Below are 124,584 nucleotides of genomic sequence, written 5' to 3' on the forward strand. Positions count from 1 at the left end.
GGGAAAGCATGCTGAGTTTTAATTGCAGAGAGCAAAGTTATCAGTGTGTGTGTGTGTGTGTATTGCAGTTTTCACTTCCCTGTATTCTGGCAGCTGGCTGTCCATCCTGAACCCCTCCCTCCTGCTCTCCCTCTTCTTCTCGGTTGGTTGTTCGGGTCACTTCGGTGGTGTTGGCGGTAATCTTTTTATTCGGACATTGATAAGTCATCTTGCTTGAACCATCTGCACTTATTTAGAATTTTATCCTAGAGCTGCTATAAAGCCAAAACAATATTTTACTCTAATTTCCTATTATCACTGTAAAGCTGCTTTGAAACAATCCATATTGTTAAAAGCACTTTATGAATGAAGGTGATTTGACTTGACTAGTGCATTGTCGTCACCACAAATTCAACATTCTTTTCCGCTGAAATTTCCACTTCCATGTTGGAGCTGAATTCTTGGGAGAACACGACCAGTACAGTGGAGAACTTGTCTCTTGAGTCCTCAGGGCTTGGCAGATGAGCCATCGCTTCCTTCATGTCGTTCACTGTCCATGGCCACTAAACCATATTTGGGCCCTCCGGTCCCGAAACTTTGATCATTGGAGCCAGAAGTTCTTCATCTTCTTAGCATTGTTCTTGCTTCTAACCTTGAGACCTTGTTTGCACAGGGGCATGTCTGATGGAGGTTTCCCCCTGGTAGCTCTGGCCTCCCCCTGAAGACGAGAGAGAGCCTCCTCCAGAAGCTCCATCTTCTGTGACTTGTGGTAGTTGGTGTGGTCTTCTTGGTGGAGAGCAGTCGAGGTCAGGGTCCACTTTTAGGGCTTGCAGCTCAGCTGTGGGATAGTGATGATATGGGGGTGGTGATGCATGTGAACAGACAGAAACATCAGAGGTGTTAATAGGTGCACATGGGGCAGGGCCGATGCCTTTTTTTTCTTCAATTTTAGCGTTTCCCCCATCCCTAAACGGCAAATCTTTCTGCATTGGCATTCTTTATCTTTTCTCTCCCAGCCAACAATCAATGGTCCTCTTACAGGACACACACACATGTCTGAAACAACAACCCCTGTTTATCATCCTACTCTTCAACAGACTCCATAATGACCTTCAGTCTTGTAGCACTCAGCGTTCCATCCCTGGGGAAATCATGATGTTTAGCTTTTCTATGTCTCTCATACACTTGTTCCCATACAACTTTCTCATCTGACGGAAAATCGGTGTATCATATTTTTCAGAGCTGCTTGTTTTACTCTGAGATTTTCCCATGGTGATTTACTCTGTGGTATTCTTGTTGCGCTCCTAAGTAGTTTATTGGACATCTCCAATAGACCCGATTTTCCCCTAAAATCGGACAGGAGGAGCTCTAGGACTGACTTACGGGGTAACCTCGGGTTCACTGCCCCATCACTCCGCACCCCACACAAATTTGTTCGGAAGCGCTAGGAATGGAATCGATCCAGTCCGCACCCCACAGAACCTCACATTTAATTACACATCAAACTCACTACTCCACCACAGACTCAGGTCATTAGCATGGTTTAATCTATCAATTTCCCCAATTAATAATTTTTCTCAGAACAATTTATGTCTCTTACCCTGTTCTCTCAATGCCACTTGAGCTCTTTTACAATTCCAGTGGTGTCCCTCCCAGGCCCCGGCGGTCGGCCCCTCTCTCTCAAGTTTGCTAGGTAGGGCTGGAACTGCTAAGTCCAGGTGGCCAAACACCGTCCGCTCTCGGCTCCAAAAGGCACATCCAAGGAATCCCACTTCTTATACCAAATTGTTGTGGCAAATAAACAAACAATTCTGAATAAAAGACAAATGTTCAATCAATCATTATAATGGTTTATTTCTTGCAAGAAAGGCTCACAGTCACACACTCAGTCAGGAGAATGTAAGAGAGTGTGTGACGAGGGGAGGCTCTCTCCCTCTTTATATCTCGGCTACATAGATAACATAGGCCAGCCCAGGCTCCTAGCCAATTGAACCTTTCTCTGCCTTATTAGGAAAGTACATGATTTATTATAGGGAAAGATCACTAATATGAATCAAATAATGAAAAAAAAAATCCATTACACATGTCATCTTCCCGGAGTACACTTGAGCACACACACATTTTGTAACAACAAAACTTTTTTTGTACTTTTTTCATAAAAGAGTGTCAAATTAACAAGTCACACAAATGCGTTATACAAAATTAGAAAAAAAAGGACAATACAAAAATCATAATAACGTATGTGGAAATGGCTCAGATCGCGTAACATTGTGTTACGTTTGAATCTATAATGTCAGAGATCATAGTTCTTGTTCAGATCCAGAACTTTTGAGTAGGGAAGCCAATTAATTTTTTTCACAAATGTCTTTCACTCTGCTTTCGCACTGGTATGTGTTTTCTGGTGTACTTTAAAAGCGCTCAGTCGTGTAAAACTTTTTTCACATGCAGAACACGTGTAAGGCTTCCCCTTTGTATCAAGTTTCTCGTGCTTCTTGCTTTCTCCAGACTGAGAACACAGATGTAATTTCAAAGCTCGAACACTTCTGAAACTCTTCCTGCACTGGTCGCATGTGTGCGGCTTCTCTCCGGTGTGGATTTTCATGTGATCCTTAAGGGTTCTCTTCTTGTGTGCAGCATCTCTTCTGGTGCTGCTTCAGTACAGCCTCTGTAAAATAGTTTTTTCCACAAACATAGCACACATAATTCTTCACACTGCTGTGTCTTTTCTGGTGTAATTTTAAACCATTCACCCCTGAAAATCCCTTTCCACACAAAGAACACATGTGAGGCTTCTCCTTTGAATGAACGTTCATGTGCTTCTTCAGGGAACTTGCCAAAATAAATTTCTTACCGCACTGATTACAGTTGAATGGTTTTTCACCAGAATGAAAACGCAGATGTACTTTAAATGAACTTATGAATCTGAAACTCTTCCCACACTGATCGCATGTGTACGGCTTCTCTCCAGTGTGGACTTTCATGTGATCCTTAAGGCCTCCTTTTAGTGTGTAACTCTTCCCACACTGATCACATGTGTGCGGCTTCTCTCCGGTGTGGATTTTCATGTGATACATAAGCTTTGATTTAATTGTGAAACTCTTCCCGCATTGATCACATTTGTGTGGCCTCTCTACAGTGTGGATTTTCTTGTGTCTCTTTAGGAGAAATTCGAGGGCAAAACTTTTCCCGCACTGATCGCATGTGTGCGGCTTCTCTCCAGTGTGGATTGTCATGTGTTCCTTAAGGCCTCCTTTTAGTGTGTAACTCTTCCCACACTGATCACATGTGTGCGGCTTCTCTCCGGTGTGGATTTTCATGTGATACGTAAGCTTTGATTTCATTATGAAACTCTTCCCGCATTGATCACATTTGTGTGGCTTCTCTCCAGTGTGGATTTTCTTGTGTCTGTTAAGGAGATGTTTTAGGGCAAAACTTTTCCCGCATTGATCACATGTGTGCGGCTTCTCTCCACTATGAACTTCCATGTGGTGTTTAAGTCTTTGCTTATATATGAAACTCTTCTCACATTGATCACATTTATAAGGCTTCTGCCCAGTGTGGATTTTAATGTGTCTGTTAAGGAGATGTTTTAGAGTGAAACTCTTCCCACATTGATCACACGTGTGCGGTTTCTCTCCAGTGTGGCTTTTCATGTGAAACTTAAGGTCTCTTTTCCCTGTGAAATTCTTCCCACAGTGATCACATTTGTGTGGATTCTCTCCAGTGTGAAATTTCATGTGATCTTTAAGGTATTCTCTTCTTGAGAAACTCTTCCCACACTGATCACATGTGTGCGGCTTCTCTCCAGTGTGAATTTTCATGTGATCATTAAGGTATTCTTTTCTTGACAAACTCTTCCCGCACTGATCACATTTGTGTGGCTTCTCTCTAGTGTGGACTTTCATGTGTCTGTTAAGGAGATATTTTAGGGTGAAACTCTTCCCGCACTGATCACATGTGTGCGGCTTCTCTCCAGTGTGAATTTTCATGTGATCATTAAGGTATTCTTTTCTTGACAAACTCTTCCCGCACTGATCACATTTGTGTGGCTTCTCTCTAGTATGGACTTTCATGTGTCTGTTAAGGAGATATTTTATAGCGAAACTCTTCCCGCACTGATCACATGTGTGTGGCTTCTCTCCAGTGTGGACTTTCATGTGTCTGTTAAGGAGATATTTTATAGTGAAACTCTTCCCGCACTGATCACATGTGTGCGGCTTCTCTTCACTATGAACTTTCATATGACCTTTAAGACTTTGTTTGTATGGAAAGCTTTTTCCACTCTGAGAACAAGTGAAATTTTTGATGGCACTTCTCAGCACAAGTTTACTTCCAGTCTGTGAGCAACTCAAATATTTTTCTTCAGTTTTGACACGATGTTGTTCCTCCGCTTCATCAAGTTCTTCACTCTTCTTAATCTCTACCGTCAGGCCTAAAATGAAAGATAAAAAGTTAGAATTTTCAGTAAATCATCAAAAATTTTTTTTAAAACATTTGCTCTAATGTTAATTGACCCTTCGCTAACCGCCCTCAGTTACTGTTGCTACGCCTGACAAGCTTCCGCGCCTGGCACGTCTATTACAGTGTGTATGCACCGGTGTCAGACATTCCCAAGGAGAAAATGATTAATTTTTGGCAAACAGGTGAAATATCTGAGAGAGCAAGACAAAAGGGACTGCAGTATGCATTCGAGGAATATATCCACGACATAATATGCAACCGACTAGAGAATAATTTAATCAAAATTGAAGCTAAAGCCTATAGGTCCTAGCGCCTCGTACGCTGACCATTCAAATGGGAAACACACAAATTAAGGAACAGCTATGTTCATGCACAGCAGGGTAAGTGAAATGTGAAAATAATCTAATAATTATAAATCAAACATCTTATCCATAAATCTTGTGGAATAACACTAACACCGGGAGAGCCGCGATCGGATTGGGGTAAAGTTAATCATGGGTAGGCCATCGATTAACAAAATGCTGAAATATATTTAAAATGATGTCAGTGAGCCTCCGTCTTGCCTTTAATCGTCTTATTTTACGTTCAAATATATATGCATTATGAACAAAGAACCGTCATTATTTCCAGTGGCCAATTATTTCGATTGGCCAGTGGCGGTTTTCAGGCGTGGCTTAGCAAAGGGTCAATTAATTGTAACCAATTAGGCCTAGCTCAAAATAAATATAAATAATCAATCATAACTTGTTTTAATTAATATTTGGGAGAATTTATGACTCTGTCTCAAGTGTGGTTAGACATAGGCCTTGCCGTTTGTTCATGCTGGCCCGGGCCATCGGGCAGTCCTTATTGGCGAGCCCTGATAATGCATTATAATGCTATAGTGTAATATTCTGTATCATTATATTATTTAATGAGACGAACAATAATAGTAGCAACAATTTATTGTTGAATTACTATTTTTGATGAAATGTTGCTTCCTCTCCCTTCACACTTAAGCGCTTTTTTAATTAAAAAAAATTTTTTTTTATAAAAAATGTATTCGCCACTTTGGCCTAAATGTCTGCCATCCTTTTTTTATTTTATATTTTGTCAATTTGTAAGGCTTTGTTTTTAAAATAGGAACATTAGTTATGCTGTAATGCTCAGTCACTTGCAAAATAGTCAAACCAATATGCAAAAAAGAATCGTGATAAAATCGTTATTTTCTTTTAAAAACAATTATGATAATGTATACCTGTATGACAAATGGAAATGTTGACTGACTAACCATTAAATAAATGCTAAAGTTGTATAACTTAAATGTTTCACAGCATAATTAATGAAGAATCAAAAATAAACACCAACCTATCTGTTCTTCAGTATCTTCAAGCTTCACTCTGAGGGGTTCTTGATCAGGATCACTCCTGTTCTCACTGTAATCTTCAATAAACTCCATCTTTACAGGTTTCTCACTGTAATCTTCAATAAACTCCAGTTTTACAGGTTTCTGTTCTTCCTGCTGGTCTGAATGCATCTCTTCACTTGTAAATAGTGATCGTTTAAAAAAACGGATTCGTGAAGTATCAAATACTTTGCAGATATTTTGTTTTTAAACAGCTGTTGTTCAGAGCGCGTCTTCTCTTCTTCGTTTTTTTGTGCCGGTTTGTGAAACCAACTTATAGAGTGCCGTTCCGCCACCCACTGGTCTGGAGTGTGAAGAGCACATACAGCTTCATAAGGGGATAATGAAGAGAGAACAAGTGTGAGAGAGAAAATGAGTAAACAGATCAAATGCTTTTATTTTCTTCCTGTTATATATATAAGGAATAACTATATATTAAATATGTACATATTTAACAAATATAACAGGAACTAAATTAAAGCATTGTATTCTCTCATTCTCCCTTCATTATCCAAACATTTCTCAGGCCTACTCCTGATTGTCTTTTAATTCCATTAGAACTCATTTTTGGTATAGCTGAAGTCTTCCTCTTTCACATGCATTTTAGAAGGTTTATTGTTACTGGGTGTCCACATTTGTCACAGGTAGCCTATACTTCTTCTTTTTTTCTTTTTTCTTTTTTTTATGTTTCAAAAGATTTACAAGTCATTTATAAAAATGTAATAATTCCAAATTGCCATTCTAAGTATAAAAAAAGCACATGAAAACATTTCTATATTAGACAGTTTTTTAATTAATATAGCTTTCTAAATCTTTCCAAAACATTATTGAGTAAATACAGTGAAAAAAAGTTTTTACATTTTAATGAAACATTTGTATTTGAGAAAGGAATAGTATTTTTCTTTCATTGGCCTGATTTGTGTTAAATGCAAAACGGACCATACAACTTATTAAACTAACATAAATTATATATATTAAAATAAATGTGGGCTAAGTTAATTATGGAGTGTGTGCTCCGACCAGAAACATCAGCGCCTACAGATTGTTTCAAAGCAGCTTTTCAGTGATAAAAGGAAAAGTATGAATTTCGTTTGTTGTTCTGAAGTCATGTGTTGATGCAGAGTTGGTTAATAGCAAAACTGCAATAAAGTAAGCCTAGTTAACAATTACTTGTTTACATATGATATGTGATGTATTTGATATTATTTAAGCACCTAAAACCTTATCAGTTTGATATAATTTTACTATTTTTTCGTATGCTGAAAATGTTAAATGTTGTACTTGCTAGTTTTGGTTATTGTTGCCTTAATTACAAAAAGGTACTAAGGCAGTCAGTATCATAAACTGGGGATGTTATTAATATTGAAAAAGAAAAAGTAAACATTTTTAATTATTACAATGACAAAGATGCGATTCAAATAAAACATGGTTTATGCAAATGATGCCATAATGGTCAACTCACCAGACAGCAACATTGAAACTCTTGCATTTGGTCTCTCTGCTGACAATTGTTAGTTGATAAAGTCCAGAGTCTGTGTTTCTGGTGTTTGTGATGGTCAGAGATCCGGTTTGATCCAGTTTTAGTCTGTCTCTGAATTTCAGCACTATCATAGGTTGAGATGATTTGTGTGAGTCTGTTGAATTCAGTGATTCTTGTGCTCCCAAACACTCACTGTATCAACAAATATTTCTGTACTTCAGTAACATCAGACTGACAGAATCTCCCTCCATCACTGACACTGACTCCACTTCATGTGTCACATCTAGAGAACAAGTAAAAAAATGTTTTAAGTATAAGATCATTATGTTGATTAGTAATAACCAAAATACAAATTAAATCTGTAATATGCAGACATTTTCCTCTTGTGTGAATGTAGAATGATTTCCAGTTGAATAACAATGAAAGTTCAGGAGTTCAATTTCATGCGATGTTTCTTCGGTTTCATGCGGACAGAGAAGTGAAACATAACATCTGTGGATTAGGTTGATTTAACTATTCAGTGGACCATGCAGTCATTGTTAGACTAAATAAAACGCCTTAGATATCTCACTGCTTTTAGATGGGATAAATGCAGAGTACAAATTCCTATTCTTGGCCACATGTCAATCACTTTCACTTTAGCCCCTTCTACCATTGTCAATAAGGGGCGCTGCTATTGTCACACGGTTGTACATGGTCTCAGTTTCTCCAAGTGGTGCATACTCACTGCAGAGTCAAATGACGTCCAGCTCCTCCTCTCTGGAGATCCAGTGGGGTGGGGGGATATATTTGTGGGACGGGTTGTGTATATTCGAAGTTGTAGCCACTTGGGTGCAGCTCATGTATGATGACTGCAGTGGAGATTAAGAAGAACCTAATTATATCTATCCTAAATAATCTCCATTGATATTAGCAACATTAGGAAAATACACAGCTCTACAAAAACATAGAGAGAATGTTGCTGTCTCTTTTCTTGTTGCTTTTGGACGGTAAGTGGATTTCTGTCTTGGCTGTTGCAATGATTTTTTGGTTTCATTTTAGACATCAGCTGTGCAACAAATGCATTGCCGTTATGCACATTTCAATCCCACTTCAATCAGTCGTGTCAACATCTGCTGAAAATGTTTGTAATGTAGGCTATGTGTTCATCTTTATCCCGTGTTCACTGCAGCAGGACTCAGTAGAAAACGTTTAAGGTGAAAGGGTTTAACGTGGTTTAATGTACCAAGACTCATGTAGAATGTGTCTGTATTTAGATTGATTATGCAATGGAGAGGTGTTGTTGTTTATTTTCATTATTACTTGCAGGCTGGAAGAGTGTGTATACTTTTCAGATATATTTGACTTCCTGCGGACTGAATAAAGTGCATCATAGATATATTATGATATATATAATTAATACATAATTAGGTTATCTATTTGGATAAAATCTTATTTTCGTTTGCACTGTTTTTACAGCAAAACTCAGCAACCCCACATTTATAATGCCTGCATGGTGGTCCATTGTTCCACCAGATCCATTGTTTTGCACTTAAGCCTTAAAACGTGTCGCATCTGGTGTACCTCAAGCCTTGTTTATCCACCTTTGTCTTACGCCCCAGAATTATGGGTGTAACTTTCGTTAAACCTAAACAAACAGGGTAAAGCTACATCTATTAATGGAATAATACGCTTAAAAAAAAATGGATGAGATGACATTATTGTAGGCCTACCCTTCCACCATCGAAAATAAAAATAAAATGTAAACCTGTAAAACATAAACCAAGTGCTTTCAAAGAGACCGTGAATTACCTCAAAAGCTTGATTCTTTCCACAGCAATTGACTTTTTTATTCTTGCAATTGCAAGTTTATCTTTTTCCAGAAATGTGAGATATGGCAATTGTGCGAAATAAATTCAGTATTTTAAAACAAAAACTCACAATTCTGATTTTTTCCCCCCTCCTAATTGCAAGTTTATCTCACAATTTTAACTTGTTTTGTTGAAATTGTGAGTTTATATCTCACAAAAATGACTTTCGTTCTCGCAATTGCAAGTTTATCGTAATTCTAAATTCTTTTCTCAGAACTGCACAATATAACTAGCAATTGTGGGTTATAATCGCGCAATTATGAGAAATATAGCTACAATTTTAAGATATAAACTCGCAATTCTGCCTTTTTTTCTCAGAACTTCAAAATATAAACATTTGGCACAATTTCCCAAACCATTTATTCAGGTTTCAAAACAAAGACACATTTCTCAAAACACGTTTCACTGGTTTTCACACACATTCCAATTTTCTTAATGATTTCTGCAAAACCACAAAAAAGTACTTATTTTACAGTGGTTTAGCCATGTTCTCATTCAGAAAACACATCAGAATCTCGAGATAATATAAACAGAAGCACAGGTGATTGTCTTTTAAAAACGTCCCTTTAGAAACTGTTCCCTGAGAGTAGGGAACAAGTATTGCGTAGCTAATACGCAGTGGGGAAACTCCTTTTCCTCGATAATACTGAAGCCTAAAATGTAAAACGCATTTGCAGCAGCTGCACAACTAGCACAGCGAGTGTCTGGCTCACTCATTGGTGGTGCCTCTACCGCCAAATTGGGCGTGGTCTAGACCTATATTATCGCCCGAAATAGCCATTATAGCAGATTTAATCGACTAAAGCGTTGTGACACTGCCCCAGTAGAGCCTTGCACAATGCTCATTTAAGTTAAAAAATATATATATGTATATATATTGTATGCTGTATGTATGTTGAATTTTGAGCATTTGCCTATGCCTTTTGTTGGTGGGAGAATAAGGGGGACTTTTGTTGGACTCTTATTATGATGAGCCTGGGGGGCGGCTATTTTGAATGGGGCCGGTTCATATGTGCATGCTCTGGGCTGGGAGAGAGATGGTGGACTATACTCTGGGGATTTTTTCCAGCTGGAGGATAACCTGTTTTTTGTGGGGCCCTGAAACCAGTGGATTCATATTTTTTCTCTTTTTGGGGACATTGTTTTCATCAGGACTTTAAATTGCCTACCTACCCCAAAGCGGAAAAGGACTGAGACAGGACTGTTGAGTATTATCTGTGTTTGTTATATTTTGTTTTCACGGATTTAACCACTCCTGAACTTTCCCAATATGGACTATTTTGTTTGAGTTTTATACACAGACTCGACAGATTTACGTTTTGTTTGCGTGTCCCTTACAAGTGTCTAAGTTGCCTTTATATTTCAATACCATATTCCTGGGAACTTTGGTGTCTTTGCAATCATGCTGTTTTGTGGGCCATGCTTTTGATAAAAGGTAAAAGGAAACAATAGTCAACTCCCTTTGTTATAATGATTCAATCCTTTTATGAAGTTGAAGTTGTTATAGATGGTGGCCCGTACGGGGACGATTATTGTGAGAAATTGTATACAAATTGATATCGTACCTTTTATATTTGCAAAACTGTCTGTCTGTAAATCATGGATAACCCATCAGATAATGTTTGTGAGCAGGCTGTGACTGGTGAGGGGGAAGAGTGTCCAGAGGCCCCTCCTTATCAACCTCCCCCTGGGGTCTCATATAGAGAACCATTGCCAGTAATAGAATTAAGTTCCATGATGAGTGATATGTATATTGATGGCCAGGCTGAAGGAAGTGAAGAGGATGAACCCCCTCTGTTGAAATCGAGGGGAGGAATGTTTGAACAACTTCAAATTAAAATAACTGAACTCTCTTCAACCCTTCAGGCTTTGCAGACAGAGGTGCAAACACTCAAAAGTGATTTCATGGGCAGTAACGATAGCATTGTTAACCGGGAGGCCTGTTTCAGGGATGCTATTGATCAACGTTTCGATGCACTGGAAAGGGGAATGAATAGATCTTTGAACCACTTGGAGACAGAGATGGTGAATTGTCTTAAGCGACGTGATGAGCACTGGAAAAAAGAAATGTCACGAGTAAAGACGACCAGTACCACAGTATCGCCCCACCCTTTCACCCATAGTTTTTCAGATCCAGGACATCTTCCCTCTGTGATTCCTTCTCCGACGACACCTAAGCCTCCTATCAACCTAGAGTTTCCTACTTTCGGTCAAAATCGTGAAACCTGTGATGTTTTGGAGTTCATTGAAAAGTGTGAAAACTTCCTGTCACTCAGACCACTCACAGATGTGGAACTGCTTGCCACAATCAATGCAGTGCTAACAGGTCCTGCAAGGAGCTGGTGGGCAGCTGAAAAGTTAAAGATATGCAACTGGGATGAGTTCAAGCACTCCTTCATGTCTGCCTTCCTTTCTACCGATTACCTAACTGAGTTAGAGGACCAGCTCAAGGCTATGATTCAAGGCCCTAACCAGAGTATCCGGGATTTTGCCTACGATTATAGAGCTCTGTGCCTGAGATGGAGGGACGACTTGCCAGAAGAGGAGGTGGTACGACGAATTCTAAATAGTTGTAATCCTTCCCTGGCGAGCAGTCTCAGAGGTGCAGTGTATACTGTGGAGCAACTAGTTAAAGTGGGATCATTGGTGGAGAGAGACTTGAATTCAAAGAAGGACTACTGGACTCGAGTCAACCAGCTCAAGGGAACTAATGAAGGAAAAAGGGGTGCCTCATTCCGACGTGACCAACAATCCAAACCACAGACTACACCAGTCCAACATATCTCACTGATTCAAACAACCACGCCTGCTTTGCTGAAAGTGGCCATAGATGTGAGGAATTACCACGTCGAAGCCATTGTCGACACTGGTTCGACCTATTCCTTAATGCAGAAAGAGTTATGGGAGGCTATAAAAAAGCCAGAAGAGCGACTGCAGCAAAGTCTGAGCAGGACGTTCATGGTGGCAGATGGAAAGGCTCATGTATCAGAGGGTAGAACTCCTGTGGTTTATGAGTGGCATGGAGTGGTCTGGACCATTGACACCTATATAATGTCAAATGAACACCTGGCATTTCCTCTTGTCCTCGGACTGGACTTCCTGAGGCAAACGGGGGTACAGCTGAACATTGCTGCAATGAGCTATGAGTTGAAGGTCAAAGGGCAAGTTAGAGTCTATCCTTTTCTCCAGCAACCCCAGTGGGAGCAGCAGTGCATTATGAAGAGGGAACCGGTTATCTCCTTGTACATGGCAGTGCCCATGGAGAAGGGTGGAGAGCTGGAGACATCCACTGCGATAGCCACTTTCAGAAAAGATATTATAGCAAGACAACCGCCAGAAGTCCAGTCCTTCCTAAATAAATGGGCGACGGTCTGTGTTGGAGCTCTAGGGAGAACTAATCAAGCCGTTCATCAGATCGTAACAACAGATGAAATACCTGTTCGGTCGAAGGCCTATAGAGTGTCTCCGTTGAAGAAAGAGGTGATGGAAAGGGAGATCGATAAGATGATGCAAGAAGGTATCATCGAGCCATCTCAATCCCCTTGGGCATTTCCGGTAGTATTGGTTCCAAAAACAGACGGCAGTCTAAGGTTCTGCGTGGATTATCGCCGGCTTAATTCCAAGACTCCCCAAGATGCCTATCCGATGCCTCTCATTCATGAAATTCTGGAGTCGTTGCAAGGTGCCCATTATTTCAGTACCCTCGATTTAAAATCTGGATACTGGCAGGTCGAAATGGAAGAAAGCAGCAGGGAAAAGACAGCCTTTATAACCCCCTTCGGATTATTTCATTTCTTGACCATGCCCTTCGGGCTGAAAAATGCTGGGGCCACATTCCAGAGGTTGATGGAGAGAGTGTTGGGTGAGCTAAGAGGAAAGGTGTGCTTCGTCTACATAGATGACATAATTGTCTACTCCCCAAGCCAACAACAACACTTAAAAGATCTCAAAGCTGTCTTTCAGAAACTGAAGGAGGCTAATCTTACCCTAAACCTAAAGAAATGCCACTTCATGAGAGCAGAGCTAAAGTTTTTGGGACATGTTGTGTCTGAGGAGGGAGTAAAAGTCGACTCGGACAAGATTACCGCGATCAGTGGGTACCCAACCCCTCAAAATTTGTTGGAACTTCAGAGATACCTGGGGTTGGTTGGATGGTACCATAAGTTTATCCCACACTTTGCTGAACTGGCTGCCCCCTTGAACCACCTTAAAAGGAAAGGCATGAAATGGAGATGGACCAATGAAACCCAGTTAAGCTTTGAGAGTCTCAAACATGCTCTGCAACATGCCCCTGTACTAGCTCAACCTAATCTGTCGCAACCCTTCCAAGTTCAGACGGATGCTAGCTCAATTGGCCTGGGAGCGGTTCTAACCCAGAACATCAGTGGAGAAGAGAAGGTGATTGCGTACGCCTCGAGAGGATTGAGGGGAGCAGAGGTGAATTATTCAACCTCAGAGAAAGAGTGCCTTGCGGTGGTTTGGGCCGTCGAAAAGTGGCACCATTATCTGGAAGGAGTACCCTTCGTGGTTTATACGGACCATGCTGCCTTGACCTGGGCCTTTAATTCACCCAAAACTACCTCTCGGCTGACGAGATGGACCTTAAGGCTCCAGCGGTTTCACTTCCAGGTCCAGTACCGGAAGGGACGAATGAATGTAGTCCCTGATGCCTTGTCGAGAGCTCAACATTGTGATGTCCCCTTAGCGGTGTATGTTGATGAGAAATCCTCCCATTGGAATTTGGATATCCCATCTACCATGGCAGAAATATTAAAAGCCCAGAGTGAGGATGTTGAGGTGAATGAGTTAAAAGGGAGGCTTGGGATCACGGATGACGCCAACCGCATCAGATGGGAAGTCCAGCAAGGGGTGTTGTACAGAGTGTCGCCCTTTGCTGCTGGCACAAAGTACCAGCTAGCAGTGCCCAAGACTCTAACCATAACCTTCATCAATTATTTCCATAACAATCCACTGGGGGCACATCTGGGACGAATGAAGACACTTCTGAAAATCCTAGAAGTCGCCTGGTGGCCTGAAGTGCGCAAAGACGTATGGAAGTATGTGAAGGAATGCACAGTCTGCCAGAAATACAAGCCCAGCAACACCAAACCCTCCGGTTTCCTCCAGTCCACTGAGGTGGAGGAGCCTGGGTACATGTTAGGTGTGGACCTTATGGGGCCCCTTCCCAAAAGTAAAAAGGGTAATGTGTATCTTCTGGTAGTAGTCGATTATTTCACCAAATGGGTAGAGCTGTTTCCCATCAGAGATAGCAAGACGCACAGAATCTGCCAGTTTCTGTAAGAGGAGGTGTTTACAAGGTGGGGAGTTCCAAAATTCCTACTGTCAGACCGCGGGCCTCAGTTTCTAAGCCAGCTGATGGAGGATCTGTGTAAGAGATGGGGAATGACAAGGAAGCTCACCACCAGCTACCACCCTCAAACGAATCTCTCAGAGCGAGTTAACAGAACCATTAAGACCATGATTGCCTCCTTTGTAGGCGAAAGCCATCGTGACTGGGACAGGTGGCTGACTGAATTTCGTTTTGCTATTAACACCGCTCGCAATGAGTCCACGGGACACTCACCTGCTGAGCTAGCACTGGGCAGGCAGTTGAAAGGTCCCCTAGAACGACTTGTCGCTCATCCTCCAAATCCGGGACAATCAGGATATTCCCTCATAGAACGACAACAACAACTCCAGCAGGATGCACTAAAGGCCATGAGGAAAGCACACACCAAACAAGCCAGGTATTATAATGCCCGACGGAAGTTTGTACAATTCCAAGAGGGAGACCTGGTTTGGGTTCGTGCTCATCCAATGTCGAAAGCAGATGATTTCTTTACATCTAAACTTGCCCCTAAATGGGAGGGCCCTGTGAAGATAAAAAAGAAGTTGGGGCCGGTGAACTATCTTGTTGAATGGGGTTCTGGGGAAAAGGTGGACAATGTAAATGTCGTGAACCTTAAACGATATTTTGGGGGAGAACTCCAAAATAGCCTCCGGCAGGGAGGGGGGGACTCTGTGACACTGCCCCAGTAGAGCCTTGCACAATGCTCATTTAAGTTAAAAAATATATATATGTATATATATTGTATGCTGTATGTATGTTGAATTTTGAGCATTTGCCTATGCCTTTTGTTGGTGGGAGAATAAGGGGGACTTTTGTTGGACTCTTATTATGATGAGCCTGGGGGGCGGCTATTTTGAATGGGGCCGGTTCATATGTGCATGCTCTGGGCTGGGAGAGAGATGGTGGACTATACTCTGGGGATTTTTTCCAGCTGGAGGATAACCTGTTTTTTGTGGGGCCCTGAAACCAGTGGATTCATATTTTTTCTCTTTTTGGGGACATTGTTTTCATCAGGACTTTAAATTGCCTACCTACCCCAAAGCGGAAAAGGACTGAGACAGGACTGTTGAGTATTATCTGTGTTTGTTATATTTTGTTTTCACGGATTTAACCACTCCTGAACTTTCCCAATATGGACTATTTTGTTTGAGTTTTATACACAGACTCGACAGATTTACGTTTTGTTTGCGTGTCCCTTACAAGTGTCTAAGTTGCCTTTATATTTCAATACCATATTCCTGGGAACTTTGGTGTCTTTGCAATCATGCTGTTTTGTGGGCCATGCTTTTGATAAAAGGTAAAAGGAAACAATAGTCAACTCCCTTTGTTATAATGATTCAATCCTTTTATGAAGTTGAAGTTGTTATAGCGTCAACTTGCCAAGTTAGTATAGTGAGGCTGGCTACGCATGCTCGTTCCCTTCTCTCAGGGAACCGAGAACGTTCCCTTTCGAGAATGGTCACTTCGTATTGTGTAGCTAATACGCAGTAGGGACGCCATGCACTATAAGTAACTGGTTGCCTACTGCAGCTCAGGACTCCTGAGCTCACAGAAACAAGCCAGAACCCAAAACATATATATTTAAAAAGACCGGACACCGTCGGGTCTAATAATATACATATATAGCGTCAGTAAGCTCCTACCCAACAAATATACCAATAAGACCGGACACAGTCGGGTCTATTAAGTACAAGGGATATCTGAACCGGCCAAGGCGGGTTTTATGAGATAATGGATGATGTGCTTATGAACAGTGACATAACATGTAGATAAGACCGGACACCGTCGGGTCTTAATCATACTGAAAGGACCTTAGCCTGCAGGGAACGTACCTCCATGTTGTAAAACCTCATAAAAGTGGAAGGCGAGGACTAGGATATAGGGTACTGTATATTCCTGAATAGGAAACCCAGAGGACCAAGCCCATGACGAAGCCATGCCTCTAGTTGAATGGGCTCTAGTACATAGGGCAAACCTGACCCACTGAGTTGTATGCCATAGATATGGCATCCACTTCTTCGTGACTGGATACCCCTTGGATTGGCCACCGAAGCAGACAAAGAGCTGTTCTGATTGTCTAGATAGATTCTCAGCGCTCTGACGGGGCAGAGCAAATTAGCCTCCCCATCCCCAGCGGAAGGGGGAATGGCTAATAACGAGATCACCTGTGCTCTAAACTGTTTTGAAAGCACTTTGGGTACAAAGCCATGTCTGGGTTTGAGGGTAACTTTAGATTCACCTATCCCAAACTCCAAACAGGAGGGGCTCACAGAGAGCGCCTGCAGATCACCCACTCGCTTGATAGATGCCAGTGCCAGCTGGAGAACAGTCTTTAGCGAGAGAGGTTTAAGATCAACCGACTGGAGCGGTTCAAACTGTGGTCCCTTCAGGGCCCCAAAGACTGTGGAGAGGTCCCATGACGGCACAGACGGAGGTCTGGAGGGGTTCATCTTCCTGGCTCCTTTCAGAAACCGTACCACCAGGTAGTTTCTTCCTAGCAATTGGCCAGCCACTGGAGTATGATAAACTGCAATGGTCTCTGTAAACTGCAAACGGTCGCTGGTCTGCCGCAAACAGGACCGGTGACGGTGATTGAGCAGGGGAAAGCGAGGCACGCGGGGACGTGGCCGGCGTGGGCTCGCTAACATCCATGCTCTCGGGTTGCCGTTGGCCGCGGCTCTTCATTTTTCCAGGCCGAAGTAGGGTGGGAAAAGGAAGAGCGGAAGAAACAGCGTCGCCATCTCGAAAGAGAGCTAGTCGCGTCCGCAGCACCGAGACAGGCATGATCTCGCAGACCGAGCAGCCATTTTGGGCGATAATTTAGGTCTAGACCACACCCAATTTGGCGGTCTCTGACATGTGTCGGCGCACTGCTAGCTCATTGGCGCACACGTCAGAGGCGCCATGCCATTGGATGTGCAGTTGCTGCAGCACAGCCAATGAGTGAGCCAGACACTCGCTGTGCTAGCTGTGCAGCTGCAAATGCGTTTTACATTTTAGGCTTCAGTATTATCGAGGAAAAGGAGTTTCCCCTCTGCGTATTAGCTACGCAATACGAAGTGACCGTTCTCGAAAGGGAACTGCATACTATAGAATCATCGACAGAGTTTTATATAACTAACTCTCTTGTAAGATCAAGTACTTCATCTTCTTTCATCTCTAAGATCACTTTACAGTAGTGAAATAAAAAAAAAATTCCTAGAGCTCATTGTTGCATTCTACTCTATCTGCAATCATTAATTTCTGTTGTATATACTGTAATAGACACTGAGCTGCCAACTTATTATTGAATCCCAATTAGAGGTATTTTTGTTACAGTGGTATGAATTGATCTCACTAGTGTTCACTGGGCAGGAAAGTAAGCTGTGTATTTGCAGGTTTTGTGTCACCGAGCCAAAGTTTGATTTTGACAGAAGTTAATACATTTTTGACTGAAATATTTGATTTTGACTTGGAAGTTTGAGGTTTGTACAAGTCGGTGTGTAGTTACGAAATTATGTATATAGTGTATATACGAAATTGTGCATTTTAATTTTCACATTTTTTCATTTACATTCTGAACAGTAATGCCGTATCTGTCTCAGACACTGTTTTCGTTTGAAACTGAGGTTACTAGTGTGTTTTCAGATATATATCTGCTCATTTATGTTGTGCAGGTGTGGTTGGTGGAGAAACAGATGAGACAATGACAGTGATGGAGGGAGATTCTGTCACTCTACACACTAATCTTTCTGAAGTACTGAACGATGATACTATACTGTGGCTGTTTGGACCTAAAGACTCTGTCCTATCTCAAATAACGAGAAAGGACGACCTGACTTCATATTTTGTCACTGATAATGAGAGCTTCAGAGGCAGATTACAGGTGGACCAAAACACTGGATCTCTCACCATCAGAAACACCAGAATCAGACACTCAGGACAATATAAACTCTCCATCTCTAGAGAAAAGACAACGATAAAGATATTTAATGTTACTGTCTTTGGTAAGTATCTCGCAAGTGTCTTTTCTATGTAAAGACGCGCAAACTCTAAAAGCAGTATTAAAATATTCCAGCTCTGATCTGATTGTTTCCAGGTGTGGTTGGTGAAACGGATGGAGTGAAGTCAGTGTCAGTGAAGGAGGGAGAGTCTGTCACTCTAAAGACTGATGTTGAAAGTACAGAGAGATGATCTGATCGTGTGGAGGTTTGGAGATAAAGGCATTCTCCTGGCTAAAATAGACGTAGTAACTAAAGAGAACTCACTAAACGACGCTGATGAGAGATTCAGAGACCGACTGAAGCTGGATGATCAAACTGGATCTCTGACCATCAAGAACACCGGAACCAAACACGCTGGACTTTATGAGCTACAGATCAGAGGCCGTGAGAGCTCACAGCAATTCCTTCTTTCTGTCACTGGTGAGTCTAAAGCAAGTCTTTCAAAGTATTGACATACTTCAGCACTTAGATACTTGGACAGAGTAGGAAAAGTTGGTGTCTTGGTAATAAATAAATTGTATATTTGTATTATATGTAATGGAAAATAAATAAAAAACACAAAATTGGTGTAGAAACAATATTCACAAAATACGGCAAGTATCATATCGAATCATACATGAAATTTCGAAAAACTTAAAAAGTGCTCCATTAATCTTTGTTTTATTGACAACTTTTACAATAGTGTATCTGAAATAAATGTAAGCTCAAGTCTTAAAATTACTAATCTGGAATGAAAATAATTCATAAATAAACTAATAAAACTTACAAAAGCACATAACAAAATTACTTATAATTAATATAATACAAATTTAAATAGCAAATATAAGAATAAAAGCTAATTCAAAATATTAATGAATACTATTTATATTAGTAAATACTACAAATCCTAAAAATCGCATTGGTCCATTTCACTGTAGTGACCAAAGGACGTAATTTGTATTTTTTGACATCTATTTATTAATTGAACTTTTATGAACAGTGTTTATAGATCACATTCGCTGTCTGTCTTTAGCTGTTCCAGATCCGGGTCTGTCTCCAGGTGTTGTAGGGATTGTTGTTGTTGCTGCTCTGCTTGTGGCTGCCATTTTATCCTCTGTTGTGATTTACTATCGACGCAAGATCTCTGAGCTAGAAGTGGGTGAGTACTGTACGCTGATGCAGCAAAATGAAAAGAGTGTATGTTTTTTGCATATGTGTGTTTTTAGGTGGTTCCAAATTTGTTTGTAAATTTTATTGGTAAATCAAAGTATTTGCATGAAAATGTCCATATGCCAAATTTATGCACTTATATTTGTTTTATTGTACCTTTTCTTCGTACAGTTTGTATTTCATTTCATAGCATTACGTCTGCAATTGCAATTTTTGCATAAATGCATGCATATTTGATACGAACATTTTTAAGGCTTTTAAAACATCAACATTTTTGTAAATTAAATGAAAGAATAAATATAATATGATTCTACAAAAAAAAAAACATACTTGCCCACTCTTTTATTTAAAGTGAACACATAGTGAAAATGCATACCGGTAATCTCGTTTTATAGTGACGAAAGAGCCAGTGAAAGACGGAGATTCTGTCACTCTAAAGACTGGAACTGTCCTACAGAAGGATGATAAGATAAAGTGGTGGTATCAACATCACAACGATCTCATTGCTGAAATCAATGGAGAGAATTCAATGAAATATGGTGGTTTGGATGAAAGATTCAGAAGCAAACTGGTGCTGGATGATAAGACTGGATCTCTCACCATCAATAACACCATGCCTATTCATTCTGGACTCTATATACTAGAAATCAGCAGCAAAACCAGAAGAACCAGCAAGAGATTTATTCTTACTGTCAAAAGTGAGTAGATCAATGATCCTGCACTGTGTGCACACATATTAGATAATCTCAATATAAGACAAAGTCCAGTGAAATTTTAATTACTTTTAGATTTTTTTTTTATTAGGCTGACTAAACATTAGCTGACTATTTGCTTTGTCTAATTAAGTTATCTAACAAATCAAAATTAAAATAAATATACGAACATGCAAACTAGGTTAAAATGTTATCTAAATGTATAGTGATGTTGAAAATGCACACTTAAATATGTCAAATTTCTCTCTGTTGTATTTCTGTGTGCTGTTTGACATGAAGTGATGACGATGACAGTGAAGGAGGGAGATTCTGTCACTCTGAAGATTGAAACCATGAAACAGACAGATGATCTGATACTGTGGACATTTGGACCTGAAAACTGTCTAGTTGTTAAAGCTGATTCAACGACTTCTATTAGTGAGAGATTCAGAGACAGACTGGAGCTGGATCAAGAGACTGGATCTCTGACCATCACAAACATCCAAAACACAGACTCTGGACATTTTAAACTACAGATCATCAACGGCGAACATACCACATTCAGGAGATTCAATGTGATTGTCTCTGGTGAGTATTCTAACAACTATATTTATACAATGCACTGTTAAAAATAAAGGTCCTCTATTGGCACTGATGGTGCAGAACTTTTAACATGCATAGATTCTTTCCATTGGACAAAAGTTTCTTTATAGGGTAAAAAGGTTCCATGAAATATCACATTACATCCCAACAGTGACCAAGTTTGTCATTCAATAAGAAGACAAAACACCATAGAAGTATTATAATTCAATTGTCCTTAAGTCTTAAAATGCTTTTTGTGAGGAACAGAATCTTCCCTTCTAAATCTTCTCCTCCATCGACAACATCTTATGATGCGAACTAGAACTTTACACTTTTGTGTAAATAATAGACTAAGATTTCATATTTTGAAATTATATTTACTGGAGCTTACTGACACTTGATTTTTTATTTTACTTTATATAATTTTCAGAATTCATATGAGCTCTTATCTTCTTTTAGATTGTGTAGATGTAACATCATACAAACTCATTGTAAAAAAAAATGTTTTGTTGATTTAACATGGGTGTCTTCAAATTTTGAGTTCATTGAAACAAAAAATTTGAGTTAACACATCAAAAAGTTTAGTTTCAACAATAGAATCTTTGTTGTGTTATCTGAACAACATGCATGTTCTTTAGTCATTTTGACAAGAAAAACAGTTGTGATAACAGAACATGAAAATATTTATTTTTACAGTGTAAAGATGTACCTGCACAATTGTTTCTTTCTCTCGTCAGTTTCTGTAATTCTCTCTGTATTTTCATTCAGGTCCAGAACACCTGAATGATTCAACGACTGCAGAGATGCCGCTGTTGGACAAAGTGGATGAAATCAATGAGTGATAAGCCACGCCCACCAATGTCAATCACTGCGACATCATCAGCATTTGAGCTCAACAACATTTTTCAGATTTTACGAAAGGGAAAAATGTGCTTAAGCTTCCATTTCTCGAAACAAAGACACGTTTCTCAAAACGTTTAACGCATTTCACACGTTCCAATTTTATTCAATGCTTTCTGCAAACCATACAGTATGTTGAATTATGTGTGTGGGCGAACACGGTTTCTGGAGGACAAGAGCAATATTGTGTGTAATTGCCAAATATGAAGCCAGTTAGGAATGAAAAGTCTAGAAAGATAGAAATCTGATAGAATAAAAAAAAAAAAAAAATGTGTATTGCTAAGTGCCCTTGATGCAAACAAGAAATGTGTTGATGCAGGTAAACAAAGCAATTGACTCAAGTAATGTAACATCTAACGCAAGCAGGAAATACGTTAATGCAAGTAGAAGAGAGAGAGAAGTTGCACAAGCAACAGCAAGCGGAAGCCAGCTACAAAACCAAAACATCAGAAGATCAAACAAGGCACCTGACATTCTTAGAGAAGAACACATATACTGAACAGAAACAGGGTAAACCTTAAAATGTGTGTATTCTGGCCCATGGAACTTTCAGCTTAGCCGGCATAGAGTGGTGTATTTAGCGTTGTTGTGCCAGTCTGTTTATTGTTGTATAGAGTAAGAATACATTTGTGCATTCTAATTTTTTTTTAGTTATTTTACTACCCAAATCCTGAGTTGAGCCTTTTTCAGTGTGTGGGTTGTTTTTGTGTTACCCAGCTCCCGGGTCAGACATAACAACCCAATGTTTGGGTAGTTTTGTGTTACCCAGCTTCTGGGTCTGACGTAATAACCCAATGTTTGGGTAGGTTTTGTGTAACCCAGATCCGGGGTCAGACGTAACAACCCAATGTTTTTGTATTTTTTGTGTTACCCAGATCTTTAGTCAGGAACAACCCAGGGATTTAGTTATTTACCGAATGCTTTTTACGACCTCTTCAGGAGAGAGGAGTGCATTCCGTCAAATTGGTGCATGATTTATAATTTATACGGTAATACAGGTTTGTGTACATTTTATTTTATCTATATATTCATTATAGTTCTGTAGCCCATATCGTTTAATTTTATGCAAAGTACCGGGGCACGATGTGAGTCACCTAAACGGTCTTTTCGCTTGATGGAAACGACTGATGCCTTGTGTAACATTTTATGATTTTATTCAAAAATACAGAATATAAATACTTCGAAAGTTAAAATATGTTCTCAGAATTGCACACTGATTGTTTATGGACAGGTTATGGAGTCTGTCACAGCATATTTCAGCTACAAATCAAACATTCTAAATGTTTTAATGTTTACTTTGAAAAGCTTAAATGTATGCAATATGTATTAAAAACTATATAAAATATGCTGTGAAATATGATAGAAAATAAAGGAATTACCATTAAAAACCAGTGGTTGTTTTCAATTGGGTTGTTTTTAGAGTGTGGTATAAAGAGTTGACTGTCTGAGAAAGAATGAATTTTCTATGGATATCCCGACAGGCTATACAAAGTTGGTCAAGTTTGCCAACCAAGTTTACACACACTGTTACTGTTTTATGCATTTTGTAGTGTGCCGTGTTGACATTAAGATAAGAGAACGTAAAAGAAAGTCTAGGTTTATTAGGAAGTCATTTTTCATTGCATGTGTTTTCGCATAATAACCCCTGATAGAAACACCTCTGATATCCAACAATTATTAACTTTCTCTGTGTGGTGTTTGATCTGAATTATTAATGATAATCACAAAAAATAGCTGTTATTTCAATTAAACAGTATTATGCTTGTATATTGATACGTTTTATGTTGAAAATTGAGATCTACAGTATTTGTTGGAAGCCTATCTGCCTCTTTTTCCTGAAGCATTTCAGTCAAACAAAATTTAGAGTAAGGTGGTATGGTGATGTGGTACGAGGATTTCAATGCACATAATGTAACATGGGGAAGCTCAAGCATCAAAAATGCCACAGATCTGTGGCATAAGGAGGACTTTTTTTTGGTATGCTCACTCTAAAAAATGCTGGGTTGTTTTAACCCAATGTTGGGTCAAATATGGACAAACCCAAATGTTGGATCAAAAATGCAATTTAAAAATTTAACCCAATGGCCAAAATTGGGTTAAAACAACCCAGCATTTTTTAGAGTGCTTAAACGATGGGAGTGAAACAAGGTTTCGTATAAGTCATCTGAAGTTATAGATCTAACAATAGTTTCAGCAATAATAGCTGTAAAATATCAATGGGAGATACTAGATCAGTCAACCAATGGGAGCGATCATTATCCAATAATCTGCATGGTAGGATTAGAAGTGCAAAGGAGTGTGGTAGCAAAAAGTATTAGGATTAAGTATGTAACTCCTGTTCACGGAGAAGAGAACAAGACGCCTTGTCATGGTGTATAAACACAGACCACAAACAGTCTTTTTAGGGGGGAAATCTGCCGAAATTGTGTTAGGGTTGCTGGCGGGATGGATTTATAATAGCTTTCGAGTGTGCGCTCGCTCTATGCTTTCGGATTCGCAGCCGACGAATGCCCTTCTGTAAAGATGTAAACAACTGAGACCACAGCAAGTTTCACTTCCGCTCACAAACTAACCTGCAAGTGCATCACGTGAAATCAGTGATTTAAATATCCACACAACTGCTATTTGAAGTACCATTTAACAGTTGTAAAATATGATCAATGCTTTCTCATTTTATGACGTTATAAATGTACAGTAGAACAGATATAACAAAAAGCAAGCTCCATGCTATTGTACGCTTTATTAAATAAGGTCACCAAAAATGTGCAACCATTGCCTCTGTGAGACTCATTTCAAGGATACAACAGAACTTAGAGCTTATAAAATCATTCAATGCCATTTGTGTTGCAAATTATAATTTTGTTTAGAGCAATTATGTTTGGAGTCATATATTACATTGAATAGATCAATCAATGAATGGCCAATGAATGCAAAAAATAAATAGCTGTGAAAGGAATAGAAAAAAATGCATTGATGTGGTTTGCTTTACATCTCAACATATCCAGAACTTAACGTTCTGCACAATTCATACTGATGGTCTGATTCCACATGAGTCTGATGGTAATGTTTAGTCTCTTCTGTTCTGATCAGCTCTCTTCTCGTAGATCTGATGTCGTAAACCAGCACAGCAACAGTAGCCACGCACACCAGAGCAGAGAGACCCAATCAAATCACAGCTTCAGTGAAACCACAACAGTGGATGTGATCTGAAAAACGTAAAAAAAACACGTACATTAAATCTCTTTTAAACAGAATTACAGGTGCCAGTTTTGTAGGTTATTAGCAGGAGTTCCAGCATCTATTAGGATGACAATGTGTGCAAATGTGTTTGTCACGGCAAGCCCCCCCCCCCCCCCTCCCGCCCCAAAGCTCTTAGATACACGCAAACACTTCCCTGACGCTTGTCTGTAGTCTGTTCTCAATTCCTGTAAACTCAGAAAAAGAAAGCAAGCAAATGTGTCAAACCCCCAATAACCGTTAACCGTAAATCCCAGGGAATACATGAGCTGATCAAACGAAAACCTTGAAGGCAATGCAATTTCATCTAAAAGCATCTGCCAAATGCATAAAGGCATGTTTTAATTGGTTATGCAGTCGATTATAGGCCAATCACCAGCAGAAATGTGAATAATATGTACTACGCCAATGAGTTGAGTTTTGACTTCAATCAGGCCACTATGAACTTACAGTGGATTTCAGAGTGAAAAACTAATAACACACTGATTTACCTGAACACATCTAACAGAGTTCTGCTCTGTAAATAAACACTAATATCATCAGTGATGTACCTGAACTTGGCTGATGGAGTTCAGTAATGTTGTTATTCTCCGTTTGATTGATGGTTGAATTGTTCATCACAAAGCTGGACGTCACAAAATTTGAGCTTGGCGATCTTGGCGATGAAGTAGTCCATGGAGATTCTGGTAATGACAGATAACTGTGTCATTAGTCTCATCACACACACTTTTATTCAGTCAATATCATAAAATGTGGATGTAAGGAATATTGAAAATGTAAAATTTCAAATGAAGAATTTTACAATGCATTTCAAATGAAGGTTAGTGTAAATTACGCCATAAAGGTCAACTCACCATTGACAGTAACATTGAAACTATTGTATTTGGTCTCTTCGGCGACAATTGTTAGTTGATAAAGTCCAGAGTCTGTGGTTCTGGTGTTTGTGATGGTCAGAGATCCGGTTTGATCCAGATTTAGTCTGTCTTTGAATCTACTATCATAGGTTGAGCTGGTTTGTGTGAGTCTGTTGAATTCTGCTATTCTTGTGCTTCTGAACGTCCACTGTATCAACAAATATTTCTGTACTTCAGTAACATCAGTGTTTAGAGTGACAGAATCTCCCTCCATCACCGACACTGACTTCACTGCATCCGCCACATCTGGAAAACAAACAACAGAAATATATTGTCACATACTAAAGGTCTGTTTACACCAAGAATGATATCAACAAAGATTTAACGATAACTCCATTACAAATACATAACATGACACAATAAGGCTGTGTAATTGAGGAAAACTTTTTATCGATAACTTTAATAAAATATAGACACAAAATGATGCTCTGAGGCACACATAGCATATTAAATAAATTCCTGGACAACACAGCCCATAGTCAAGGGCCCCTGGGCTCTGGTCATACTCTAAAATGCATCCCTATACAATAAATATAATGTATACAAGGTATGTGCTGTTGAAGAGCATTTGCAAGACTGCAGAACTCATACATAACAGTCAAGATGTTTTGGTTGGTTGTGAAATAATTTGTTCCTCATTAATGGACACAATCAATTCTTCTTTTCGAGTGTCTGTCACGTGATATTTCTTCAGCACTCGTTTTTGAGTGCTAACAGAAGTGAAACATAAAACACTTACTCAGCTGATTCAATCTTATTCAGTTGTCAAGTTATTGTCACTGGTGGTTCATGGACTAATTTAGTTTTCATACTGAGAAAATTAAATGTTATAAACCAGCTTAAATGAGCTAAATGCCTGTTGAAAACATGCTAAAAATATAACATTGATATACAATTTATTTTGAAGTTGTCAATTTTAAGTGTTTTACAAGATAAATGTTGTTTTGGTAAGTTTCTAGTTATATTCCGTCAGCAAAATTACTCACCACACTCCAAAACTAATAAATACAATTAGCCTACTTTTGTAAACATGTCTGAGAAACTTCTGTAGCCTAATGACTTTAACAATACAAAAGACATTTTTTTTTTTACATTAACCATAGTTTAAATATCATATTATTTGTGTGATAAATGGTAGGTAGATAAATGGTAATCAATACGCCAAAAAAAAAGAAAAAAAAAAGGTTTTACTATAATAAAACATGGTTAATTTTCGAGAACAAGTCATACAAACACATTCATAACTTACCAACCAGACGACACAAGCTCAAACAGAACAACACAAAAGCGTTAACCATATTCCCTGTCCGTTTGTTAACCACGATGTAAATATCTGAAACTGAAACGATCCCGCTTTTTGTAGCTGCTTGTCGTCAGATCCCGGAGATCGGTCGCTAGGCGTTCCCAATTCCCATTGCTGGTTGCCTAGTAACGTTTATAGAAGTGGCTGTCAATGACATTGAATACGTTTTCTCTCCGCTAAAAATTGAAAGGGGAATATCGAATGAAAGTCCATTAACGCTTAATATCATGACCTAGAAATAGCATACTCTTTAAAGATTGTTGATTTAGAACACCCTTAAACAGAAATAGGGTAAAAAATGTAACCTTTAGATATCACCATGAATGAAAATGACTGAGTTGATTACTTATATCAAGACAAACAAAAAATGTATTACAAGTTTTTTTTTAATTGTTTGTTAACATGGACAAACGGTGCATAATCTAATTACAGATGTGCTAATTTGCATAAATACCACAACATATCTAAACATTAGGTACAGCAGGAGAAAATGTCTTGTTGAATCTTGTTGACATATTACAGTAAAAGACTAATGTTAAGGTCTGAATGGAACCCATTTAGGCTACCCATGAGCATAAATACATAGAGGCAGGAAGAAGTACTTTAAAACAGCCTTATTAATTAATTATTATTAATTATTAATTATTATTGCAGAGATGGGGTCGTGGGACTGTTTCTGGGGGATGAGTCTGAGGGAAGAACAGTTGACAGTTGAGTGGACCTTGATTTAATGACTGACCGAATCTCTGAATGTTTTAAAAACGCTGTACCTAATGTTTAGATCTGTTGTGGTATTTATGCAAATTAGCACATCTGTAATTCGATTATGCACCGTTTGTCCATGTCAACAAACAAAAAAAAAACTTGTAGCCTAATACATTTTTGGTTTGTCTTGATATAAGTAATCAACTTTATAAACAATCAAATTTTCATGGTGATATCTAAAGGTTAATTTTTTTACCCTGTTCATGTGAGAAAAAATAATGAATAGGCGTATGAATATAGGATATATTTGGGTCTTTTTCTGAACTTTCCCCTAATGGGATTCTTCGGGTCTTTTTTTTCCTTACTCAGGACATATTGAGGATACAAAATCTGTTGAATTTGATTCTGTTGCAATTTGTTCACCCTTTTTTCCTTAAACGCCTGGACTAAAACATGAGTCGCTCATTGAAGAGGAGTTTGGTATAATATAGGCCTACTTCTGTAAAAAAATATATATATATAAATGAACATATAGCCCATGTAATAAACCAATAGCGTCCCTATATAGAAAGTCCCTATTAAATGCAATATACACATTTTTTTAATTATTATTATAATATTCAAAAATCAGCTCAATTTCAGTTAAGACATAGGCTAGTCTGTGATTAAACTCTCAAATAAAACAACACAGATTAATGTAAGGTAGCCTATGTACAATATTGGAATAACATTCTCAGGTTGCTGCATGCACCTTATTATTTAAACCAGTGTGGTCTGGCACCAGAAGACAACACACTACCACAACTTCAATCAAAATATGTAGTTTTATTAACAGAGGGGACTACAAGGACAGGACAGGCTAAACAAGCTGGAAAGCTAGAACTTCACAGAGCACTACGTGAATTCACTCACTCCATCCATTGGTGACAACAAGCCCCAGAATCAATTACAGGTAGTGGCCCTTCAAACTCATTTAAAACCAAAACCTCATACACGTGCAAAAACCCTAAACCCTCCCGGTTTCAGTTCCACCCACCCTTACTGTATCACCCTCTGTTAAGGAGCACCCCTACCAATTGTGGGAATTCCACACCGTTTCGTGAATGGAAATGTGATGTGAGCGTTGTGTCGTCATTTCAGCACTCAAGTTGACATCACAAAAGGGGAAATCCCGGCAAAGTCTAGCCGGCTCTTGCAATTCCATAGCATCAGCTTTAACTCTTCTTTCATTATTTTTTTTTATTTTTTTTTTACGGTCTTACATAAAAGCCCATTTCCAGAAAAGTTGGAACAATTTGGGAAATGCAATAAAATCAAGAATATGTGATTTGTTAATTATCTTGATACTTTATTTAATTTTTTTAAAAGAAGAAAAAATGTCCAATGTTTTCACTGACCACCTTACATATATTTTATAAATATAAGCAAATATAGAATTTGATGGCTGCAACATACTCCAAAAAAATGTGGGACAGAGAAATGTTTATCACTGTGTCACATCACCTCCTTTTATTAGGCTTTTTAATAATTTGGGAATGAAGGATATCAAGCATTGCCATTTTTCAAGTGATTTTTTTTTTTATCTCTCCTGATACATCTGCTATGTGTGATGTCGTTGTCTGTTTCTTCTTTTCATGATTGGCCATACATTTTCAATAAGCGACAGATCTGGATCTGCAGACGTAGAGTGTCTACAAAGCCACACTTTTGTAGCACATGTAGGATGAGACGGATGTATGAACATGACAGATGTATTTTTGCATTTGTCGCTGATGAAAGTCTGGATGGTGTCTTTTGTCTTTGCCCACTACAAATTGTATGTCCGTTTCCCCCCAAAACAAGCTGAATCATAAAATGGCCTGATTATTTGTAAGCTACATGTACATATTTTCAAGAAATATTTCTTTAAATGATATTAAATGTTTTACCAGTGACTATTTAACAGACAGATTTTCCAGACATGTCATGCCTGATATTTGTCCAAATTTTTCTTGGGGCTTTTCTTTTTTTCTCATTGTTCTCATACTTGCTGAAGGTAATGACTGAAAAGAAGGCAGGCATTGTATATAATCGACCAATCATGGCCTGGGATCTACAGAAAACAGTCAAAGCAAAGCAATGTATGAGGGCTATAGAGAGCACATCAATAGGGAACCAAAGCCAAATCCCAAATATTGCAGGCAATTTAGAAATCCTGGCCAGGAAAATGTCTTAGGAAAATAATTGTGTACAGCATTAATACTTAGATGACACTGCTTTAGCGCCACCTTGTGACTGAACATGAAAACACATTTTTTCATTATATTCAAGCAATGGTCTTCATGTTCAGGAATATTTTTTGAGAGAGCCAATTTGGGATTTTTTCAACTGAAGGGCTGGGTAAATATAGGACAGAACACATGTTGGGTTAATTTTACCCAGCAAATTGGGTTGTTTATTTAACCCAGCATAATGGGTTGGTTTAACTCACCATACTGGGTTGATTCATTTTTACTATAGTGGGCTAGGTAGCCTACTAGCTTTTTTTTGTGTGTGGTTATTTTACATCATACATTCATTGTTTTTTATGGATTATTTTAAATCTTCTAAACATAATAATACCCCACACAACCAATGGTTTGGTTAAACGAATAATAAATATTATTTTAAACATTCCGCACTCTTGCCTGCTCATTTTACAACCTTCATTACAATATGGTGCAAGCTGAATGTTTTATGCATTTTTTTATTTATGTTTTTTATTTTCATATTTTTATATTCTTTATACCTTACCTGTCAGACGACATGAGCACAAACAGACGATAATCGTATTGAGCAAAACATTTTCCTCAGCAGACGCTTAGATCCCTACTTTCTTCAGAAAACTGTTGATTTTAGTTCAGGAAATTGTTGATATCAATGACAGCAGAGTCTGCTGGAGCTGAAGTCGTGGTTTGAAGAACGTTCTTTCAAGTTGTTCCAAACCTAGTTTTTCATGTGTGGAACACAAAAGAAGATATTTTGAACTAGAATGTTGGTAACCAAACAGTTTCTGGTCACCTTTGTATTCCATAAGATTATTATTATTATTATTTTTTATTTTTTTCATAGATTCACTCTCTCTCTTCCCACAAAATTTAAACAGCAGGCAATTTAATCTCCACTAAAATCCAAAATCCACGAAAAGACCTGGTTAGACTTTAACTTACCGGCCAGATGCCATGAGCACAAACAGACGATATGAGCAAAGTGTGTTAACTAATATACACACATTTAAGGGAGGAAAGTGCTTATTGACAAACTTTCCACATATCAGCTTTTTAAGGCCTGATATATTGTGAGCGAGCAGTTCAAGGGTTCAACTAAAAATTATGTCATTATTAAGGTGCTGCACTAACTTCTACAAAAAAAAAAAAAAAAATGGACGAATCATTGTTCTGATGAAATGGACCCTGACCGCACCAGCAATCACAGAACTGACCTAAAGTCAGTTAAAGCCATATATCAAATCAAAGGATCACAGAAGCACAATTATTTAAAGTTTGCTGAAATCATGTGACTAGTTCCTTCCAAACAGAGGATTTGCAAATCCTGCAGGGTTGCCCCCTCTGATCAAGAGATATCTAGCTCCATCTAGTGGTTGGAAGAAAGTGAAAGTGAAAGTGATGTGATGTGTAGCCAAGTATGATGACACATGCTCTGCATTTCACACATCCAAGTGCACACACACCCCATGAACACACACGTAATGGGCAGCCATTTCTAGTAGTTGTGGGTTTGGTGCTCAAGGGCACCAGTTGTGAGTAATAAGAGTGTAAGAGAGCGCTGTTCATTCACTCCCCCTGCCGGAAATAGGTTACAAGTCCGACTCTCTAACCATTACACCACAACTGCCCACATAAGATGTTTCATGAGAAAAAATGATCTGTCTCTGACTGGTAAAAGATTTAATATATAATATGAAGACAAGGCTATAATATAAAGTTATATTTTCTTAAAATATGTATTTGTAGCTTGCAAATCATTTTATTTATTCAAAACCGGCGGATTATGGATACGTCTGAAAGGACTTTTTGAAGAAGAACGTGCTTCCAGACACTGAGGTTACAACATCCAGCAGGGGTGAACAGGACATAAATACACAGGTTTCTTGTATACAAACAATACCGGATGCGCGCGCATCCAAGAGGCAAGACCGCTATATGTTATGCCGAGTTCTGTAAAAGAACATTGTAATTAACGTAGATTTCGCATTGTTTGTAAATTCTTGTTGACTCAATAATAAACTGCAATTTCAGAGTTGAATCTGTTTGCTTGTGTTTCATTTGCATATTAATATAACATTATGTAAAAAGTTAGTTAGTTGACTAGTATGAAATTGTCCAACTAAGTTTGCGAATCATAAAAACATGACATACCCTATGCATTTAGGTTAGTTTACAGCACAACAGCTCCGCGTCATCTCTGCTTCTGCTAGATATAGCCGTAAAGACTGTTGCTTTCTGCCTCTTAGATGCGCGCGCATCTACGTGATGACGTTGCACAGAAACCCGTGTATAGGGCCTACAGATTAGGAATCTACACGTTGTTTTTCCATGTTTAGTCACTAGTTGGCGCTCCATCATGGTCTTTAGGAGAGATGTACTTTCTCCACCATTAAACTGAGTTAAAATGACTGAATCTGAAGTTCAAAAATGATTAATTATGGCTGATAGATTACAAGACAACATGTAGATGGATCATGAACCCCTGATAAGTATACCTATACCTTTTGTCTAAATTAATCACACAGTAACATTCACAATAAACACGTACATGGCACAAAAGGCAAGTTAAGTCATATTTAAAATAGTAATACTGCAGAAAAATATCACATTAATTCAGAATTAATGTGTCTCCTCATATGATATATGTTAAATAGAGTAGCCTGATCTACTACAAAAATATTATCTCAGTCTGCTCGCAGTTGATCACCATTTGAACAAAAATATGTTTTAATACAGCATTCAGATTGTCATATTAAACTTATCTTTTGCTGAGAAGCTTTTGATTTGGTGATTCAGTGACTGAGCTGAAGTTGGTGGTTTAGTTGCTCTGTGGAGTTTCATTACGTTTGTAAGGAGCAGAAAACCACTTGACCAAAACCGAAGTAAATCAAACAATGATTTTAACAGCTGAAGGACAATACGAGACTTGATCAGGCCAAACATCTGAAGATCAGTAAGCCTGTGTCAGGAAACTCATGCGTTCAACAGCCCTGAATGCAAATAAGCATCTAAAATAATCATGATGAGAAATAAAGATCAACCTAAGAGCATGTCAGAATATAAACTGAAGATCTGACTAACGTTCACACATTTATTTGTGTGACAGCGCTGCTCAGGTCTTTTTCTCGTCTTCTCATTTCACACCTGGTGTTTTATTCTGAAACTTCTCAGAACGGTGTGTTTTTAATGGCAACACCCATGATGCATTTAAGGTTTGCCGCCTCTTAAAATACATTTATTTTAATCTATAGTTTTCTTGTTAATAATCTGGTAGTGTCTCTTGTATATTCTCGATAAAAGTGTCTGCTAAATGAGTAAATGTAATCCAGAAGCAATATGAAGTGATTTTGTTTTAATAAAATAATAATAATATAATTGTGAATTGTGTATATATCTGTTATTTTTGGGTGTGAAAGCAACCTGAATACACCACATGCTAAAGCTTTTTTTTTTATTATCACTTTTTATATTAGATTTCACTAGTCATGCAGCAAACTTTACAATGAAAAGCTGTTCATGGATATATTACTAACAGACTAAAGATGTATGATCACAGCTGAAGGATGGCGTTGTGTTTGCAAACATGATGTCCTTTTTTCCAGGTCAAGAATGAGGCCAAATAATGGAAAGATTATATGTTTATTTGAAATGTTAAAAAGGAGGCATAAAGTTACAAAAACAGCATGATCAAAAACTGCAAATACATTTTTGAATATCTTGTTCATAAACTTTTAAGATTTATAACACTAAAATATCACAGCGAGAGAGAGAGATTAGAGATGAAAATACCACTAGGTGGAGCTTCAGCAACTATATATTAACGGAGACATACTGTATATCAAAGGGTTAATTCACTCAAAAATTAAAATTCTGTCATAAATTACTCACCCTCATGACGTACCAAACCCATAAGACCTTTGTTCAACTTCGGAACACAAATGAAGATCTTTTTGATGAAATCTAAGAGCTTTCTGAACCATAGGCAGCAATGTCATTGCAACTTTCAAGGCCCAGAAAGGTAGTAAAACCATCGTTAAAATAGTCCATGTGACTCCATTGGTTGAACCTTAATGTTATGTAGCGACCCCAAAAATAACGACTCTATTCAACAATCTCTTCTCTTCCACGTCATTCTCAAACGAGCTGTTGACGTAGTGTAAACAGTGCAGCGCTTCCAGGTTCTACGTGAGAACGGCGGCTCACTATTACCGTTATTTTTGGGGTCACTACATAACATTAAGGTTCAACCAATGGAGTCACATGGACTATTTTAACGATGGCTTTACTACCTTTCTGGGAATGACATAACGGGGAGTATTTAATGACAGAAATAAATTTTTTTGGTGAACTGTCCCTTTAATTGATAGTCAACATTAAGCTAAATGCGGTATTAATCTGCTTGCTGAGACAGACATATAAGCACCTGCAATCGGTAGAAGTGAAATGCCGTCACGGTTATGTGCTTTGCATCCTTTAATGTCTGTCTGTTTACACTAAAACATCACCACACATGGAGAGATTTAAGAGTGTGAAACAAACAGCATGAAAATTTTAAAAGAGGACAAAATCCATTAACAACAACATCCGTACCTATACTATTAAAAAGTAGGCTACACAAATCGGTTTAGCCTAAGTAAACTAATCATTAATGGTGGTATAAAACAAATGTTTGAAGAATAAGATCACTGTGAATGATAAATGGGAACGGAAATACCAATAGATTATATTATATTCTAATAAATTCATTATTGATAATCAGTTGGTTTGAAAAGCACTGTTCTTTGTAAAGCTGCTTTAGGCTGAATTGTATTCTGAAATGTGCTATGCACCTTCATTTTAACGTAAGAGCGGGTACAATTACTTCCGCTTAGTTATTTTAGCTGTAGAAAAACAGTCCGTTATGCTGGTAAGTTATTTCTTAGCATATTATTTTAATTTGTTATTGTAATCATAAACACACTGGTTTGCAGCACAAATAGGTTTACCATTTACTGAACGTTTTTATTCGTTTTTTTTACCTATAGCATTGAATGAGCTTTAATGAGACAATAAAAAAGAAAGAATCTTTGAAATGATATTTACTCAATGGAGTACTTGTCATATATTGGCACCAGACATTCAATGGTATCTTCATCTGGTTGATCAGTGTTTGTTGCTGCGTTCTTCACAGTCTTCTTCCGTGGAAGATTTCTGGTTCTGAATTCATAAACCAGAACGACCACCGCAACCACGCCCACCAGAGATGAGAGAGCCAATCGGATCACAGCTTCAGTGAAACCACAACAGCGATTTTCTTAATAGAGAAGAAATGAGCAATGTTAGAAAACAGAAATATGATTATGTTTGGGAAACAGAGTGTCTCTGGAGTTCGGTATAAAGATATAAAAATGTTTGGATTATTTGATTCCAATTAATAATAAGCAGTCATTTCAAAGCCACATTTTTAGCATCTGTAAAACCGCATTTTTCCATATTAAAAATAAATACAAATTGCAACATATGCTCTCAATGGCAAATTCAGAAAAGTTAGTTCATGCGTTCTTGACTTCAAGGCTAGATTATTGTAATGCTCTTATGGTTGGTCAACACATGCCCCGCACGCTTAATAAACAAACTCCAGCAGTTCCAAAACACAGCAGCTAGAATACAAGAAGTATGACCACATTAGCCCGGTTCTGTCAACACTGGCATACATTATCACATTTCTGTAATGCCCATTTGTTAAAAGATTGTTAGGCTGCATAAATTAGGTCAACCAGAACCGTGCGTGAACACTTCCCATAACACCCAATGTACTTGTTACATGTTAAGAAGAGTGGCATCCACGCTCATATTAGTCTCTCTGTCTATCCCGAGATTACCGTAGTCAGCCGTACCAAGTCCATATCCAGATCAGATACCTGTGCCTAGACATGACCATAACAAGAGATTTTGTCTACCAGAGAATTCCTTGTGAGGGCCTCGTCGACATAATCAGACAAGTCCTCTGTACAGTGTACGGGTGGATTCTGGAATACACTGCTGCTTCAATGTATATCTAATGAGTGTATACAATCAAGGTATTAATCAATATTTTTCCTTCTACATATTAAACAATTTGAACGATTTCTTTAAGCTTATGAAATTTATGAAGTTATAGAATTACATGTCAGTTTAATAGAATGTGCTCTCTCCATGTTTTTGAGAAATAAACCCAACATGTGTTCAAACATATATCTAACTCAGGGTCAGCCTGATAATCAATGTGGATATCCACCTGCATATCAATCCATGTGTGGACAATTTCTATGTTTATCTATTTCTTTGCCAATCAGAATCCTTCAACCTGAAGTACCGACGTAGGTGTAAGGTATAATTGTTGTAGAAATGTGAATACGGAGAGCGGCCAACAAACTCCTTGTGAGACTTGAAGCTGACTATATCTCGAATAATCCAGCTGGAATACTCACCACAGACAATAAGGTTGAATATTTTGAGCGGCGTCTCTGATCTGGTGGTTTTGACTTGATAAAGTCCGGAGTCCGTGGTTCTGATGTTTGTGATGGTCAGAGATCCAGTCTGATCAAGACCCAGTCTGCCTCTGAATCTCCCATCAGCACTCCCGTTATAAAATGTCGACTCATTGTTCTGTCTATTGATTTGAGCAATGAGAATGTCTTTATGTCCAAAATTCCACCTTATCTGATCATCTTTCTGTATGTTAGTATCATTAGGCTGTAGAGTGACAGATTCTCCCTCCATCGCTGACACGGACTTCACTTCATCTGCAACGGCAAAAACACCTGCCGAACAAACAGAAGTGATTGCTTCAAACTAATTTGATATTATTGTTTTTTAAATAGTCCAACACAAACATTTGACACTGCTGAATGCATCCATAATTAAAATAAGTTAATATTTTCAAACAATAAGATAAAGGTACACTGTAAAAAAAAAAAATCATGATTTGTTATCACAACTTTTTATCCTTTGTTAAATCAACTTCGATAACTAATGTGTGAAGATAACATACTATTTTGAGTTTCTGTTTATTAAACCATTCTTCTTCATTGTATTAACTCAAATGTTTAACTACAACGAACTCAAAATTTTAAGGCAACAAGGTCTCACTTGCTTTTTTAAGTTAAACCAACATTTTTTTTTTACAGTGTAAAAACTTATTTTGTTTGAGTTGTGTATCAGATTGATTGATTTACAGTCATCATAATTTATAACATTAACAGCACATGCAAAATATATTCTCAGTAATTTAAATAGTAAACGGTGCACCATAAAACAAGTATAACTTACCAACTAAACACCACAAGCACAATTGGAGGAAAATCGGGTGAATCATTTTCTCCAGCAGTTTGAACGTCAGAACAGTTTCAAATAACGAAAGACTTCGATTCTACCGTCCGATGATCTGAAGACGAGAGAGGTGTCAGTGTGAATAAATACCTCTGCTTCTCCTTTCAGAGTCTCTACGCCTTCTCACGTGGACTTATATAGAAATTAAGTCTAAGATATTGTTCCTCCCATGAGATATTTTAAGATTGGTTTGACTTCCCCCTTTATGCCGGTGTAGGGTTTATAAATATGTGTATATGCATTAGTATATTAGTATGATGTGATGTTAACCTTTGACCTCAGACCTGACACATTGTGTTTACACTTTATTATAAGGTGTCGTTGTTACAGCGTTATATATTTAAGTACTGAGTAATATTACTTAACAACATAATTTACTGGGTTCAGGTAGGATTTGTATTTGGTTGAGGGTTATTTGCGTGTAACTATGCATATTTTACTGTTATTACTATGGTAAATACATGTAACATGTAAGAAGGACACTGTAAAATAAAGTGTTACATACCCACATTCTCTTGTGCAAGTTATACACACTTCACATCTCATCTCATACACACTTTTTGTAAATACTACATAATTTAGAAAATTACAACATTGAACTATCTTGCAAATATTTCGTCTTCAGTAAGGCAACACAGAACTAACATTGCAAAGACAATCTGGATAAGACTTTCTGTCTTATCAGTTTTATGCTAACTCTTTTTTTTTTGGCTTTCTTTATTTTTCATATTGCCTGCCGGCGGGCCCACAGCCATTACATATTTAAAACAGTAATATCCTATACTAAACCTAAACTAATCTTGACAAACTATATATAATTTAAAAGCTTACAATCTCTAGTTTACATATTTGGTGATTTTCAAAATAAATTACAGAGGAGCCGTAATTTATCATTTTGTATAAAGAATATTGTCATACTCTCCTAAGGCATGTTCAGACCTTTATTTTGAAATAGTGATGAACATGAAAAATCATGAAAGAATGGTAGAAACCTCAGTTTGTTTTCATGCCAAGAGTATTGAAAAACAGAGAAAATTAAGTATTTGGTCTACGCATACAGCAGATGTACAGAATCATCAGCTCTGGAAAGTTTAGCAAGTGGAACATCCTCAGCAAGACAAGATATTGTTTGTGAAACATTACAGAAATGATATGGCATAAAGCGGTGTAAGGGTGAGTTTTTTGTGAGTTCCAGCCCATGTCGGAGTAAAGGGGAACGAGGAAGATGATAAACTGGCGAAGGAGTCGGTGGAGATCAACATCAGAGTACAGATGAGTAAAGAGGACATTAAGGGGTTGATGGGAACTGAAGTGAAAAAGAGGCAGCAGAGGATATGGCACTATGATATATGAGGAAGGCATCAGTATAGTTGGCCTATAGGCTACAAAGAAATGTGGGGGTGGAAAGAAGAACTGTTGATAATATTAAAAAAGGATGTGATAATGACAAGATTACTTATTGGACATACAACACTAAATCAAAGTTTATAATATAAAATATGGAAACATGAAACTGGTAATTGTGATAAATGTGGATAGGCCTACCCAGAAACAGTAAATCATATAGCTGTAATGTATATACAATAGAGAACGATTAAAGTTAGTTCAGTCACTAAAGGAAAGGGACGTAAGCAATATTCTGAATTTATAATAATAACCTACTTTCATTTAGCGTGTGTGTGTGTCTGTGTGTGTTCAACTAAGTTGTGCTCCATACCCCATATCAGTGGGTTGCAGAAAATGCACCTTAGTTGGTTTGCCAACCGCCATTTAAACCATTTAAACCAACCAGAAGAAGAAGAAGAAGAAGAAGAAGAAGAAGAAGAAGAAGAAGAAGAAGGAGAGACAGCCAGCAGAGGGCGGTAAGTAACTTTGCGATCCGCGCCGTTACAAAGAAGAAGAAGAAGAAGAAGAAGAAGACGCCTGGGTTGAGTCTTCTGCGCTCTGTGAATATGATAACTTCATAGACAGTATATAAACGGATAACTTTCAGGTTTGCCAACCGCCATTAAAAGAAAACAGAAGAAGAAGATGATAACTTCCCGTTCTTCTTTCGTTGCAAATCATCAATTAATTCATTAGAAAGTAACAGTCGGTTTTAAAATCTATCGGTTTAGTGGGTTTTGTAGTCGTCGCTGTCAGTCTGGTGGGTTTGGTTTAAGACAACGAGGATTATTAATATTCATTGAAATCAGATTTCGCTGGAATCTACAACAGTATGAAGAGCACTTCAAACCCCGTTTTGTTTTTATTACTACTGTGCGGTAAGTGTATGATTTCTGTTTATTTAACACTTTCTGTTTCACTTTGAGCGTGTTTCTGTGGTTATTTAAGGGGTGGCAACAGTGCTTGAAGGGGGGTTGGGGGGGGGGGGGGGGTGCCGGTGTTGTGTCATGAATGCACAACATGGCTATTGGAAAAAAAGTCACTTGTAAGTCAGTCTACCAAATACAATGAAGCTTTGGATTTTTGTAGCACACTTGAATGCAATAAGCGTGTAATCGATAGTTTGCTTGGGTTCTTTTATTCAGTCAACGTCCTTCACAACAGCTCCGTGATACCCAGTATATACAACACTAACACAATCCTCATCGTCTCTTCAAAACCTCGCGTGAACTAACTTGTTTTCTCGTCTAGGTTTTCTCTGGGGTTTTCCTTCTGGCTTACTGCCACACACTGGACACCCATCACATAGATACAAATATACGTGCATGTACTGAATAATTAAATAGCCATTAGGATATTAATAAAATAACTGAAATTACAAAAAAAAAAAAAAAAAAAACGGATCTAGCTTTTAACTCACAATTATAACCTATACATATTCTAAATTTCCCCACATTCTCCCCTACAAAACAGAATGTAGTCCCGACATTCTCAGAATGCATTACTGGTTATCCACCATTAGATAATTTCTTTGGTAGGAGTCAGTGATACAACAGTTTTAGTACTCGTGCTATACTGTCACACAACATGTATCTCCTTTTCCATGCAGTGTGTTTGTAGCAGACATCATTGTGCACCATGATCTTCTACCACCATCACTGTTTATCAACAGGAATCTGTACTTTCACTGAAGGAATCTAACCTTGCACCATAGAAAAAATTTACTTTGTGTTTTCTTCTGGAATGTTATGGTTACTATTTTATCTTTAAAACTAAAAAAGAAATATGAACTTAGTCTTAATTTAACTTCTTAACATTTTAACTAGAACAACTCATTACTGTCATTTAATTCCGCAGTTTACCCATCTACGATACTAGGCTGACCTAGAGTATGGTAAGTAAAAAAATTTTTTTTTTCTGTTTCTCAAAGGATATACTCTTTTGCAGGCAGGTTGTGAAGGAGTCTCCCCGTCACTCTCTTCGGCATCATCAGTTTCTTCAGCCTCTCCTCTGGATGATGACACATCATCTTCTCCCCGTCCTGCTCCTTGCTCATGTTCTACCTCTGGTTATGCATCGTTCAGCATCACAGTGTCTTCTGAATGAGGTTCTGGAGGTTTTGACTGTGGACGATTTCTGACGCTCCGACTTTCCTTGTCGACTGGCTCTCCAACCAGGCATTCCAATTATACTCACCATCTGAACTGTCACAGAATGTTTGATTTTGCTGTGTCGCTGTTTTTTCAGTCTTGCCTCTTTTCTTGTTTTCTTTTTCAGGTCTTCCAGGTAAGTATTCTCTCTCTACCGGTAAGTAGTCACACGGTAACAATAGGTTCCTGTGTAGTATTCTTGTTTTCCCTTTCCCATGTAGGGCTGTGTTGAAAAAATCAATTCACCAATTCTGAATCGATTTTCATATTAATTTCTAAAGATCGATCCGTAACTCAGAGGATCGATTTAATAACAGGCCTACATTTTCCCCGTAAACACACTGAGACATGGCGACCGGCGGCGCTGCTAATGCGGTTTCACTGAATCCACTTGTTGACCAGAAAGGAGGAAAGAGCCGTTCACATAGTGCGTTTTTTGCGCGTGCAAATTCGTTTTCCAGGCGCGCCTCTGTTCATGGTTGCATAGCAACGGCAGACGCAACGGGAAAGCACGCGCTTGTGGAGGGGAGAAAGCGGTGCAAACTGCGTTCTCCATGATGATGAGGAAGTATCATAAAAAATTAATTGATTTCTAGCCCTTGCATTAGCTTTACTACTAGATATATTCATTGAGATGAGAAATAAAAAGCCGCCCTGTACAGCTATGATCAGCTGTTCGGCCGAGCTTTCCATGTTGTTACGGAAAGGCCGCTGGTTTTTGTCACATGACCTGTTGAGATGCATTGAAGTGCATCTCACTGAATTTGCACGCGCATAAAACGCGATATGTGAACGGCCCCTAAAGTGGTATCGTGTGCGGTTGTATCTAGTTTAAAAGGCCTTTTAAATATGAACGCAGTTTTGGATTAAATAAAAGAACAGTCAAGTCAAATAAAACACGTTTTATCTCCTGTTTAGTTGGTAACACTACATTAAGATACCATTCATTAACATTAATGCCTTATCTAACATCAACACATTGAGTGAACAATACATTTTTACAACATTAATGTATGTTTGTGAATGTTATTTAATACAAACACTTGATTGTTCATGAACAGTTAAAACTTTTGATTTAAAAAATATAAAATCGGATCAGATCGAATCGAATCGAATCGAATAATGATAATCGATTCAAGATCTTGAGTATCGGAATCGAATCGATTCTTGAAATTTGAATCGATACCCAGCGCTATTCCCATGTTCAGGTTGAACTTCATATACGGGACTATCCTGGTACTTTTCCTCTTGTTCTTCCCAAAATGATCGAAGCTTCCCAGGTCCACATTTTTCCTTGAAGTTCCGAACAAGTACTCTGTTCCCAGGGATCAGTTCAGCTTCGTGTACTTTCTTATCATACAAAGCTTTACCTCTTTCCTTCTCCTTGTGTGACACTCTTGAGGCTAACTTGTAAGCTTCTGTCATTCTTTTCCTCCAGTCCTCAGCATAGTCATGGTAAGAGGAGCTTTGGTCCTTTGCTGGTACACCGAACATGATATCAATGGGCAGTCTGGGAGTACGGCAGAACAGGAGATAATAGGGAGCAAACCCCGTTGCCTCACTTTTCGTACAGTTGTATTCATTCACAACTTTTGCAAGTGACGTCTTTCAGTCGGCTTTGGCGGTTTCCGGTAAGGTCCTCAGCATGGCTAGCAAAGTTCGATTAAACCGCTCAACTTGACCGTTCCCCTGCGGGTGATACAGTGTCCCTGCGGGTGATACAGCGTTGCACGCCACTGTACTCTTGCAGCTTTGAAAACAGCTTGTTATCAAACTCCCTGCCTTGGACGTGATGCAGTTTTTTCGGGAACCCAAACTTCAAAACAAAGTCCCCGAACACCTTCTCAGCTGCCGCCTTGGCACTCTTTTTTCTGCATGCATACGCCTGTGCGAAGTGCGTAAAGTGGTCCATCACAACTAAAATGTATTCATAACCTCCCTTACACTTCTCTAGATTTAAAAAATCAATAGAGACCAGCTCAAATGGGTAAGTGGTGGTGATGTTTATCAGAGGAGCTCGGGTCACTGTGTTTGGACGCTTGCTTCTCAAGCAACTACAAACACGTGTGACATAGTGTTCCACTTTCTTTTGCATGTGGGGCCAATGAAACCGATCTCTGATTAAATTCAGCACCCATTCTGCTCCCAGGTGGCCCATGTCTTGATGCAACTCCTTATAAACGAGCTTCTGAACAGGTTTTCATTTACTGTTCCATATGCAGCGGCATACGCGACAAGCCATCTGCATCCCCATTTGACTTTCCTGGACGGTATTTGATGGTGAATCGAAAGACAGCAAGTTCCGCTACCCATCTGTACGTTATGGCATTTAACTTGGCTGTTGACATCACATACGTGAGAGGGTTATTGTCCGTGTACACAATGAATGATGGTGCATGATAGACATAGTCCCTGAACCGCTCACATATAGCCCACTTCATGGCCAAAAACTCCAACTTTCCTGAGTGAAGATGGTAGTTTTTCACAGGAAGGGTTAGGGTTCTTGATCCTCCCTTGGAATTCGGCAGGTGCATTTGACAATCCGAAAGGGCCCCTCACCCATTCATATAATGAGAGGTCGGCTGGATTCCTCTACAAACCCCTGGTGATAGGCTTTGCCTTGATCAAAGACTGAAAACCCGGTGTTGCCTGCCAAGCTGTTGAGCATGTACTGTATGCGGGGAATTGGGTGTCTATCTGGAATGGATTTCTTGTTTAACTCCCGATAGTCACAACAGAGGCGGAGAGTTCCATCTTTCTTACGCACAAAGACTACCGGTGAAGAATATGGTGACTTGGATTTAGTAATCCACTCCTTATTCAACAGATCCTCCAGGTATTCCGGTTCTCAGATGTAGTGGCATTTACTACACAGAGCCGTAGTTAACTGACAAGCTGAGCCATATCGCATTAATTATCGCAGGCGATACGTCCGCGATAATTAATGTGATATGGCTCAGCTTGTCAGATAACCACTACATCTGAAAGTAGGTGATGGTGATTTACTACTAATCAAGGAACCGGCTTTACTGACGAGATGCGCCTAACAATGTCATGCGATATATCACCCAGCCCTACTCCTGGATCTTCTGCATCCACTCAGCCCGTACCGCAGCGTCAACGGGGAATGCATGAAAGCTGACTTCTTTGTTGTAACATGACGAAACGGTAGGCTACATAACGGCACACAACAATGAAGTTCTGAGGCTGTCACCCTCTTGAATCCTAAAAACACTCATTGTGAAAAATGATCTCTCAGGTAATGGAACTCGGTCGCTGTTGTCTCTTGCTCTCGCTTTCTCCCGCTCTCGCTGTCAGATCACCGGAAGTTTTCACCGGAAGTACTGGCCCGCATACTCAGGGTTCAAACGTCAACCGTCGCCATATTGTGCACGGGGCGAATTGATCAAGGGGGTAATCCATCCGCCGGGAACTGAAGCCTCCCCGAGCGGCCGCCATTGTAGCAGAATTTCACCTGCTGTTAGCATTCCATTGACTCCAATTCATTTTGGCGTCACTTTGACAGTGAATAACTTTTACATCTGAGGCGTCCAAAGACTCCATTTGTTCATTATTTATTTCTTAAGAAACACGACAATGAATAAAAGGTTCCATTACTTTGTATCTTACGTAATGGCCCCGTATAAGCCGTTTTTGTAAACAATAAGCTCGCAAGCAATCGGGGGGACGTGGAGGCATAAAGTCAAGGGAGAAGCCCATATAGAGTGGTAAAGAAGACTGACAGCTGTCAGACACGTTGCCTACGTCATCAAGCTCAGTTTGAGCCTGCGCAGTTCACCTGGCGATCAGGAAGTGAGTGCTTCAAATGGGCTTCACTTTTCTCTGTTGAAATCTATGGGGTCACTGTGTCCATCTTATATACTGTCTATGGAATTGAACAATGGCAAGGAAAACTGACTTTATCGCACCCCGAGAGCCCTCTAGTGGTCGGGAGCATTTCCGTTGTGTTGCGGCTTTTTTTTTAGTTGTGTTGTAGATTTTCCATTGTGTTGTGGCTCATTTCATTGTGTTGTGACTTATTTCTGTTGTGTTGTACATTTTCCGTTGTGTTGTGGCTTAATTTCGTTGTGTTGTGAACTTATGTTTGCTTTTTAAATTTCGTTGTGTTGTGCACTATCAAACATGCTTATATTAATATAAGATTCTTTAATGTCCCTTTTACAGTGTAACCCAATATTAAATATTGTGATTTGTTTTAAACTAAGTAGTTTCTCCAATCGGACTGATTACTTTTTTTTCTCAGATAGTCTACCCTTTAACTAATATTAAAGGTATTGCTGTTGTATTTGTGAAATAAAGAGTTGCACATATTCACTCAGCTAAATGTATTTAATTTATCATTTTAATTAGCTTTGTATAAAAGCATCTGATGAATGAATAAATGTAAATGTTGCACATCTGTAGATTTTAGATGGACCAACATGAGTTTTCAGCTGAATAATTCATTGTTTTTAAGACAAGACTAAATGATCTGTTAAACCTGTTCACTAATATCAGCAGCAGTGTTATATGAGTTTAGTCTGTTTCTGTTTGTTCTACAGGAGTGTTTGGTGTTGATGCTGATGAAGTGAAGACAGGGATGGAGGGAGAATCTGTCACTCTAAACACTGATCCTGCTAAAATACAGGGATTTAATCTGATAGAGTGGAGGTTTGAAGAGTCAAAAGCGTCAAGTCCAGTCATTGCTGGAACTGATGGAAAGGAGAGCTCATATCCCCATCAGGCTGAGATATTCAGAGACAGACTGCAGCTGGATCATCAGACTGGATCTCTGACCATCAAGAAGTTGAGAATCAATGATGCTGGAACTTATAAACTAGAGATCTTCCACAACTCTGGGACCATACCTATGACATTCAGTGTTATTGTCTCTGGTGAGAACACATTCATATTTTTTTAATAAGTTGTTTTCAATAGAGGCATTATCTACAGAACCAGTAAAATGATCTATACCTTTCACAGATCTAAAGCCAACAATAAATGCAAATGCCAAAATAAACCTTCAGAGCACAAAACTTCTTCCCCAGTCCTTTTTATTAGCTAAAACAGCTTGATGTAAAATTACTGACACCTGTAAACAAATCAGTGATAAATACTGACTACATGAACTTTAATCTCCATCACTGTTTTGATTTTAATGTTTACATGCAATGAATTAACCATCATTAACACAAAGATCTACTTACCAGATCTTCTCTCAGGTTATATAGTGCTGCTGATGTTTCTAGTGTTTGTTTGTTACTGACTGTCTCTCTTTATCATTACAGCTCCAGGTCTGTCTCCAGGTGCTAAAGCAGGAATAGTTGTTGTTCTGCTGCTGGTGATTGTAGTTGCAGCTGCTGTTTCTTTTCGCTATCGCCACATAATTTTCTCTCCAAAATGTTTATTTGGTAAGTATAACTCAAACAACAAGAGATTTTCCATAGTCAAGTTATATATTATTCTTTTTTTTTTTTACCACAAGTTCTGCTTGTGATTGCACAAGTTGGCCTAAAATCATAATCCTGCAGTCTTTTTTGGGCATTTTGAATTTTATCTGGACTGCCTAAAGCTTCACAGATGTATTTGAAAACTAAGAGAATGATATTGCGAGTGTTGTGTAAATGACACTGATATGTCTTGAGAGTCAATGAATCTATCACCTCTCATCTGGTCAGTAGTTTGAGTTGTTTATGCATACTTAAAGGAATTGTTCAAGAAAAAAAATCAGCCAAAAAGTAAATGTCATCCTACGGAGCTCTTTCTTTTTAATGCCACAATAGTTGATAGAAATAATTTCTGTCAAAAAGGAAAATAAGTAATTTTAATGGTAAATTGCATTGGTTGTCGCATGTTTTATACTGAATCACGACGCAAGTTTGAGTGTGAAGAATAATATTTAATCGTTGCAGCAAAGTGGAATATTTTCAGCAAATGACCACTTAAACTGCACATAAAGCTATCAAATGAGTTAAAAATGGTGATGATGAAATAACATGAAAAATCACACTATATCTTCCCAGTCCTCCAGTGTTATTGACATCTGCTCTATATTATCTCCTATTTTCTCTGTTTCTATGTGCTGACTGTCAAGATGATGAATTATCTAAACAGGAATCAGAACCGTGTAAGTATTAAACCTGATACAACAAGAAACAAATTATTATTGTCTGACAGTAGATTTCTAATGTAGTTTTCATATTCAGCATTTCTACATCTTTTTACCACATGTTCAGTTTGTGATTAGTTTAGTGCAATAATCAATGAAGCATGTGATTCTCCAGTATTGAGCTGCATGATACACTCTAAAAAATAAAACATTGGGTCAACAAAAAAAAATATGTCAACGTTTTCCACTAGAATTTTTAAGTTAAGACTGCTTGCATAATTACATTAATTCAAAGCGATGTTTTGAGTATGGTGAAGTACCTTTTAGTCCACAATAAAACGCATTTCTAAGTAACATGAACTTAATAATTTTCAACATGAACGCAAGTAATTAAGTTGATCCAACATAATGTTTTAAGTTAGGTGAAGTTTTTTGGCCACAATAAAACACATTTCTAAGTAACATGAACTTAATAATTTCAAAGCTCAAAAAATTTTATTCGGACCAGCCCTAATTTTAAATAACACAAATGAAATGACTGACTTTTATAAGGAATTATGTATATTTTTAAACAGCTTTCCAATCACTATTTATCTTTTTAGCACCATTTTTAAATTGTAATATATTTCTCTTTTAAACATACATGTAACATTCATCTTTTAATATATTTCCCTTTCAAAACATTTAAATGAACTATAATATTAATATATAATAATATTAACATAATTAAAGAAGTCGTTTGACATACGTTATAACGAGTCATGTCCTTTAAATGATATGTTTCATATAATAGAACAGAAGCTATATATTGTGAATTTAAACATTTCTCGAGTCGTTTACCAGCGGCAGACGTCAGGAGGACTAGCCGAGGTGAGGCTGCTCCAGCGGGTTACATGAGCTCGAGCACCCGGTGATCCCCTGGGTCTCACACAAACCGAAAACGTCCGATCAAATTTTGAAATAGGCGCTATCTTTATAAATAAACCACAGATTTGAGCTTTAAACAACTACATTCTCGACTGAACAACTCTTAAAACTACATTTCGTGACACAATAAACAGTAGTAGCCTATTTTTTAATTTCGCGGCCTTATTGCAAGATGGCTTTGACGCGCGTAAATTTCACTTCAAACTTTTGTTTTTACCCGCGTCAATTTCGCTCTTAACGTGCGAATTAACACAAAGTGGTCAAGCATATATCTAGACGCGGCAGGCGCAAATTTGACGCGCTATTCGCGTCCGGTTTGCTTTAGACGCGCGAATGCATTCAAAATGTTCAAGCTTTTGGTGTGAACGAAAAGTTTCTGAAATTTTATTCAAATTTCAGAATAAGGACTTCGAGATTTCGGTATTCGGTTACTATACAGTAGGCTATCACCAACAGAATCCTGAGCGAATGCAAATGTGTAATTAAACATAAAATTACTTGCCATTCACCAGATTGAGTTTCAACTGTGTTGTCCCACTCGTCATCTGGCCTTGAACATGCATGCTCGCGGAAACTGTGGGCCGTTTACACGTCTTCAAATTGCATTTTAAATTAACAGAACTTAAAATTAAATTATTTTTGATTAACTGAAAATGTTAAAATCTGACAAGTCATGATAGTACGTTTAATCAATAGGCATAATTTGTGTCATCCAAACTAAAAAAAATAACAATTACAAGTAAAAAGTCTAACATTATCTCAGAACTTGATTTTTTATTTCACAACAATATATATATTTAAGTAATGACTAAAGGTCCTCTGAATTAGTTTTTAGAGTGTATTAACATATGACTGACTTTGTTTAGAATGGAGAATTGACCAGAACTACATTAAGACTGTTTGATTGTGCCCGTGTGTTTCTAGAGGCAGAGCATGTTATCATTCATGTAATGTTTGTACTACTGCTTTTGAAGCTCACAGAACTAAATCTAAGTTTGAGAAACTTTTAACATGAAACTGCTGTTTAACATTGACTGTCTGACTTATATTTGTGTCATTGTGTGTGCATGGCTTCATTATTCTTTCAGATTTTAACACTGAAACTCTGAAGATGCCGCTGCACTTATGTATTTTTATGATTTGATGCTTCCGGTGAGTTGGTTTATCTCATCATATCTGGTCAGTAGTATTAATTATCAATATTTAAGCAAAAAGCTATTTTTTAACAAGCGATTTCTGAGAAATACTGTTGAAAATTCTGAAATCAACGCCCAAACAAACAGTTCAGTGAATTTGACCAGATGTCTGTTCTGTGTGTGTGCCAATGCCCAGCCATGATGCTTTAAGCTCGCTGGTCATGGCCTATAGTGGGCGCAACAGGATAAGAAATCTTGGAAGTCAAACCGTTAAAGGGATAGTTCACCCAAAAATGAAAATTAACCCATGATTTACTCACCCTCAAGTCATCCTAGGTGTATATGACATTCTTCATTCTTCTTTCAGACTAATACAATCAGAGGTATATTAAAAAATGTCCTGGCTCTTACAAGCTTTATACTGGCAGTGAATGGCCATTTCTGTTTTGAAGTCCATTATAGTCCATCTATCCATCATAAAAGTGTTTCACACGGCTCTCTGGGGGGTTAATATAGGTCTTCTGGAGCAAAGCGATGAGTTTGTGTAAGAAAAATATCCACATTTAAAACTTTATACAGTAAAATGACTAGCTTCCGGCCATACAAACATATGGGTTTCACTTAAGTTTAAAGCGCAACTTATGGGAGTAATGCGTCGTACTGCTGATATTTACGCTACGCCATGACACACTGCGCTACATCCGATTTCCAACTTAAGTTGCGCTTTAGGCGTTTGGCCGGAAGCTAGAATTTTACTTTGTAAAATGTTAAATATGAAAAAAAATTCTTACACAAACCCAAAACATCCCAGACCCAAAAGAACTGATACAATGTTTCCTCTAGGATTTTTTCCAGCTGTGGTGGCAGGCCTATTTCCACAGGGGAGTGGGCATCGCCCATGGGTGATTTCCAGTTAACCATACCCATGAATCACGAGCACTCACACACAGGCCACTTTCTGAAAAATGAAAACCAATCCTCTCCATCAAAACAAATTACACAAGATGTTTATTTGCAAAGATATAAAGTGCCACAGTAAGAGAATGCTATATTCATAATCTATGGCAAAAATACTATTCTAAATTAGTTTAGTGGATAATACAGCAGCAAAAGTTATTTTAGAAAAATCATGATTCCCCAAGCTTGTAATTTATTTATTTTTATTTATTTATTTATTTATTCGGGACAGTGCACATTAATGAACAATCTAACATTTCTGTGCAGACTGTAAATGAGCCAGGTTATAGCATAAATGCTAATTTTCACCTGTAGTCCCGAAGCAGGAAGACAACAACATACATGATAATCATCAATATTTAAACGTAGAATCACCTAATTAAATTAAAGAACACACAAAAAAAAAAAGTCCACAAAAATTGAACATAAAATAGCCCTATATTAAACATCAATATATCAACATATTAATCTTCATTCAGTTCTATGCAACATGCAATCAGATTTAACAGATTTTTTTTAACTAATTATCAAAATAAAGTATATATATAAGAGGAATATAATTGGAAGAAGAAGGGTTACGACCAGGCAAGAACTATGTCCCGCTTTAATATTGGAAACGTTTCCCAGCGTTGGAGAGATGTTAGAGAGCAGGAAGGCCTGGAAATGAACAGATGTTGCTTTGTTTCTGCTCGATATGTGAGTAACAATGTTTTTTTGCTGTTTCACAGAACCAAGATATGCTGTTGTTTTTGAATCACAGTTGATTTTTCCACACTTGCTCAAGCTGTAGTTGTTGCCTGTGTTGCAGTGTGTTGGGAGCATTGAAGGGAGGGTGTTTGATTGGGTGTCGATTTCAAATATCAATGGTATTTCTCAGAAATCGCTTACTGCACGTTTAAATGAATAGTTGACCCCAAAATAAAAATGATTTATTTATGATTTAAAATTGCTCTTATTTTTTTCTATGGAACACCAAAGGAAAGATTTTGATTAATCTTCTTTTGTGTCCCAAAGAAGAAATTAAAACAGGTTTGGAATGACATTAGGTCAAGTAATGATGACAATTTACATTTTTAGGTGATAGTTTTTTAATTAATGAAGGAATATTAACAGTATGGTGGAAATCTTCTTAAATATTGCTAATATTTGTTAATTAAAAATGTATACATTACCATATATACATGCATAAATTGGTTTCATGTATTGTTTATTGTTAATTTACATTAATGAGAGATAATTATTTATTATTAAAAGCACTTTTAGTGAACCAAACATTATCTTCAAACTCACTTAAAACCTTCTCATTTCTGTTTCTAGCCACTGATGTGGAAGATGAAGATGAAGAAGAAATGATCCCTATAAAGCGAAGTAAAACGTGTAAGTATTTCAATTGTTGTTGTTGTTTTTTTTAAAGCACCATTATAATGAGTGTACTCCCGAGATTCTTATTTATGTAAGATTTTATCAAATTTATGAAAATTATGAGATGGAGACATTTTAAACTAAAGCATAGGTGGAAAATATGTATTGTCTAGAAAACTATTTTACAAATATCTTCAAATAAGAAGTTATTTAAAGGATGAAATTAAAGTAAAAACTTTGGATGATATTCACCCTCTTCTGTGCTTTGATTAAAGTTAGTAAAAATAATAGAGTAGATCATTTGTTAGGATGAATAAATAATAATATATTCAAATAAATTAATTTGCATAATATTAAAATAACATGGGAAATTTTAATAGACAATAAAACAAAAGAAGGAGGAGTTGGAAACAAAGTTTAAAAGAAAATTTAAGAATCACGCATTCTTCATATTGCCCAGAATATGCTTGGAAAAATAATATGTGATATTAATGACACCAGAAATATCTTCTAAGTGTGATCATTTATCTTTAGGATGTTGGAGAACTTAAAGCCCATTATTCTCATATATTTTATACGTGTAAATAATAAAACAATTTTGGACAGAAGTAATTCAGGTAATGGAAGAAATTAAGAAATCAAATATAATAAATATATAATAAAGGGTATAGGACCAATGCTACTTAATAAAGATGAGTTATACTTATTTAGAATACTGAGAATTACAGCTTTTAAAGCAATAACAGCATTTTAGAGAAGGCAAGAATCCCCAGTTTAAAAAATATCTCAATTTCTTTGTTTTTATGTGCTGCTGTGACAGATGAAGAGAAGATTGTATCAGTAAAGGAGGGAGAATCTGTCACTCTGAAGACTGATGCTGAAATACAGAGCGATGATCAGATACTGTGGATGTTTGGACCTCAAGAGAATCTCATAGCTGAAATCAACAGAGAGACCAGAGAAATCTCTGAATATCATGGTGTTGATGGGAGATTCAGAAACAGACTGGAGCTGGACGAGACGACTGGATCCCTGACCATCACAAACACCACAGCTGAACACATCGGAGTCTATAAACTACAGACCATCAGCAGCAGGGGGACGTCGAATCAAAGATTCATTGTTACTGTCAAAAGTGAGTAGCCTAGCTCAAGGTTTTCAGTATAATAATGATCACGTGTCTTTTATTGCCATTTATTTCTCACATTAAGCTTGATAAATTACTGTAAAATTTTCAGATTGAGTTTTCCGCATGTTGAGTTGATTTGTGTATAGCACATCTGTTTTCTTCACATCTGTTTGGACGAGGAGAGGCACAGCTCTGGTAAGACACAATGGGCCTGTCCGAATAACCAAACTTGTAGTCTTTGCACAACGTATTTCCTATATTTGGCCCAAGTGTTCAAGTCAGTGTAAAGATTGCAAGTGTGCATAGAACTTTTGATTAGCCGATGGTAGGGCTGTGCGATATGACGATATATATCGCATGGACGATATAAAGTCTATTGTTTCATATTATGCTCTATCGTTTATATCGTGGTATCGCAAAAAACATTGTTTACGCAAAAAACTTTTTCATCATTTGGATGACTGCAATCTTTCACGCCAACCATAACATGGTGGGGTGACAGACCCGGGTGGCTCCGAGCAGGAGAACGACCAGCCAAGACAAACCGAGGAGCTCGTTCCTAAACGAGGGGCTACCTCTGTAGCATGGACATGGTTTTCTTAACTTTCTATATGTTTGGTTGACTATTTTATTTCGATAATGAACATGATGAGTACGGTGTACATTTTAGGACATCCTCAGACCTCAGCCATATGAAGACAAGGCATCATGCCTCAGACTAAAAGGCTTCAGTCATTGGACAAAACGGCATCGCGCCTCAGACTGAAAAGCTTCAGGTCTCAGGAAAAACAATGTCAGGTGTCAGGTCTCGTACAATTAGGGATCAGACGAAACAGCCTCAGACAAAAAGGCATCAGACATAAAGGCATCGGGAGAAACGGACTCAGACTAAAAGGCATCGGGCGAAACGGACTCAGACTAAAAGGCATCAGACTAAAAGGCATCGGGCGAAATGGACTCAGACTAAAAGGCATCGGGCGAAACAGACTCAGGTGAAGTTTGGAGGTTCGCATTGCCCCGCCCAATGTGACGTCACATGTACGCGGTTCATAGCTCGAAAGAATGCTTTAATTTCACGATAGTTTGTCAACATACAAGCTAGCTAGTTGAAATATGTCATCTAACTTTTTAAACGTGCAAATAAAACTCGCGAAATGCATGTTATCTTCTGTATACAACGTAATTAGTGTAACATTTGATTACAACTAAAAAATGCTGGGTTCTTTTAAATATGTTAAATATGTCAAATATGGACAAACCCAGCCATCGGGTTAACATTTGTAATAAAAAATTTTAACCCAACGGCTGGGTTTGTCCATAGCCTATATCAAATGATATACAATGCAGTCAAATGATATATCATTAGTATATATATATCATTAGCCTAACGTATAATTATCGCATATTCACAACAGATAGGCTATATTTCACTATCCTTTCAACATAACTCAGAACAAGATAATAACTAAAAGGATCTTTTTTAATTATGAAACATTTTATTTTAATATAATAACAGAGAAAATAGTCTAATAACTTGTATAGATAATATCTACGTAAATAGATAACGTAGTCAGGTATTATTATATAGCCTATCTCGACAGATAGGCTCAATATCCATTCAACATAAGAACAAGAAGATAATAACAAATAAAAGTATCTTATTTAATTATAAAACATTTTATTTTAATATAATAACAGAGAAAATAGTCTTGCTGGTTCCGTTTCCTAAAAGTGTCGGTATTTTCATTTTAAATGTTTTTCATATAAATTACACATGAGGCAAAAAAAACAAATGAACATATTTACCTATTTCGGCCATAGACGGTCATATTGACCGCACTGAATTTCGCGTTATTCTTTTGTTACATTTTCGCGCGGTTGACCTTTGTCTCTGTCACTGTCAACAGATAGATCAGTAGCGATCCTGAGTGTTTGCATATAATTTCTACAAACAAAAAGTATATTAGAAATTTGTTGATCAGAAATAGGCTAATAGGCTACCTGACTACGTTATAGATATTCTCTATTATACGAGTTATTAGACTATTTTCTCTGTTATTATATTAAAACAAAATGTTTTATATTTAAATAAGATACTTTTAGTTGTTATTATCTTGTTCTGAGTTATGTTAAATGGATATTGAAATATAGCCTATCTGTCGAAATAGGCTAATACCTGACTATACGTTATCTATTCACGTAGGCCTACGTATATACAAGTTATTATATATGGGGCGGGGCAATGCGAACCTCCAAACTCCACGTGAGTCTGTTTCGCCCGATGCCTTTTAGGCTGATGCCTTTTAGTCTGAGACCGTTTTGCCCGATGCCTTTTAGTCTGAGTCCGTTTCTCCCGATGCCTTTATGTCTGATGCCTTTTTGTCTGAGGCTGTTTCGTCTGATCCCTAATTGTACGAGACCTGACACCTGACATTGTTTTTCCTGAGACCTGAAGCTTTTCAGTCTGAGGCGCGATGCCATTTTGTCCAATGACTGAAGCCTTTTAGTCTGAGGCATGATGCCTTGTCTTCATATGGCTGAGGTCTGAGGATGTCCTAAAATGTACACCGTACTGTGATGTCAAGTTAGCAATGCTAGAACGTGTACATTTGTGCGTCGGCGCGATCACAGGATTTTTTGTCCTTCTGAGGAACCTGTTACTCCGTAATTTATGGTCATACGGATAGAAGCAAAAATTATTTTGTAAAATACAGAAAACAAGCACAATGGCATTTGTGCATTGTGCAGATGATCGTCCAGTCTGTACCAGAAGACAGTTTTTAGGACGTCATCTGCTCAGTCCACAAGGTGAGAAATTGAGGATTTCTCAACTTGTTGGCCGTCCTGGAAACAGGATATGAGCCGATCTGAAGGATTCAGCAGGGTGTGGAAGAACACCCATGGTCTCCTTAATACAGTCAGTCAAATAATGACCAACTTATTAGGTGTGGTCGGTTCTTCTGTCACGCTTGGGCTGCGTGAGGCACATTCAGGAAGACCGAGAAGTAGTGATGTGACATTTGAACCGAGGCGTTGGAGCTTGTGTCGAGAAAAAATGGGAGTTCCAGATGAAGCCGCGAATCAAGGCTTGTGTTGTTAGCGTGAAGATCACGTGATTAAATGTCAGAGAGTTAGAGAATTCCCATTGTCGTTATTGTGTCATATGTGTTAGGGCTGTATATTATTACATTGTCAGGTTTGAATAGTTATAGTATATTGTTATTATTCATTATAGTAGCTATATTATTGTCTTGTTATATTAATTAGATAAGATTATTTGGATAGCTTTGGATTTTTTGATCTGGACTGCTTTTTGATTTGTTTGCATTTTGTGACCTCTTCCTTTTTCCTGGTAATGGAGAATGAGGAAATCCTCCCCTGTCTGGGCTCAACGGAAGCATCCGTATCCTCATTTTAGGGTTGGGCGGTATTACGGTAATATCGTATACCGCGGGGTCTTAAAATAGCAACGGTATCAGTTTCAATACCGTCATTAAATTTCTTTTTTTGTATGCACTTATATAGGAGACAAGGATTTAATATCAAATATAATTTATTTAATGCCCAAGCTGAAGCTGGACATGTCGCGCACCGAGTGACAGCTTGAAGAAGAACACGAAATCTGCAGTTTGGCAAATTTCGGGTTCCGACTGAATGAGAAGGGAGAGGCGGTAGCAATTTGTAAATTGTGCAAAAAAAAAAGGTGACCGGGAGAGATAGAAACACCATAACCTAATGTCACATCTCCGAAACAACCACACAGCACTTGCTGCGAAGATGCATTTTGCCCCAAGTTCATTAAATAAGTTTAGTTTCATATTTGTTAAAATATTATAATGTTATTTTTTCCATCTATGTTGATTATGAAAACTAAGTGAACAGCATGAGTAAGATGGAATGCATCGGGAGTCATCAAATGCATCAAAACATGATTTTTGACCACTTCATTAAGTTTCGTTTTGTAAAAGGCCTTTCTTTAAAGTGAATTTCGTTTTGTAAAAATTGTATCATCTTAATTTTAGTACATTTTTCATCAACCAATTGCCTGGATTTAATAAATAAGAAGCAAATATAGCAGACAATATAATCATGATATGGAGGCGCCGGTGCACCGCGGTCACTTGCATTGCATCTCATCATAAATTAACCGAAACTCAGTTAATGCCTCACAGACATGACAAATATATCTAAATAAAGCTTGCAATTTCTTTAAACAAAACAATTAAAAAACGAAAAGAAATAGGCTACTCTCTGATTATGTAATCCATGATGTGCATTTCTCTCTATAGACGCGTATCTTTGCAGCAGACGCTGGCAGAAAATGATAGTTTATTTAAAAAAATCAATGGACGCCTGTCACCGGATTTACAAATGCACATCTTGCTTGTTGCACGCACACATTCCGAAATAACGAGATATTATGTTGAATAAATGTAATAATAATAAATCTTTAATAATATTTGATTGAATGTTGAATGTTGTGCTTGTTTAATTTAATACAATTAATACTTTAATTGTGACAATTAAAATAATTAAATATTTAATATTAAGTGGCCCATTTTTGCTAATTTATTAATAGTGTACTGTTCTCATCTGTCATGAAACAGCAAGCTAAACTCGTTCCTTCAAAAAGTTTCCCTCCAATGAACAGGCGATGTGTTGTACTTGGCAGATAATTTTAATGAAGAAAAGGTAAAACTGAAATAACAAACACATAACCAAATACAGGTAAGTAAACAAATAAATAAATTCAGCACAAACAAATAATATATTGCTCCTAAATGGGGTCTTAAGTTATTAAATTAAATATACTCACTGACGATGCCCCATTACCGAACAAAGATGGATGAATAGAGATGGCGTTAACTACAACATGTGCCTCTTCAACATGACCGCAACTGCAGCACAACAGGAAATGAATCCACCCACTAGAAATTCAAATTACAAAATAAAACACACACCTTCAAAATAAAGGCATTCTACATTAAACAGTCTCTTGTAACTTTCTTAATTACACCACAAATAGTATTTATATATAATTTATCTAGCACCCCCTCAGCACCTGAGTTAAAAAAATCTGGCACCGCCACTGGTTATAATGGCCCACGTATTAAAAATGGTCAGGTCTAAATCGGGCTCATAATTACAGTTAATGTGTCGGGCTGGGCATGATTTTTTTTGCCCGATCTAAACTCTAGTGTTTGGGTATTCAGTTTCTGAACGGTGTAGGCACAAGCCAACAGTTTGGTGACACCGTCTGAGCCTTACGTCATCATTTTTAATTAGTCACGGTAATACCGTATACTGCTGTAAAATAGGGAGGAGGTTTGACGGTATCAAAATTTGGATACCGCCCAACTCTACCTCATTTATACCAGCTGGCACTGACATTTTTATGTTCCCCTGCATCCTCTGTTCCCTGTGAAAGGATATTTTCCACGGCTGGAGAGGTTTTGTCCAAGAAGAGGAATTGTCTAAACCCCAACACACTTGAAAAAATTCTGTTTCTCAATAAAAATCAATTGTAATCCTTCCTTCTCACGAAAAATTTCCTAATTCAGAAAACAAATAGCTAGCTACACGTTCTCATATATTTTTCCATGGTCCCATTCTAGATTCTTATAGGACTGTATTTTTGCTAATGAATAACAATTTTTCGAGCTAGTTTGTTAAGGGACAGACTCAGAGCTTCAAACACTTTTGGGAGTTTTTATACGGAGTGGTAAAAGAACATGTATCTTTTATGAATACTCGTAGATGTTAATAAGTAGAAAATGCCACGACACTTGCAGAATGGTTACAGACAGTGAGGGAGATTTATGTGAATACATAATTTAAACTAAGAATGAGTCAGTTTATGTAAAACAAATTTTAAGGGACTGGGCAAGATGTGGGGGTAATGTTTTCGAGCATATATTTTTCTGTACTATAGTTGACTTCAAATAAACTAGCTGGTTACACTTGGCAAACTTGTTCTAATAGAAACATGTTCTTTGTATTTTTATCTTTCTATGTGTCACAAATTAAGTCACATTGATATCAAGGCTGGAGGGAGAACCGGTCACTTTATACCCTGATACTGAAATACAGAAAGACGATCTGATAATGTGGATGTTTGGAGATGAAGAAACACTCATTGCAAAAATAATGGGAAAGACCAGAGAAACACATGAAGGTGCTGATGGGAGATTCAGAGACAGACTGAAGCTGGACAAGAGGACTGGATCTCTGACCATCGAGAGCACGAGAACTGAACACTCTGGACTTTACAAGCTACAGAAGCGCAGCAGTAGAGGAACCACAAACAAGAGATTCAAAGTCGCCATAAATAGTGAGTAGTTGTTTATTTATCTTTGTGTAATTCATTGAAATGAACACAACTGAATTTTAATAGTTAAAGTGCACATTGAGTTACTGTAATTTCATTCCTTTTGTATTTTCCTCAATTTATTAAATGTTATGGTGTACAACATGATGAATTGATGTAGTACAGGAAATTACTGGCCCAGTTAATCATAAATAATGAGCCAAAACATGATCATCTTCCTGAAATGCTGGCCCTCCACACTGCCAAAACAGCTCTGACCTGCCGATGCATGAGGTCTGGACTCTACAAGAGCCCTGAAGGTGTCCTGCAGCACCAAGACATTAGCAGCAGATCCCTCAAGTCCTGTAGGTTGCGTGGTGGAGCTGGAGTGGATCTAATTGTTGGTTCAACACATCCCACAGATGATCAATTGGATTGAGATCTGGGGGCACATTACAGAAAGATCCTTGCTTTAGAATCCTATCTTATCGGTTTGGTAACCATGTCAATTTCAGATAGGACCTCATTGAGGACAAAAGCAATTACAAAATGACATTTCTTAAAGGTACTTCTCCCATCTAGCAGTGAAATTGTATTTTGCATTCAAACGAATAGTGCTCTCTAGCGCCTCGCTTTTTCAAATGCGTGTTGCAACTACGGTAGCCGTTATGTGCCAAGAAGCGATGACAACAAGTCTTCCAATAACCCTTCATCGAGTTTAACTATACATGTTATGCTGCCTATATAATGAATTACACAACCAAACAATGAAAAAAAGCTAGCTAGATCCGGTGTGGTGTTGTAGTTTTCTAATGTTACTAGTTGTTGCAACAGAATATGAAAAAACGAATAAGTTTTCTCGGCCAAAAAGAATGTTAATCTCGCGATAAAAAAATATACGCCTTTAAAATGGGTTTGCGTTAACGCCAATAATAACGCGTTTAACTGACAGCACTACTGATAACGTATTAGACAGGACTGTTAGACAGATCCATTAGTTCTCTGGGAAATACCCTGGCGGGTAGTTCCCAGAACTATCTATCTGATGCGAAAGCCCCTATAGGCACTCTGAATAGTCTGCAGCTACACAGCCCCATACGCAGCAGAGTGCGATGCACTGTGTGTTGTGATACATTCCTCCCATAACCATAATTAAAATGTTTGTGACTTATGTGGCAGTAGACCTTTTGTTGGCTTGAATCAGACAGACAGGATATCCCTCGTTGCCACATGCTTCCATGATCCCCTGACGCCCAACATCCTGTTGCCAGTTTATGGCCTTGGATGCTGTTGGAAAAATCTCACCACTGCTGGCCGGGAGAACACACACACAAGCCTTGCTGTTTCAGAAATACTCTGACCCAGTGTTGTGGTTTCAATCTTTTTGTGAAATAACTTCTCAGAGATCTTTGATGCCAGAAATATTTAGACTTTATTTAACAAAACAAAGCCGAGCAACCTCCTGCAGGAGATGACTCCCTAACATCGGTTAGCTTTTCACATACATCGCCTCCAAAAATGGTCATACATCCTATAGATTATTTTGGGCAGGGATTTTACACCATGTGACACACTTAAATAGAATTCTCTGCTGCATTAACATTCTGACCTTTCAAATAATGGTGTACAAATATGTAGCTAAATTACTTATTTTCTAAATAATAAAATCTTCAACACCAGTCACCTTGCTATAACAATAAGGCCCTTGTCAATGACACTCAGATCTTTATTGCTGCCCGTTTCTCATGCATCAACACGTTGATTATGAGAACTGATTGGATTGAGGACAAGCGTCAGTCTGCGTGAAGAACGAGAGCGCGCAAAGAGGTTTTTTTTTTTTTTTTTTCTCTCTCTTAATATTCAGTTCTCTTGTTGTTTAGTTTATTATTTTCCAGAAAGTAGGGCTATTTTCGATTCTGTGGTTACTTGTACATTTTTACCTTCAAACAAATCTGTATTTTAATTAGACGCGTGACTACTTTATATAACAGCCGCGTCTGAGAAGTGGGCTATTGCAGTTTAAATTTTATAGCACTTAAGTGTAGCTGTCCATAGAGGCAGTTTCGATTTTCTCCCATTTTCGGATTATTTGCTTTGGCTGTGTTAATTGCTTGGACTAGCAGCTGTCCTCACTCAGGGGTTTGAAAGCACTATATTTCTGTAGTGTGCGCGCTGTCGCGGAAGCGTCAGCGGAAGCGTTCAGCCCTCCTCGTGTGAAGACCGACTCGGGTAAAGACCATCGACTCTACCTGCGCGACTCCACCGAGCAAGGACACCGACAAGGCACTTAAGTATCCTATTCTCCCTCTTCGTTTCACACTGGTATAGTATTTCCCTACTAATTATGTGTTTTCAATACATTCCTGTTGTCTCTCGACGACGCTCTCCCATCACGCACAGAAGGCAGCGCAATACTGCTAATCTGCGTCCCATTCTCTCATCCTCTCACACACCTCTCTCTATTTCTATGGGTCTATGGAATTGTCAGTCAGCAGTCAACAAAGCTGACTTCATTCCAGCCTTTGCATCTCACTCTACTCTTAATATTTTAGGCTTAACTGAGAACTGGATTCGTCCAGAAGACTCAGCAACCCCGACTGCTCTCTCTAACAACTTCTCCTTCTCTCACACTCCTCGCCAGTCTGGGAGGGGTGGGGGCACAGGTCTTCTCATTTCTAACAATTGGAATTACTCAACTCTCTCCTCTCTCTGCAATAACTACTCGTTTGAATATCATGCTATTACACTTACAACTCCCATTAAGATCCATATTGTAGTCATATATCGCCCCCCAGGTCAACTGGGAAGCTTTGTAGAAGAGCTGGATGTGCTGCTGTCTTCTTTCCCTGAGGATGGCACCCCACTTGTAGTCTTTGGTGATTTCAACATTCATCTAGAGAAGCCGAATGCAACAGACTTCATCTCTCTCCTAGCCTCATTCGATCTCAAACGGCTCATCACCTCAGGTACTCACAAATCAGGCAACCAACTAGACCTGGTTTACACACGCAACTGCATCACAGACAACACTTTGGTGAAACCTCTCCATGTTTCTGATCATTTCCTCATTACATTCAATCTACAACTCACTACCCATGCTCCACCAACCCCTCTACCAGTTACTTTCAGACGAAACCTGCGCTCACTCTCTCCCACCCATCTCTCCTCTGCTGTGTCATCTTCTCTTCCCTCACACTCACACTTCTCATCTCTGGATGTTAATACCGCAACAGATACTTTATGCTCCACTTTAACTTCTTCTTTAGACAATATCTGCCCTATCTCCTCCAGGCCAGCACGCACTACTCCCTCTAACCCCTGGTTATCTGAGGTTCTTCGTGAACACCGGACTAAACTCAGGGCAACAGAGAGGAAATGGCGCAAATCAAAAGACACAACTGACCTTAGTATGTATTAATCTCTGCTCTCTTCCTTTTCTGCTGATGTTCATGCTGCAAAATCTTCTTATTTTCACAACAAGATCAACAGCACCGCTAACACACGAACCCTTTTCAAGACATTCAACTCTCTCCTCTGTCCACCTCCACCACCACCCACCTCCTCTTTAACTGCTGATGATTTTGCTAACTTCTTCACCAACAAAACAACAACTATCAGCAATCTGTTCTCAGCTCCACACACACAGGAACCCAGTCCAACCCCTCCCACTCCCAAACACATTCTCTCCTCACTCTCTCCACTAACCGAGGAAGAAGTATCTAAACTTCTCCTCTCCAGTCACCCCACCACCTGCCCTTTAGATCCCATCCCCTCACACCTTCTACAAGCCATCTCTCCCACACTTCTACCAGCACTCACACACATCATCAACTCATCCCTCCACACTGGCACTTTTCCTACAGCATTCAAGCAGGCTCGGGTAACTCCACTGCTTAAGAAACCCACATTAAACACATCACTCTTAGAGAATTACAGACCTGTCTCTCTCCTACCATTCATTGCGAAAACACTTGAACGAGTTGCCTTCAACCAAGTAACATCCTTCCTCTCTCTGACCAACCAACTAGACGTAAACCAATCTGGCTTTCAAGAAAGGGCATTCAACCGAGACTGCATTGCTGTCAGTCACAGAAGCCCTACGGATTGCAAAAACTGCCTCCAAATCATCAGTTCTCATTCTCCTGGATCTGTCTGCTGCCTTCGACACTGTGAATCATCAGATCCTCCTGTCCACCCTCTCATCACTGGGCATCACAGAAACTCCTCTCCACTGGTTTGAGTCCTATCTCACAGGTAGGTCCTTCAGGGTCGCATGGAGTGGCGAGGTATCCAAAGCACATCAACTGACTACAGGGGTTCCTCAGGGTTCAGTTCTTGGACCGCTCCTCTTCTCCATTTACACCACATCACTGGGACCCATCATACAGGCACATGGCTTCTCTTACCATTGCTATGCTGATGACACCCAGCTCTACCTCTCATTTCAACCTGATGATCCCACAGTAGCTGCACGTATCTCAAGCTGCCTGGCGGACATCTCGGCATGGATGAAGGAACATCACCTGCAGCTCAACCTGGCAAAGACTGAGCTTCTCGTCCTCCCTGCCAATCCATCTCTACAGCACGACTTCACTATCCAGCTAGATTCAACTTTAATCACCCCATCAAGGTCGGTCAGAAACCTTGGAGTAACATTTGATGAGCATCTGACCTTCACAGACCACATCACAAAGACAACTCGATCATGCAGGTTTGCACTGCACAACATCAGGAAGATCAGGCCCTTCCTGACTGAGCATGCAACACAACTTCTCGCCCAGGCCTTGGTTATCTCTAGGCTTGATTACTGCAATGCTCTTCTGGCTGGTCTTCCATCATGTGCAATTAAACCTCTACAAATGATCCAGAATGCTGTAGCCCGTCTTCAACGAGCCCAAAAGGGCCCACGTCACTCCTCTGTTCATCTCTCTGCACTGGCTACCACTCGCTGCTCGCATCAAGTTCAAGGCATTGACGCTCGCTTACAGATCGACCACAGGCTCAGCACCCTCGTACTTTCACTCGCTCCTACGAGTCTACATCCCTACCAGAAGCCTGAGATCGGTCAATGAGCGACGGCTCGTGGTACCATCACAGAGAGCCACAAAATCACTCTCCAGAACATTCTCAATCACGGTTCCTTGCTGGTGGAATGATCTCCCTACCCTCATCCGGAATGCAGAATCCCTGACCACATTCAAAAGACAACTGAAAACTCATCTCTTCCGTGAGCACTTGACATAAAAAAAAAAAAATAAAAAAAAAATTACCCTCTCCTTTACCCTCCCTTGTTTTGGCTTATGCTACTCTGAGCAATGCCAGAACTTTGTATTTTGAGCATTTCTTGCGTTATTTTTGCCTCTTCACGATGACTCGCTTGCTGTAGTCCTCAGTTGTAAGTCGGTTTGGATAAAGGCGTCTGCTAAATGACTAAATGTAAATGTAAATGATTGTTTGCTTACCATCTAATCTACCCAGACCTTAAAATGTGGCCTTGTTCAGAGATGATCAAAGATATTTGCTTCACCTGTGACTTGTCATTTATGTTTTGGCTCATGAGTAGTTTGTTCTACCAGTACACACACACACACACACACACACACACACATTTCTATCCTTGTGAGGAAATTCCATAGGCGTAATGGTTTTTATACTGTACAAACTGTATATTCTATCCCCTTACACTGCCCCTATCCCTAAACCTACCCATCACAGGAGACATTCTGCATTTTTACATTTTCAAAAATATATAATTTAGTATGTTTATTAACCCATTCCCCTCATGGGGACCGCTGGCTGGTCCCCACAATGGAGGTGATCTCAGGTTTTACTATCCTTGTGGGGACATTCGGTTCCCACAATGTATAATAAACCAAGCCACACACACACACACACACACACTTTAATGAAGCTTTACTGACTCACATGTCACATAATCTCCTAATTTCTTTGCTTCTATTTGCTTCCATGATATAAAGTGAAGCAAGTATCAGCCAAGGAGGGAGAGTCTGTCACTCTAATGACTAATACTGTAATACGGAGAAAAGATGAGTTGCTGTGGCTGTTTGGATATGAAAACACTGTCATAGCTGAAAACACTGTCATAGCTGAAATCAAGGGAGGGATTGGAAAGATCTCCACATTTGATGTTGCCGATTGGAGATTCAGAGACAGACTGCAGCTGGACGAGAAGACTGGATCTCTGATCATCAGAAACGCCACAACTGAACACGAAGGAGTTTATACTCTGAAGCCCATCATCAGTAAATTGACCATGATCGAGAGATGCAATGTTACTGTCAGAGGTGAGTATCTCAATCCTTTCTTTTTAATTTGCTTTGTTAATTTGAACCAAACTCTGCCAAGTGTGAACTAAGATTCAAGTTTCAAAATCTCCCACTGAACTGCGTTGTCAAATAAACAGTTCTGATGCTGCCTTACCTCCATGAGTATTTCATTCAGTTATTATTTAGAGCAGAATTCTGTAAATAAAGCTACATTGTACAGTCTTCCCATTTGGATTAATGGTAATTTAAGGCAATATGTAAGGTTAATTTTCAAGTTGATTTTAAATCCCTATCTGAATAATCTGTGTGAAGTATGTACACGTTCACATGTACACACACTTATATAATGGAAACTTTTTCTCTATATTTCTCTTGTTCTTTGCGCTGCTGTCACACATGTGACAGTGTTGACGACAATAGGGATGAGGGGAAAGGATGTGACTCTATACCCTGATACTGAAGTACAGAGAGATGATCTGATCATGTGGACGTTTGGAGATCAAGACGATCTCATCGCTCAACTGACCGGAGAGACCGGAGAGACGTCATATGCTGATGCAAACGAGAGATTCAAAGACAAACTGGAGCTGAACAAGAACACTGGATCTCTGACCATCAGTAACATCACAACTGGACCTTATAAACTACAGATCATCAGCAGCACGAGGATGTCATGCAGGACATTCAGAGTTTTCAATTCTTGTGAGTCTTTCGATTTCCTTTTAAGAAAGTTTTATAAGTACTATTATTATTGCAATATATTATTGCTAAATAAATTAGCTGAATGTATGTCCCCTCCTTGCACCAAATTAAATTAAAACACGAAAAGCTCTGCAAAAACAACTGACCGAACCAATCTACAACGAGTTTGATTATCAATTAATCAGGTCTGCATACAGTGAACAGAAATCATTCACAAAAGACGCCACTTTACAGTAGTAAAATAATAGTAACATTTCTATTGACAAAAGGTATCAGAGAAATACAGGAGGACACGGAGTGAGATGAAAATGCACGATACAAGTCAAGCTAAGAATTCTTTATATCAAGCATTTTAGACAAACTTATACCTTAACACGTCTTCGCCTTTCCCCCGTCAGTTGCTTTGACAGATGTGTGCATATGTTTAATGTTTCATACATATTCCCTCAGCACATAACTTACATTTTACGGTTGTATCATTATCTGTAAAGAATGTGAGAACGTCACGCGTATTTCCATAAAGTTTCAATGAACGAGCGGCAGTTTGCATATGCACATCAAGTTAATTTTCTGAATTTGGATTGTACAGAACATGTGTTTTCAAATTAGGGTCTAGGAACCAATTAGGCCAATATAATTTTGGAAACACCAGGATGTCTTTATAACATCTCATTTAATATTGTTCACATGTATAATACTATATTTATTAAATACAGTAAATTTAGGCTATATCAAGTGACATGAGACGTCAGTTGAACCCGACAGTTTAATATCAGTGTCTGTACGAGTAACTTTCTCTGTTTGCTCTCCAGGTGAGTCCAGTCCCAAGACAGTGTCAATGTTGGCGAGAGAATGTTTAGTTTTAATCACTGGTTTGAAGGTAGAAAGAGATGAGAGTGTGGAGTGGAGATTTGAAGATAAAATTCTCACATCTGGAATGAATGGAGACATCAGTAAGACTGAAGATGTGAGATTCAGAGGCAGACTGGAGCTTCACCATCAAACTGGATCTCTCACCATCAAAGACACCAGAACCAGCGACACTGGAGTTTATCATCTAAAAATCGGAAGCGGAGAGAACATTTGCTGGAAATTCAGTGTTACTGTCAGTGGTGAGTAAATCAACTCTTCCAATATGACTTTTTTATTAGTTAAAGGCACACCGTGGACTTTGTGACCTAAAGAGTTGAAGCATATGAGTTATTTTAAATGATTCCTCAGGTCAATATACAGCGCTTGACACTATCAATGCTCCGAGCGGGGCTGCCCTCTTGAAATACCACCTATGTAAGTTTGGAGAAGACACACCGTCTTTGGATGCACCGCACCGAATGCCTGGAGAACGAATTACTTTACGACCATCACGTGACCACAAGCTCTGATATACTCTCAAGGAGCTAACGCTTTTGCTACTATTTTTCCGCCTGCTCGACTCCTGGCCATGGCTGAGGCAAGGAAAAAGTTTAAAACTGGTTCTGAGGAGGCAAAAAAGAGAAAACGCGAGAGGGATCGTGGATGTCTTCTTGACTTTTGCGACAGTGCTGCGGCGCTTGTGGCCTCTAGGGACGCTCGACGTAAAAGTTACAGGTCTGCGGTTACAAGTTCTGCGGTGTGCCTTTAAAGTGACTTAAACCATTTCTTTGAAAAATAATCTCTCATGTTGTCCTAAACTTAACTTTATTTCTTCTGTGGAAGTATCGTCTTTTTGCTTTTTTCCAAATAATGAAAGTAGATTCTACCAAGTCTATCCAAGTCTATTAAAGTCGTGTTACTTGGTGTGAGATGTAAGATCACTATTCACTCAAGTTCTGAAGGCTGAGTTCACAAATCGTGTTAATTTGTTAGAAAACTTGGTCCTTTCTTGTCATTGGTTTTGATGTCTGACCAGATCTTCCTTTTTTAATGTCTTTGTATTTCAGATTCTAGAGGAAACCGATTGAATAATTCAGCAATTGTACTGATGAATGGAGAGGTTCCTGGAGTGAATATGCAGCAGGCCACGAGTCCAGTTTGATGAGAAGACACTAGCGAAGACACTTGGTGAAAACGTGTGTAACAGTATAATAGATTTGTGCACTATCTCTTAACCCTTTAAAATAATAATTCTAGGATGGTAGTCTCAGCATGAAGAATATGATAGACTAGGTTCCTTGCAGAGGTGTATAGTCCATGGGTCAGAAAGTAAAAGTCATGTCTTATGTTTATTCCAGCCATGAACTCATCCAGCTGATTCACTAAGTAGTTCTATCTCCTGGCTGGAAAACTGTGCTAGTTAGCAAATCCAGGTGATTGGAACAAAATACTGAGGAGAACTTTTACTTTCTGAACCTGGACTTTACACCTCTGGTTCCTTGTTCTCTAAGAAGGTACTGGCCACATCTGTTCTTTATTATGTGTACCTCTAGGTTAGGATGGGGAATGGTCTCCTATTGTAACACAGTATAGGGTCCTCTTGGCTGCAGATGTACTAGTGGTAAGCTAGCCAGAAACTGCTAAACTGTGTAAAATATATATTGTTCTTAAAGGTTTTAACTTTTGAACTGCTAATCCAATCTGTATGTTTTAAACGTGATTGCGTCATCAAGTTTGGGGCCCCATTTACACGAAGGGAAGACGTAGATATTTCCCTGCGGTTTGGTCTCTCATTTACACGAAAACCTGTTTTTCTGTTTTTATCACAGAAAACGATTATTTCTAAAAACTCCGGCCAAAATGGTGATTTCTGAAAACGCCGGTTATGTGTTAACTGAGAGAAACAGGGTTTTAGGTTCTCAAACGTCACATTATGCGCCAGAAAATGCTTAACGTCATGTGAGTGCTGTGAACAGGAAGTCGCTTGTGTTATTCGTTGTTGTCGATTCTGAGGATTCTGATTGGCTTTGCATGGCTTTATGGCCCATAGGTTTGGCATAGTTATGATGGTGCTCGATGGCGTATTTATGCGAGTTGATGTAAATGACAACTTTTTTGAAAACGATGTTGTGTGCACAATGTTATTATTGAAAACGGATAGGGGGGGGGGATATTAGTTTCTCTAAATACCCATTAGAGAACTTTTAACTATCATCTATTCACCCAATAAACATAGGTTTTCAAATCAAAAACAATTATACAGCTGCTTTACACATCGAATGTGGTACTGAAATTTACGTTTTCAAACGAGTCGGTACACAATGACCCAGTGGAATTGTGTCCATTGGAGATAACTGGCGCAGCCAAAAGCTCCATTTCTAAATATAAATAATATTTATATAGTTTGTGAAAATATTTTACACTGTTTGTATTTTTATTGCACAAGACAGTTTTCACAAGTGTACTATATTTATAAGTCACATTGTTTAGTGTTCTATTATTATATAACAAAGTTTCCATTTTCTTTACTTTCTGAGTGTTTTTGGATAAAATAAAAGCAAACCTTGCTTAGGGATTGTTAAATGTCGACAAAATTTCATCTGGACATCTAGAATATCCAAGTATAACTTTCTCTCTCTCTCTCTCTATATATATATATATATATATATATATATATATATATATATATATTATTTTTTTTTTTTTTTATGATGACAGAATGTAATTATTGTGTGAACTATACTTTTAACACCAGTATTGCGTTAATGTTCAGGTTAATATTTATGCTAATTTTTTTGTGATCAAATCTGAATGTCAATGTGAAAATGTGATTTGAAGTGCCTTTGTATTCATTCTTAAGTACTTGCCTGATAAATCTGCATTATTGCACTTGCAGTAAATCTGCACTTACTCAAGTCTTGTAGCAACTTAAAGAAATGTGTGTTGTGCCTTTGATAATTCACTGTTGTGAATTAGTATTATGCCCATTTGTAAGTTATTTAAATAAACGTTCATATAAAGATATTAATTTGTGAATGAATGACAATGAAGAATTTCACTCCCCTGAAGAAATCCATGGTGTCCTTTTAAATATCTGTGTTAAAAGAGCGCGTTAATGAAGATTATTGCTGTATACAACTAATCCGTCTTCCTTAAAGGTTCTCTAAGCGATCCTGGGTGACGTCACTTCTTGTTGATGTTCGAACTATTGTCAAACAAAACTCCCTCCTCGTCCGCGCACTAACCCCCCAAATCCTTCTTGTCGGTTATTGGCTGGAACACTGTTTGTTATGTTTCGTGGTGCGGGTTAGCCCAGTTTGTTTTTGTTGCTGTTTGTGGAGCCTGGGGTGTCTACAGAGACCGCGTTTTTTTAGTGTGTTCAGGAGACAGACAGCTAGCGGATAGTGAGGAGATATTTTCTGTACACTCTAAAAAATGCTGGGTTGTTTCAACCCAATTTTGGGTAAAATATGGACAAACCCAAATGTTGGGTTAAAAATGTAATGTAAAAATTTAACCCAACGGCTGGGTTTGTCCATATTTTACCCAAAATTGGGTCGAAACAACCCAGCATTTTTTAGAGTGTATGTGACTAAAAAATGTTTGGCCTAAAAAATGCGTGACATCAACACTGAACACAGCAATGAACAATTTGATGATGATGACGATGATGATGAACAGTCTCCGCTGATGACAGGTACAGGCAGACGAGCTGAGAAAAAAATACGCATAAAATACGCATAATTAAACTTGGTTTACTTCGAAAACGGCATGTCATTTCTATTGCTTTCCATGTTCAATGACTTAGCATATTTATAGTGGCACCTAGTTTCTTCTTTTTCTTCTGTACCACTTTTTGAAGTCAGTCTAACTAAACAAAATTATAAAACAAAATTATACATAGATAGACAATGGTACGCACGGTCAAAAAACTGTGTTGCTTCCAACGTCTCAAACTTCAAACTAAAACTTACATCCAATCCTTACGCTATGAGTGCTATCTGACTGGAAGCTCAAAATACTGAAATATTATAAAATCTAAACATTACTAAATCATGCATTACTAAACATTACTAAACCAATATATTTCTTATAAATTTTCTTTTACTGGTTTTAAACTAAATTATTATTTCAAATGAACTAGTCCTTATGTGGCTCTTACAATATTATTTAAATTGTAATGGCCTTTTGTGCATTTCTGTGTAACATTCTGCATTACCATTGTGTTTGGCCCTTTTACCGCGGTGGTAAAGAAAAATGGAAACAAATTTTTCCAAAACTATTTTTTTTTTTTTAAGTAGCCTATCCGTTTCAACACAATACTACTTCTCACTATCATAACAGTTGTATGACGATTTGTTCCTTTTTTTTGAAATATAGAATTTATCATATAAATTGTGAAATCAAACTTCAGAGAAATAAGGCTACCAACCAACATAACTGATGTTCCAGCATTGTAGTTTAATTACATGTGTAAGTGTATGGCTGCTGCAGACAAGAGAATAAGGAGATACATCATGGATCCTGAACGAGTTTCCACACGTATATTCAACAAATGATGTACAAAGTCAGTTTCCACTTTAAACAACCATCTGACTGAATATGTTCAGAGATAAAACATACGCATTGATTTTTTTTTATGAGTCTTGCAATGATTTAAACTTAAAAAAATAAGGCCTATCTGTTTCCATTAAAAGATATTTAAACATTCTAAAATATCTGTTGTGGGAAATTGCATATGTTTAATTAATTACTCATTAAATACAATTACTTGGCCAGTGAAAAAGATTGAGAATATCTCTGAAAACTTTCTCTGAAATGGTATAACATTTTTATTTATTTATTCTAAAACAAGAATACTGAATGATCTTTAACAATGTGACGGCACATAGTCTGTAATCTCATATTTTCTTAATGCCTTGTACCATTGAACATGGTATCACGTGGATGAAATTTGCATGCGAATGATATGTTATGCGTAGTAAAATAAAGTGAATAAAAATATGCGTAAAAAAAAGTGTTGTAACCTCCATATATGTTTATTTATGGGATGAGACGGGGTGGAGATGCACAATCTTCCACTGACTGGGTTTTATTAAATCAAATCAAATAAAAAAAATAAAAAAATCATAAAGCACCTTAAAAAACGCATATTGTACCAAAGTGCTGTACATTTTACATTTTACAATCTCTTTTTCTCCTGCCTCCTGCTCTTCAGCTGACTCTGTCTGATGTATTCATTAATGTACTGTAATATTAAGTGGAGCAAATATCACAATGAAACAGAATGCATTTTCATATTCAGTCACAAGGGGGAGCCCCTTGTACATCATTAAGAGAGTGTTACGGTCCTGCCCCTGTCACTGACAAGATGAGTGGTGCAATGTCTTTCAGGTGGTGGTACCTCAGGTTTTTCGCAAAGAAATCCTCAAACTAGCGCATGACTGTAATATGGCAGGGCACCTTGGTATAAATAAGACATACAATCGTATATTGCAGAATTTCTATTGGCCTGGTCTAAAAAAAGATGTAGTTTCTTATTGTAAGACATGCCATATTTGCCAGGTGACGGGTAAACCCAACCAAACGATACCGGTTGCTCCTTTGCATCCCATTCCAGCTTTTGAGGAGCCTTTTGGTAGAGTTTTAGTGGATTGTGTTGGTCCATTACCTAAAACCAAACGTGGCCACCAATATTTGTTAACGGTTATGTGTGCTTCTACTCGCTTCCCAGAGGCCATTCCTTTAAGGAAGATAACAGCTCCCGCGGTAGTACAGGCCTTACTGAAGTTTTTTTCAATGTTCGGGCTTCCTAAAACCGTTCAGTCTGATCAAGGGTCCAATTTTATGTCCAAGATTTTTAAGCAGGTGCTGGATCAGCTAGGTGTTTCACATTGCAATTCTAGTGCTTACCACCCAGAGTCCCAAGGAGCCCTTGAGAGGTTTCATCAAACCTTGAAAACCATGTTAAGAACCTATTGTCTTGAGTTCAAGAGGGATTGGGATGAAGGAGTGCATTTCATGCTTTTTGCAGCCAGGGAAGCTGTACAGGATTCTCTGGGGTTTAGTCCTGCTCAATTGGTCTTTGGACATAAGGTCCGTGGTCCTTTGAAATTGTTGAAGGAGAAATGGTTGGCGGAGGCATCCGATTCTTCTAATCTACTGGACTATGTTAGTCATTTTCGCTATCGGCTTAGTAAAGCATGGGAAATTGCTCGTACTAATCTTACTGGGTCACAGAAAAAGATGAAGAGCTGGTATGACAAGCGGGCTAAAGAGCGCCATTTTTCAGTAGGAGATCAAGTTCTAGCTTTGCTTCCTGTCCACGGTTCTTCATTACAGGCACGATTTTCAGGGCCTTACACCATTGAGCGCAAGGTTAGTGATCTAGATTATGTCATTTCTACGCCGGGCCGACGTAAACGTAGTCGTTTGTGTCATATTAATATGTTGAAGGAGTACTTTGTTAGGGCAAGGAGCTCTGTTGGTTTGACCAATAGTGTGGCGGTATTGTCAAGTGCTCCGGTCCTTTCAGAGGATCATGGTGAAGTGGTGGTTCCTGCACCACGATTGAATAATTCTGAAATTCTTCGTAATCTTGAGGCTCATCTTTCTCATTTGCCCCAGTTGGAGAGGTCTACTCTTGTAGAACTGATAAGCTCATATGTTCCTTTGTTTCCAGATGTGCCTAACCAAACTAAACTTGTGGTGCATGATATTGATGTTTCAGGTGCTGCACCCGTGAAACAACATCCATACCGGGTTGGTCCTGAAAAGCGTGCTCTCTTGAGTAAAGAGGTGACCTATATGGTTGAGAATGGAATTGCTGTACCAAGCCAGAGTGCCTGGAGTTCTCCATGTATTTTGGTACCCAAGTCTGATGGTTCTCAAAGGTTTTGTACAGATTTCCGTAAAGTTAATGCTCTAACTAAGGTAGATTCTTATCCTTTACCTAGATTGGATGATTGCATTGACCGGGTAGGCCCTGCCAAGTATGTAACCAAATTAGATCTTTTGAAGGGTTATTGGCAGGTTCCTCTTTCTGACCGAGCCAGAGAGATTTCTGCATTCGTGACCCCAGATGGGTTATGGGAATATCAGGTTATGGCTTTTGGCATGCAAAATGCTGCTTCTACTTTTCAGAGATTAGTCAATCAGGTTATATCAGGGTTAAGCAACTGTGATGCATATCTGGACGACATTGTAGTGTATAGTGCTGATTGGAGTACTCATATAGCCCAAATAAAAGCCCTATTAGATCGTTTATTGGATGCTAATCTGACTGTTAACTTGGCCAAGTGTGAATTTGCCAAGGCTACCATTACTTACTTGGGCAAAATTGTGGGGCAGGGACAGGTGCGAACAATTCGGGCTAAAGTTGAAGCTATAGACCTTTTCCCTGTTCCTCGATCACGCAAGGAGTTGAGGAGGTTCTTGGGAATGACTGGCTATTATCGCGCTTTTTGTCCAAATTTCGCAAGTGTAGTAAGTTCTCTCACTGACTTGTTAAGTCCAAAAAAAGATTTTGTGTGGACGAGCAGTTGTCAGCAGGCCTTTGATAATGCCAAGGCATTGTTAGTGAATGCTCCTGTTTTGTCAGCCCCAAATTTTGAGACTCCTTTTAAACTGGCGGTGGATGCCAGTGAGAAGGGTGCCGGTGCAGTTCTCTTGCAGGATGATGATCGAGGAGTTGAACATCCCGTGTGTTTCTTTTCTAAAAAGTTTAATATCCATCAAAGAAACTATTCTGTAATTGAAAAGGAAGCTTTGGCATTGATATTGGCTATCCAACATTTTGATGTTTATTTGGGCAGCGGCAACCCGATTAAGGTGATGACTGATCATAATCCCTTAGTCTTTTTACAGCGGAGTTGTACCACCAACCAGCGCTTGATGAGATGGAGTTTGTTTTTGCAGTCATATTCTCTGCAAATTCATCACATTAAGGGAAAGGAAAATTTGTTAGCTGACGCACTGTCTCGTGCGTAACCTCTTGCGATGTTCCTGCCTGTGACCACTGATCAAATTCAAATTATGGATTCTTTCAATAATGTGGCCCTTTGTGAGTGGTAAATTGCCATTTATCAGTAGGTATTTTTCTTTATTTTATGTAAATTGATATGTCGTTGTTTGTTCCCCCTCCTAATTTTGGGGTTATGTTTATTTATTTTTATTAAATAATCGAGATTATTTAATGTCTTGTGGGTGGAGGTGTTACGGTCCTGCCCCTGTTTTTAACATTAGTTTCTTTTGAGTTAATTCTAGGTCCAATTCCTCCTCTGTGGGCGGAGTTGCCTTATTGAAGATCAGCTGCACCTGTGGCAACTTATTTAAGGATTTCCTGGAGTTTGTCAAGTCTCTCTCATTTTTGTTTTGTGTCTTTGTGTGAAGGGTGGGTTATTGAGTTTGTGTTCCCTTTATGATTTCCACCACTCTACCAATCCCATTTCCAACCATTTATTGATTTGATGTTGTATGGATATTTGTTATCATTTCCTTATGTTTTGACCCTAGACATTATTTGTTTAACTTTAAATAAACGTATATTTTTCTTCACGTAAACCCATTTTGTGAATTGTCCTCTTTATGTTATGGCTTGGAGCCGGGTCGTAACAAGAGTCATGTGCTGCTGTACACAATCACTCTGAAAGCATAAAAAAAAACAAGTAACTGGTAAAAATCGAACAAAAATTACATAACACTTGCAATTTATATTTTACTTGCAAATAATTTTTTTTTAATCAGAATATAGATATGTATGATGTAACCTATAGTTACGACATCTACTAGCAGAAGAAAGTGTTTTGAAAGCTTAAAGGAATAGTTCACCAAAAAAATTTAATCACAAAATATTATATTTTGAAGAATGTCGGTAACCAGACAGTTGATGGACCCCATTGACTTCCATAGTAGGAAAAACAAAATACTATGGAAGTCATTGGGGTCCATCAAATGTTTGGTTACTGACATTCTTCAAAACAGCATTACCAGCTTCAGTTAATACTAACCAGATTGGCTTTATTTCTGTCAGACGTCTACAAAAGTTATTATTGAGAATTAAGAGAGGTTTAGATGTTTTATTGAAAATGTTTCACTTGAGGTCACCATTATGATGATCAGTATTTGCATTAATTTGGGCTCTTGAGCCTTGTAATTGTGTGTTTAAAAGTCACATTTATATGGTGAAGAAGTAAGATCCGGTGATGTCTGCTTTTTGATGATGTAATCATATCTGAATTTGTTCATTGTTTTTTGATCTGTTGGTGTCTGTGTGTCTCTAAATGATAACAGTGGATGAACGTAAAGGGTTAAGCAGTTTTTATATAAACACAGAATTCGGATTATTCACAGTTATAGGTTTGTAGTGTTTTTTACATTAGGCATGTGATTTCTGATTTCAGTCGATTTTTTTATTTTATTATTATTATATATTAATGTATTTCAAAAATACAGGAAATAATCTGTATAAACAAACAGCAAAACTACTGTAAAATTACATATTTTTATCTAGAATCTTTTTAATTTGCTCTCAGTTGATCACTTGCTAGTATATTTGCACAAATATTATGTGGCGATTCAGTGACTGAGAGAGCTGAAGTTGGAGGTTTAGTTGCTCTGTGGAGTTTCATTATGATTTTAAGGAGCAGAAAACCACTGGACCAAAACCGAACTAAATCAAACAATGATTTTAACAGCTGAGGGACAATAAGAGACATGATCAGGCCAAACATCTGAAGATCAGTTCGCCTGTGTGTCAGGAAACTCATGCGTTCAACAGCCCTGAATGCAAATAAGCATCTAAAATAATCATGATGAGAAATAAAGATCAACCTAAGAGCATGTCAGAATATAAACTGAAGATCTGACTAACGTTCACACATTTATTTGTGTGACAGCGCTGCTCAGGTCTTTTTCTCGTCTTCTCATTTCACACCTGGTGTTTTATTCTGAAACTTCTCAGAACGTTGTGTTTTTAATGGCAACACCCATGATGCATTTAAGGTTTGCCGCCTCTTAAAATACATTTATTTTAATCTGTAGTTTTCTTGTGAATAACCTGGTAGTGTCTCTTGTATGTTCTCGATAAAAGTGTCTGCTAAATGAGTAAATGTAATCCAGAAGCAATATGAAGTGATTTTGTTTTAATAAAATAATAATAATAATAATAGTGTAATTGTAATTGAATTGTGTATAGATCTGTTATTTTTAGGTGTGAGTTTTTGCTAAAGTTTTTTTTAATTATCACTTTTTATATTAGATTTCACTAGTCATGCAGCAAACTTTACAATGAAAAGCTGTTCATGGATATATTACTAACAGACTAAAGATGTATGATCACAGCTGAAGGATGGCGTTGTGTTTGCAAACATGATGTCCTTTTTTCCAGGTCAAGAATGAGGCCAAATAATTGAAAGATTATATGTTTATTTGAAATGGTAAAAAGCAGGCATAAACTTACAAAAACAGCATGATCAAAAACTGCAAATACATTTTTGAATATCTTGTTCATAAACTTTTAAGATTTATTACACTAAAATATCACAGCGAGAGAGAGAGATTAGAGATGAAAATACCACTAGGGGGAGCTACAGCAACTACTGTATATTGGCAGAGACATACTGTATATCAAAGGGTTAGTTCACTCAAAAATGACAATTCTGTCATAAATTACTCACCCTTATGACGTACCAAACCCGTAAGACCTTTGTTCAACTTCGGAACACAAATGAAGATCTTTTTGATGAAATCTAAGAGCTTTCTGAACCATAGGCAGCAACGTCATTGCAACTTTCAAGGCCCAGAAAGGTAGTAAAACCATCATTAAAATAGTCATGTGACTCCATTGGTTGAACCTTAATGTTATCGACCCCAAAAATAACGACTCTATTCAACAATCTCTTCTCTTCCACGTCATTCTCCAACGCTGTTGATGTAGTGTAAACAGAGCAGCGCTTCCAGGTTCTACGTGAGAATGGCGGCTCACTATTGGGCAGCCCCTGCGTCAGCATCACACACATGTGTCATGGTGCTCACGTGACTAGCGTCGGCCAATAGTGAGCCGGCGTTCTCACGTAGAACCTGGAAGCGCTGCACTGTTTACACTACGTCAACAGCGTTGGAGAATGATGTGGAAGAGAAGAGATTGTTGAATAAAGTCGCTAACATTAAGGTTCAACCAATGGAGTCACATGGACTATTTTAACGATGGCTTTACTACCTTTCTGGGAACGACATAAGGGTGAGTATTTAATGACAGAATTTTTTTTTTTTTTTGGTGAACTGTCCCTTTAATTGATAGTCAACATTAAGCTAAATGACAGACATAAGCACCTGCAATCGGTAGAAGTGAAATGAATGCAGTCACGGTTATGTGCTTTGCACCATTTAATGTCTGTCTGTTTACACTAAAACATCACCACACATGGAGAGATTTAAGAGTGTGAAACAAACAGCATGAAAATTTTAAAAGAGGACAAAATCCATTAACAATAACTTAGCCTATAACATCTGTACCTATACTATTAAAAAGTACACAAATCGGTTTAGCCTAAGTAAAGTAATCATTAATGGTGGTATAAAACAAATGTTTGAAGAATACGATCACTGTGAATGATAAATGGAAACGGAAATACCAATAGATTATATTATATTCTAATAAATTCATTATTGATAATCAGTTGGTTTGAAAAGCACTGTTCTTTGTAAAGCTGCTTTAGGCTGAATTGTATTCTGAAATGTGCTATGCACCTTCATTTTAACGTAAGAGCGGGTACAATTACTTCCGCTTAGTTATTTTAGCTGTAGAAAAACAGTCCGTTATGCTGGTAAGCTATTTCTTACCAGATTATTTTAATTTGTTATTGCAATCATAAACACACTGTTTTTTTTATTTGTTTTTTATCTATAGCATTGAATGAGCTTTAATGAGACAATAAAAAAGAAAGAATCTTTGAAATGATATTTACTCAATGGAGTACTTGTCATATACTGGCACCAGACATTCAATGGCATCTTCATCTGGTTGATCAGTGTTTGTTGCTGCGTTCTTCACAGTCTTCTTCCGTGGAAGATTTCTGGTTCTGAATTCATAAACCAGAACGACCACCGCAACCACGCCCACCAGAGATGAGAGAGCCAATCGGATCACAGCTTCAGTGAAACTACAACAGCGATTTTCTTAAGAGAGAAGAAATGAGCAATGTTAGAAAACAGTAATATGATTATGTTTGGGAAACAGTGTCTCTGGAGTTCGGTAAAATATAATTTTTTTTGGATTATTTGATTCCAAGCAGTCATTTAAAAGCCACATTTTTAGCATCTGTAAAAATGCATTTTTTCCATATTAAAAATAAATACAAATTTCAATATGCTCTCAATGGCAAATTCATAAAAGTTAGTTCATGTGTTCTTGACTTCTAGATTATTGTAATGCTCTTATGGGTGGTTGCCCCGCACGCTTAATAAACAAACTACAGCTGTTCCAAAAAAAAACACAGCAGCTAGAATACTTACTAGAACCAGGAAGTATGACCATATTAGCCCGGTTCTGTCAACACTGGCATACATTATCACATTTCTGTAATGCCCATTTGTTAAAAGATTGTTAGGCTGCATAAATTAGGTCAACCAGAACCGTGCTGAACACTTCCCATAACACCCAATGTACTTGTTACATGTTAAGAAGAGTGGCATCCACGCTGATATTAGTCTCTCTGTCTATCCCGATGTTACCGTAGTCAGCCGTACCAAGTCCACATCCAGATCAGATGGTGGACCTGTGCCTAGACATGACCATAACAAGAGATTTTGTCTACCAGAGATTTCCTTGTGAGGGCCTCGTCGACATAATCAGACAAGTCCTCTGTACAGTGTACAGGTGGATTCTGGAATCCACTGCTGCTTCAATGTATATCTAATGAGTGTATACAATCAAGGTATTAAACAATTTGAACGACTTCTTTAAGCTTATGAAATTTATGTAGTTATAGAATTACATGTCAGTTTAATAGAATGTGCTCTCTCCATGTTTTTGAGAAAGACACCCATGTGTTTAAACTCAGGGTCAGCCTGATCATCAATGTGGATATGCACCTGCATATCAATCCATATGTGGACAATTTCTATGTTTATCTATTTATTTGCCAATCAGAATCCTTCAACCTGAAGTAACGACATAGGTGTAAGGTATAATTGTCGTAGAAATGTTAATATACGGAGAGCGGCCTACAAACTCCTTGTGAGTCTTGAAGCTGACTTCTGCCTGATGAAACTACAAACTATCTTCTGTAAAAAAAGAACTTTGACTCCGGGTCTTCACTCATCGTATCTGGTCCTTGGGTCTTTAACTGAATATTCCCCTACAACAGACCCTATGGCCAGCTTCGGCTCCACAGCTGTGATGATTCGATCTTCAAGCAAAAGGAACTGGATAAATATTTGAATGCTACACTCTAAAAAAATGCTGGGTTGTTTCAACCCAATCTTGGGTAAAATATGGACAACCCCAAACGTTGGGTTAAAAATGTAATGTAAAAATTTAACCCAACGGCTGGGTTTGTCCATATTTTACCCCAAATTGGGTTGAAACAACCCAGCATTTTTTAGAGTGTACCGATCCTGATCTGAATTCAGAGTTGTGATGCAGCCTGAATCATAATGGCAGGTGTTCGTTCCATAGCTAGAGGAGAACTGTGACATGACAATGATATATAATTGATAAAAGCATTGACATAATTTTCCCTCCCATCTAATATTTTTTCCATTACCATGTTCCAAGCTTAGCGGCTCCGTAAATTACAACCAAACAGCAATATTTAGCATACCGGTCCTTGGGTCTTTAACTGAATATTTCCCCTACAACAGACCCTATGGCCAGCTTCGGCTCCACAGCTGTGATGACTGCATCAATTAAGTGGAACAACTGCAATTCGTCCACTTTGAATAGAATATGATTTACCCATTAAAACCAGAGGAAACTCGATCATTATCTGCATTTTTCAATGCTCATGACAAACGTCATACCTGAGCCCCACTGTAGGCCTATTTATTTTTATTAAGTTGCTGGATGCTTTTGGATGCTCTCAGTGTAAGCTTAGTGTAACCTGCTAACTTTTTCTTAAAAAACAACAACAACTGTAGGGCACAATATAAATAGGACAGAGAGAAAGTCGTGAAAAGTTTAACTTTATGGAAATGAAGCTCCTATTGCAATCCAGTGACAACTGAGTTTGTCAAAACATGACATAAGGAGAGACTTAAATTCAACCACATACATGTTTAAGCCCAACAATAATCTGTCAACAACAGTAGTGAATTTGATTCAGATAGCTATATTTACCCAGGCAGCAAGATAGTGTCAGCCCAGATCTGACCCACATCTGAATTCAACGCGTACCAAATGTGGGCCGGATCTGGGCCAAAACTATGTTGTTACTAAATTCTTAAGTAAATGTTGTAAAATCGTGCAAAAAAGGTGCACAAATGATTTTGTCTTCACAAAACCACTTATTTCATTATCAGACTAATTATGACCTTGTTTTGCGTGTTAAAAGGTTAATGCCCAGACAGAACAATAGTGTCGGCCCAGATCCGGCCCACAATTCAACACGTACCAGATGTGGGCCAGATGTGGGCCGGATATGGGCCGTGAGCCGACACTATATGTTGCCGTCTGGGTATATCCTATAAATCGAATAATACAGCTGGTATACTCACCACAGACAATAAGGTTGAATATTTTGAGCGGCGTCTCTGATCTGGTGGTTTTGACTTGATAAAGTCCGGAGTCCGTGGTTCTGATGTTTGTGATGGTCAGAGATCCAGTCTGATCCAGTCCCAGTCTGCCTCTGAATCTCCCATCAGCACTCCCGTTATAAAATGTCGACTCATTGTTCTGTCTATTGTATTGAGCAATGAGAATGTCTTTATGTCCAAAATTCCACCTTATCTGATCATCTTTCTGTATGTTAGTAACATTAGGCTGTAGAGTGACAGATTCTCCCTCCATCGCTGACACGGACTTCACTTCATCTGCAACGCCAAAAACACCTGCCGAACAAACAGAAGTGATTGCTTCAAACTAACATTAACAGCACATGCAAAATATATTCTCACTAATTTAAATAGTAAACTGTGCACCATAAAACGAGTATAACTTACCAACTAAACACCACAAGCACAAATGGAGGAAAATCGGGTGAATCATTTTCTCCAGCAGTTTGAACGTCAGAACAGTTTCAAAAAACGAAAGACTTCGATTCTACCGTCCGATGATCTGAAGACGAGAGAGATGTCAGTGTGAATAAATACCTCTGCTTCTCCTTTCAGAGTCTCTACGCCTTCTCACGTGGACTTATATAGAAATGAAGTCTAAGATATTGTTCTTCCCATGCGATATTTTAAGATTGGTTTGACTTCCCCCTTTATGCCGGTGTAGGGTATATTAATATGTGTGACGTTAATTAACCTTTGACCTCAGACCTGACACATTGTGTTTACACTTTATTATAAGGTGTCATTGTTACAGAGTTATATATTTAAGTACTGAGTAATATTAATTAACAACATAATTTACTGGGGTCGGGTAGGATTAGTATTTGGTTGAGGGTTATTTGTGTGTAACTATGCATATTTTACTGTTATTACTATGGTAAATACATGTAACATGTAAGAAGGACACTGTAAAATAAAGTGTTACATACCCACATTCTCTTGTGCAAGTTATACACACTTCACATCTCATCTCATACACACTTTTTTAGTAGAAATACATAATTTAGAAAATTACAACATTGAACTATCTTGCAAATGTTTCGTCTTCAGTAAGGCAACACAGAACTAACATTGCAAAGTCTGGATAAGGCTTTATGTCGGCGGGCCCACCGCCATTACATATTTAAAACAGTAATATCCTATACTAAACCTAAACTAATCTTGACAAACTATATATCATTTGAAAGCTTACAATCTCTAGTTTAGATATTTGGTGACTGATTTTCAAAATAAATTACAGAGGAGCCGTAATTTATCAATTTGCAACAAGAATATTGTCATACTCCTAAGGTGTGTTCAGACTTTTATTTTGAAATAGTGATGAACATGAAAAATCATGAAAGAATGGTAGAAACCTCAGTTTGTTTTCATGCCAAGAGTATTGAAAAACAGAGAAAATTAAGTATTTGGTCTACGCAAACAGCAGATGTACAGAATCATCAGCTCTGGAAAGTTTAGCAAGTGGAACATCCTCAGCAAGACAAGATATTGTTTGTGAAACATTACAGAAATGATATGGCATAAAGCGGTGTAAGGGTGAGTTTTTTGGGGTTCCAGCCCATGTCGGAGTAAAGGGGAATGAGGAAGATGATAAACTGGCGAAGGAGTCGGTGGAGGTCAACATCAGAGTACAGATGAGTAAAGAGGACATTAAGGGGTTGATGGGAACTGAAGTGAAAAAGAGGCAGCAGAGGATATGGCACTATGATATATGAGGAAGGCATCCGTATAGTTGGCCTATAGGCTACAAAGAAATGTGGGGGTGGAAAGAAGAACGGTTGATAATATTAAAAAGGATGTGATAATGACAAGATTACTTATTGGACATACAACACTAATCAAAGTTTATATAAAATATGGAGACATGAAACTGGTCATTGCGATAAATGTGGATAGGCCCAGAAACAGTAAATCATATTGCTGGAATCTGTATACAATAGAGAACGATTAAAGTTAGTTCAGTCACTAAAGGAAAGGGGCGTAAGCAGGGCTGGACTGGGACTAAAAATCGGCCTGGGCATTTTGGCCCAGACTGGCCCACTACATATGATCATATAAACACCACCCATCTTTGCACGCCCTTGCATATGTTTTTGTTCAACTCCTATTCATAAAAACCACTAATGCCATTTTAATGAATGAGTATGAACGAGCGAGAGTTAACAGATGCAGGCTAATAAGTACAAAATTGTCATTTATTAATACAATTGAACTATACTCCACAGTAATGCATCCCAAAAACAAGCTATAAGCTGCATTGGCATAGCAATACCAGTGTTTCCCACAGGATCTTTGGTAAAACTGTGGTGGGTGCCTCTGTCCCTCTAGGGGGGTTGGGACTGGTAAGAAGAAGAACATTATATAGAATTCAAATGATGAGCATTGCAGTTATATTTTTGTGGATGCCAGCACATATTGGAATCAAAGGAAATTAAATGTTTTGTTTTGTTGATTTTGTTATGTTTGTTTGGTTGATTCGGTTTTTGTTTTGTTTGGAATAAAGTAGTCATTCAGATCCACACTCCATATCAGTTGGTGGCGGTAATGCACCATTTCGTTGTTTGCCAACCGTCAAAAAACTTCAGAAGAAGAAGAAGAAACAGCCAGCAGGGGGCGGTAAGTTACTTGCTTTGCGATCCGCGCCGTTACAAAAGAAGAAGAAGAAGACGCCTGCGTTTAAAGTCTTCTGCACTCTGTGAATATGACACCTTTCAGTTCTTATTTCGTTGCAAATCATCAATTAATTCATTATAAAGTAACAGTCGGTTTTAAAATCTCTCGGTTTAGTGGGTTTTGTTAACAGTCGTCGCTGTCAGTCTGGTGGGTTTGGTTTAGCACAACGAGGATTATTAATATTCATCGAAATCAGATTTCGCTGGAATCTACAACAGTATGAAGAGCACTATAAATCCCGTTTTGTTTTTATTACTACTGTGCGGTAAGTGTATGATTTCTGTTTATTTAACACTTTCTGTTTCACTTTGACCCCTCAGAACAGAAGTATGATGTGTTTCAGTGGCGGATTTATAAAGTTATTTATAGGGTGGCATGAGGACTATGGGGTGGCAACAGTGCTTGAAGTTGGAAAAAAAAGGTACCGGTGTTGTCATAAATGCACAACATGATGGCTATTGGAAAAAAGTGGGTGTAGTAAAACAGTGCGGATAGACACTTCCGGTCTCGCATTACGCCCGGTGCAGGGAGCCGTAGAAAACCGAAAATGATCTCTTATAGTTGTTGATAGAATCAATTATATCACTTATAAATACTAATAAGATCCATATTACTATCACACGAGCCAATGACAATTAAATGCACGGATGCATAGTCAGATTAATGAATGAAATACAACTGTTCAGAACAGAAGATATTGGACTCATGCTGCATACACAATGACAATTATGCCTACTGTAAATAGAGTTACAACTACGATTAGAGTTGTTAAATAAAATACCCTGCTGTGAACATTCACACGTTTGCCTTGTGATAGGCTACAATTTATCTCCATAAATATTTTCTCAATTCTGCTATATTTTCACTTAAAGGTCAGAATTGTCTAAAAAAAACTTTATTCAAATTTGTTTAAACTGTCATTATATACCAATACATAATTAAAATGCAAGTACTGTGAAATAGAGAGTATAAAAAACTGAGTGACTCTAGTGTATTTAATCTTCAATAAACATACCTCATTAATTACATTCACTCCCACCTAAAAACGGGTGCGCGACTGCGCGCACGTGGGCAGAGCCAGTAATAGCGGCGGTAGTCATGGCGACGGAGAGTGACAGTCGCGCAAGCCAATCACTTGTTTCGTCCCGGTAGGAATTAATGAGCTGTGTTTTTTGAAGATTAAATACACTATAGTCACTCAAGTACTTACATTTTAATTATGTATTGGTATATAAAGACAGTTTAAGCCAATTTGAAAAAAAGTTCTTTAGACAATTCTTACCTACACAACCTTTAACACTAACAGTTACATCAAATTGCTCGATCAATATTATCATAACATATTTTACATTTACATTTTTAACTGTAAAAACAATTAAACAATTGAATATTTAATACAATTTAATATATTTTACATGTAGTAAAATACTGTAGGCCTATGTGCTGCTTATAAACACCAGACAGATAATTATTTATGAAACAGTATGCTCTTTACTCATCTCACGTTGCCAAAATAAATGCAGTAATAGAAAGCATAGAACCGCACAGGTGAAATACACTTAAAATTATGCATTAAAAAATTTAGTCGGGTTGAAGTCATTCTTCCGGATCTTCCACTCAGCCCGTACCGCAGCGTTAACGGGGAATGCATGAAAGCTGACTTCTTTGTTGTAACGTGACGAAACGGTACATAACGGCACACAACAAAGAAGTGCTAAGGCCCTCTTGAATCCTAAAAACACTCATTGTGAAAAATTATCTCTCAGGTAATGGAACTCGGTCGCTCTCGCTTTCTCCCGCTCTCGCTGTCAGATCACCGGAAGTTTTCACTGGAAGTACTGGCCCGCACACACAGGGTTCGAACATAGACCGTATATAAACTGGACACAGCAACCCCATAGGTTTCAACGGAGAAAAGTGAAGTCAATTAGAAGCACTCACTTCCTGATGGCTGGACGAACTGCGCAGCCTCAAACTGAGCTTGACGACGTAGATGTGACCCTAAAATGTAAGGCCCGGCTAAATTGAACCAATGGGGGCAGACAATCAGCGGGGATCAGCGGGGGTGTCTGCGTGTTTCAGTCTTTTCTCGCGGCAAAGTATTTTTGATTAGCCTAAATGCAATATATTTTCTCATATGTATTTTCTCGTTATTTTATCCATAAATTAAAAGGTTTTAATGAATATCCGTGCGTCATTAAATGTGAGCGAATGTTTGACTATTCTTTTGAACTCTAATGAAAATGTCAAAGTCAGTTAGAATAATCAAATGTAACAATTTATTATATCAGGTAAATGTATCATGCCAATTACATAATCAATTCAAAGATAATCAATACAAAACATCAAATGCTCTGGAATAAAGAGAAGAGATGCAAACCCAACATTAGGAAATGCATGATGCTGAGAGTCCCGGCGGGCGGCTCTCAACATTCACGGGCTGATATGAGATGCAGAAGGCCCCGAATCCCCTGCTGCATTTCATTACATATAGACAGAATCTCTTTCACATGGTTAACAATGGGAATTTGCATTCAGAGTTGACACCTTTTGGGAGTAGGAGACCGTTTGTCTAGAGATCATCTTCCTTCGTGTGTCAGTTATCTCTTAAACACCTTATTACCTTTTGTTTTACTTGTTTGGAAATTAGACATTTGTACCAGTCACCCTGAGACATTTTAAATGATACTAAATATGTGTAATACTTGATGATAATCATTCACATTAAACTATATATTATTGGGTGACTTTCAGGTGATAGAGAGAGGATGAGGGATGAGGGAATGAAATGTAGATTAGGTTTCCTCGGAGGTGCGACTTTCGTCCTTCGAGTTCAAATGTTAATTTGCAGCAAGGTCCTTTGTCCACTCGAGGAGTGGTCGTTCCTTCAACTAGTTTTTCCAGTCTTACAAAACAATTGCATTACCGCAAAGTAATCATATTGGCTATGCCGTTTACAAATAATTTTCACAAGCTTCGTTTTACTGTGGTGGAAAACACAAATTACTGTAAACAATATCGTACTCTATTTATACCGTACATGTATGTGAAGGTACCCAGCATGCAATGCAGCATGAATAGATTGAGCTGTAGAGTACTTTTTTTACTGGTTTATCTGTGCTGCTGAATTTATTTTTTGGTTATCATTTAGCAATATATGTCGTTGGTCTATTTTGTAATACCTTTTTTATATATATTTTAATTTGTTGAGTGTCACGTGTTTTGTATGTAAAATATTCATGTCTGCTTCACTACTGAAAAATAAACGTGTACAAACAGTGATACATTTTAAAATGAGAAGTTATTAAACTTGCTTATATTAATATTATAAGATTCTTTAATGTCCGTTTTACAGTGTTACCCAATATTAAATATTATGATTTGTTTTGCACTAAGTTTCTCCAATCAGACTCTGATTACTTTTTTTTTTCAGATATGCTACCCTCTAACTAATATTAAAGGTATTGCTGTTGTATTTGTGCAGTAAAGAGTTGCACATATTCACTCAGCTAAATGTAGGCTATTTAATTTATAATTTTATTAGCTTTGTATAAAAGCATCTGCTGAATGAATAAATGTATATGTAGCACATCTGTAGTTTGTAGATAAACTAACATGAGTTATCTCTTAGTTTGGCAGGAAGACTGTCTGTTCTTAATTTACAGCTGAATAATTCATTGTTTATATGACGAGACTAAATGATCTGTTAAACCTGTTCACTAATGTCAGCAGCAGTGTTATATGAGTTTAGTCTCTGAGAAACTGTTTCTGTTTGTTCTGCAGGAGTGTTTGGTGTTGATGCAGATGCAGTGAAGACAGTGATGGAGGGAGAATCTGTCACTCTAAACCCTGATCCTACTAAAATACAGGGATTTAATGACATACTGTGGAGGTTTGGAGCGTCAGGTCCAGTCATTGCTGGAACTGATGGAAAGAAGAGCTCATATCCCCATCTCACTGAGATATTCAGAGGCAGACTGCAGCTGGATCATCAGACTGGATCTCTGACCATCAAGAACATGAGAATCAAACACTCTGGAACTTATAAACTAGAGATCAGCAGCAACTCTGGGACCATACCTATGACATTCAGTGTTATTGTCTCTGGTGAGGACACATTAATAATAGCATTAACATTAATTTAATAAGTTGTTTTCAATAGAGGCATTATCTACAGAACCAGTAAAATCCTCTATACCTTTCACAGATCTAAAGCCAACAATAAATGCATATGCCAAAATAAATGGCAGTCAGAATGGGATCAGTGCTTAAACAACAAATTACCTGAAAGAAATCTTGATGTTGGGATGAGACATGCATTTCATTTGAATAATCACTGGGATCACGTCATTTACACACAATTACAGACTTGCACATCAATCAAAAACATCAGGAGAAAATTCCCCAGTGTTCATCTTGTCAGAAAGAATCAACTTTCATTAAACATATTTTACTGGAATGTAATGCTTCTATTGCTCTGAGGAACTTGTTTTATTCTGTTCATGTATTTGAAAAAAATAAGAAAATTCAACCATACAAATTAGTTTTTTAGAAAAAAAAAAAAAATCATAAATATTTAGTTATTTATTTCTCAATAACTATCAAATATATTCACCATGAACATAGCCACAGCAACTTGCATAGTGTTAAAAAGGAAGGAATTATTTTTTCACGTTTTTGTTTCAGATTAAACGGAATTAAGCTGCAACTGAAGCCAACAAATATTATATATAAAATATGTTTGACATTGTTACAGAATTTTAGGTTCACAATATTACACTCATGCTGTTCTGAATATTATCACAACTGAGCTTGTGCCACAGATGATCACATGACTGATATTCAGAACAACCGTATGACAGATTTGTGATGTTGATTTTATACTACAGGCTAGGACTACAAAGATTGTAGCCTACTTTTGCCAGTAGCGGTGTTCAATAGGTCTAATTTCTGATTGTGAATCTTTTTTTTTGTAGAGTCTCCAACTGATGCTGTTATTGATGCTGGTGAAGCTGAAATGAAGAGCGTGTCAGTGATGGAGGGAGATTCTGTCACTCTTCAGACTGATGTCACTGAACCACACGGAGATGAGCTGATAGTCTGGAGGTTTGGAGATAAAGGAAAACTCATAGCTAAACATGATATAGAGGCAAAGAGCTCACCATTACATGATACTGAAGAGAGATTCAGAGACAGACTGAAGCTGGATAATCAGACTGGATCTCTGATCATCACAAACACCAGAACCAATGACTATGGACTTTATATAGTGAAGATCAGCAGCAACAAGCAGATCTTATACAGGAGATTCAATGTTACTGTCACTGGTGAGTAACTCAAGACTTTTGAAGTAATGATGGTTTATATGCGAATAATTCAGATGATGTGACATTAAAGGACTCAAATCATGATGAATTTATATTTAATGACATCATACTGCAACCTTCAGAGCACAAAACTTCTTCCCCAGACCTTTTTATTAGCTAAAACAGCTTAATGTGAAATTACTGACACCTGTAAACAAATCAGTGATAAATACTGACTACATGAACTTTAATCTCCATCACTGTTTTGATTTTAATGTTTACATGCAATGAATTAACCATCATTAACACAAAGATCTACTTACCAGATCTTCTCTCAGGTTATATAGTGCTGCTGATGTTTCTAGTGTTTGTTTGTTACTGACTGTCTCTCTTTATCATTACAGCACCAGGTCTGTCTCCAGGTGCTAAAGCAGGAATAGTTGTTGTTCTGCTGGTGTTTGTAGTTGCAGCTGGTGTTTCTTTTCATTATCGCCACATAATTTTCTCTCCAAAACCTTTATTTGGTAAGTATAACTCATACAACAAAAGATTTTCCATAGTCAAGTTATATATATTATTATTTTTTTACCACAAGTTCTGCTTGTGATTGCACATGTTGGGCTAAAATCATAATCCTGCAGTCTTTTTGGGGCATTTTGAATTGTATCTGGACTGCCTAAAGCCTCACAATGTATTTGAAAACTAAGAGAATGATATTGCGAGTGTTGTGTGAATGACACTGATATGTCTTGTGAGTCAATGAATCTATCACCTCTCATCTGGTCAGTAGTTTATGCATACTTAAAGGGATTGTTTAGGATTGTTTTTATAGTGAATCACGACCCAAGTTTGAGTGTGAAAAATAATATTTAATCGTTGCAGCAAAGTGGAATATTTTCAGCAAATGACCACTTAAACTACACATAAAGCTATCAAATGAGTTCAAAATGGTGATGATGAAATAACATGAAAAATCACATCATATCTTCTCAGTCCTCCAGTGTTATTAACATCTGCTCTATATTATCTCCTATTTTCTCTGTTTCTATGTGCTGACTGTCAAGATGATGAATTATCTAAACAGAAATCAGAACCGTGTTAGTATTAAACCTGATACAACAAGAAACAAATTATTATTGTCTGACAGTAGATTTCTAATGTAGTTTTCATATTCAGCATTTCTACATCTTTTTACCACATGTTCAGTTTGTGATTAGTTTAGTGCAATGATCAATGAAGCATGTGATTCTCCAGTATTGAGCTGCATGATATTAATATACTAATGACTGACTTTCTGTTTAGAATGGAGAATTAACCAGAACTACATTAAAGGGTTAGTTCACCCAAAAATGAAAATAATGTCATTAATGACTCACCCTCATGTCGTTCTAAGCCCGTAAGACCTCCGTTCATCTTCGGAACACAGTTTAAGATATTTTAGATTTAGTCTGAGAGCTTTCTGTCCGTCCATTGAAGCTGTATATACAGTATACTGTCCGTGTCCATAAAGGTTATATAAACATCATCAAAGTAGTCCATGTGACATCAGTGGGTTAGTTAGAAGTTTTTGAAGCATCGAAAATACTTTTTGGTCCAAAAATAACACAAAATAAGACTTTATTCAGCATTGTATTCTCTCCCGGGTCTGTTGTCAATCCTTCACTTACGCTGATGGCTTAAGACGCTGATGACGTGTTATCTGGTGCGCCCGAGCTTCATTTATAAACTGAGGGAAACGCACGCTGTAAAAGTGTCTCATCCGCGACATGCACATTTACGCACCATTAAAAAAATTATATCCACGCAAACAATGTAGAATAGCTTGAATATAGCGTGCGTCTCCCTCAGACTGTAAACGAAGCTCGGGCGCACCAGATAACACGTCATCAGCGTCTTACGTCAGCAGCGTCACTGTGGAGTCGTGAACGCAGATTGACAACAGACCCGGGAGAGAATACAATGCTGAATAAAGTCTTATTTTGTGTTATTTTTGGACCAAAAAGTATTTTCGATGCTTCAAAAACTTCTAACTAACCCACTGATGTCACATGGACTACTTTGATGATGTTTTTATTACCTTTATGGACATGGACAGTATACTGTATATACAGCTTCAATGGACGGACAGAAAGCTCTCGGACTAAATCTAAAATATCTTAAACTGTGTTCCGAAGATGAACGGAGGTCTTACGGGCTTAGAACGACATGAGGGTGAGTCATTAATGACATTATTTTCATTTTTGGGTGAACTAACCCTTTAAGACTGTTTGATTGTGCCTGTGTGTTTCTAGAGGCAGAGCATGTTATCATTCATGTAATGTTTGTACTACTGTGTTTGAAGCTCACAGAACTAAATCTAAGTTTGAGACACTTTTAACATGAAACTGCTGTTTAACATTGGCTGTCTGACTTATATTTGTGTCATTGTGTGTGCATGGCTTCATTATTCTTTCAGATTTTAACACTGAAACTCTGAAGATGCCGCTGCACTTATGTATTTTTATGATTTGATGCTTCCGGTTAATACTAAGTGAGTTGGTTTATCTCATCATATCAGGTCAGTAGTATTAATTATCAATATTTAAGCAAAAAGCAATTTTTAAGTAAGCGATTTCTGAGAAATACTGTTGAAAATTCTGAAATCAACACCCAAAAAAACAGTTCAGTGAATTTTACCAGATGTCTGTTCTGTGTGTGTGCCAATGCCCAGCCATGATGCTTTAAGCTCGACTTCGACTAGTCGTTGGTCATGGCCTATAGTGGGCGCAACAGGATAAGAAATCTTGGAAGTCAAACCGTTAAAGGGATAGTTCACCCAAAAATGAAAATTAGCCCATGATTTACTCACCCTCAAGTCATCCTAGGTGTATGTGACATTCTTCTTTCAGACTAATACAATCGGAGTTATATTAAAAAATGTCCTGGCTCTTCCAAGCTTTATACTGGCAGTGAATGGCCGTTTCTGTTTTGAAGTCCATTATAGTCCATCTGTCCATCATAAAAGTGCTTTAAAGCGATGAGTTTGTGTAAGAAAATTATCCACATTTAAAATTTTATACAGTAAAATGACTAGCTTCTGGCCAAACAAACATATGGATTTCACGTAAGTGTAAAGCGAGTAATGTGTCGTACTTCTGATATTTACGCTACGCCATGACACACTGCGCTACTTCCGACTTCCAACTTAAGTTGTGCTTTAGGCATTTGGCTGGAAGCTAGAATTTTACTTTGTAAAATGTTAAATATGAATATTTTTCTTACACAAGACCAAAACATCCCAGGCCCAAAAGAACTGATACAATGTTTCCTCTAGGATTTTTTCCAGCTGTGGTGGCAGGCCTATTTCCACAGGGGAGTGGGCATCGCCCATGGGTGGTTTCCATTTAACCTTACCCATGAATCACGAGCACTCACACACAGGCCACTTTCTGAGGAATTGAAAAATGAAAACCAACCCTCTCCATCAAAACAAATTACGCAAGAGGTTTATTTGCAAAGATATTATGAAAGTGCAAAGATAAAGTGCCACAGTAAGAGAAGGCTATATTCATAATCTATGGCAAAAATACTATTATAAATTAGTTTAGTGGATAATACAGCAGCAAAAGTTATTTTAGAAAAATCGAAATCATTTTATAAATCTGAACATTTAGTGAAAAAAACATTAAGTGGAGAACAAATAAATGTTAAAATGTTCCACCTTGCTCTTTGTATTGATGAAAAACAAGTACACGCACATACATACACGCATATATATATATACAGTCATTGTCAGAATAAATGTCACCCCTGGTAAATATGGCTGTAAAAAATAAATCTGCATTGTTTATCCTTTTGATCTTTCATTCAAAAAAATTCTAACCTTTCATTGAAGCAAGATAATTGAAAGGGGGGCTAAATCACATTATGAAATAAATGTTTTTCTCCAAAACACGTTGGCCATAATTATTGTCACCCTTTTATTAAATACTTTTTGCAACCTCCTTTTGCCAAGATAACAGCTCTGAGTTTTCTCCTATAATGCCGGATGAGTTTGGAGAACACCTGACAAGAGATCAGAGACCATTCCTCCACACAGAATCTCTCCAGATCCTGCAGATTCCCAGATCCATGTTGGTGCTGCTTCAGTTCAGTTCAGCCCACTCATTTTCTATAGGGTTCAGGCCAGGGACTGGGATGGCCATTGCAGATCTTGATTTTGTGCTCAGTGACCCATTTTTGTTTTGATTTTGATATTTGTTTTTGGATCACTGTCCTGTTGGAAGATCCAAACATGGACCATTGTAAGATTTCTAGCACAGTCTGTTAGGTTTCGATTTTTTTATCTGTTGGTATTTGATCCAATCCATGATGTCATGTATCTGAACAAGATGTCCAGGACCTCTGGCAGAAAATTAGGCCCACAGCATTAAATATACAGCAGAGTATTTCATTTTACATATGGGGTACTTTTTATCCCTGTGTGCACCAAACCCATCTTAAGTGTTTGCTGCCAAAAAAGCTATTTTTTTGTTTCATCTGACCATATACTGGGAATCGATTAAAAAAAAATTTAACGAATTAATCACACAATTTGCTGTATTTAATTGCATTTCCCCAAAGCTTGTAATCATCAATATTTAAACGTAGAATCACCTAATTAAATTAAACAACACAGAAAAATAGCTATATTTAACTATATTAAACATCAATATATCAACATATTAATCTTCATTCAGTTCTATGCAACATGCAATCAGATTTAACAGATTTTTTTTGGACTAATTATCAAAATAAAGTATATATATATATATATATATATATATATATATATATATATATATATATAAAAGAGGAATATAATTGGAAGAAGGGTTACGACCAGGCAAGAACTATGTCCCGCTTTAATATTGGAAACGTTTCCCAGCGTTGGAGAGATGTTAGAGAGCAGGAAGGCCTGGAAATGAACAGAGGTTGCTCTGTTTCTGCTCGATATGTGAGTAACAATGTTTTTTTTTGCTGTTTCACAGAACCAAGATATGCTGTTGTTTTCGAATCACAGTTGATTTTTCCACACTTGCTCAAGCTGTAGTCGTTGCCTGTGTTGCAGGCTGTTGGGAGCATTGAAGGGAGGGTGTTTGATTGGGTGTCGATTTCAAATATCAATGATATTTCTCAGAAATAGCATGATTTTTTCGCCCTCATGTCATTTCAATCGTGTGTGCTCTTATTTTTTCTATGGAACACCAAAGGAAAGATTTGGATTAAAGGACAAGTTCGGTATTTTACACTTAAAGCCCTGTTTACAGATCGTATCTGATGAAATAGAACGGTTAAGATTAAACTTTGGACAGATGCTGCTGTCGCGAGAATTTTAGGTTTATATCGCTTTCCTCCCCCACCCCCACAATGGCAGTCTATGTGCACTGGAAGATTCCTTCCTAAAACACATTAAACTTTCGTTTACAAAGACGTGAAACTCACCGAGTGGTCAGGGGTGTTCACTGATACGGTCCCAAAAAAAATCGCTGAAAAAGATGCATTCCAACAGGTTTTATCGTAGTTTTTGTCCAACTCCATGACTTGTATTGAATGTGCTGTGTGAGATGCGGTATTACTCCGCCACTGGAGTGTCTATTATTCAAGCTCTCAACGGAAGAATCACGGGTGTGACACGTTTGGCAAAATAGGTCCACAAACGCGAAATAAACCTAAAATTCTCGCGACAGCAGCATGTGTCCAAATTTTAATCTTAACCGTTCTATTTCATCAGATACGATCTGTAAACAGGGCTTTAAGTGTAAAATACCGAACTTGTCCTTTAATCTTCTTTTGTGTCCCACAGAAGAAATTAAAACAGGTTTGTTTTGACATTAGGTCAAGTAAATGATGACAATTTACATTTTTATGTGATAGTTTTTTAATTAATGAAGGAATATTAACAGTATGGTGGAAGTATCTTTAAATTTTGTTAATATTTAAAATGTATACATGACCATTAAACTATATACATGCATACATTGTTTTCATGTATTATTTATTGTTAATTTACATTAATGAGAGCTAATTCTTGATTATTAAAAGCACTTTTGGTGAAACAAACATTATCTTCAAACTCACTTAAAACCTTCTCATTTCTGTTTCTAGCCACTGATGTGAAAGATGAAGAAACGATCCCTATACAGCGAAGTAAAACGTGTAAGTATTTCAATTCTTTTTTCTTTTTTTTAAAGCCACCATTATATTGAGTGTACTCCCGAGATTCTTATTTATATAATATTTTATCAAATTTATGAAAACGATGAGGTGGAGACATTTTAAACTAAAGCATAGGTGGAAAATATGTATTGTCTAGAAAACTTTTTTACAAATATCTTCAAATAAGAAGTTATTTATAGGATGAAATTAAAGTAAAAACTTTGGATGATATTCACCCTCTTTTGTGCTTTGATTAAAGTTAGTAAAATGAATAGAGTAGATCATTTGATAGGATGAATAAATAATATATTCAAAGAAATTAAGGGTACGGGTTCGCATAATATAACATGGGGAATTTGAATAGTTTCCAATCTCCTTCTGTTATTTGATTGTCTAAGTTTTAAAGACAATTTAAGAATCACGCATTCTTCATATTGCCAAGAATATGCTTGGAAAAATAATGTGTGATATTTTATGACACCAGAAATATCTTCTAAGTGTGATCATTTATCTTTAGGATGTTGGAGAACTTAAAGCCCATTACTCTCATATATTTTAGACGTGTAAAATAATAAAACAATTTTGGAAAGAAGTAATTCAGGTAATGGGAAAAATTAAGAAATCAAATATAATAAAGATATAAAATACAGTTTTGGGTATAGGACCAATACTACTTAATAAAGAAGAGTTATACTTATTTAGAATACTGAGAATTACAGCTTTTAAAGCAATAACAGCATTTTAGAGAAGGCAAGAATCCCCAGTTTAAAAAATCTCTTAATTTCTTTGTTTTTATGTGCTGTTGTGACAGATGAAGGGAAGATTGTATCAGTAAAGGAGGGAGAATCTGTCACTCTGAAGACCGATGCTGAAATACAGAGCGATGATCAGATACTATGGATGTTTGGACCTCAAGAGAATCTCATAGCTGAAATCAAAAGAGAGACCAGAGAAATCTCTAAATATCATGGTGCTGATGGGAGATTCAGAGACAGACTGGAGCTGGACGAGACGACTGGATCCCTGACCATCACAAACACCACAGCTAAACACATCGGAGTCTATAAACTACAGACCAGCAGCAGCAGAGGGACGTTGAATCAAAGATTCATTGTTACTGTCAAAAGTGAGTAGCCTAGCTCAAGGTTTTCTGTATAATAATGATCACGTGTCTTTATTGGCAGTTATTTCACACATTAAGCTTGATAAATTACCGTAAAATTGCCAGATTGAGTTTTCCGCATGTTGAGTTGATTTGTGTATAGCACATCCGTTTTCTTCACATCTGTTTGGACGAGGAGAGGCACAGCTCTGGTAAGACACACTATGGGCCTGTCCGAATAACCAAACTTGTAGTCTTTGCACAACGTATTTCCTGTCAACGTAAGTGTTCAAGTAGGCATAAAGACTGCAAGTGTGCATAGAACTTTTGATTACCCGATGGTAGGGCTGTGCGATATGACGATATATATCGTATGGACGATATAAAAAGTCTATCGTTTCATATTATGCTCTATTGTTTATATCGTGGTGTCGCAAAAACGTCTCAGGTTACGTATATAACCCTGGTTCCCTTTCAAGGGAACTCGAGCTGCGTTGAGACGCGGTGGGAACGCCTTGCGTGATTGCGTCGTGAAGCACTTGTAAAATCAGTCCAATGGAAAAGGGAGACGTCATAGGCGGGTGACGTCATCGACCAGGAAGCTATAGAGCTGGTAAGTCCCGCCCCCTCCGCTAACCCCGCTGGACCTCAAAGTTGAAAAACCGTCAATGCAAGTGAATGGGAGAAAATAATTATTTTCTGGTCCCGTTTGAATTGTGCCATGAATTTGAACATATGTTGACTGTGAATTTTTTATATAATCTTTCGTGTGAAAAATGCTACAATTTAGCGGGTAGAAGTTTGATACGGGTAGACTTTGTGTGAGAGCACTTTGTGGACTACAACTCTTCGCTGCTTTCGGCGCGTTTGAAACGTCAACACCACTAGCTCACGGCTCTAGCTCACGGATCCCGCTAGACATGGCTGTGTCTTTGGTGCACTTCACCGCCTTCTTTCAGGGAGAGGACAAAATCGTTGAGGTTGGCGAAAACCACGGGTAAGTCAACTTTATGTGGTGACGTCACATAGGCGACATGTAGTCTTTCTCGTTATGTCTTTTCCACAACTGCTAGCCGACGAATCATACCATATACTGTCAAACTTGTAACATGAAAGATTATATAAAAAATTCACAGACAACATATGTTCACATTCATGGCACAATTCAAACGGGACCAGAAAATAATAATTTTCTCCCATTCACTTGCATTGATGGTTTTTCAACTTTGAGGTCCAGCGGGGTTTTACGGAGGGGCGGGACTTACCAGCTCTATAAAGCACTCCTGAGATCATAATACACTAGCTTTGAAAAAGCCTGAAGCAAGATAATCACAGGCATGCTGGGAGTATGGCAAAGCAACGCAGCGTCTCGTTCCCTCTCAGGGAACCAGGGTTACATACATTACCTGAGACGTTCCCTTTCAAGGGAACTCAAGCTGTGTTGAGACGTGGTGGGAACCCTAAACCCACGACGCCATATGACAAATGCCTGTACTGTATGAAGACCATGCGCACATTAAGAAACAAGCCGCCTAGACCCTGGAGTGGAGTCTAGGTCCAAGTCATAAAAATGGACAAATGTATGCGGTAAGGACCAGCCTGCCGCATTACAGATGTCGTGGAGAGAAACTCCTGAAATTAAAGCCCAGAGGCAGCCATACTCCTAGTAGAGTGGGCCCGGACAGCCAAAGGTGAAGGCTGTCCAGCCGCTACATAAGCAAGTGAGATAGCCTCAACTACCCGCTTGCTCAATATCTGTCTTTAGCTTTTCCTGATTAAGGTGGAGGACAGAAGGCCTAAAGCACAAATGACCCGCAAATTGAGTAGGGACCTAGGAATACAACCTGGCCTGGGGTGAAGAAAGACTACCACCATACCAGGTGCAAATCCAAGTACCACGGTGAAGACGACGTACGGATCTCTCCTCAGAGATAACCCAGCAAAGAAACATCCATTGCAGAAATCAAGTACTGTACCATAGGGCAGATAGCAAGATTCAGAAGGTGTTCTCCGCACCAGGTAGAGAACAGTTTACATTTCAATGCATATTCAGTCTTCTCGCGGAGGGAGCTCTAGACTGGAGTATGGTCTCCACGACCTCAGTCGAGAGACCTGAATCTATGAGCTGGGCCCCCTCTCTCGAGACTGGCCTCTGGATTTGGTTGAACAGTCACTTCAGTGCCCTGAAGCGACGAACCGGCAGGGAACAACCGAACTGATGCTCTACGACCCTCGTCGGAGGATCGTTTGGACGCTGACACCTCGGTGCCCTGAACGGAGGACCGGCAGGGAACAACCGAACTGGCAGTGCTGCGACCCTCCTCAGAGAGTCGCACCCCAGAGGACGCCGAGGGGAAACGATTTCTCAAAACCGTTCCTGCCCCGGAGGAACTCTCAGAAGCCTGATAGCCTCAGCGTCAGGACTTCTTGTCGAAGTTTCATTAGAGATAACGACATTCCTCAGATCTTGCCTACCTCTAACTATCTTAGTTCCAACGACCCTCCTCGGAGGATCGTTTGGGGACGCTGACACCTCGGTGTCCTGAAACGGCGAACCGGCAGGAGAACCAAACTTGGCAGCGTTGCGAAACGATTTCTCAAAACCGTCCCTACCCCAGAGGGGACCACCCTCAGAAGCCTGCAGCCTCAGCGTCAGGGCTTCTTCTTCCAAGCTTCTATCCCGGCTAGACAGCGACCGCGACCCAGGTTCCTCTCGATTGTGGATGAGCCCGAATGGCGACGCTCTATTTTGCAGCACTTTATGCTGCGAGGAGCTTTAGTAGGCTGAGACTGCTCCCGCCCAGCAGTCTCAGGAACATTAGATCGGTGAGGAAGACACCTCTGGAACGCCGCTGGATAGTTTATATCTTCATTTTGTTGAAAGCGAAGCGTTCAGAGAACAGACATATTTTTTCTTTATTTTTCTTTACATCAGAAAAACGTATATATATGTGGCCACCAGCAGGAAAACAACCGAACTGGCAGCGCTGCGACCCTCCTCAGAGAGTCGCCCCCCAGAGGACGCCGAGGAGAAACGATTTCTCGTAACCGTCCCTCCCCCATATAGTTAATCTGTTGCGCGACGCAATTCTCGAATAGCGTCAGTGCTGACATCCTCACGTTAATCCATGTCCTTATATAGTCTACCCACCAATGCTGCCTAATAATATTTATCTATTATTTATGATGGCTGGTGGATAACGTCGGGGTAATGATGACGGCGACTCGGGAGAGAGATAGCTAGTAAGCGTCTCTTTAACCCGAGGCACTGTCATACTATGATATTTAATACCCAAAACATTACTTTAGTAGAAGTTTTGGGGATAAACACATAAAATAGAAACCGGTTTATTCCACGATCTCAACTCTTCAGTGTGGAGATAGGAAAAAACGGCAATCCCCGACGAGGAGGCTGAGATATAGAGATTTACTTATATTCTCACTCTCATAATGTTCAGCTGGCCAGAAAACACTTAACTTGGCAATCAGCACAAAATAAAACCTCCTTTTATAAGCTCCTCTTTATACAACAGAGTTATGAGCTGACCTATTTATTTATTCATTGAAAACTCACACACTGCTTTAATCATATATATATATATATATATATATATATATATATATATATATATATATATATATATATATATATATATATATATACACATATATCCTTTTTAAACACTAACGATCACCAATTCCTCGGAACTAGAGATCGCAGCACGAGTGTCTCATACCGGGGAGGAGAAACCGCAGCGCGTGCTTCTCCCTGAGATAAGCCACTGGATTTAACACGTGAAGGCAGAGATAGGGCACGCCCGTCTCAAACCTCGCTGTTAGATCCATTTGCGCTCCCCAAGATGCGCGTCGCCGCTGAGCATCGGCAGCCGCGGGACTCGCTCCTCGGGGAGCGCGCACCGAACCGTCCTCCTCGAAGGACGCCGGGGGGGAGCGAGGCGAAACAGACAACCTCTCGAAATACTCAGTCAGCCCCCTCGAGAACTGACTGGGTATGCTCTACTCCCAAACAAGCAACTCAAAGCTAGAGATAAAACGAGGGTAGGGAACAACACAACGTTTTGAATTCTTGTTTCTCCATAATATATATCTAGATACTGAGACAGACAAACAATAAATAGACATGGACAGATACAGAGAGCGCTTGCTGAAGGCAACAAAGCTAGTGTGTTATGATCTCGGGAGTGCTTTATAGCTTCCTGGTCGATGACGTCACCCTCCTATGACGTCTCCCTTTTCCATTGGACTGATTTTACAAGTGCTTCACGACGCAATCACGCAAGGCGTTCCCACCGCGTCTCAACGCAGCTCGAGTTCCCTTGAAAGGGAACCATTGTTTACGCAAAAAATGTTTTCATCATTTGGATGACTGCAATCTTTCACGCCAACCATAACATGGCGGGGTGACAGACCCGGGTGGCTCCGAGCAGGAGAAGGACCAGCCAAGACAAACCGAGGAGCTCGTTCCTAAACGAGGGGCTACCTCTGTAGCATGGACATGGTTTTCTTAACTTTCTATATGTTTGGTTGACTATTTTATTTTGATAATAAACATGATGTGATGTCAAGTTAGCAATGCTAGAACGTGCTAGAACGCGATCACAGGAATTTTTGTCCCTCTGAGGAACCTGTTACTCTATAATTTATGGTCATACGGAAAGAAGCAAAAAATTATTCAAAACTAAAGCTTTTGTAAAAAACAGAAAACAAGATGATGGTCCAGTCTGTACCAGAAGACAGTTTTTAGGACGTCATCTGCTCAGTCCACAAGGTGAGAAATTGAGGAACCTCTCGACATATTTCTCAACCCGTTGGCCGTCCTGGAAACAGAATATGAGCCGATCTGAAGGATTCAGCAGGGTATGGTATCAAATAATGACCAACTTATTAGGTGTGGTCGGTTCTTCTGTCACGCTTGGGCTGCGTGAGGCACGTTCAGGAAGACCAAGAAGTTGTGATGTGACATTTGAACCGAGGCGTCGGAGCTTGTGTCGAGAAAAAATGGGCGTGCCAGATGAAGCCGCGATTCGAGGCTTGTGAAAATCACGTGACTAATGACAAACAAGGCCTCGGTTTGTGTGGATATGTCATCGGTTCGGTCTGAGTGTCGCTTCCGGATAAAGGGGGTTTGAAACTCTCGCCACCTTGTGGGTGTTGTCAGGAGTAGCAGAAGCAGTTGTAGTCATAGACATCATATAGATAGACGCCCTATCGACCGCTACGGTCTACTGGCGCGGTCGAGCCGTGGGGCCGCCATCTTAAACCGGTCACCCGCTCCACTCAGTGTAATCTGTATGGCAGGTGTAATGAGCTGTCAGAGCATTTAATTAATCATACCTCACGTGGGTTTTTTTGCTGCAAAGGTCATTCATGTAGCTATGATACAGGGCACATGGTTCGGCGTATTTTAATATTCATAATAGGCTTAACCGTAATATAATATTCCGATATAAGATATAAAGTGACCAGACATCCAAAATCAAAATATATATATATGTGATGTAGGATACAAGGTATTTTATAAATCACACACTATAAATATGATAAAGAAGCAGAAACAGATAGTTCCAGTAAAGTAAGATATTTGAATAAGTTGAAGAAACTGTTTATAATGATTTGTGATACACTCACTCACTCACTCACTCACACACTCTCTCACACACACACTCGATTTGCGCATCGCCGTCATGTGTGTATTACATTGCTTCCAGATATCACGTGCGCAAACACAAATAACCTTATTACTTTACCTCACCTCTCCATGCCGGGTGCTCCTTCTCAATTATCTGGTAATATTCTATTCACAAAATACAACCAACAAGTACGGTAATGTTAAAACGTACTTGTGAAAAGTAATCCCGGGCCCTATTTGCGATGGTCCGCCGATTAGAACAGGAATATGCTCCACAGTGCTCTGGCATCTTAACTGCTTCTACGCAACAAAACTAGGAGTACGACCGATTTAAGATGGCGGCCGTATTTCTCAGTGCCCAGCTGCCAATAGGGAATCTAGTCTCTATATAATATCTATGGTTGTAGTAGTGTCAGAGTCAGAGAGAATTCCCATTGTCATTGTCGTTATTGTGTCATATATGTGTTAGGGCTGTATATTATTACATTATATCAGGTTAGAATAGTTATAGTATATTGTTATTATTCATTATAGTAGCTATATTATAGTCTTGTTATATTAATTAGATAAGATTATTTGGATAACTTTGGATTTTTGGATCTGGACTGGACTGCTTTTTGATTTGGATTGCCCTTTTGGATTTGTTTGCTTTTTGTGACCTCTTCCTTTTTCCTGGTAATGGAGAAAGAGGAAATCCTCCCCTGTCTGGGCTCAACAGAATCATCTGTATACTCATTTATTCCATATGTTCCCCTGCATCCTCTGGCATTTTTCTCCATCCTGGGCTGGCAGAGGTTTTGTCCAAGAAGAGGAATCGTCTAAACCCCAACACACTTGAAAAAATTCTGTTTCTCAATAAAAATCTATTGTAATCCTTCCTTCACCCACCCAAACTGCAGTGTTGCAGTTTGCTCCTCTATATCCCCAGTCCCATGGCCATAAGCACAACACTGCACTAAAACTAGTAACAGTTCACTGCACAAAAATTGTCATTGGGATTGGGTCTTATTCACTTGTAATTGCGTACACTATACGTATTTATACGCACAGTTGAACTTCTCACGAAAAATGTCCTAATCCAGAAAACAAATAGCTACACGTTCTCATATATTTTTCCATGGTCCCATTCTAGATTCTTATAGGACTGTATTTTTGCTAATGAATAACATTTTTCGAGCTAGTTTGTTCAGAGACAGAGCTTCAAACAATTGTGGGAGTTTTTATACGGAGTGATAAAAGAATATGTATATTTTATGAATACTCGTAGATGTTAATAAGTAGAAAATGCCACGACACTTGCAGAATGGTTACAGACAGTGAGGGAGATTTATGTGAATACATATTAAATCAAAGAATGAGTCAGTTTATGTAAACTTTTTTTTGAAGGGACTGGGCAAGATGTGGGGGTAATGTTTTCGAGCATATATTTTTCTGTACTATAGTTGACTTCAAATAGACTATATGGTTACACTTGGCAAACTTGATCTAATAGAAACATTTTCTTTGTATTTTTCTCTTTCTATGTGTCACAAATTAAGTCGTATTGATATCAAAGGTGGAAGGAGAACCGGTCACTTTATACCCTGATACTGAAATACAGAAAGACGATACGATACTGTGGATGTTTGGAGATGAAGACACACTCATTGCTCAAATGACTGGAAAGACCAGAGCAACACATGAAGGTACTGATGGGAGATTCAGAGACAGACTGATGCTGGACAAGAGGACTGGATCTCTGACCATCAAGAGCACGAGAACTAAACACTCTGGACTTTACAAGCTACAGCAGAGCAGCAGTAGAGGAACCACAAACAAGAGATTCAAAGTCGCCATAAATTGTGAGTAGTTGTTTATTTATCTTTGTGTGATTCATCGAAATGAACACAACTGAATTTTAATAGTTAAAGTACACATTGAGTTACTGTAATGTGTCATTCCTTTTGAATTTTCCTCAATTTATTAAATGTGAACTTATGGTGTACAACATGATGAATTGATGTAGTACAGGAAATGACTGGCCCAGTTAATCATAAATAATGAGGCAAAACATGATCATCTTCCTGAAATGCTGGCCCTCCACGCTGCCAAAACATCTCTGACCTGCCGAAGCATTAGGTCTGGACTCTACAAGAGCCCTGAAGGTGTCCTGCAGCACCAAGACATTAGCAGCTGATCCCTCAAGTCCTGTAGGTTGCGTGGTGGAGCTGGAGTGGATCTAATTGTTGGTTCAACACATCCCACAGATGATCAATTGGATTGAGATCTGGGGGCGCATTACAGAAAGATCCTTACTTTAGAATCCTATCTTATCGGTTTTGTAACCATGGCAATTTCAGATAGGACCTCATTGAGGACAAAAGCAATTACAAAATGACATTTCTTAAAGGTACGCTGTGTATGAATTTCTCCCATCTTGCGGTGAAATTGTATTTTGCATTCAAACGAATAGTGCTCTCTAGCGCCTCGCTTTTTCAAATGCGTGTTGCAACTATTGTAGCCGTTATGTGCCAAGAAGCTATGACAACAAGTCTTCCAATAACCCTTCATCGAGTTTAACTATACATGTTATGCTGCCTATATAATGAATTACACAACCAAGCAATGAAAAAAAGCTTGTTTCCGGTCTAGCTAGATCCGATGTGGTGTTGTAGTTTTTCTAACGTTACTAGTTGTTGCAACAGAATATGAAAAAACAAATAAGTTTTTTGGGGCAAAAAGAATGTTAATCTCGCGATAAAAAAAATATACGCCTTTAAAATGGGTTTGCGTTAACGCCGGTAATAACGTGTTTAACTGACAGCACTACTGATAACGTATTAGACAGGACTGTTAGACAGATCCATTAGTTCTCTAGGAAACACCCTGGCGGCTAGTTCCTAGAACTATCTATCTGGTGCGAAAGCCCCTATAGAAACTCTGAAGAGTCTGCAGCTACGCAGCCCTATACGCAGCAGAGTGCGATGCACTGTGTGTTGTGATACATTCCTCCCATAACCATAATTAAATGTTTGTGACTTATGCGGCAGTAGACCTTTTGTTGGCTTGGATCAGACAGACAGGATATCCCTCGTTGCCACATTCTTCCATGATCCCTGACGCCCAACATCCTGTTGCCAGTTTATGGTTTGTCCGTCCTTGGACGCTGTTGGAAAATTCTCACCACTGCTGACCAGGAGAACACACACACAAGCCTTGCTGTTTCAGAAATACTCTGACCCAGTCACCTTGGTATAACAATAAGGCCCTTGTCAAAGTCGCTCAGATCTTTATTGCTGCCCGTTTCTCGTGCATCAACACGTTGATTATGAGAAATGATTGTTTGCTTACCATCTAATCTACCCAGACCTTAAAATGTGGCCTTATTAGGAGATGATCAAAGATATTTGATTCACCTGTGACTGGTCATTTATATTTTGGCTCAACAGTGTCTGTTGTATTTGTTAAAAATATATATTTTTTGTAGTTTGTTCTACCAGTACACACACACACACACACAAACACACCTTCAATGAAGCTTTACTGACTCACATGTCACATAATCTCCTAATTTATTTGCTTCCATAATATAAAGTGAAGAAAGTGTCAGCCAAGGAGGGAGAGTCTGTCACTCTGAGGACTAATGCTGTAATACAGAGAAAAGATGAGTTGCTGTGGCTGTTTGGATATGATGACATTGTCATAGCTGAAATCAAAGGAGGGATTGGAAAGATCTCCACATTTGACGTTGCTGATGGGATATTCAGAGACCGACTGCAGCTGGACGAGAAGACTGGATCTCTGGTCATCAGAAACGCCACAACTGAATACGCAGGAGTTTATACTCTGAAGATCATCAGCCATAAAGTGACCAAAATCAAGAGATGCAATGTTACTGTCAGAGGTGAGTATCTCAATCCTTTCTTTTTAATTTGATTTGTTCATTTGAACCAAACACTGCCAAGTGTGAACTAAGATTCAAGTTTCAAAATCTCCCACTGAACTGCATAGTCAAGTAAACAGTTCTGTTGCTGCCTTACCTCCATGAGTATATCATCAGTTATTATATAGAGCAGAATTCTGTAAATAAAGCTAAATTGTACAGTCTTCCCATTTGGATTAATGGTCTTTAAGGCAATATGTAAGGTTGATTTTCAAGCTGATTTTAAATCCCTATCTGAATAATCTTTCTGATGTACTGTCAAACTCTGATGTTCACATGTACACACACTTATATAATGGAAACTTTTTCTCTATATTTCTCTTGTTCTTTTACACTGCTCTCACACATGTGACAGTGTTGACGACAATAGGGATGAGGGGAAAGAATGTGACTCTATACCCTGATACTGAAGTACAGAGAGATGATCTGATCATCTGGACGTTTGGAGATCAAGACGATCTCATCGCTCAACTGACCGGAGAGACCAGAGAGACTTCATATGCTGATGCAGACGAGAGATTCAGAGACAAACTGAAGCTGAACCAGAACACTGGATCTCTGACCATCAGTAACATCACAACTGGACCTTATAAACTACAGATCATCAGCAGCAAGAGGACATCATGCAGGACATTCAGAGTTTTCAATTCTTGTGAGTCTTTTCGATTTCCTTTAAAGAAAGTTTTATTAGTACTATTATTATTACAATACATTATTGCTAAATAAATTAGCTTAATGTATGTCCCCTCCTTGCACCAAATTAAATTAAAGCACGAAAAGCTCTGCAAAAACAACTGAACGAACCAATCTACAACGAGTTTGATTATCAATTAATCAGGTCTGCATACAGTGAACAGAAATCATTCACAAAAGACGTCACTTTACAGTAGTAAAATAATACTAACGTATATTTCTATAGACAAAAGGTATCAGAAAAATACAGGAGGACACGGAGTGAGATGAAAATGCACGATACAAGTCAAGCTAAGAATTCTTTATATCAAGCATTTTAGACAAACTTATACCTTAACACGTCTTCGCCTTTCCCCCGTCAGTTGCTTTGACAGATGTGTGCATATGTTTCATACATATTTCCTCAGCACTAGGGGTGGAGCCGAACCCGAATACGGTATTCGGAAAGGCACAAATAACGTGTTTTTTACAAATACTTATTTTGAACAAATACTTTAAAAAATATTTGTATTCGGGAACAAAAAAAACTTTACATCAAAAAGCTGTGTTTCCTTATGAGACCGCAGTCCCAGCTAACAGGGAACGTTCCCAGAACATTCACTAACGTTCTTTAAAAGTTGTGTAAATGTTAGTACAAAACGTTATTAAAATAATGTTTTCGGAACGTTCATATAACGTTATTAACGTTCTTGTAACGTTGAGAGAAAACGTTCTTAGAACAACGTTCTTGGAACGTCTTTTTGATGTTATTTGTGAGTGATCAAAGTTCTCATAACGTTGATATAAAACGTTCTTGGAACAACGTTCTTGGAACGTCTTTTTGACGTAATTTGTGATTGATGAACGTTCTCATAACGTTGATTGAAAACGTTCTTGGAACAACGTTCTTGGAACTTCTTTTTGACGTTATTTGTGATTGATGAACGTTCTCATAACGTTGATTGAAAACGTTCTTGGAACAACGTTCTTGGAACTTCTTTTTGACGTTATTTGTTATTGATGAACGTTCTCATAACGTTGATTGAAAACGTTCTTAGAACAAAGTTCTCGGAATGTCTTTTTGACGTTATTTGTGATTGATGAACGTTCTCATAACGTTGATTGAAAACGTTCTGGGAACAAAGTTCTTGGAACGTCTTTTTGACGTTATTTGTGATTGATGAACGTTCTCATAACGTTGATTGAAAACGTTCTGGGAACAAAGTTCTTGGAACGTCTTTTTGACGTTATTTCGTGATTGATGAACGTTCTCATAACGTTGATTGAAAACGTTCTGGGAACAAAGTTCTTGGAACGTCTTTTTGACGTTATTTGTGATTGATGAATGTTCTCATAACGTTGATTGAAAACGTTCTGGGAACAAAGTTCTCGGAACGTCTTTTTGACGTTATTTGTGATTGATGCAAGTTCTCATAACGTTGATAGAAAACGTTCTTAGAACAACGTTCTTGGAACGTCTTTTTGACGTTATTTCGTGATTGATGAACGTTCTCATAACGTTGATAGAAAACGTTCTGAGAACAACGTTCTTGGAACGTGTTTTTGACGTTATTTGTGATTGATGAAAGTTCTCATAACGTTGATATAAAACGTTCTTAGAACAACGTTCTTGGAACGTCTTTTTGACGTTATTTGTGATTGATGAAAGTTCTCATAACGTTGATAGAAAACGTTCTTAGAACAACGTTCTTGGAACATCTTTTTGACGTTATTTCGTGATTGATGAACGTTCTCATAACGTTGATTGAAAACGTTCTTGGAACAACGTTCTCGGAACGTCTTTTTGACGTTATTTGTGATTGATGAACGTTCTCATAATGTTGATTGAAAACGTTCTTAGAACAACGTTCTTGGAACGTCTTTTTGACGTTATTTGTGATTGATGCAAGTTCTCATAACGTTGATAGAAAACGTTCTTAGAACAACGTTCTTGGATTGTCTTTTTGACGTTATTTCGTGATTGATGAACATTCTCATAACGTTGATAGAAAACGTTCTGAGAACAACGTTCTTGGAACGTCTTTTTGACGTTATTTGTGATTGATGAACGTTCTCATAACGTTGATATAAAACGTTCTTAGAACAACGTTCTTGGAACGTCTTTTTGACGTTATTTGTGATTGATGAAAGTTCTCATAACGTTGATAGAAAACGTTCTTAGAACAACGTTCTTGGAACATCTTTTTGACGTTATTTCGTGATTGATGAACGTTCTCATAACGTTGATTGAAAACGTTCTTAGAACAACAGTCTTGGAACGTCTTTTTGACGTTATTTGTGATTGATGAAAGTTCTCATAACGTTGATATAAAACGTTCTTAGAACAACGTTCTCGGAACGTCTTTTTGACGTTATTTCGTGATTGATGAACGTTCTCATAACGTTGATTGAAAACGTTCTTAGAACAACGTTCTCGGAACGTCTTTTTGCCGTTATTTGTGATTGATGAAAGTTCTCATAACGTTGATAGAAAACGTTCTTAGAACAACGTTCTTGGAACGTCTTTTTGACGTTATTTCGTGATTGATGAAAGTTCTCATAGCGTTGATTGAAAACGTTCTTAGAACAACGTTCTCCGAACGTCCTTATAATGTTATTAGTATTTTATGAATGTTATATTTAGGCTATCATACAACGTTCTGGGAACATGTTATTTGCTGAACATTCTCATAATGTTAAGTACACTTAACAAATGTGTGCTTCTTAACATTAGTTTACAATTACTAGATTTGTATGACTATATATCCATATAAACATTTTAAACATCACAGTAGTTTATAACACCACCCCAATAAACCAGCACTTATAGCCTATAAATAATTTTATATTAACTAGTGCAAAATGCCGGTGCAAAATACATTTTTGTGTGTGTTTTTAGTAATTGTTGTTTTGGTGTGTTTGAGTGCTCATTGTTACAATTACACAGCAAAAGTTCGGTGACATTTTTATTTGTGTATGGTAGAAAGCAAATACTGATCCTGAAATAATGACATAAAATAAATGTGGAAAATTGAACTATACGATTGAGGGAGCAGGCTACACAGTGAACTCAGAGAAAACGCTATATGCTTGAGCAAAAACAGTTTGTGTATAGGCTACAAATGATGTGAAAGAGATTGTGAACGCATTGAATATGATATGTTTTGTTGGTTAATAGCATAAGCTACTATTACACAGTAGCGATAACATTAAGCGCACCAGAAGTACATATAATATTCAGATGTAAACAGCATAGCTGACTTACAGATTCAGTTAACATCCACAAATGAATAAGCGTGACGAATCAGGCAGCAGGCTACACAGTAACTCAGAGAAAACGCTACGCTTCAGCAAACAGTGTGCGAATAGGTTACTATAATTGATGGCAAAGTGCCTGTTAGGGTTAGGGTTAGGGTTGGGTTAGGCTCATTACAATCACACAGCAAAAGTTCAGTGACATTTTTATTTGTGCATGGTAGAAAGCAAATACTGATACTGACACAATGACATACAATATATAAGGAAAATTTAACTACACGATTCAGGGAGCAGGCTACACAGTGAACTCCGAGAAAAGCTGTGAATAAAATACAATATTCAGAAGTAAACAGTGTAGCTGACTAAATGTTTAGCTGACAGAGTGTTTATGTCAGAATGTTTATTTTTAAACAATTACCTTCTTTTGCCGATATATTTAGCGATATCTTTTGCATTTCTAATCCAAACAACGTCAAACTTGACACTGCACTTACTCGTGCCCATAGCAAGAAACCTGTCAAGTTTGAAATCCATTGGACTAACGGGTCGAGAGATATGTGGTTAACAGTATACAGACAGACAGACAGACAGACAGACAGACAGACCTTCCTGTAATTTATAGATATGCTATTCACATTATGTAAAGCTCTGTTAAATATATTGAAATACATTTTGAACATATATTATTTAAAAAATACATTGAACATAAACCTTTTAAATTGTTCCTCATGTTACATCTGTAAATTGTGTAGGCCTACATATTGTGTATATTTCATAAAATATATCTATGCCTTATCATGTTTAGTTTTTAATAAATGTTTAGCAATTTTATTTATACACCACGTTAACCATTTATATAAAGCTATATAATATTATAGACTATATTACATTATATTATACCCTATTATAACCTATTATAAATGACTTTGTAAACATTGTTTTACACTCAATGCTTCATATTCTTATTCCGTTTACAGTTTGGTGATGGCCACGAGTCTATACACTTAATGTTAACCTCACATTTCAGGATATTTTATTTGATTATCAAATAATTCCCTCCATCATTTCTTCTTTCATGTAAATGCTGCGTGACTTCCACGTATTTTAATGTGCGCGCGCAGTGAACATTCGAGTTGCTTTTGAACTAGATTTGAACTGGAGTTACCATGGAAACGGGCGGGGAGCTCAACTGACGACAAGCAGCAACTCTGTCTCTCACTGTTGGTTTCGCTAATTTCAGGTAAGTTTAGTCCCCAAAATTACACAAATAGTACATAAAAATGTTTCTGACTCATTCTTTCATGTAAATAACACGCTTCCGTTGAATATTTACTTTATAGAAATGGTTTAGTGTCTTCGGGAAAAGTCCGTTAGCATCTCAACTGTTAGACTTTAACAGCTGTAAGTTTAGGCTTTAGGCTTGTAATCTTGATTAGCGATTTTGTAAAGGTTTTGGTGGCAATTTTTCAATGTGAATGGAAGTAAACTAAATTATCTTAAAATTAATTAACTTAAAAGTAGTTATTCACTGGACGGTTAGCATTTCGTAGTTTTCACATGACGGAATGCCCTACAGGAGGGCAAATTGGGGTTTTATAATGCCATTTATGCCTAGTATTATTAACATGAATGTCACGCAACCGCTTAACGTAATTCACAGGTAAGTTAACGTTAATTCCAAGTCAGTTGAATCACCGTTTTCATATTAATGTGCTCTTTTAATTTAACGTTAAGCATACAGCGCGCGCGCACACACACACACACACACACACACGTTACATACAGATGAATAACCTTACTTCAAAAAATGTATATATTCCTTGACAAGCTACTTTTTGTTTTTGTTTTTTTACAAGTGAATGAACGATTTATTTGTCCAAAGGACAAGTACAAGACCAGGGTTAACGTTAATGCCAAGCCCTGGTTTATACATTTTTATAATTTTATTATAATAGCTTCAAAGAAGACCTTTCTCAATGCTGCTATTGTCATACAATGAAAGTATTATATTACTACTTCCATAGTAAGGCAAATTAGTACAAATTAGAAAAGTTTAGCAGGTACACAGAATTTTGATGCACATTATCTTATTTTCCCCTCAATGATGGAAGTTCATTCATTTTCAGGTGTAGCTAATCCTTTACAATGTGTTATTGAACCTTTCCATTGTATAACATTTGTAAGCTAAATTTTAATCTTGTGTGGTTTACAGTTTTTTTCCCACAGAGACTTCCAATGGGACGGGCCTCTGAACTGGCGGATGCGGAGCATCAAGCTTCTACTAGTTCTTCCCCCTCAAGGCCAAAGCATACCAAACAGACATCATCCCATTACAGGACAACCGTTGGATGCATTGACCTCTGAATTGGAGCTCTAAGGTGAGAGAAACTATCCCTGTACTATGCTCGAAGACACAATTTTTGTCAGCGTGCCAGCATGTTGTTGTGGAATGTACTGTTGCATGAGAAAAAAAACACTCCTCACATGTGAAAACACTTATTGCTTTACTGATCACTAACCAATCACATATGGTCAAAGGTCAGATTACCTGTTTTGAACTATTGATGCCATCAATGGACAGAGACCCCACACACACAATTGTGTTCTTTACTGTATTCAAAAGAATATACTTTTGGTTTACATATGTTTATGGTTGTGTTGTATGCTACTGTAAACAACAGTAATGTTTGGCCTAATAAACATGTTATGTTTCTACATTGTATTGGTGTTTAGTGTACTTGTTCCTGCTCTCAGCAGATTACTGTCACTGTAAAACATTGCATTGAAGTGTAGATATAAGCCTATGAAAGACCTTTAGATATAGTGCTTTAGATATAGAACAACAGTGTTTACATGGTATATCCAAAAATGTACTATTATGAAGGAAGTGTTTGCCATTTGATGCAAATGCTTCATTCTGTCATGTGGTTATGGCATTTTGAAATTTATAGTACTCAAAGCACAGTCTAAATAACTTTAGGGTTAACATTTATGGAGTAGCCACACTGTTATTATTAAATGTTTATGAAATAATAATTCACCAATTTTTAGTAACATCAGTCAATCTGTTCTCTTTACAGACGGGGCATGAAGAGGCTGGACCACAGACTGGACCACAGTGCTAGTTTGGCACACCCACACTACTTATATTTAAGGGATAGTTCACCCAAAAATGAATATTCTGTCAGTAATTACTCACCCTCATGTTGTTCCAATCCCGTAAGACTTTCGTGAAATCTGACAGCTGTCTCACTCCTCCATAGGTCACACGCATCACACACATGACCAGCGTCGGCCAATGGTGAGCCTACGTGGTGACGTGCAACACAGATATACTATGTGCAGTTATACTACGCAAACACACTTAGGCCCACGGAGAACATAATGAATAGTGGAATAAAGTCGTTAGTTTACAAAAAGTAATACAAAAAGTATTCTCGTTGCTTGATAAACATATGGTTGAGCCACTGTAGTCACTTGGACTATTTTAACGATGTCTTTAAAGGTGTAGTGTGTGATTTTTAGAGGCATCTAGTGGTGAGGTTTGCGAATTGCAAACAGCCAGTCACTTACGGCCTATCCCTCCCTTCTCAAACTGGAAGGAGAAGCTACGGTGGCCGACGTAACCAGCACATTTCTCCCCACATAGCAAACCCACAACACAGCGAGGGAGAAGAACCACATGAAACTATCCAACTACACATTTTTTCTAATAGATTAGTTTAGCTGGCTAGTATGAACTGTTATGCTGTAGGCTAATGTTAGTGTTTTACGGTCAATACTCAATAGTACTAATCAGCTGATTGTCTCACAAACGTAACCAGCACATTTATCCCCACATAGCAAAGCCATAACACAGCGAGGGAGAATAACTAAGTTACATGAAACAATATACCTACATATTTTACACCACTGACAAGGGAAAAGTCACTTCACACGGTGTCTATGGCTAGCTTCTAGGTAATGCTATGAAACAACAGTTTTCATTTGCAATGTTAAAGTTGGAATACCTGTCCAGCAGTAAACAGGCAACTTCGGCGTCGCTTTGAAAGCCTTTTTCCCTCAGTGAAAGGGAAAGCTTTTCCCTTCCATCAGTGAAAAGCCACACCGATGTTGACCCGTGATTTTTAGATTTACCCTCCGTCGGCTCTTGTCCTAAACAATATCTGTTTTCTGCAGCTTCTCATTCAAGTTAGTGACGAAACACTCTGTAGCGCTGTTTGTTCGCTGTCGGCTACGGTAGAAACATGACGTCACAATATGTCGAGCTTCATAGAAGGGGGTGCCCGCGGTTATGTAGATATAAATGACTGTGTCATAAATGAAGGTAATAAAAACATAACGGTTCATTAAGTAAGGTCTTTATACACCACTGAAAACATAGTTATGGATCTTATATTGCATTTCTGTCAATAGATCCTCAGAAATATTACACATTGCACCTTTAATAACTATTCTGGGCCGGCAAGTTTAAATCCCTCAAGAAGCCTATGGAGGAGTGAGACAGCGCTCAGATTTTATCAAAAATATCTTAATTTGTGTTCCGAAGATGAAGGAAAGTCTTACGGGGTTGGAACAACATGAGGGTGAGTAATTACTGACAGAGTTTTCATTTTTTGTGTGAACTATCCCTTTAAGACTTCCGTTCATCTTCAGAACACAAATTAAGATATTTTTGATGAAATATGAGAGCTGGCTCACTCCTCCATAGGCTTCTAGGCAATTTCATTCTGCCGGCCCAGAAAGTTAGTAAAGACATGTTAAAATAGTCCAAGTGACTACAGCGGCTCAACGTTTATCAAGCAATGACAATAATTTTTGTTGGCCTCTTTCTTGAGCGAGTTCACAAAAGTGCCGCACTACATCGAGACCCATCTGCGTCATCTTCTCAGTTCTCGCTGATCTCGTGAACTCTAGGGCTGGGACAATTAGTGGTCGACCGATATATCGCCCAGGCTGATATATCGGCCGATATAAGGCATTTTTCAAATATCGGCGTCGGCCGATTAGTTTTTCTGATTGGCCGACGTTTTGGAAGCGGGACTTTTATTTTGACGGGCGGCGCTGAGAACACAAGCGCCTCAGAAGAGAACAGCAAACGCCTTTCTGACTTATTTACAAAAGCATCATACTACTACATTCTCTTTAATAAATGATTCAATAACAAATACATTTTGTAACAGTCACTTGTTGCCAGCTTGTGGCGAAACAATGTAATCGATAAATGCGTTATTTTAAGCTGATTTAGGGGCCGATCACACCTAACGCGATTTTGGCAGTGAGAGGTGCCTTTTTTCAATTGATTTCTATGGCAGTGCGCGTTCTGCACGCTGTTTATGCGCCTCAGGCGCCTTGCGTTTTTGGAGTTAAAAAAAATCAACTTTGAGCGGTAAAAGTGTTTTTTTCACTGTCCAATTGAATGAATGGAGAGGCGGGTCTTCCGTTGTAGTGATGAAAGCTACAGTTGCTTTGAACGCCGGAGAGTGTGATGATGGAGGATAAACTTGTGGTGCTCTCGCGGGTCACCAGGAGCTTAAAGGGTTAGTTCACCCAAAAATTTAAATAATGTCATTAATGACTCACCCTCATGTCGTTCTAAGCCCGTAAGACCTCCGTTCATCTTCGGAACACAGTTTAAGATATTTTAGATTTAGTCCGAGAGCTTTCTGTCCCTCCATTGAAGCTGTATATACAGTATACTGTCCGTGTCCATAAAGGTAATAAAAACATCATCAAAGTAGTCCATGTGACATCAGTGGGTTAGTTAGAAGTTTTTGAAGCATCGAAAATACTTTTTGGTCCAAAAATAACACAAAATAAGACTTTATTCAGCATTGTATTCTCTCCCGGGTCTGTTGTGAATCTGCGTTCAGGACTCCGCAGTGACGCTGCTGACGTAAGACGCTGATGACGTGTTATCTGGTGCGCCCGAGCTTCGTTTACAGTCTGAGGGAGACGCACGCTATATTCAAGCTATTCTACATTGTTTGCGTGGATATCATTTTTTTAATGGTGCGTAAATGTGCATGTCGCGGATGAGACACTTTTACAGCGTGCGTTTCCCTCAGTCTATAAATGAAGCTCGGGCGCACCAGATAACACGTCATCAGCGTCTTACGCCATCAGCGTAACTGTGAAGGATTGACAACAGACCCGGGAGAGAATACAATGCTGAATAAAGTCTTATTTTGTGTTATTTTTGGACCAAAAAGTATTTTCGATGCTTCAAAAACTTCTAACTAACCCACTGATGTCACATGGACTACTTTGATGATGTTTATATTACCTTTATGGACATGGACAGTATACTGTATATACAGCTTCAATGGAGGGACAGAAAGCTCTCGGACTAAATCTAAAATATCTTAAACTGTGTTCCGAAGATGAACGGAGGTCTTACGGGCTTAGAACGACATGAGGGTGAGTCATTAATGACATTATTTTCATTTTTGGGTGAACTAACCCTTTAACGACTTCAGGAATCGTAATGTTAACAGAAAGTAAACAAAGTTAATAAAAGGCTGATTTGACGTTTACTTGACTGACAGGACAGCTGTTTCTGTGTTTGCCTAGCAGCCAACATAAAATGCAGTTCACTGCTCGTTCTGTGTGATTGGAACGATCACTGGTGCTGTTCTCTCAGGTTTCATCGAAAATATCTTGATTTGTGTTCTGAAGATGAACGGGGATGAAGTCTTACGGGGTTGGAACAACATGAGTAATTACTGACATAATTTTTTGGTGAACTAACCCTTAAACACAGTTTTCATTTCATTTAAATGTTTACATGAAAATATTTGTAGTTGTTTTTTTGAGCTATAATGTAGCGTTTAAAATGTATGATAATCATATGAAATGTTCTACTTTTTGATGTGATGTAAAAGTGCGCTTATAATTCACATGGTTGTTTTAATAAAAAAATTAAGTTGAACGAATGGTGCAGAATTGTTTTTCTAACCTTAAAATAACATTTCAACATGAAAGAAAGTGGACATTTTAATGTTCTTTGAATGTTGTATTGTTAATAACATTTTGGGAGAAAACGTTGCAGGAACGTTATGCTTACCTTAAGATAATGTTCCAGCAACGTTATGCCAATGTTCCAGCAATATTATTCGAACATTCCGACAACATTATGGTAACCTTAAGATAACGTTCCATGAACGTTATGCTAACCTTAAAAGAACGTTCCATGAATGTTATGCTAACCGTAAGAATGTTCCAGCAACGTTATGCTAACATTCCATCAACGTTATGCTAACCTTAATATAACGTTCCAGCAACGTTATGCTAACCTTAAGATAATGTTCCAGCAACGTTATGCCAATGTTCCAGCAATGTTATGCGAACATTCCGACAACATTATGGTAACCTTAAGATAACGTTCCATGAACGTTATGCTAACCTTAAAAGAACGTTCCATGAATGTTATGCTAACCGTAAGAATGTTCCAGCAACGTTACGCTAACATTCCAGCAACGTTATGCTAACCTTAATATAACGTTCCAGCAACGTTATGCTAACCTTAAGATAATGTTCCAGCAACGTTATGCTAACGTTCCAGCAACGTAATGCTAACATTCCAGCAATGTTATGCTAACCTTAATATAACGTTCCAGCAACGTTATGCTAACCTTAAGATAATGTTCCAGCAACGTTATGCTAATGTTCCAGCAACGTTATGCTAATGTTCCAGCAACGTTATGCTAACGTTCCAGCAACGTTATGCTAACCTTAAGATAACGTTCCAGCAACATTACGCTAACGTTCCAGCAACGTTATGCTAACGTTTCAGCAACATTATGCTAACGTTCCAGCAACGTTATGCTAACGTTCCAGCAGCGTTATGCTAACGTTCCAGCAACGTTATGCTAACCTTAAGATAACGTTCCAGCAACATTATGCTAACGTCCCAGCAACATTATGCTAACGTTCCAGCAACATTATGCTAACGTTCCAGCAACGTTATGCTAACGTTCCAGCAACGTTATGCTAACCTTAAGATAACGTTCCAGCAACATTATGCTAACGTCCCAGCAACGTTTTGCTAACATTAAGAAACCATTCCAGCAACGTTTAGCAAACTGGACATTTCAACGTTTTTAGAACATTTCAAATCAACGTTCCCACAACGTTCTCAGAACATAATTTTGTTAGCTGGGGTGCACGCCCGGATGAGCGAGTGAGTGACGGACACAGGCTGCTCCACACAGCAACAGAGAGCGAAAAAACTCTTAACTCCATCACTATTTTTGTTGAATAGATTTCTGTACCTTAACTGGGTTCCTGAGGCAGTTTATAACTTTCGGGAAGCGGAGTTTGATCGGGAGATTATTCCATTACGCTGCATTATTGACGTCTGCAGTCGGGGGCTCTCATGTTCGCTCTGTTTACGTACAGTAGCTGTTTAGCGCGGTAATTTAGACAATAGGCTGTTGACAGAGTAACGTTAACGTTCGGTTAAAAAGTTTAAAAATGCTTGTGTATTTGTGTCGAATCGTATGCACATGTGGGAGTTATATGGTACGTTTAAGTTACTCTGTCTTTTGCAGACAGCAAGATGTAGGCTGTAGGCTTCATAATGTTCACAATGGTATTTTATTAGTTGTTGCCATGGATGAGGTAATGACTGTTATGTTATTTTCTTTTCAATGACGTTCATTGTTTCATTGCTGGATTTATGGAAAAACATCAACCAATATTGCATATACATAATTATTATAATGGATATAATTAAAGAATACTTACACTATAAAGTAAATTAGAAGGGTAACGCAATTGTTTTTTTTTTTATTTTATCCGAATACAAATACAAATACTTTTCCCCCCTCAACAAATACAAATACAGATACAAATAGCGGCTGCTTTGCACACCCCTACTCAGCACATAACTTACATTTTACGGTTGTATCATTATCTGTAAATGTGAGAACGTCACGCTTATTTCCATTTGCAAAAAGTTTCAATGAACGAGCGGCAGTTTGCATATGCACATCAAGTTAATTTTCTGAATTTGGATTGTACAGAACATGTTTTCAAATTGGGGTCCAGGAACCAATTACGCCAATATAATTTTGGAAACACCAGGATGTCTTTATAACATCTCATTTAATATTGTTCACAGTTATAATACTATATTTATTAAATACAGTAAATTTAGGCTATATCAAGTGACATGAGACGTCAGTTGAACCTGACAGTTTAATATCAGTGTCTGTACGACTAACTTTCTCTGTTTGCTCTCCAGGTGAGTCCGGTCCCAAGACAGTGTCAATGTTGGCGAGAGAATGTTTAGTTTTAATCACTGGTTTGAAGGTAGAAAGAGATGAGAAGGTTGAGTGGAGATTTGAAGATAAAATTCTCACAACTGGAATGAATGGAGACATCAGTAAGACTTTTTACGGTGCTGATGTGAGATTCAGAGGTAGACTGGAGCTTCACCACCAAACTGGATCTCTCACCATCAAAGACACCAGAACCAGCGACACTGGAGTTTATCATCTAAAAATCTGCAACAGAAGCGGAGAGAACATTTGCTGGGAATTCAGTGTTACTGTCAGTGGTGAGTAAATCAACTCTTCCAATATGACTTTTTTATTAGTTAAAAGCACACCGCGGACTTTGTGACCTAAAGAGCTGAAGCATATGAGTTATTTTAAATGATTCCTCAGGTCAATATACAGCGCTTGAAATACCGCCTATGTAAGTTTGGAGAAGACACACCGTCTTTGGACGCACCGCACCGAATGCCTGGAGAACGAATCACTTTACGACCGTCACGTGACCACAAGCTCTGATATGCTCAAGGAGCTAACGCTTTTGCTACTATTTTTCCGCCTGCTCGACTCCTGGCCATGGCTGAGGCAAGGAAAAAGTTTAAAACTGCTTCTGAGGAGGCAAAAAAGAGAAAACGCGAGAGGGATTGTGGATGTCTTCTTGACTTTTGCGATAGTGCTGCGGCGCTTGTGGCCTCTAGGGACGCTCGACGTGAAAGTTACAGGTCTAGCACCCCTAGTGGCCAAAAGTTCTGCGGTGTGCCTTTAAAGTGACTTAAACCATTTCTTTGAAAAATAATCTCTCATGTTGTCCTAAACCTAACTTTATTTCTTCTGTGGAAGTATCGTCTTTTTGCTTTTTTCCAAATAATGAAAGTAGATTCTACCAAGTCTATTAAAGTCATGTTACTTGGTGTGAGATGTAAGATCACTATTCACTCAAGTTCTGAAGGCTAAGTTCACAAATCGTGTTAATTTGTTAGAAAACTTGGTCCTTTCTTGTCATTAGTTTTTATGTCTGACCAGATCTTCCTTTTTTTTAATGTCTTTGTATTTCAGATTCTTGAGGAAACCGATTGAATAATTCTGCAATTGTACTGATGAATGGAGAGGTTCCTGTTGGAGTGAATATGCAGCAGGCCACGAGTCCAGTTTGATGAGAAGACACCAGCATAGGCATTTCACTTTTGTGCTTGGGGGGGGGGGGTTGTTGGAGAAAACGTGTGTAACAGTATAATAGATTTGTGCACTAGCTCTTAACCCTTTAAAAGAATTCTAGGATGGTAGTCTCAGCATGAAGAATATGATAGACTAGGTTCCTTGCAGAGGTGTATAGTCCATGGGTCAGAAAGTAAAAGTCCTGTCATACGTTTATTCCAGCCATGAACTCATCCAGCTTATTCACCAATTAGTTCTATCTCCTGGCTGGAAAACTGTTCTAGTTGGCAAATCCAGGTGATTGGAACAAAATACCGAGGAGAACTTTTACTTTCTGAACCTGGACTTTACACCTCTGGTTCCTTGTTCTCTAAGAAGGTACTGGCCACATCTGTTCTTTATTATATATATTAGTTTCTCTAAATACCCGTTAGAGAACTTTTAACTTTCATCTATTCACCCAATAAACAGGTTTTCAAATCAAAAACAATTATACAGCTGCTTTACACATCGAATGTGGTACTGAAATTTATGTTTCCAACCCAGTGGAATTGCGTCCATTGGAGATAACTGGCGCAGCCAAAAGCTCCATTTCTAAATATAAATAATACTTAAATAGTTTGTGAAAATATTTTACACTGTTTGTATTTTTATTGCACAAGACAGTTTTCACAAGTGTACTATATTTAAGTCACATTGTTTAGTGTTCTATTATTATATAACAAAGTTTCCATTTTCTTTACTTTCTGAGCGTTTTTGGATAAAATAAAAGCAAACCATGCTTAGGGATTGTTAAATGTCGACAAAATTTCATCTGGACATCTAGAATATCCAAGTATAACTTTCTATATATATATATATATATTACATCATATATATATTACTGTGATGTTTAGCATTTCACTTCCCACTTGTAAATTTACTTCCATGATCAGATTCAGTTTTAGATGGTGCGACCCAGTGAAGGGTGATTTGGTTCGCTATTACCCGTGCCACACTTCTAGTTTTGTTCTTGTCAAAGTCAAAAAAGGGAAAATCTGGTCATGTGAAATCTCTTGGTTTATACTGTATGCTCTTTGTGAACTATACCTTTAACACCAGTATTGCGTTAATGCTCAGGTTAATATTTATGCTCATGTTTTTGTGATAAAATCTGAATGTCAATGTGAAAATGTGATTTGAAATGCCTTTGTATTCATTCTTAAGTACTTGCCTGATAAATCTGCATTATTGCACTTACAGTAAATCTGCACTTACTCAAGTCTTGTAGCAACTTAAAGAAATGTGTGTTGTGCCTTTGATAATTCACTGTTGTAAATTAGTATTATGCCCATTTGTAAGTCATTTTAAATAGACGTTTATATAAAGATATTCATTTGTGAATGAATGACAATGAAGAATTTCACTCCCCTGAAGAAATCCATGGTGTTCTTTTATATATCTGTGTTAAAGAGCGCGTTAATGAAGATTATTGCTGTATACAACTAATCCGTCTTCCCTTAATTTTTAATTCGGAGGCAAGCGTCTCTATCGCCGTAGCAACAGTTTTCGGAACTTTTCAAAGTTAGTGCTTGCTTTTTAATAATCATCTGAAACTTAGCAAACTATCAAACTGACAGCTCTAGTAAGATGAAATATTGTACTCTGTCATTGAAATGCATGTACCTTAATTAAACTAATAATCAATTAAAAAGGGATTTATGCCTGTATGTCATTACCCTATTAGACCAGCAGTTTGGAAAATGGATGGATTTTTTTCGTTTCATTAAATTAGTTATTATTATATTATTATTTTTTATCTATAGTGTCATTGTAGCCTATCTGCACATGGCTGACAGATGTCAGTGTTGTTGAGATTTCTGGTCTGGTTCCTGATGCTGTTGAGAACACATCTGCGGAAGTGTATTCAAGTTGCATTGTTTAGAATTTAAATAGGCCTGTAGGCCTATAACATAAACAGGTGTGCAATTTTAGCTTACATATCTAAACTATACTGCAGAACATACACAACTAAACAGTATCAAATGTCAACATTTGCAGGCTAAGTCACAGTCGATAGTAGGGTAAAATTGTACATTTTGCCAGTTGGTTGATTGATTGAAGCAAGCACATAAGAGCTACTTTGATAATGTTTCTGATATTAGTGATATGTTGAGAATCCAGGAGAAACCACCCTAATAACAATCAGAAAGTTTAAACACGTTGAATTTTAATAGCAGGTCTGGCCTAATTCCCTCAGATTCATTTCCAATGGAAAGTTTCCCCTTTGCAACCCTGTAGTCGCACCTAAAGCTGTTCTTGCAGTTGCGCCTTCACTGTCTGCTGTGTCGTGAGCATAAGAGACCTCATCGCTGGATCGCTGACCATCACAAACACCAGAACTGATCTTGCGGGACTTTAAACTGAAGCGGTAAATAGGACATAATCAAGAGATTCTTCATTTCTGCCAGAGGTGAGTTGCTCCAGTCAAAGTTAGAGTAATCACAGTGGTACCTCATCCATTCAGATCAATCTGCTTATCACCAACTGCTCAATGTGCAAAAGTACAGCTTTATTTAGTGCATAACTAACATTCATTAATGGGATATTACTGTAAACTGTTACCTGTCAAAAAAGCTTCATATGGGTTACTTTTAAACTCTTATTTCTGAACTTTTTAATGCAGGAAGGTTTTGCATGACTTTCATTGGATGGATACAAATGAAGAGAGAATATTAGAAATATCAGTTAACATGAACTAAGAATGAACAATACTTCTGCAGTTCAGATCATCTTTATTAATTTCCAGAAGGCCATTTGGTTGCAGCATACAAACACATAACATAAAACAATCTTTATTTGTTTCATTTTGCTAATATAGATGAGGTCTTCTCAAATAATGCAGTATTGTCCCATCAGGCATTTTGACAGATACGCGTGTTTAATGCAAAAAGCATTTCCATTTGGCATAAAGTTTCGTCCTGACAGCCAGCGAGTCACTGTATTTGTTATCGCCTTCGATTTGTACATTGTTTAGAGGACAACCTTGGGCAGGATGTGGAATAACATATTTTTAAATAAAATACAGAAAGTAAATTTTGACATTTTTACCCGTTTAATCGAAGAAATAATCAACCAGTTATCAAAATAAAAAAATAATCAGTTATCAAAATAATTGTTAGTTGCAGCTCTAGTTATAACCAAACAAAATAATAATTCGATTTCATTATTGGTGTCTATTTTTTTTAAATTCAGAAATCGAAAGAACATGTTTTCAAATTGGGATCCAATTTGGATTTAAGGACTAATTAAGCCAATATAATTTTAGTAATCCCATGATGTCTTTATACCATCACATTTAATATGTATAAAGATGCATTAATACTATATTACATTAAATGTAGACATGACATGAGACCTCAGTTGCATCGCTCACTGACAGTGTAATATCAGTTTAATCTGAGAAACTTTCTCTGTTTGCTCTCCAGGTGAGTCCGGGAGCGGAGAGAACATTTGCTGGGAATTCAGTGTTACTGTCAGTGGTGAGTAAATCAACTCTTCCAATATGAGACCCTAATCATTTATTGGTTAAAAAGCGGCTTCAGTTGTTTCATTGCAAAATAAAAATTCTGTAATTTGCTCGCCCTCATGTCGATGTATGACTTTCTCTTTAGAGGAACATGAAAGAAGGTTTGTGTTTAGTTTACTTGAATTGAATGCTTTTCTAAATAAAGTCAAAATAGAATTTCAATGGATGAAAAAAATGATGAG

General features: G+C 38.1%; 7 protein-coding genes and 1 long non-coding RNA gene across 8 annotated transcripts; 4 read left to right on the top strand and 4 right to left on the bottom strand.

The window, feature by feature from the left end:
• Window positions 1-1,815: 1,815 nt before the first annotated feature.
• Window positions 1,816-6,082, bottom strand: LOC306988948 (uncharacterized protein). Its single transcript, XM_079594178.1, has 2 exons — window positions 5,788-6,082; window positions 1,816-4,411 (listed from the first exon to the last, which is right to left on the bottom strand). The coding sequence occupies exons 1-2, from the start codon at window positions 5,954-5,956 to the stop codon at window positions 2,589-2,591; spliced, it is 1,992 nt and encodes a 663-aa protein (XP_079450304.1). The 5' UTR covers window positions 5,957-6,082; the 3' UTR covers window positions 1,816-2,588.
• Window positions 6,083-8,109: 2,027 nt separating this feature from the next.
• Window positions 8,110-23,187, top strand: LOC306988454 (uncharacterized protein). The gene is made up of 7 exons (XM_079593456.1): window positions 8,110-8,293; window positions 18,161-18,490; window positions 18,583-18,907; window positions 19,500-19,625; window positions 20,032-20,334; window positions 20,629-20,916; window positions 21,679-23,187. Exons 3-7 carry the CDS (start codon window positions 18,655-18,657, stop codon window positions 21,750-21,752), a joined length of 1,044 nt encoding a protein of 347 aa, XP_079449582.1. The 5' UTR covers window positions 8,110-8,293; window positions 18,161-18,490; window positions 18,583-18,654; the 3' UTR covers window positions 21,753-23,187.
• Window positions 23,188-24,533: 1,346 nt separating this feature from the next.
• LOC306988622 (uncharacterized protein) lies at window positions 24,534-27,327 on the bottom strand. The gene is made up of 4 exons (XM_079593710.1): window positions 27,211-27,327; window positions 25,902-26,207; window positions 25,599-25,730; window positions 24,534-25,016 (listed from the first exon to the last, which is right to left on the bottom strand). Exons 1-4 carry the CDS (start codon window positions 27,257-27,259, stop codon window positions 24,976-24,978), a joined length of 528 nt encoding a protein of 175 aa, XP_079449836.1. The 5' UTR covers window positions 27,260-27,327; the 3' UTR covers window positions 24,534-24,975.
• Window positions 27,328-33,839: 6,512 nt separating this feature from the next.
• Window positions 33,840-37,895, bottom strand: LOC306988457 (uncharacterized protein). The gene is made up of 3 exons (XM_079593458.1): window positions 37,506-37,895; window positions 36,665-36,997; window positions 33,840-35,508 (listed from the first exon to the last, which is right to left on the bottom strand). Exons 1-3 carry the CDS (start codon window positions 37,549-37,551, stop codon window positions 35,294-35,296), a joined length of 594 nt encoding a protein of 197 aa, XP_079449584.1. The 5' UTR covers window positions 37,552-37,895; the 3' UTR covers window positions 33,840-35,293.
• Window positions 37,896-39,454: 1,559 nt separating this feature from the next.
• On the top strand, window positions 39,455-69,501 carry LOC306988453 (uncharacterized protein). The gene is made up of 10 exons (XM_079593455.1): window positions 39,455-39,829; window positions 45,664-45,996; window positions 46,390-46,512; window positions 47,196-47,228; window positions 52,413-52,727; window positions 58,750-59,052; window positions 65,007-65,333; window positions 65,721-66,017; window positions 66,830-67,129; window positions 67,937-69,501. Exons 1-10 carry the CDS (start codon window positions 39,784-39,786, stop codon window positions 68,029-68,031), a joined length of 2,172 nt encoding a protein of 723 aa, XP_079449581.1. The 5' UTR covers window positions 39,455-39,783; the 3' UTR covers window positions 68,032-69,501.
• An 8,611-nt stretch (window positions 69,502-78,112) lies between these two features.
• Window positions 78,113-82,307, bottom strand: LOC306988455 (uncharacterized protein). Its single transcript, XM_079593457.1, has 3 exons — window positions 82,029-82,307; window positions 81,585-81,917; window positions 78,113-79,046 (listed from the first exon to the last, which is right to left on the bottom strand). Exons 1-3 carry the CDS (start codon window positions 82,072-82,074, stop codon window positions 78,832-78,834), a joined length of 594 nt encoding a protein of 197 aa, XP_079449583.1. The 5' UTR covers window positions 82,075-82,307; the 3' UTR covers window positions 78,113-78,831.
• Window positions 82,308-84,292: 1,985 nt separating this feature from the next.
• LOC306988452 (uncharacterized protein) lies at window positions 84,293-122,193 on the top strand. Its single transcript, XM_079593454.1, has 12 exons — window positions 84,293-84,579; window positions 88,098-88,421; window positions 89,291-89,641; window positions 90,025-90,144; window positions 90,685-90,717; window positions 95,747-95,797; window positions 96,609-96,923; window positions 104,088-104,390; window positions 106,124-106,432; window positions 106,827-107,123; window positions 119,649-119,963; window positions 120,736-122,193. The coding sequence occupies exons 1-12, from the start codon at window positions 84,534-84,536 to the stop codon at window positions 120,741-120,743; spliced, it is 2,472 nt and encodes an 823-aa protein (XP_079449580.1). The 5' UTR covers window positions 84,293-84,533; the 3' UTR covers window positions 120,744-122,193.
• LOC306988552 lies at window positions 111,557-114,598 on the top strand. Its single transcript, XR_013795432.1, has 3 exons — window positions 111,557-111,641; window positions 112,614-112,779; window positions 113,482-114,598. It is a non-coding gene; the product is annotated as an uncharacterized lncRNA (long non-coding RNA).
• Window positions 122,194-124,584: the final 2,391 nt, after the last annotated feature.

Source organism: Phoxinus phoxinus (assembly GCF_949152265.1).
Source record: "Phoxinus phoxinus genome assembly, chromosome: 20".
Classification (NCBI taxonomy): Eukaryota; Metazoa; Chordata; class Actinopteri; order Cypriniformes; family Leuciscidae; genus Phoxinus; species Phoxinus phoxinus.

What these genes read in the sequence shown, in the direction of transcription:
- LOC306988457 (XM_079593458.1), bottom strand. Translation starts at nt 37,551, where the DNA reads ATGATTCACCCGATTTTCCTCCAATTGTGCTTGTGGTGTTTAGTTG. An exon ending in GTGCTTGTGGTGTTTAGTTG is followed by an intron (nt 36,998 to 37,505) that starts GTAAGTTATACT and finishes TTTGTTCGGCAG; the next exon opens with GTGTTTTTGCCGTTGCAGAT. An exon ending in ATTCAACCTTATTGTCTGTG is followed by an intron (nt 35,509 to 36,664) that starts GTGAGTATTCCA and finishes TTCTCTATTAAG; the next exon opens with AAAATCGCTGTTGTGGTTTC.
- LOC306988622 (XM_079593710.1), bottom strand. Translation starts at nt 27,259, where the DNA reads ATGGTTAACGCTTTTGTGTTGTTCTGTTTGAGCTTGTGTCGTCTGGTT. An exon ending in GAGCTTGTGTCGTCTGGTTG is followed by an intron (nt 26,208 to 27,210) that starts GTAAGTTATGAA and finishes TTTGTTTTCCAG; the next exon opens with ATGTGGCGGATGCAGTGAAG. An exon ending in ACTCCATCAGCCAAGTTCAG is followed by an intron (nt 25,017 to 25,598) that starts GTACATCACTGA and finishes TACGTTTTTCAG; the next exon opens with ATCACATCCACTGTTGTGGT.
- LOC306988453 (XM_079593455.1), top strand. Translation starts at nt 39,784, where the DNA reads ATGAAGAGCACTTCAAACCCCGTTTTGTTTTTATTACTACTGTGCG. An exon ending in ATTCAAAGTCGCCATAAATA is followed by an intron (nt 59,053 to 65,006) that starts GTGAGTAGTTGT and finishes CATGATATAAAG; the next exon opens with TGAAGCAAGTATCAGCCAAG. An exon ending in ATTCAGTGTTACTGTCAGTG is followed by an intron (nt 67,130 to 67,936) that starts GTGAGTAAATCA and finishes TTTGTATTTCAG; the next exon opens with ATTCTAGAGGAAACCGATTG.
- LOC306988455 (XM_079593457.1), bottom strand. Translation starts at nt 82,074, where the DNA reads ATGATTCACCCGATTTTCCTCCATTTGTGCTTGTGGTGTTTAGTTG. An exon ending in GTGCTTGTGGTGTTTAGTTG is followed by an intron (nt 81,918 to 82,028) that starts GTAAGTTATACT and finishes TTTGTTCGGCAG; the next exon opens with GTGTTTTTGGCGTTGCAGAT. An exon ending in ATTCAACCTTATTGTCTGTG is followed by an intron (nt 79,047 to 81,584) that starts GTGAGTATACCA and finishes TTCTCTCTTAAG; the next exon opens with AAAATCGCTGTTGTAGTTTC.
- LOC306988452 (XM_079593454.1), top strand. Translation starts at nt 84,534, where the DNA reads ATGAAGAGCACTATAAATCCCGTTTTGTTTTTATTACTACTGTGCG. An exon ending in TAAACAGAAATCAGAACCGT is followed by an intron (nt 90,718 to 95,746) that starts GTTAGTATTAAA and finishes TTCTGTTTCTAG; the next exon opens with CCACTGATGTGAAAGATGAA. An exon ending in ATTCATTGTTACTGTCAAAA is followed by an intron (nt 96,924 to 104,087) that starts GTGAGTAGCCTA and finishes TCACAAATTAAG; the next exon opens with TCGTATTGATATCAAAGGTG.
- LOC306988454 (XM_079593456.1), top strand. Translation starts at nt 18,655, where the DNA reads ATGTTGAAAGTACAGAGAGATGATCTGATCGTGTGGAGGTTTGGAGAT. An exon ending in GATCTCTGAGCTAGAAGTGG is followed by an intron (nt 19,626 to 20,031) that starts GTGAGTACTGTA and finishes CTCGTTTTATAG; the next exon opens with TGACGAAAGAGCCAGTGAAA. An exon ending in ATTTATTCTTACTGTCAAAA is followed by an intron (nt 20,335 to 20,628) that starts GTGAGTAGATCA and finishes TTTGACATGAAG; the next exon opens with TGATGACGATGACAGTGAAG.
- LOC306988948 (XM_079594178.1), bottom strand. Translation starts at nt 5,956, where the DNA reads ATGCATTCAGACCAGCAGGAAGAACAGAAACCTGTAAAACTGGAGTTT. An exon ending in AGATACTGAAGAACAGATAG is followed by an intron (nt 4,412 to 5,787) that starts GTTGGTGTTTAT and finishes CTTTCATTTTAG; the next exon opens with GCCTGACGGTAGAGATTAAG.